Source organism: Tympanuchus pallidicinctus, unplaced genomic scaffold (genome assembly GCF_026119805.1).
Source record: "Tympanuchus pallidicinctus isolate F22 unplaced genomic scaffold, pur_lepc_1.0 scaffold3, whole genome shotgun sequence".
In the NCBI taxonomy this organism is placed as follows: domain Eukaryota; kingdom Metazoa; phylum Chordata; class Aves; order Galliformes; family Phasianidae; genus Tympanuchus; species Tympanuchus pallidicinctus.
Genome location: NW_026294747.1, coordinates 56,735,316 through 56,874,472, shown reverse-complemented (window position 1 = coordinate 56,874,472; position 139,157 = coordinate 56,735,316). Strand labels below are relative to the sequence as shown.

At 47.3% G+C, this 139,157-nt stretch overlaps 6 protein-coding genes across 11 annotated transcripts; 3 read left to right on the top strand and 3 right to left on the bottom strand.

Annotated features, from left to right (window-relative positions):
- The first annotated feature begins 409 nt into the window (after positions 1-409).
- SOS2 (SOS Ras/Rho guanine nucleotide exchange factor 2) lies at positions 410-49,388 on the top strand. Of its 2 annotated transcripts, XM_052696523.1 has the most exons (23): positions 413-718; positions 10,734-10,859; positions 13,852-13,983; positions 15,272-15,436; positions 16,073-16,276; positions 17,748-17,891; positions 21,289-21,399; positions 23,103-23,201; positions 29,605-29,732; positions 30,079-30,734; positions 33,717-33,798; positions 34,495-34,617; positions 37,302-37,405; positions 37,894-38,113; positions 39,008-39,127; positions 39,855-40,017; positions 40,939-41,056; positions 41,565-41,737; positions 43,152-43,268; positions 44,963-45,224; positions 45,670-45,711; positions 46,594-46,703; positions 47,657-49,388. In XM_052696523.1, the coding sequence occupies exons 1-23, from the start codon at positions 632-634 to the stop codon at positions 48,161-48,163; spliced, it is 3,993 nt and encodes a 1,330-aa protein (XP_052552483.1). In that variant the 5' UTR covers positions 413-631; the 3' UTR covers positions 48,164-49,388. The 2 variants fall into 2 exon arrangements, with proteins under 2 accessions (XP_052552484.1, XP_052552483.1); XM_052696524.1 differs by lacking the exon at positions 43,152-43,268 and having other exon boundaries at positions 410-718.
- Positions 49,389-52,408: 3,020 nt separating this feature from the next.
- VCPKMT (valosin containing protein lysine methyltransferase) lies at positions 52,409-55,526 on the top strand. Of its 3 annotated transcripts, XM_052696691.1 has the most exons (7): positions 52,409-52,635; positions 52,722-52,832; positions 52,907-52,979; positions 53,170-53,289; positions 54,463-54,489; positions 54,631-54,735; positions 55,201-55,526. In XM_052696691.1, exons 1-7 carry the CDS (start codon positions 52,427-52,429, stop codon positions 55,213-55,215), a joined length of 660 nt encoding a protein of 219 aa, XP_052552651.1. In that variant the 5' UTR covers positions 52,409-52,426; the 3' UTR covers positions 55,216-55,526. The 3 variants fall into 3 exon arrangements, with proteins under 3 accessions (XP_052552651.1, XP_052552649.1, XP_052552650.1); XM_052696689.1 differs by lacking the exon at positions 54,463-54,489 and having other exon boundaries at positions 52,412-52,635; XM_052696690.1 differs by lacking the exons at positions 52,907-52,979; positions 54,463-54,489 and having other exon boundaries at positions 52,412-52,635; positions 52,722-52,821.
- An 8,768-nt stretch (positions 55,527-64,294) lies between these two features.
- ARF6 (ADP ribosylation factor 6) lies at positions 64,295-67,111 on the bottom strand. Its single transcript, XM_052696695.1, has one exon. The coding sequence runs from the start codon at positions 67,020-67,022 to the stop codon at positions 66,495-66,497; it is 528 nt and encodes a 175-aa protein (XP_052552655.1). The 5' UTR covers positions 67,023-67,111; the 3' UTR covers positions 64,295-66,494.
- Positions 67,112-74,444: 7,333 nt separating this feature from the next.
- On the top strand, positions 74,445-94,831 carry NEMF (nuclear export mediator factor). Of its 2 annotated transcripts, none has more exons than XM_052696531.1 (33): positions 74,445-74,592; positions 74,954-75,022; positions 76,126-76,228; positions 77,106-77,231; positions 77,316-77,464; positions 77,915-77,982; positions 79,117-79,203; positions 79,555-79,631; positions 80,331-80,401; positions 80,492-80,567; positions 81,588-81,650; positions 81,992-82,069; positions 82,417-82,625; positions 83,364-83,549; positions 84,010-84,073; positions 84,571-84,659; positions 85,278-85,381; positions 85,751-85,813; positions 86,557-86,669; positions 87,283-87,340; positions 87,845-87,903; positions 88,375-88,495; positions 88,587-88,851; positions 89,693-89,735; positions 89,821-89,870; positions 90,322-90,469; positions 90,793-90,870; positions 90,945-91,139; positions 91,727-91,759; positions 92,973-93,079; positions 93,157-93,200; positions 93,283-93,362; positions 94,515-94,831. In XM_052696531.1, exons 1-33 carry the CDS (start codon positions 74,534-74,536, stop codon positions 94,590-94,592), a joined length of 3,213 nt encoding a protein of 1,070 aa, XP_052552491.1. In that variant the 5' UTR covers positions 74,445-74,533; the 3' UTR covers positions 94,593-94,831. The 2 variants fall into 2 exon arrangements, with proteins under 2 accessions (XP_052552491.1, XP_052552490.1); XM_052696530.1 differs by having other exon boundaries at positions 74,446-74,592; positions 88,584-88,851.
- A 449-nt stretch (positions 94,832-95,280) lies between these two features.
- KLHDC2 (kelch domain containing 2) lies at positions 95,281-107,516 on the bottom strand. Its single transcript, XM_052696644.1, has 14 exons — positions 107,403-107,516; positions 105,656-105,817; positions 104,482-104,561; positions 103,384-103,501; positions 102,269-102,384; positions 100,940-101,021; positions 100,760-100,843; positions 99,848-99,928; positions 99,712-99,770; positions 99,276-99,385; positions 98,460-98,532; positions 97,404-97,491; positions 96,499-96,551; positions 95,281-96,251 (listed from the first exon to the last, which is right to left on the bottom strand). The coding sequence occupies exons 2-14, from the start codon at positions 105,809-105,811 to the stop codon at positions 96,128-96,130; spliced, it is 1,224 nt and encodes a 407-aa protein (XP_052552604.1). The 5' UTR covers positions 105,812-105,817; positions 107,403-107,516; the 3' UTR covers positions 95,281-96,127.
- A 182-nt stretch (positions 107,517-107,698) lies between these two features.
- KLHDC1 (kelch domain containing 1) lies at positions 107,699-136,417 on the bottom strand. Of its 2 annotated transcripts, none has more exons than XM_052696645.1 (13): positions 136,147-136,407; positions 133,614-133,684; positions 131,540-131,657; positions 130,565-130,683; positions 128,644-128,722; positions 127,700-127,783; positions 125,764-125,847; positions 119,538-119,596; positions 114,479-114,591; positions 113,636-113,708; positions 109,934-110,018; positions 109,375-109,427; positions 107,699-108,591 (listed from the first exon to the last, which is right to left on the bottom strand). In XM_052696645.1, the coding sequence occupies exons 1-13, from the start codon at positions 136,246-136,248 to the stop codon at positions 108,417-108,419; spliced, it is 1,215 nt and encodes a 404-aa protein (XP_052552605.1). In that variant the 5' UTR covers positions 136,249-136,407; the 3' UTR covers positions 107,699-108,416. The 2 variants fall into 2 exon arrangements, 1 of the variants encoding a protein (XP_052552605.1); XR_008209712.1 differs by having other exon boundaries at positions 108,522-108,591; positions 113,599-113,708; positions 136,147-136,417.
- Positions 136,418-139,157: the final 2,740 nt, after the last annotated feature.

Here is a 139,157-nt window from a genome sequence, read left to right as displayed (position 1 = left end):
TTCACGGAATCACAGAACGGCCCGGGTTGGAAGGGACCTCAAGGGTCACGAAGCTCCAACCTCCCGCCTCCAACCTCCACATTTCATAGCAGCCCAGGCTGCCCAGGGCCCCATCCAACCTGGCCTTCAACACCTCCAGGGATGGACGGGGCATCCACAGCCTTCCTGTAAAGAGGAAAGGAATAAGGGAAAGCAAGGAGGGGCAGGTGAAGGGACTGCCGGGGGGGCGGCGCCGCGCTGCGACCCCCGGACCTCGGCACGATGCCCCGAGCGGCGCCGCCCCCCGTAGCGCTGAGCGCGACGCGGCCGGCAGGTGGCGCCATAGCGGTAGGGCAGAGGGCGGCTTGCCGAAGGCGGCGCATGCGCGCTGAGGGCGGCGGCGGTAGCGGGCCGCAAGGAGCGGGGCCGACGGCGCTTCAGCCGCCGCCCCGTCAGCGCCCGGCGAGCGGCACGGAGCCCGGCCCTCTACCGCGCCGGATGTGATGGCCGCCCGGGCGGGGGGGCGAGCCTAGCGCTGGCCGGCCCGGCTCTGACGGGCGGCGGCGGCGGCTTCTCCTTCCCCTCGGCGCTCCCTCCTCGGTCCGGGGAGCGACTGGGCGGGTTGTCCCGATGCGGAAAACAGGCAGCAGCCATGCAACCGCCGCCGCAGCCCTACGAGTTCTTCGGTGAGGAGAATGGCCCGAAATGGCGGGGGCTGTTCGTGCCCGCCCTGCGCAAGGTCAGTCCGGGGGTGGCGGTGCTGAGGGCACCGAACTGGGGTGCTGCTGAAAGGATCGTGCTGTGCTGGGCTCCTGGCTGCGAGTGGAGGTAAAGGAGGAAGGCTCCTTCTTACACGCAGGGGAAACGGCTTCGTGCTTTGGGTTGGGTGTCAGAGGGAAATCCTTCACCCTGAGGGCATGGCACTGCTCACAGCTATGGGGCCATCAGCAGAGGGGTGGCAGCAGGGACAGGAGGTGATTGTCCCCCTCTGCTCTGCTCTTGTGAGGCCCCAGCTGCAGTGCTGTGTGCAGGTCTGGAGCCCCCAGGAAAGACAGGGAGCTGTTGGAGAGGGTCCAGAGGAGCCACAGAGATGAGCAGGGGGCTGCAGCACCTCCACTACAAAGACAGGCTGAGGGAGCTGGGCTTGTTCAGCATGGAGAAAAGAAGGCTGCGGGGTGAGCTCAGTGCAGCCTGCAGTGCCTAAAGGGAGCCTGCAGACAGGAGGGGAGTCAGCTCTTGGCAAGGGGAGATGGCAGCAGGACAAGGGGAAATGGTTTGGAGTTGAGGGAGGGCAGATGGAGGTTGGCTGTCAGGGGGAAGTTGTGTGCTGTGAGAGTGGTGAGGTGCTGGAACAGCTGCCCAGAGAGGCTGTGATGCCCCGTCCATCCCTGGAGGTGTTGAAGGCCAGGTTGGATGGGGCCCTGGGCAGCCTGGGCTGCTGTGAAATGTGGAGGTTGGTGGCCCTGCATGGCACAGGGGGGTTGGAGCTTCGTGATCCTTGAGGTCCCTTCCAACCCGGGCCATTCTGTCATTCTGTGGGTGCCACATCCCTGGAGGTGCCTGAGGTTACAGGCAGCTTACAGCAATGGTTTGGGGCCCCTTCTGACCCGAAGCAGTGCTGTGGTCGGGCAGTGGGTGCTGTGCCGTGCTCAGTTGGGTGCCTGTGGTTAAAGCACCCCACGTCACCCTGGCACAAACCACCGTGCAGAGAGGTGGGGCTCTGTGGCAGTTTGACCCCGACGGGTCTCATTAAATCTAAATGGCGTCTTCGGTTGTGAAATAAGATGTAAAAGTCAGAGAACTAATGCTGCTCCTGACAGTGCTAACCACTTCTGTACGTTTGGGTCAAAAAACCCAACAGAGCAGGGTCGCCATCCTGTGAGCTTTCTTTCTAACCAGAGAAAATAAATCTTCAGCCCCGGTGGCTGCTTGTTAAAATGTGCAATTGCTTATAGGTGTCTTTTCTCCTCGGGACGTTCCTTGTCTGCTGTAGCCACTCTGTAGCATGAAGCAATCCCACTGTAAGATGCATGTCATTTCTGAACGTGCAGTATCAGTGAGTCAAAACAAAGTGGTCTCATCGTTCTGGCTGCTGCAGGCTGTGCTGGAGGTGCTGCCAGCTGGGAAACCCTGCCTGAAAGATGCAGTGCTCTGATACAGACACAGGGGGAAGGGTCTTTAAACCAGGACGTGTTAGAAATTCATGGCTTATTGCACTGTTTACATCTTGCACTCTGATAACAAAAGCATTGCTGTTATTGATGGGAAAGCTGGAAGCTGTACCACTGAAAACCCACTGTGCATTGAAGAAACAGGTTGGTACTTTCTGCATTTAGAAAGCATTGCAGCTGTATATTATTAATTAGTCTCTAAGTTAATTCTGAATTGAGTTGGAGCTGTGTTGGAACACTCCCCATCAGCAGTGCTGCGTCCAGGTCTGGAGCCCCCAGTACAGGAAAGGCAGGGAGCTGTTGGAGAGGGTCCAGAGGAGCCACAGAGATGAGCAGGGGGCTGCAGCACCTCCACTACAAAGACAGGCTGAGGGAGCTGGGCTTGTTCAGCATGGAGAAAATGCAGTACCTAAAGGGAGCCTGCAGACAGGAGGGGAGTCAGCTCTTGGCAAGGGGAGATGGCAGCAGGACAAGGGGAAATGGTTTGGAGTTGAGGGAGGGCAGATGGAGGTTGGCTGTCAGGGGGAAGTTGTGTGCTGTGAGAGTGGTGAGGTGCTGGAACAGCTGCCCAGAGAGGCTGTGATGCCCCGTCCATCCCTGGAGGTGTTCAAGGCCAGGTTGGATGGGGCCCTGGGCAGCCTGGGCTGCTGTGAAATGTGGAGGTTGGTGGCCCTGCATGGCACAGGGGGGTTGGAGCTTCGTGATCCTTGAGGTCCCTTCCAGCCCGGGCCATTCTGTGGTTCTGTGCTTGTCAACCAGATTAGGTACAACCTGAGGCAGCATCTTTTGTGACTGCAGCTGAGCTTTAGGAACTTTCCTGCCAAACATCTGCTCTCAGAGCACACTGAACTTCCAAGCTTCTCCACAGCAATCAGTGCTGCAAGGTCAGGGTAGCATTCCATTTCCTATTTGGAAGGCTTTCTTTGAGTTATTTTTAAATGAGCGCTTAATTGGAGCAGAGAAGCAGAGTTGAAAAACAAACGTGTTGGTGGTTGTTATGTATGCTGAGGTGTGGGAAATGTTAATTTGGAAATACAACAAGAAATGGAGCTGGCTGACAGGTCAGTGCAGTTACCTGTGCTCATAGGGTTTCTGTGCTGCTTGCATTTTAAGTGCTTTGGAGAGCTTGACTCTCATTCCTTGTGCACACAGCAAGTTTTAAGGTCATTTTTGATCAGAACACCTAAAGCCACGTAGTTCTGTGCAGTGCAGCTGGCTGCTGACAAACTGTGAATGAAAAAATGGAATACTTCAGTTCTTGCTTTAATATGTGAAGAAGTTGAGGATCTGTTTCTTGAATGTTATTCTCTGTGCATTTAGGCAGGTTTGTATCCTATTTGTTTAAGGAGGGCAGATGGAGGTTGGCTGTCAGGGGGAAGTTGTGTGCTGTGAGAGTGGTGAGGTGCTGGAACAGCTGCCCAGAGAGGCTGTGATGCCCCGTCCATCCCTGGAGGTGTTGGAGGCCAGGTTGGATGGGGCCCTGGGCAGCCTGGGCTGCTGTGAAATGTGGAGGTTGGTGGCCCTGCATGGCACAGGGGGGTTGGAGCTTCGTGATCCTTGAGGTCCCTTCCAACCCAGGCTGTTCTGTCATCCTTAGGTGACAGAAGAGTGCTAAATTGTGTCTGCTGGGGGCAATCTTCTTTGGGAGGGGAGAAAAAAAAAAGCAATGCCTTGGGGCCTCGTCAAGGTGGAATTGTTAAGGTAGTTTCATATATTTATGCTCTTTCAGCTGGTGGATTTAGGAGCATCAGGTCCCCATGGAATGCTGGCTGCTGAGCCTTTGTTAGCAGCAGGCTCGTTCTGCCTCGTCTTCCTATCAGTGGTTGGGTATCTTTGCAAGTTGGTTTTGGTCCCTTGTTTGTGGATGGGCTGATTTCTCTTGTTGCAGAAATACTCCCTATCACAAATTAGGAACCAAAGGGACTGGTTCCTTTTACTTAAATCCTATTTTTTATTGCTTTTTTTTTTTTTTTCTTTCCAGCTGTTACCCTGTTTGGCTTAACTACTGTTACTACATTTTGCAATTGGCAAACTGTAGGAGGAGAATTTTCTCAGGCACTGGCACAACATGAAGGTGGTTTTTGGAGCTGAGGTGTTTAAAAAAAGTAGAAGGAGCGGCACAGTTTTATTTGGCAGCAATTAGGAAACACTTCCTACAAATTAAAAACCACAAGCTGTTTGCTGCCGGGAGGAGGGCGTGAAGGGCTGTGCCTGGTTTGTTTGGGGTTTGTCTCAACTTGAGGCATTTTATAAGGATGAATATAATCCAGATGTTTAATTTGAAGATGCAAACAAGTGTTTGTGTTCTTATGCCTTTCTGCTTGACCCTTTGCATAAAACAACAGGATCAGCACCTGCCTGCACCTCCTATGGGAAGCCCTGCCCTGCACCTCTGTCCTTTTCCAGCATGTGCTATCCATCACTAGTCAGGCAGCTGAGGATGAAGAGGTTTGTGTTTCTGCTACATGGTGCTGTAGGATGGCAGTTCAGTAAGCCCTCCCTGTGCACAGGGCAGCTGGGTGGTGGTCTGCATCCCAGAGGCTTTTTGCAGCACAGTAACTGTGTTATGTGAGTGTCTTGTTTTGTTGACTGTGCATCGAATGGTTGCAGTGTAAAAGGTGAAATCTGCAGTCATAGAGTTACAGAATGGATGGGTTGGAAGGGACCTCAAAGCCACCCCTGCCATGGGCTGGATGCCCCCCAGCTCGGGCTGCCCAGGGCCCATCCACAGCCTCAGGCACCTCCAGGGATGGGGCATCTAGAGCTGTGGGCAGTGCCAGGGCCTCACTGCCCTCTGAGTGAAGACTTTCCCCTTAACATCTGAGCTCTCCCCCCCTCTTTTAGTTCAAAACTGTTCTTCCTTGTCCTGTCCCTTTTCACTCATGTGAAAAGTTCCTCTTCTGTTTATAAGCTCCCTTTAGATACTGCAAAGCCACAGTGAGGTCTCCCTGGAGCCTTCTCCTCTCCAGGCTGAACACCTCCAGCCCTCAGCTTGTCTCCATAGGAGAGGTGCTCCAACCTTTGAGTATCTTCATGCCCTCCTCTGGACCAGCTCCAGCAGCCTCATGTCTCTCTGTGCTGGGCCCAAGCCTGGACACAGCACTGCAGGTGGGGCCTCACAAGGGCAGAGCACAGGTCAGTCCCCTCCTTGCCCTCTGTTGGTGCAGCTCAGGGTACAGCTGGTGTTCCAGGCTGCAAGCGCACTGCTAGGTTACATCCAGCTTCTTGTCCACCCCAACCCCCCAGTGCTACTCAGCAGTGCAGCTCTCAGTGTGCTTCTCCTGGTCTGTACGCATAGCTGGAACTGCTGTGACCCAAGTGTGGCACCTTGCTTTTGGCTTTGTTGAACCTCATGAGGTTCCTGTGGCCCGCTTCTCGAGCCTGTCCAGGTCCCTCTGGCTGTGTCCCTTCCTTCTATCATGTCACCACTCAGCTGGGTGTCATCATAGAGTCCTAGAATGGTCTGGGTTGCACAGGAGCACAGTGCTCATCCAGCTCCAACCCCTGCTGTGTGCAGGTCGCCAACCAGCAGCCCAGGCTGCCCAGAGCCACATCCAGCCTGGCCTTGAATGCCTGCAGGGATGGGGCATCCACAGCCTCCTTGGGCAACCTGTGCCAGTGCCTCACCACCCTCTGGCTGAAAAATTCCCTCCTCATATCCAACCCAAACCTCCCCTGTCTCACTTTAAAACCATTCCCCTTGTCCCATCACCATCCACCCTCACAAACAGCCGTTCCTATCCTGTTTATATGCTCCCTTCAAATATTGAAAGGCCACCATGAGGTCTCCCTGGAGCCTTCTCAAAGCAAACTGCTGTGGGTGCACTCATTCTTACTGTCTGTGTTGCTGCTGCTAAGCACTGGTCTCAAGATGGACCCCTGGAAGGATGCACAGCTCAGCACCAGCTTCTGCCTGGACACGGCCCTCTGGCTGCCACCATGCAACTACTTTCTTATCCACAGAGCAGCCCACCCTTCAAATGCATCTCTCTGATACAGAGTTAAAACTGTGGTGTGAGACCATGTCTAAGACCTCACAGAAGCGCAGGTAGGTGACATCAGCTGCCCTTTGTCCACTGATGTCATCACTCCACCATAGAAAGCCACCAGATGGGTCAGGGTCAATTGCAAGTGGATTATTAAGCTCTGTTTTGCTAAAGAGCCTACTTCACACTGTTCCTCTATCAGCATTTACTACAGTTTGCTTTGAGGAAGATCAGCCATCTAGAAAGTGTGCTGGAAATGAAGTCAGGAATCGGTGCAGCTGTTTTTGGGGAGTTGATGGTGTGTTTTTAGGAGATGTCTCTTCAGGTTTTGAGATCTTCGAGCTTCTTTCAAACAGTTACACTTGGAATATGGGGATATTGATGCTGTTGTTAAAGAAGAGTGTCACAGACCTTTAAGCTCCTACATCTGGTTCCCTTCTTCCTGGGGAGTGTGACAGTAAATCATCCTGGCTGAGGGATTAAAAATGCCTTTGGAGCAGATGTTTTCTATTTTTAATGGACAGCGTTATCTTCAGAAGAGACAAGATAAAAAGGAACAAAAACCCAGCCTAAAGAGAAACATTTGTCCAATTCATTTTTAATTTCTATCTTTTCAGCACGGCAGTGAGAGGCAAACCCAGAGCTGCTTTCCCTGCCAGTAACGCATTCTCATCACAGTGCATAGAGATGCTGTCAAGTGCTGGCAAGACAATAGCAAATGTTTAACTTTAATGTACTAATTACTTCTCTTTCTCCCAAATTTATACATTGCCTCAGTTCCTCAGCTACACAGCCTCGCAGAGCTTTGTGTCCTCAGGTCTGGTATTGCTGTGTTGTTATGAGGTGAGGATAACATAAATCATTGCTAAGCTGCAGTCAGCTTTGTGGGAAGAGAGGAGTGTGCAGTTTCTGTGATGAGCAGTTTGCAATTTCAGCGTGCGATCTCTGAAACGTGGTAAATTCAGAAGTGTTGTTAACTTACTAACAGGTGTTGTGGTGGCATTTTTTAAATTAGAGATTGCTTGTTCTTAGTGAGTGGTGCGGGTGACAAAGTGGAAGGAAGGGATGCCATTCAGAAGGACCTCAGCGGACTTGAAAGGTGGGCCTGGGAGGATCTAATGAGATTCAACACAGCAAAGGGCAAGGTTTGCATTTGGGCTGGAGGAATCCCAGGCATCCATACAGACTGGAAGGAGCAGTCTTTGTATCCCTGCAGAGAAGGACCCGGGGGTCCTGATGGATGAGAAGCTTAACATGAGCCAGCAGTGTGTCCTTGCAGCTCGAAAGGAAATGGTGTCCTGGGCTCCATCAGAAGAAGGGTGGGCAGCAGGGACAGGAGGTGATTGTCCCCCTCTGCTCTGCTCTTGTGAGGCCCCAGCTGCAGTGCTGTGTGCAGGTCTGGAGCCCCCAGGAAAGGCAGGGAGCTGTTGGAGAGGGTCCAGAGGAGCCACAGAGATGAGCAGGGGGCTGCAGCACCTCCACTACAAAGACAGGCTGAGGGAGCTGGGCTTGTTCAGCATGGAGAAAAGAAGGCTGCGGGGTGAGCTCAGTGCAGCCTGCAGTGCCTAAAGGGAGCCTGCAGACAGGAGGGGAGTCAGCTCTTGGCAAGGGGAGATGGCAGCAGGACAAGGGGAAATGGTTTGGAGTTGAGGGAGGGCAGATGGAGGTTGGATGTCAGGGGAAGTTGTGTGCTGTGAGAGTGGTGAGGTGCTGGAACAGCTGCCCAGAGAGGCTGTGATGCCCCGTCCATCCCTGGAGGTGTTGAAGGCCAGGTTGGATGGGGCCCTGGGCAGCCTGGGCTGCTGTGAAATGTGGAGGTTGGTGGCCCTGCATGGCACAGGGGGGTTGGAGCTTCGTGATCCTTGAGGTCCCTTCCAACTCGGGCCGTTCTGTGATTCTTTGAGCACTGAGTTCTGCTTCCTGAAAGTGTTGTCGTATGGAATGTAATGAGGGAGGTGGGATTTTGTCGTGTGGTCTTGCAGAAATAAGTAAGTGTGTCTCTGGTGGTATCTGCTGTGCAGTGACTCGATATGCATGTCCTGGGTTTGGTTGTTTTTCGGGCTCTGTTTATTTTCTGAGCAGTATCTTGTTTTGCACGTGTTCTTACTGTGGAACAACTGGAGCCTTCTGAACGTGTTTTTACTACCAAAATATGCGTGTTACGTAAAGATCCATTGAGTCAGTACAGCCAAACCTCTGGATTGTCCCAGTGGTGCAGATTAGAAGGAAGCCTCTTGCAGTCCTGACTCTCTTTTTCTCTCAGCTTGTAGCATTTGCAGGTACAACAGTTGGGCCCTTGATTTTATACTTAACGATTTCTCCCAGTCCAGATGTCGTAGAGGCTCAGACTTTGTACCGTAGCTCCTGTGGGTCAGATTGGTGCTTACACAGTGGTTCTCAAGAACTGTTTGGTGCAACGTGTAGCTGCTTCTTTTAAGGGCCAAATTACTTAAGGGTACAAGTCAGATCAGAATGGATTCCCGTGTTAGCTGTGGTGTGTTGTTCCATGCTAGCTAACGGCGTTGTGCTCAGAGCCTGAGATCACTTTATGCACCCTCAGTCATTCCTCCTGCTTTGTTCCTACACTCAGTGTTTTACCAGACATCCTCTCTCTGTTTTTTCACATCTTCCAGTCAGAGTTTAGGTGAATTCTCTGTAGAATAGAATGTATGGAGTAAGTGTACTGTCCTTGATACACAGCACTTGGTCTGTGCAGCAAGTGCGTGACTGGCTCTGTTTTGTCAGTATCTCACTATGAAATCATTTTCTCTGTTAGGATGCTTAGGGCACAACTGCTCTTACAGCAGGGAGTGCTGCAGTGAAGATCTCTTGCGGTGCTGCAGGTGGGGTCATTTCAAGTGCAAGGCCTTGGGGAGTGCAGCCTCAACCAGAGACAGAGAGCCAGCCAGGAAAGCACACGGGACTGCAGTACTTAGGCTTGTGTTCACTGTGTGAAACAGATCTCTCTGGAGCTGGAGGAGGGCTGAATGCTCTCTGCTTGTCCTCGTGATTTTTAGGTACTCCTGCCCTCCTCATAAAGCCGAGGGAAATGCAGCACGAGCTGTTCAGACATGAACTGAAGTTCATTTTCTTGGTGGCACTGACTTGTGTTATTACAACACGTGATCTGAAACAGCAAACAGGCTTTTTGCATCTTCTCACCTCTTGTACCTCTTGCTCTTGGTGTTTGTGAGGGGCATCTCAGAGGGCTCCTTCTCTGGGAAGCATGGTTGCAGCTCGTTTCCTAGCTGGTTACTAATGCTGGAGCAGTGCTCTTCGGAGAGAAGAGAGGCAGGACCTTAACTTGGCACTTCCTGGTGTTCCATTGTTTGTGAATTCAGCTCTCCTGTTCAGGAAGAACGTGAAAAGTTCCTGTATTATTGAAAACCTGCGGGCTTAAATAAGTGTTTTCATGGAGTGATTTTGGCTTTCTGGTGGCTGTTTTTTTTTTTTTTCTTCAATAGTACCCAATCATGCAGACACTTCAGTTGCAGAGCAGGGCAGTGCAGACTCCAACCCTCACAGTTAAGTGGGAGCATCTATCCTGGGGTACAGCATAAGGGCTCACACGTTTGGCTGTGCTCTCTGCACCCTGCCTGGTGCCTTGGTTACTCCAATATAACCAGCCCTGCTCCCACATTTGCAGCAACTGAATGGTTTGTTTGTCTTGTTCTTGAAACCACGTGCAGAATGTCAATGTGGGGATGTAAGATTACTGTTTTGAGGCAATTAAAATATCATTTGTCTGGGGGAAGGTAGGGAATTCCCCTGGACTGTTATTTATGGGTCTATTGGCGATAGTTTGAGATCCAGCTTTCCTGACTGAGGCTGCCAGGGAAAACAGTGTATAGATTCACTCTGGAGGGTATTGTAGACCAAGGTGGTTGTTGGGTTGGAGTGATTTCCAGTGGGAGAACAATTTGGGGCCAGGCGAGTTGCTGCAGCTTGTGTGAGTGGGTGCTGCAGCTGCCTGTTGCAGGCTGTGTGCTCCAGCTTAGCCTTGGAAATGGAAGCAGCAATTCACCTCCACGGAATGAGAGAACTGCATTATCCTGCCGGGCATTAAAGGGAAGTGCTCCTCTGCTTATGTCACACCATGCTTGCCAGCTGGGAGGCTTGTATTCCGATACATGCTTTTCTGTAGACCTCCTGCACTGCACTGTACTTTTGGTACCTTCCATTCTCGTGCCTCAGATGGAGTTTGATGCTCTGATTAGCTTTCTGGCTTTCAGGCACCTCCAAGAATTGTTCCAGCCCTTGTCCATGTTGTGGCCGTGGCTTTTCATTGCCACGAGTTTAAGAGCACCTTAATTCAGTGCCCTGCCAGGCTGTTCAGTTCTCCTTTCCTGGTTTTCCTGTGGTACGTTGGGGCTCCTCTGTTCACAGGTCACCCAGTGCTCATTAGCAGGGTCAGGAATAATTGCATGCTGCTCATTCTGTGAGCAAATAGCCGTGGAATTACAACGATGGCTTTCTATGCATCTTCAGCAGAAATCTGCCTTGGCTTGAAATTTCCTTGCGACCATAAAGGGTAAACAGTTTTCAGTTGAAAAGAAGTGCCAAAAAAAGACTAATTTTTACAAATTCTTTGGGACAGGTTCAGCAACAGGTTCACCCCAACCTGTCAGCAAAGGAAGATTCCCTCTACTACATTGAGGAGTTGATACTTCAGCTGCTAAACAAGCTATGCATCGCCCAGCCACGCACAGTCCAAGATGTAGAGGTAAGATGAGCTACTGGAAAACGAGTGCTTGCTCTCAGAATCACTGGGAGGAACACAGGTATTCTGAGCAGTGCAGCTTGAAGTTGAAGCAAGGTGAATCTGAAGAGCAGAGCTTAGTAGGGCTGTTTTTCTAAACTATTAAACAGTATTCAAGTTTCATTAAGCAAGTTCAACTGGAAATTAACTTTCTTATACCACAGATCAGAATAGAAATGGTGGGAATTCTTGCCTTCAGCATTGTTTTTAAAAATGCAGAGTAGTTGGGAGGATTTTCTGCTGCTTGAATACGTTTGGACCTAAGAGTGAAAGGATGTTGTAATGATTTTTTTTCCCACTCTTTGACATTATGCAGGAAAAAGAAATGTTGTAATGAAAGGTTAGGCCTGGACTGTGAGCTGAGGGGATGGAGCTGTGTGTTCCTGGAACTCGCTGAGGCTCGTGTAATATTGCAGCTGTCTGCTTTTGTGTCATCAGTTAAAAATGAGAGCTTTCATGGAGCGTACAGCACAGAGGGAGAAAGTGCTCTCATGTAGCTGTGATCCATTATAGCTTTGCAGAGTATTAATTTTGCATCAGTCTTAAGGATTGGCAAGGAGTGGCAAGGATTTTCAGCCTCAAACGAAATGAAGTCCTCAAGCACTGTGCTATACGTGCTTCATGGAAATAAACATTTGCAAAATTAGTGCCTGAGGAGTTCTAGATCCTTACTAGATGCAATAATCACCCTTTATTCAACACTGACTCCATTCATTAATAATTAAGTTTGGTTTATGATTAATATAATACTGATGCATAAAGATTATAGTAGGACTAAATAAAACTTAACAGTCCCCTAATAGCTCTCAGGATTGTTACTGCTTTGAGTGTGGGTTAGATGTGAAGCTGAGAAGTTCTGTGCTTTTTCTCCAGCTGTCAGAGATCATATCCTTCAGTACACAGGACAACTTGAGAGGGCACTGATTACTTTATGCACCAACTCCATCGTTTTCTGCTCCTGACTTAAGGGATGATTGAGTACTCTGTGTGCATCTGAGTTCATTTTTGGTCAGCTACTTGTGTGCTGCACAAATTGCTGTGTGCAGGAGTGCTCACAGGCCTGTGAGGGAACTGGCAGCTTTCTGAGCTGTGGTTATAGGTGTCACAGCAGATGCTAAATCCTTTTTGTTGTGTTTCAAACGTACCTGGTGTTTTAAAGCTGCAAGTAATAAGACAGTGTTACACTTGGCACTGTAACAGCTCTTTAGTGTAGAAACACAGCTCTGTCTAAATAGTGGTAAGGTATTCCCCAGGATCTTACTGCTCAGTAGGTCAGAAAATCCAGACCCTTTCAGAGCAGGGAAAGTAGAATTGAGTGTTGTGTTATGGTTTGGTGGTGAGGTTGCTGACCAGCAGGCATCTGAGAGCTGCAGGTGAAGGCTCCTGGCTCAGCTCCTGCTGTTTTAAGCTGTTAGGAGATGATGTGAGAGTTACAATCTCTAAAGTTTATCATGCAGCTATTTACATAACAGCGTGGGGTTAAGGGAACTATTTGTGCACAATACTAAACCTAAGCATTTGCAAGATGGAGATCAGAAATCCCAAGTTATAAACATTTTATAAATAGTAAAAGCCCTTCAAATGATCTCCAACAAAACACTGGCAAAATCCTGGTGCAGGCAATACGTGCCTTGTGGAAGGACATCCAAATTCCACGTTGTACCTGTTTACATGTGCTTTCTGGTAGCTTTTCAAGGGGAGCTCATCTCAGTGAGAGCAGCCTGCGGTGTCGGGCTGCTGCCCAGGAAAGATTGCAGTGCATTCATCTGGCACAAGCAGCTGGCACGGAGGGCTGCCTGTTGGATGGCCGTGGGCAGATGCTAGAAAGCTGCCTCTAGAAAGACCTCAGGCTTCCTCTTCCATTTCAGAGTACGTGCTGCAGTACAGTAGTGAGCTGTGCAACAGCTTTTGGGGTTAAAATCAGATAATCTGCTGCAACCAGAATGCAGTTGCAGCGTCCTGGAAAACAAGTTGCTTGTCTTGTTATATGCTGGCTATTTAGTTTAGAGAAAATCTGTTTTTCCAGAGTCACTTAAGAATCAGCCATCAGAGCTTGGATTAGACTGATTCTTCCAGCAGTCCACTCCCAGCTCATAGGGGCTGCTGCTGCAGCAGGAAGCCTGGAGAGCTTGTGAAGAGCAGGACAAGGGTTTTACGTGTGTTAGCATGGGATTGCTAACGCGTGGAACTGCAGCCCAGAGCAGTCAGCTCTCTTAAGGAGGGGTCATCCTGCTGTTCAAATGCAGGTGGGGAAATGTGAATCCATATAAAGCTTATAAAACTTAAAAACATATAAAATGGCCTGAAATTGCAAAGCGCAACAGGGAAAGATGCTCCTGCGCAGGCTAGTGGAGCACAGAGTGCTATGGGAAACTTTCATCTACTGCAGCTCTACTCATAGAATCACAGAACGGCCCGGGTTGGAAGGGAGCTCAAGGATCACGAAGCTCCAACCCCCCTGTGCCATGCAGGGCCACCAACCTCCACATTTCATAGCAGCCCAGGCTGCCCAGGGCCCCATCCAACCTGGCCTTCAACACCTCCAGGGCTGGGGCACAGCTGGAAGATCTGTGCTTGCTTTTCATTTCTGCCCCGAACTTCACCTGATATAATATAAGCCGCATCCTTTTATGACATAGGAACAATAACAACTTGTTTTCTTCATTTAGGTTGTGAGCTGTTGAGTGCTTCCTGATGTTTATATTTTGGTCTCAACTGCAGTGTCTTACACTTCATGTGATCTTCATAGAGCAGGAGCTGTTGTAGGAGATAGGAAGTTCCTTGTGCTTGGGGCAGGAAGGTTGGTTGGGGTTACTGAAGGAGATAATAGTAAGAAGTATTGCAAACACTGCGGAGGAGGATAATTAACCACACTGCAGGGGAAGTAATTTGTTGTTTTGTTTTTAAAACTTCTCCTTGATTAATGTATCTCATCTGAGTGTGTCTGTTTGGACAGGAGCGTGTTCAGAAGACGTTTCCTCATCCCATAGACAAATGGGCCATTGCTGATGCACAGTCTGCCATAGAGAAACGGAAAAGAAGAAACCCACTCCTGCTGCCTGTGGACAAAATACACCCCTTATTAAAGGTACTTAATGCAACAGTTGATGACTGCTGCTTCTGCACACCACACACCCCAGCTGTTGCCCTCCAGCATAACCTCTAAAAGTATTTAATTTTTGTAGAGTTAGGTAAGTTTCTCATATTGGCAGGAAGAATAAGTAGTCATCACTGACCAGGTCAAATACATGGTAGTGGAGTGCATATAGATTCCTGAATTCATCTAATGGGTGGATCTACTTTGAAACATAATAATTTGTTTGGGTTTTATTTATGTTAAAAACTAACTCAAATACCTTACCCGCTTCAGTAGCACTGTTTTGATGGCTTTCTTTGTTTCAAAATGCTGCAGAAACCAAAATAGGAGAGAACAAGTAGATCCTGTTCCCTGTGTACTGTAGGCTAAGATGTGTATCACCGCCCTTTCAGTTAGTGTTAAATATCACTGATAGCTTTGTTTTAAAACCTGTACATCTGCAGTGATGTTACAGAAGAGCAGATACAGACATTATTGTTGCTGTGAGCAGTGTGACCATCTCTGTTTTCAGATGTCAGTTATAACAGATGTAGAGCTTCTTACTTGCAGTCAAGATTTCGTGCCACATGGTATCTATTCATATTGTGCACATGGGGATCTTTTTTTCTTTAATGATGAAACAGCACTCTGATATTTCTTTTTTTTTAGGCCAGCGTTGAAACACTTTCAGGTCTGTGCTGAATCAATAGATTGATGCTGATTCAAACATTGCACTTTTTGTATTTCTTTCTCTGTTTCTGTTTCTGGTTCGTAGCCTAAAAGATGTTTCTTTCCAGTGATGCGTGTGCCAGAGTTTCCAGCTGCATTCAGAAAACGTGATTTGGGCATAAGCAGAAACCAAAGCAATTTTCAGGCACGGTTCCTGTGCTCTGACACACAGTGTCTCAGTTTGTGACAGTTAATGAGATGGAAGAGAAGTTAGGAAAGATAACAGCGTTTTGTAAGACCTCTCAACAACACTGGTTTCCTTTTGTGAAATCTGTGTCAGACATGTGTGGATGCAGGTACAGAGCCTGTTTGGTTTTTTAATAGAAGCTACGTCCAGTATTGAAAGTTCCTCCAGTCAGGATACAGCAAATAGCACAAGGAAGCATTTGCAAACATTTGCTTTGAGGCTGTTGGTCAAATTTCCTTTTGCTATCCTTTGCCCCTGCTATCATAATGCTGTAAATTATCAACGCAGACAGGATCAATGTTGGTAGAAAACAAAATGTGTTAATGTCATTCCAAGTGAACTTTTAGAGTAAATAGCATTTTTCCTCTTCTTTTCAATTTGTAGGAGGTCCTTGGTTATAAAGTAGATTACCATGTCTCTCTGTATATTGTGGCTGTCTTAGAATACATCTCAGCTGATATTTTAAAGCTGGCTGGAAACTACGTTTTCAATATACGACACTTTGAGATCTCCCAGCAGGACATTAAAGTATCCATGTGTGCTGATAAGGTAAGGAGGGGCACTGAAACAGTCCTCTGGACAGGCAGGATTTTTTAGGGGGTATCTCTGAAGTGTCGTAGGAGGGGAGTCTCACTTAAATGCAGAAGCATTGCTCTTTATTTGTGCCAGAACTGCCCCAGTAGAGACGTCACCTTAACTTGAGCCTGTTTGGGATCAGTAACACTTCTTAACAAGTAAATATAAGGACAGAAACAATTGTCTTCTGTTTCTCAGCTGCTACTGTACTCATGATGTTGTTTTTCATGACAACTGTTTCCTTCTTTATAATTCTGAACAGATCTTCAGTTTTCCATCTTCATTAATATGAGAAACGTTTTCATTGACTTTTATCTTTCACGGGAGGGTTTTGTCCAAACCTAGGCAGTATGCCTTGGTTTCAGAGTTGGTTCTGTATGAATTGTAACTTGTTTTCTAGGTTGTACTAACTTATAAAGGGAAAAATGGCTTTGGCAACTGTTCCAGCCTTTTGCTGCCAAAGTTTAAATATTACTCCCTTGTGAAAGTGATCACAGAAAGTATTGTATTAAAAACTCAAAGGATTTCTCTGAACACACTGAAATAGCTGAGCTTGAGCCAAGAGTTAGAATCAGGCTTGCATGTAATTTTTTAACATTTCTTTGCTAGGTTTTGATGGATATGTTTGATCAGGATGACATTGGCTTGGTTTCTCTCTGTGAAGACGAACCTTCTTCTTCTGGGGAACTCAATTATTATGACCTAGTGAGAAATGAAATTGCAGAAGAAAGGCAATATCTCCGGGAGCTGAATCTGATCATAAAAGTATTTCGGGAAGCTTTCCTCTCTAACAGAAAGTTGTTCACACCTAACGTAAGTCCTTTAGTAGGTGATGGATATGTAATGCTAGTTTCACCTTTAGTAGCTGTAACATGCAGATTTTACATTGACCACATTGGAAGTAAAATTGAATATGGTTTATTGTATGTCAGTGTGTAACAGCTGTTGACTGTATGTGCAATAAGAGGAGGAAATTGCCACCAGTAGAATGCAGAGTGCTGTTCTCAGAGTGGAGTTTAATGGATGAGATTGCTGGTCGGATGCCAGAGATGGTTGGTGCCTCCTGGTCCTGTAGGTAATAGTTACACTTCTGCTTAACACAGAAATTGTCTGCCAAGTGTACAGGGAATGCAGGTGGATCCCTGAACCAACGTTTGAAGTCTACTCCAGGGCATCCTTTCTGTGGAAACTGCAAGTAAAACTGCCGTTGGCTTCAGGCTCACTAGCACGTGACTGACTGTAAAGGAAATCGCTGTTTGATAGATGGTTGAACTTGATATTTGAAATGATATTTGTGGCCAATTGTTTTTTCAGGATGCTAGTCCTAAGGGAAAAGCACAGCTCATATAACTGAAGTAATAGTAATGAGAGACGGGTGAATCCTTTCATGGGGGGGGAAAGAAGGGGGCCAGGGCAGCAAAGCCTGATGTGGGTTTCCAAGATGGTTCCAGAAGGTCGTAAGAATTGGCAGCAGCAGTCATTTCCATTGCTGCTCAATGTGGAGGTCCCTCAGTAGCTGATAGGACATTGGGGTGTTATGCAGATATGGGGACAGAATTCAAACGGAAAACCCAGGAGAAAGGAGTGATGATTTGGAGCTGAGGAGCAGTCTTGTGTTATTGGGGAATGGAAAGACTTGGATGGCTTGTTTCCCTGAAGAGCTTGCCATGGTGTAGAGCTGGCAGGAGGTCAGATTTAGCTGCATGGTTAGGATAAAAGCAAGTTTTGGGAAGTTTGTTTTGGAGGGGTCACAAGAAGAAATGCAAGTTGTTGTATAGGTGTGTGTTTGTGGAGTGTGAATTTGAAGTCTAAAAGTAGGATTGGGAGAAGGAAACAGGCAGCTCCTCTGTACCCAGGTAGTATTTTGCTGATGTAGCCAAGTAACGGCTTTAGTTTTACCTGTGGTTTTGAGGCTCTGACTTTAGAGCAACTTGAAATTGCCTTCTTCCTGTTGTGTTCCGAGAGGAGAACCAACAGAGGGGAAAACATCAGCTGCAAATTGTGGCTGAGAAGGACATTTGTGTCCAAAGCACTGAACAGGCTGTACCAGGACTGCTGCTGCTCTTCCTGGGAAGGATGATGTGCTTGCTTTTGCTGAGGTGAGAACTGTGCAAAGCTGGATGTGCCCGGACAAGTTTGCAGGCTGGGGAGGCCATGAAATTTAACTTTCTTCCGATCTCCTCTCCACTTCCCTCTTGGTTCAGACTTCTTAGAAAGGCTCTGGTATTTACAGAAGCAAGGTAAGTGATTCTAAACGCTACTAAGACACATTTTGTGTTTGCAGGACATTGATGTGGTGTTCAGCAACATTTCAGATATTCATGAGTTGACAGTGAAGCTTTTGGGATTGATTGAGGATACTGTTGAGATGACTGATGAGAGCAGTCCTCATCCTCTGGCTGGCAGCTGCTTTGAGGATCTTGCTGAGGTACAGATTTTGTTTTGTTTTGCTTTTAATGTTTTCCTTTGGGCTTTGTTAGGGTTTGTTTTTTTTTTTTAATCCCATAGTTTTGTTTTCCAAGTAAACATTTGGTCACAACTCAAACCCCTCCAATAAGTGTATGAGGAGTGGCTCTTTTAATGAGTTCAGAATAGAGGCCTTCCCTAGCTGTTCTTCAATAGGTAAACTAAATGTGTTTTCTACCTGTCATAGGCTCTGTATCAAGCAGGTAAGCACAGAACTGAAATCTTACTATGGAGTGGGAATTAATTGTTCCAGTTCTGCAGGGATGTGGATTTGAAAAGCCATTGTCTGGGATTGCTTACCAGAAAGTGGTGGTGCTTTGATTTCTGTAGGCCTTGGTGTCAGGCCCAGTGCTGCCCAGGCACTGTAGCATCTGAACACAGCTCTGTGAGATGAGTGACTTGAACTGCTCAGACAGAGATTTTGGGATGAGGTGTTCTGACCTGAAAGAGAGAAAGATGAACCACACAGTGAATGTGAAGCTCATGGTTTGTATTAAAAGTACTGTGTTTGAGTAAACTGGAACCTTCTCTATTTCATTTGAGTTATGTCTTATTAAGTATGGAGTATGTCTAATTTTTGGAACTGGAGGAATGCATGAACACACCGGTACCTTTTGGAACATGTTTACTTTATTGGGAGTGTGAAGAACTCGTGTCCTTCAGCCCATGTGCTGTTCACTTAGCAGTGTTCCACAGAGATCAATTTTGCTGGTTTCAGTTAGCTGCTCGTGTGATGTCACTTCAGAAGCCCAGTAGAATGGGTCTGTCTGAGTTCTTGAGATGTTAAAGTCTGTTTGCTGGTACAATGGTAAGCATTTGAGCAACAAAATGAAGTAGCTATTCTATTGAAAAAAGACAACATTTGGACAAACACAGCACAATCGTGGGGAACATACATATCTGCTTATTGCAAAAGCTGCTCTTAGGCAGGCTGTGCTTTATGGGGAGCATCTTTGTAAGTAAAAATCTGGCTTGTTTTTTACTAATTGAGAAGCTTTACTAGGCAGTGAAGGATGTTGTTTGTCAAACTCCTCATGCAGTTGATAAGTTTGAATTTAATAGTTCAGTTAATACAGAAGATCTGCTTAACTGTACTGTTCATTTGATGATCTCACATGTAACAATCATCTTTCTGTGGACAGGTGTCAAAGGGATTGGTTAAGAGATTAGAAAGTGCAGTGTGTTTACTTGCTCTGCCTCATTGCCAGGCTCGTTTGCTTAGTGTTTCCATTGTAAAGGTTCTTCAACTTATCTGAAAGGATAATTAAAAACAAACAGCCCTTGCAAGCTGGAATTTTCCTGCTTTGTTTTTCTGCATCAGTCCCCTGGAAGGTTTCAACATAAATATTTTGGTGTTTCTGAGACAAGGAGGTATGGGGAGAATTTTTCCCTGATGTGAAAGAAATGCAAAAGCATGGTGCCTAATGCAAGTGAAAATGGATAGTTGCTGATATGATGGTAAAATTGTGTTGTTGTTAACTTGACCTTAACTTTCACAATCCTGGGTACCACAGTTCTTTGTTATTGCCTTAAATAATCTCTTTAGTGATATTCAGCTTGTGACAGAATGTCTTGACTAAGGGCAGAGTGTCTTTGTGCCTCTTTTTAAGTGTCCTTCAGAAGGCAGCTAACAAAGCAAATTTGTTATCAGTAGATTGTGTAAGCTCATTATCCTGGTATTTGCACTTTAAGATATGTTTTAGGTATCTACAGTGTAAAAAAAAAAGTTGGAAACTTCTGCACTACAGAAAAGGGGCTGAACAGTACCAACAGCAATCCAGAACTATATGCTATATTAAGGTAATATAGATAGGCTTTCTGTCTTGGCTGGTATGGCAAAGAGAAACCACAGTGTGCAGTGTTACCTTCCCCATCTTTCATTTGGGTGCTGGCAAATAGGAGTCCCACTTTGTATGCTTCCAGGTAGTGGTGTGTAAAACAAAACAGGCTGTGAAAGTGCATTCAGGTTCAGCTCAAGAAAATCAGCCTCTTGGTGCCTCCTCATTTCACGTCAGCTGCTGCTGAACTGCCAAATCTATTTTCTTCCCCACCACGAGATAAAATCTGCTGCAAATGGACAGTGATGGTTAGATCTGTGAAGAGGGGTGATAAGAATTTGCATGTAAAAAGAGAGTGGATTCCTTGCCTCTCATTTAGTTACAGCTGCCCCATGAGTAGGGTGGGAGATTCCTGAGCCCTCTTGAGCATGCATTGCTTGAGACTTCATATGATGTTCAGACAAGCCTTTGTGGGGCTCCTTACCCTCAAATTCTACAGCATTCATTCTGAAGAGCAGTTCTGCATTGAAGTGGAAAGAGAGATGTGCTTATTTTGGGCACTGTGCCATCAGGGCAGGGTAACTCTGTGTGAGTGATTCAGCCCCATGAATCTGCAGACTCAGGAACAGCTTGACAGGCTTTGGAGCAGGTGATGGATGGGCAGTGATAAATTATTCCTGCAGAGCTTCATGTAAAGTCAGGTTTTATCCCATCCTGCTGTAGTTGATACTACAGAATCACAGCCAGATAACCCATCCAGGGTCACGATTTCGGTGCCTGAAACTCTTGGTGCTGTCCTGCACAGGCTGTGAGGCGTACGCCGTGATTCTAGCAGCAGATCTGCCACCCAGATGCTGTGGTTTCAACTTGATCCATACTTTCTTGTCTTGGAATTGGTGGCTCTGTACTTGAACTGGACGAAGATCCCTTGTTTTCTTGTAATCTTTTGGGCGTAGTGCTCAGCCTACTCTTACTTTTCCATACTTCTCACCAGAGTTTCACAGGAGCCAAGTACTTCATTTCTCCTGGTTAAACAGCTTGGCCCCTGAAGACTCTTTTTAACCTCTTTAAGTGGGGTTACTTTGTCCCATACTGAGATGCTTTCCCAGCTGTACTGCGTGGTGGGAGAAAGGTGCAATTAGAGCAGTCTTTAAGCACAGCACTCTGAAATGATGGTGGTACAACAATGCCTCCTTGTGACAGTTTCCAAAGTTCACCTGAAGCATTACTTTGCTACACTTCTTTCCCAGTCGTTTTTCCTGCTGGCAGAGAGGAGTTGGATAAACCATTCACTGTGAAACGTGAGTGGTGAGAGCCAGGACTTCGCTTGCTTCCCACTGTTTCAGCAGAACAGTTTGTGTCAGTGATAAGTAGGGTAAGATTGCACACAGTTTTGTCTCAGCATTCCTCAGTTAAGAAGTAGAAACGATTTGTGAATTAATGAATATGTTCTTATTGCAAAATGGATCTTTGGAAAAATTCTACTTGTCTATTAGCTTATTAACAGGATGAATGTTACCATTGGGTGTGGGAATATCATGCATTCTTCTTGTATGTATATAATTCTCTGCCTTTGTTTAGGAACAAGCCTTTGATCCGTATGAAACCTTGTCCCAGGATATTCTCTCTCCACAGTTTCATGAGCATTTTAATAACTTAATGGCAAAACCTGCTGTCGCTCTTCACTTCCAGGTAAGTGCAAATGAGAGATACTGAATTGGTTTGGTTCTCATGTTTGGAAGGTTTGCAGTAGGTGGTTACCTCTCATACCTGCCGTTTCTGTTTCTGTTTTGCTTTCTAACACCAAGCACAGGCACGAAGGAGTGTTACTTTCTTTTGCTTCCTTTCATACCCCAGGTCCTCGTGTTTAGCACTAGAACTGACAGTTTTTCTTGACCTGTTTATTCAGCAAGATCATCTGTGATTTTTATCAACCTCTGCCAGCATCGTGTTTCTACTAAAGACTACTGTTGAGAGGAGAGCTGGGCTTGTGTTCAGTAACACACTCAGAGAAGCTGTGTTCCAAGCTAAAACCATTACAGTTAGCCTGTAGTTTGAGACCTACATCTCTGTAAGACGGGTTTCCTCTCCTTCATGGGGAGTGTTTTCATTCCATCTCTGCATGTTTGGTGAGATGGATCATCTCGTTTTCACATAGAAAGCTGAAAACCCTATTTGAGATCAAATTGGAAGTTGAGTCATTAGATGATGAATCTGGACTCCTCTTTTTCTTCAGCATAAGAGGTGTGGGCTTTCCTGGGGATGTTCCTCTGCACTTGTCCCAACCCTGGGGTGAAAACAGATCCAGGCTCTGGGCTGTTGGACACCTAGCAGCTGTCTCTGGCAATTGCAGAGTTGTGGCCTTAAGTCTTAAACAGAGGGGAGGGGTCATGTCCAAAATGGAGATCAAGAAATTTGGATTCTGTTTGGTCATTTTCTTGGTGTGGATGGTGGCAGGGATTTCCTGTCCTTTGGAGAATATGTCCTCATCTTAAACACTGAATTACTGCTGGGAATGGGAAAAGGTTTCTGATGCATTTTCTAACTCCTAAACTTGTGATGCCTCACTGAGGAAGTGGAGTTATTACATTTTGAGGAAATCAATATTAGTGATATCTCCATATCTCTGTGGTAAATTGGCTGTAAACTGAAGCACAGAATGTGTAATTTGAAGGAGGTGTAATTAGAGAGAAGTTGATGACAAATACAGGAGTCCTGACTGCTCTCTTACACTCCAGTGTTTTCTGCAGCTAACTGTGGCCCAGATAGAACGTGTTTTATTGGAAATGGATATGAACACTGTCCTGCTTTCTGAGATATGTCCAAAATGTGTGCAGCTTAACCACAGTGCATTATTTTTAGGTCTTGTCACCTTGAGCTGTTGCTATTGAGTGCTGCAGACAGTAAAATGTAAAGGTGCTAAGGATTGCAATATGGAGGTCTTGTATATCAGAAGGTGCTTATAAAAATGAGTTGTGGATGACTTGGTCCTCTAACTATTACATCTAATTTGCTGCTTCAGGCAAAAATGCAATCCATTCAGCTGCTCTCGTGCAGCCGTAGCACTTGTAGGGGGTGGAGGTGTTCTCAGAGCTTGCTGGTAAGTATGCATCAAAATCCATCCTAAGCTGCTGATAGGAAAAAAAAGAAAGTGATTACAGAGGTTGGAGGAGCATTGACAGGTTCTATTGCTTGATTTGTTGGACAGATGTTCTTGTCTTCCTCACTGGTAAGCACAGAGTGATGTAAATCAGAAGGGACGCTGAATGCATCCAACATAACCACCTTGCTTAAAGCAGGGCTGACTTCACAATTCCACCAGGGTGCACAGGGCTTTGTCCTGCCCTGCTTTGAGTGTTTCATTGTAAGTAATCCTGTTTGTTTTTCCTTTTCAGTCTACTGCTGAAGGCTTTAAAGAAGCTGTACGATACGTCCTCCCACGGCTCATGCTTATCCCAGTCTATCATTGTTTGCACTACTTTGAGTTACTGCAGGTAAGTGAAGCCACACACTTTCCTCCTGCTGAAACCTTTTCTTAGCGTGCAGAATCTGAGCTTTGAAATAGGCAGTTAGATTTTACTTGCTGCAGCTTAACACTGAAAAATATGACAAACATCTGTATGACATCAGAGTGTGTTTGAAAAGCAAATTCATGTGAAAAAATCCTCAGAAGCACCTGTTGCCCCTGTAAGAACATTTGAGGTAACTGTGTATCTCATTATACAAACCTTGACTGAGCGTGAGTTCAAATATTGTTAACAATGCAATACATAAATCTTTTAATCCTCTCTTTACTTGAGTTCTGTGTTTTGTATCCCTTCAGTACGAACCTAAGCATAATTCAGATAAGTGTGACCAGATGCTGAGAACACTGCAGCTGAATCTCAGTTGATCTTATTGGTGCTGGAGGAGCACTTCTCTTCAGCAGAGTCAGAGTGACCTGTTCTTAATTTTCAACCACTTGCCCTGAATACTGAACAGAAGAGATGCTGCAAGCGCTGCTGTTTTTCATGTTGTACCACACTTTGTGATGAGAAGGAATGAAGATGAGCACTGCTGTGTTCTTATTTTCTATCATCTAAGAAATGGCATTAGTGAGCTACACAGGCTTTCAGGAATTCCTGTTCAGTTGCTGGAAAGCTGTTCCTGTCGGATGTACTTTGGGGGTCTTGCTATACAAATTGTTTACGTTGGCATCTGGCCTGTATGAGCATTTCTGTGCATTGAGGCATTACTTCCATTAGAAGAGCCTTGCTTGATTTCCCCACAGATGACTTCCACTTGTTTTATTCTGCTGTGCTCTAGCAAGGTGGTTTGCATCAGCAGATACTTCCCTTGGGTATAAAAGCTAAAAGCCAAAAGGTAACTGAGTGTGTATCTGTTTTGCTTACAAGCAAATGTTTCTACAGTCAGTTATGAAATCAGAGGTCAGCAGTCAGCAGGAATTTAACATCTGACATCCATGATCATCATTCTTGAATAAGAAGAAGCTGTCCTTGCTGTAGAGTGCAGTATCTCAAAAAATACATGGAGCTTTAAGTAGCTGAAGACTGTGTTTAAAAAAGGTGTCTCTTGCATTAGGGAGCTTTGTAATGCAAATAAATTTAAGTGAATTATTAACTACATGGGATATACTTAAATGGATGAAATAAAATATCCTGCAGCTTGCATTTTGTTAATAGTATCAGAAATTATGTTTTGTTTTTTTTTTTTTTTTAAGTTCTCACTGTAAAAAGCTGTCTAGCATTATAGTACAAGTACAGTGTAAGTACAAGTCTAAGCAATCTGTACTCTGCGTTGTTTTCATAGAGTCATCATAGAACCACAGCACGGCCTGGGTTGCACAGGAGCACAGCGCTCATCCAGCTCCAAGCCCTGCTGTGTGCAGGTCGCCAACCAGCAGCCCAGGCTGCCCAGAGCCACATCCAGCCTGGCCTTGAATGCCTGCAGGGATGGGGCATCCACAGCCTCCTTGGGCAACCTGTGCCAGTGCCTCACCACCCTCTGGCTGAAAAACTTCCTCCTCATATCCAACCCAAACCTCCCCTGTCTCACTTTAAAATCATTCCCCTTGTCCCATCACCATCCACCCTCACAAACACTCAAATCCCCTCCTTTCAGAGAAGTTTGCTTGAATGAAGGAAGAGTGGGAAACTTTGCAACCTAGAACATCTATAATCCAGTCTACAGTCTTTTCAAAGGAAAGAAACTGAAGCCTAGAAAAAGAACAGTTGGTACCTAATATGTTTTTTTTCTTCTTTTGTTGATCATCTGTGCTATGACTTTGCATATGCTGAATTAGATAAGCAAAATACCGGTCATTTAATTTGGCCCACAAACCTTCCACAGTATATGGATCACCACAGATTTATAGCCAACTTCAATTCCAAGTGACTGAAATTTTAAATCTGAACATGTTTCTGTTGATAGTCAAATGAGGAAAAAGTTTAAGGAAAAACAAACCCTCTGTAGCTGTCACTACCACAGGACTGTGTGTATCAAGAGCAGCAAACCTGCATTACCACAGTTGTCATACAGAAGCACAAGCTTTATGAAGTGAGGAGAGGTTTGAAAGTACAAACTGCAGGCAGTGAGCGCAGCATGGGTGTGTGAGCACTGAGAGCTCTGTAATTTACATCTTCCTTTCAAAGTAGTGCAACTTCTCTTTCCATAAAGGTCTGTTGTGTATGGTAAGTCTCTGAGCTTCTTAAAATGTTGTTCTTTCATACTGAAAATACACACTTTAGTGATCTGTGTTGTTACTGTATTGGAGGTCAGGCTAATTGTTTCTTAAAGCTGGCAATTAGGGCACATCAGTATGAAATCAGAGTGAAGCCATAAGGCCCAGCCCTGGGAGAACGTGACCGTTAGCCTGATTTTTACAAGCTGCACAGTGTCTGTCTGCTTTGTAGGGGAACAATAACACACACATCCTCCTGATGAGTGGTTGTTTTGTGCTCTGTAATTCTCAAATTTAAGGCTGTTTGTGAGGGTGGATGGTGACAGGACAAGGGGAATGGCTTTAAAATGAGACAGGGGAGGTTTGGGTTGGATATGAGGAGGAAGTTTTGGAGCCAGAGGGTGGTGAGGCACTGGCACAGGTTGCCCAAGGAGGCTGTGGATGCCCCATCCCTGCAGGCATTCAAGGCCAGGCTGGACGTGGCTCTGGGCAGCCTGGGCTGCTGGTTGGCGACCTGCACACAGCAGGGCTTGGAGCTGGATGAGCACTGTGCTCCTTTGCAACCCAGGCCGTGCTGTGATTCTGTGATGATTCTATGAAATTCTTAGTGTACAATCTTGCAGGTTTTTCTTTCCTGCTTACTACTTGTGTTTTAGACCATTGTGCAGAGAAGGTGGTTCATTTTTCATAGCCTGTCTTAGGTTCTCATTGTTGTAAGAGTTCTCCATCTCCTGGGATGCTCATAACTCCTGTTACTATTGATGGCATCAGCTCCTGTGAGCACGTTCTTAGTATTGCCTCCTAGCTTCAAAGAATGCAGTCTGGCAGATAGTATAAAAAGCAGTGTTGCCTCTTTTAGCTGTTTTTATCTTTGGCATACAGCAGGATTCTCTGTGAGAGAGAACTAAACAGTGTTGGTTTGTTTTGTTTTAATTAGGGAATTCTAACAGTGAAAATGATGGAAATTTAGGTTTAAAATGTTTAAGATGTCCTCAATCTGCAGCAGTGATTTTTTAAAAAGCAGAGTGTTTTTGGGATATATGATGTTTATAAAGCACTGGTAACTGCTGCTGTTACCATTGTGTTTGGCTGCAGGAGCCTTGGTTGAAAGAGAACTGGTAAAAATAGAAGTGGAAAAGGAACAGAGTGTTGAAATGTCATAATTTCTTGGCTTCAGTAGAGAAAAGCTAAGTATGAGACTGTTGCTCCTGAAGAAAGCTTCCAAAAAATCTGTTACACTCCCCCAAAAGCATTGAATGGAGATGTGATTTACAGAAATGCCAGTCTGCTGTTTGCTCTTTTGCAAAATAGCAAACTAAAATGGGTGAAAGCAGAGAGAAGGCATTGGAATGAGCTGCCCTGGGAGCCTGGAGGATTTTGAGGAACGTGGAGATGTGGCAGTTAGGGATGCTGTGCAGTGGGCACGGTGGAGGTGGGCAGTGGTTGGGTTTGATGATCTTGGTGGGTCTTTTCCAACCTCAATGATTCTATGAAGTGAAAACGTGAAAAGCTTGAGAGTTCCTTCAAGGTGCAGCACTTTGCTTTTTGGTACTCAAGCCTGTATGTGCAGCCATTTTATACACGTTGTAGGGTCCTCTTTCTTGAAGCAGGAGGCAGAAGTTTGCTTGGTGTGTCTGCTCTTAGCAGCTGTCGAGAGGACACCAGGAAATGGCCTTGAGCACCTTTGAGTCAGAGGGCAGGCCCTGCTGCTGCTGCTCTTTGCTGATGTTGATTGCTTGTTCAACAGAAGACAAACCTCACCATGGGCTGTTTTGCAACAGGTGATTTACAGGAAAGGCTGAAGGGAGTCACACTGAAAAATTATCTTGAAAGATGACTGGTAGTGATCAAAACCTGTTAGATCTTGCAAGCAGACAACAAATACGTTCTGACTGACCTCTGTAATTGATTGTCTGAGTGTTCTGTGCTTCAGATCACTCTGCTGAACGCTTGTGAAGACAAGAACCTTAATGGTAGCAGTGCAGGGGGACATTCATTGCTTCACTGGTCTTTCAAGCTCCAGTGATGTTTTCATAAATGCTGTCAATAGCAGAGTTCAGGGGAATATTACTGAATGCAGTGGGAAGAACTCCAGGGGTTGTGCAGTCTGTCCAGGTCCTGAGCAAGGTGCAAGTGCAAGATAGGGAAGTCTTTAAAATCCTGGAAATGAGCAGTTCACATCTGTGGTTACGTCCAAGGCTTTCCTCTATTGCCTAGAGAATATATTCTGCCTTCTCATGTGACTCTCAGGCACAAGATGGCCCCCATTCATGCCTGTGACTTGTTACACTGTCGTCAAGCAACACAAAGTCTGTGCAATTCTGCCTTTTGATCTTTTCCACTGCTACCTCATCACTGATACAGGCAGAGAAACCCTTTCCAGTGTGCTACAGCATCACCACAGCATCCTTTCTCTAATGAATGCTGCTTTTCTGTTTTCTGACAGTTTTCTGTATAATAAAGTGAGAAGGTAATACTCTCAATTTATCATCACTAGTATCTTAAATGTACATATATTCTGATTATATTCCTAACTATATCTGATGTAAGAGGGACCCTTTTCTCCCTTTTCCTAAATATTTACCTATTTTCTCTGTCTAGCAACCACGTTATGCTTTTGCATCTGCTGTTCAGACAAAAAGATGCTTGATTAAAAGCAGGCATTTGGAAAAGCAGATGTTGATGGAGTGATTACAGAGAAAGAGACACACTTGAGGTAATCTGCCTGATGGCCAGGGATCTGGGCATTAACTCTGGAACTGGAGTGGGTTACTGGACAAGTGGAGGCTTTGTTTTCAATACCAGCACCAGCAAAAAGCAAAGTATGCCATTTGATGCCTGCTAACTGGCAAAGCTTGTGGTTTGGAAAGGGTGTGCAAGAAACTGTGCTCAGGACAGGTGAGGAGGCTGAGTATTAGAGCAAGTAGCTTTTCCCACATTTAGGATTTTGCTCTCTTCAAGTCATTTTAATGTTCTTTGCATTTCTGTGCCTCATACAAAGGAAAGGAAGGGTTTCCACAGGGATAGGCATCTTATTTTTCCCTTCCCTGTACTGTTCCTCAGCTCATAAACTTCCTAGAGATTTTTGTGCAAACTTCATTTTTCTAATATGCAAGATGAATTTGGGCATGTGCAAAAGAAGAATTATAGTCATTTCAGTTACATGAGGAGAGTGGACCAGTCTGGTCAAATCCTGTTCTCTCAATTACTTTTAGAGGACGCTACATATCCTTGCTGAGGGAACGTAGTGGGGAAAGGAAAAGAAGGCTTCTGCCATGCTGAGTGATTGTAAGTAAGATTTCTCTTAAAGTATGGAGGTAAAACAGGGTTCATCCGAAATCGTGTGGCATATTGTCCTGATATTGCCCAGCAATTCTGTTTGCCTGGATTTTCTTGAAGACATTTATATTATCTTGAACACCAAAGGGGTTACAAACAAAAATCTTACTGATATCAGTCGTGCTTTAGGAGTGATGACCTTCACCAAAAAGAGGAATTCTCTGAAAAGGCCTTTCTCAAAGCATGCTGCTGTCAGAAGTAGCTAGCTCTCATATCTCCATACGTTTCATATTCAAGAAGTTTCAAACTAGTGGCAGAGGCAGATTTAGCCTTTGTGCTGATTCCTACCATTTACATTTGCTATTAGTAGCACGTCTCAAATTTCAGACTTTATTTAGGATGGCAGAGTTTGTCATGCAAAGTTGATGCAGATTAATATACTGAAGATGGCTGAATTTAGAACAGTAAGAAGAAAAAGGTGAATGTTTGTCTTTCTGTCCTTTAGATGTGCTCTGAAATGTTAAGGTTAATTGACTCGTTGAAGTATCACATGTAGTTACGTAAAACAACATTTAATCCTGGACTGCTTCCAAACTCCAAGCTATGGAACAAAACTGTTATCAGCTGTGGAACACAGCGTTAGTGAAGAGATGGAGAAACGGCATCTCTGACTGTTAGCATCAGTTCTCTGTTCTGAGTTGTCTTCCTACATTCCTGACCTCTCTCTGCTTTTGTACAGATCACTCCTCAGTATCTGATGTGTTTTTTGGGTTCGTGCATTGCTAGTTCTGGGGGTGCTGCTGGGCACAACTCTTTTGTCAACTGGAAGCCGTTGATTTCACTGAGCACTGTGAAAAACACTGTAAGAATGTTTGTCAGTCTTCCTACCCTTCTGTCCTTTAGACAAATCTGAAAGAAAAACGTTTTTTCTGTTGCAGCAACTGCAGGAATGCAGTGAAGATGAGGAGGATCGGGAGTGCTTAAAGCAAGCCATTACTGCTCTTCTGAATCTCCAGTGCAGCATGGAGCGCATCTACAGCAAACACTCCCCAAGACGTCGGCCTGGGTAATAAGGCACAAACCTGTGCTGGTTTTGCAATATTGGCAGTGAAAGAAAGAAATTATGTGGAAGGCGTTGTTGTTTTTTTCTAGTTAGTGTGTGTTTCCTTTTCAAGAGATGTCTTTGTGACCGCTTCCATTGCAAATGGAATAGCAGCCCAAAACCTTCGATGGGTAACGTCAGTATCTTATTCTTTCACTAGCCAAAGCAGTACACGTGGCTTGTTTGGAACAGTAAACTTGGTTAGGGCATTCAGGGGGAAGAAATAAGGACATTAATTTAGCTAACGTAGTTGGTTTGCAGTCTGTTGGGATGGAATGTGCCCATTGTGACTTTCTTTTATCCGTTCAAGGGAGCCAGTCTGTCGCTTCTATAACCGGCAAATCAGAAGCAAGCACTTGGCCATCAAGAAAATGAACGAAATCCAGAAGAATATTGATGGCTGGGAAGGCAAAGATATTGGGCAGTGCTGCAATGAATTCATAATGGAAGGCACCTTGACAAAAATAGGAGCTAAACACGAACGGCACATCTTTCTCTTTGATGGCTTAATGATCAGCTGTAAGACTAACCATGGCCAGTCACGGCTCCCCGGTTACAGCAACGCGGAGTACAGACTGAAGGAAAAGATAATCATGAGAAAAATACAGATCATTGATAAAGATGACACGTCTGAATACAAACATGCTTTTGAACTGGTGTCTAAAGATGAAAACAGTATGCTCTTTGCTGCCAAGTCTGCTGAAGAGAAGAGTAACTGGATGGCTGCTCTGATTTCCCTCCAGTATCGGAGTACTCTGGATAGGATGCTCGACTCAGTGTTGCTGCAGGAGGAAAATGAGCAGCCACTGAGGTTGCCCAGCCCAAGTGTGTACCGCTTTGTTGTAGAGGATTCTGAGGATAACATTGTTTTTGAGGACAACTTGCAAAGCAGGAATGGAATTCCCATCATCAAAGGAGGAACGGTTGTGAAATTAATCGAGAGGCTAACGTACCATATGTATGCAGGTACCCTGTACATTTGATACATGTGTTTTTGAAGATGGTGCACGTATGGGTGATGAAATTGGTCCAATCATCTATTGTTTGCTATTCTTCTTTTTTTTTTTTTTTTTTGCTACATTTGGTTAAATGTAATGTGAGATTTGCAGAATTAACCAATATCTGTTATTAAACCAAGCGGCCTCGCCTGCAAAGCTTTAAAAAAGCTTTAGGGCCTGCAAGACCCCTTTCCTCCCTGCAGTGGACTACTAGGAGCTGCTGATTCTGTTAAACCTTTGCTTATTCATTTCCCAAGACCCTCATGGCTAAAGCAGCAGGGCTGCTGCAGGCTGTGTGGAGGAGGAGAAACATTGGAGGTCATTTGTTATACTTCAGCCTGCTGCTTTCTGAAGCCCCTCAGTAGGAAAGAAAGCAAATCACAGTCAGTTCTTCAGACTTTTCTGTGAAACACAATATCAAAGCCACAGAAATCAGGCTTGTAGGTATTGAATGTGCTTACACTGCTGGAAATATTTGATAGATCTTCTGTACGAGTCTTTAAAAACACACTGTGTAACAACTAAAGCTGGATTGCTTTGAGCTGTGTATCTTCAAGAAGAAAGGGGAACGCTGCAATTCAGTGTTGATCCAACTAGGGGTCATGCAGGTAACCCATAGCTGTGCTGCCTATGAATTCCAAGTCCTCCACATCTAAAATGTGCTGGGTTTCTGTGGCATGTGTCTTTTTCAGAGTGTATTGGAGCATTAGTTTGATAGCATAACTCTGCAAGTTTTTATAGCACGAATTCTTGCTGCTTTGGCCTTGGGAATCCTTGGTGAAAGCATTGTCTCTTGGGTTCCCATGCGCTTTTCTCCAAGCAGTGTTTGGAGCCAAGGCTAACAAACCCTCCTTCTACAAGGACATTTCAATAACATCACAGGGAGGGACTCCTAGCAGATCGTGGCGGCGCTTTATCTTTGTGTTTAGGTCAAAATACACTTGTAGCTGTTCAGTTTATTGTATGTTTGTGTTAGTTTCAGGTTTGGTGGGAGCAGGTTTGTCCCAGCACGGAGGCTCTTCATGTGCACAACGACCTCTGTCCTAACAGTTCCCCAGTTGGTACTGGGCTGCCGTGGGACGTAACAGATGCAGAGCAGCAGATGCAGTTGTTAATCTCCTGCATGTGACCCGTGAGCTGCTATTAGAAGCACACTGCTTGTATTTTCCATTGTACTGAAAATGTTACTTTAAAAAAAAATCTAAAAGATAATGTGAGGGCACCTGCACAGCTCGGAAGGCAGAGCAGCAGTGACCTTTTGGAAAGGCTTGCTGAGCAGAGAGAGCCTGTGCTGTTGTAAGAGGAGGATTTTCTTCTAAAAGTGTCATAAGTAATACCCAAGAGTGATGTGATGTAGAAGCAGAACAGGCCGGGGCAGCACTAGGGTGCAAACTCAGCAGCATTATCACGGAATGAAGCACCATTACTTCTGGTTTGTATAGGATCCCTTAAAAGCATTGAACAGTACTTTGCGGGGAATGAAGCCTGCCTAGAAGCATCCTGCTTTGTCTTTTGTGTGTCTCTTAGAGAAATTAGTTGACTGCATGTTGATTGCTGGTGTGAGCTGCCTGCACTAAACACTGACAGGTTCAAGACTGTTTACAGACCAGCAAGAAAAAGGGAAGGCTGAACAACTGCAAACATTTCTGAGGGAGCATCTGCCCATGCGCTTCTCCAGGCCTGGTTTTCCTTTATTTCAGCCTTCAGTTGCTGCTGTGCATCTGCCACGGGTGACTGTGTGTGGAGGGAAGGATCAGGAGTGGGTAACGACCCTTCAGGATTTGTAGTGAAGTGGTTTGTTGATCAGCTTGCTTATTCACAATCTTGGGGGATCCTACAAGAGTGGAATCGAAAGAAATTAAAGGGACGTTATTGAAATCGGTGGGAGCATTTGCAATTAGTTATTTAATTAGATTTCTATTTCTTATGGCAGGTGTGTCCTTAGTCTTTTGTTACCCAATGTTTGTGTACTGTGCCACCTTCCTCAGTGTCCAGGTTGGTACTTTGGGGACGAGTTAAGATTCTGTTTATAGGGGCTGTGATCTTTTGCCCAGGCCAGTAGGTGGCCTTCAGCTGGGGAGTAAAGGAGCAACGTTTTGTTTGCAGCACCTCGGTGCCGTGGTCTGCAGAGGACTGGGTGCCTTCCTCAGCTCTCTGCTGGTTAGTTGGTTTGACAGAGCTTTGTAGCAGATGCCCGTTGACCTTGCATTCCTTATTGCAGAGGGGTGAGCTGATGGGAGTGCTGGTGCAGGTGACAGGGCAGAAACTACTTCAGATGTGATGCAGAGTGCACCTAATGCCTTTGATAAACAGGACTGTAATTGATGCATGCTTCTAAGGCATCAGCGTGCCAACTGAAACACATGCTGGGCTCAGCTAAAATGCCTGGAAAGGTAGGTTGACACTTGGCTGAGAGTTGCAGTGCCTTGTGGACAGGCACGTCTGGTGGTAACATTCCTGCCTCGCAGAGAGGAGCAGCAGGAAGGAGGTGTGGTGGCTCCTGGAGGTGCAGCGTCTGGAATTGCTGCAAGTATTTGCTTTGTAAGGTCTGTGCTTCTTGTAATGATTTCACTGCTGACTGCCCTGCAAAGGTTGCCTGTACGCTGCTGTGGCGTGGCTGGGCGAGGTGTGCAGTCCCTGCTGAGGAGATTATTTAAAGAGCAGGTAAGACAGATGTTTTGTTGGGGTGATAGAGGTGTTTTTGATGTGCAGATAGTAGGTAGTTCGACCATGTTTTCTTTGTCTTTATGAAGTCACAGTTTCCTATTCAGTGAGTGTAAGGCATTCCGTGTGCCAAGGTTGAGCACGCAGTGTTTGAGGGAGCACAGCACGTGCCATTGAATTGTTCAGCAAGGCTCAAGCAAAGAGCTGAACTTTCAGCAGTATCAGTTCTGGTGTTTTCTAAGCCACAGTGCTCAACTTGCTGTATTTCTGTATTCTGTCTTTACAGATCCCAATTTTGTACGTACCTTCCTTACCACATACCGTTCCTTTTGCAAGCCCCAGGAACTGCTGAGTTTACTGATTGAAAGGTAAGCAGCCATCGTCCTTTCTGAACATGCACAGAAGGGCTTTGGGTTCCTTTGCCATCTCCTTTTCTGCTCGGGTTCTTGGTGCTGTGTGTTGTACGTTTGGCAATAAGGAAAAACTGTGAAGGTCATCAAAAATAACTTCAAAAATGGGCATTGATCTCTTTTAATGCAAGCTTTTTCTTTTCCATTTTGTTAAATGAATACCTGAATGCCTTACCAGCTCGAGCACTCAGTGTGCCTCGGCTGCCAGCTGGTTATGTTTTGAACTGCTTCACTTAATCATAAGAGCATATTTGAGTGTGTCTCAATGCAAATAAGAACTGAAATGTTCTAGTCAGTTTGTTTGAAAGGCACAGACTTACTGTAAACAGCATGTTAATACACTGTGATAAAGCTGCTCTGCAGCTTTCTTCTAATCTTGGCTTAATCAAGCTAGCAGGTAGTTAAAAACCTTCTATCCTAGTCTAGACGTCTTGTGATGACCAGAAAACCAGCAAATTATCAGGGTGAGGGCAGGGTGTGTTAGCACAGCATAGCTGGGGAGGAGGGAATTCCAGGCGGACTGGATGCTGGATGAGTGAGTGCTTGAGTTTCGCTGCATTGAATTTCTTTAAATAAAATTGCTCTTCGTGTCCTACATAAAGGGCTTGTGTTTTATCTTAATTACCATCGGTTTTCTGGTGCTTGTATTCATAGGTTTGAAATCCCAGAGCCTGAGCCTACTGAAGCAGACAGGCTGGCAATCGAGAAAGGGGAGCAGCCCATCAGCGCAGACCTGAAGCGATTTCGCAAGGAATACGTCCAGCCAGTGCAACTCAGGTTTATTTGCTTTTAAATTTGTTCAATCCAGATTTGAGTTTGGTGATTATATTGCGTTCCTGGAGACAGTAATCTCCTTAGGAGACTGCTGTGCTGTCAAGTAGGGGCTTATCATTGTCTGTGACCAGACTAATAGCCCAAACCATGTTCTGATTAGTCATACTGGCTTCTGTTGTTGTTGTTGCAACTCTGCTTGGTTCTCTGCTGCTCACAGCTGTGATCTCTGCCACCCACAGGAACGCTGTATGGCTGCTGTGTAAAGCAACAGTGGGTGAGAGATGTACAACTGAAAGTGATTCTGACGGCGTTCTGAACAGATTCCTTGTTAATAGGCCCTGTGAAGATAGTTTCTGTCTCCGTGTTTTCAGTCCTCTGGTATTTTACTCCCTTTCCCAGCCCTATTGATGGATTTGCACAAAGGGAGACTCTTGTCTGCGCCGTGCTTTGCAACAGGCTGCAGTGAATCTTCAAGGTCTTGCTGACCAAGCTAACTTGGGCAACAATTAAGCACTTCTAGCATGAATGAGGCCAGTTATTTCCCTGATAGGAAAGAGTCAGGAGGAGACACAGATCACAACAAGTATTTGCTAGAACAGCTTTTATTCATTACACTGTTATTAGTGGCATCAAGCTGTTATTATGAATGGCAGATAACCAGAGGCCCGGTGCCCTCATCTTTTCCCTCCTTGCACAGTCATTCATAGTTAACCTGCTTGGAGCAATTTACACTTAAGTGGAGGGTTATGACATGCCAGTTCCTTCAGTATAGGTGTTTAGAAAGTCACTTAGTGCTTTTTTTCATCACATACCCGTGTACAAATATTCCAAACAAAACACCCAAGCATGTATGTATGTAATCCAGCAGTTCTTGTTGATAAGAGTCAGCACCTTCTTGGAAGTGACCCAAGTAATACAATCCCAGTGTAACCTTGATAGTTGTGTGTGCTCTTGTCCTTGTACAGATTTGGCAGGTTCTTAGTGTTCTGAGTTTATCTGTCTCTGTGGGTTCAGCAAGGCCACTAGTCTCCAGAGCTATCAGTTCCTGGAAGGTCTTCACATGCTCCCTCTCAGCACGTATTTTTCCTTGCTATTTTCTGTTTGCTGTTTCTGCAGACATCCATGTAAGGTGCCTATAGAGCCCCTCCCAAGAAACCTGCACTGAATGGCTTTTTGTAACCTAACTGGAGGAAGAGTTTAAATATAGTTATGCTGCTTTTGATGCCATTTTCATAACCTAAGTCTAACTGCTAGTTAGACTTGAGGTTAGCTGGGGATCTCCTCAGTGCTCCTTTCCTTGTTACAAATACATCTTACAGCAGGACAAGGGGAAATGGTTTGAAGCTGAGGGAGGGCAGATGGAGGTTGGATGTCAGGGGGAAGTTGTGTGCTGTGAGAGTGGTGAGGTGCTGGAACAGCTGCCCAGAGAGGCTGTGATGCCCCGTCCATCCCTGGAGGTGTTGAAGGCCAGGTTGGATGGGGCCCTGGGCAGCCTGGGCTGCTGTGAAATGGGGAGGTTGGTGGCCCTGCCTGTGGCGGGGGGTTGGAGCTTTGTGATCCTTGAGGTCCCTTCCAACCCAGGCCGTTCTGTGATCTTCCTACAGCACTGTTGACTGCTGTAGCTGAACAAGGAGCAGTGATAAGCAGTGAAATGGAACCTCTAGAAAGGCTTGAGGCAGCTCGTAACTATGTTCCTTGCTATTCATTTCCAAAATCAATCCAGTGCTTTTGCCTAACGTATGATGTTTAAGCTCTTTAAACCTGTGCCTAATTTTGACATATCCAGGATGTTAGGTTTCTGGTCTCTTTCCTCATTTGAGAGATTAGGATACCCATTGTTGTGACAGCTATGCTTTGCTGTCTAATTCCTGCTGTGGTTGGTGAGCAGTGTCCTTATTACTGCCTGCCTGATGAAAGATGTGCTTTAAGGTGGCTAATTAACACTCACACTTCTGTGGTTCATAGTTAATCTTTGAATTGAGGAGATCTTACAGTAGCTTGGAACTCTTAGTTCTCTTACAGTTCCAAAGAAGTGTCTGAATTTGAGCTGTTAGTTTGATATACACTTTGTAAATACCAGTTTTGTTAATAGCATTGACCTCTACTTCAGAGCAGTCTGAGATGTGGGAAGGCAGCGGAGGACATGAAGATGCTCATTCCTTCCCCATCTTGAGTGCTTATTCCACTTCTTGTGGGTAATGCTGCAGCCATGCTGTGCAGTGCACAGGCATGGAAATGTTAATGGCGTTGACCAGATGAAATACGTGTGAGGTCACCAGGGAGAGAAGGCACTGAGCTGGAAGTGCAGTCAGCAGAACCAGGCAGCTTGTCCTGCTTTTTCAGGATTTCTACCATGACAGCTCCAAAACTGATGGAACAAGATCCTGCAGTGCTGCTACTGGGAGCTTGTTTCAAACTGTAACTCCTTTGATGGTAGCAGCTGTCATGAATTTCCAGCAGTAGAGCAGCATGCTTGCAACAACTTAAAAGATGAAATTATGTGTAGGAATAAAATTTGTTTCTAATGAAACAGTTGATCCAAATTGGGTTTTTTAGTGTCCCTATCAGTTTTGATAGTTTATGGTTGCATGAATCTGTAACTCAGCTTTCTTACAGTCCTTTTGTTTTGCATGGAATGAGCTTCGAGTCCTTAAAACCATAATATTTTTTTCTCTCTCCTTCCTCAGAATATTAAATGTTTTTCGTCACTGGGTGGAACACCATTTTTATGACTTTGAAAGAGACCTGGAGTTACTGGAGAGATTGGAGACGTTTATTTCAAGTGTAAGAGGTGTGTGAATTGCTTGTCCTTTCTTCCACGTTTTGATACAGCCTGCTGGTCTACTCCTGTTGGATTTTAGGCATGAAAATATCTGTACACACGCTAGTAATTTTAGTGTCTTTAATTGAACTGTTAATGTGACTTTCTTTTACATGAGCAGTCTTTGGTTTGGATTCTAAATAGCTACTGAAAAGTATTTCAAGCCCTGTTGTATTGTTTAACCTCACTGTGTTTACTTCTGGACAGTAATGTTCATCCTTGCCTGACTGTCAACTTCCTTCTCTCCATCCCATATTTGTTGAGAGTTCCTTCTCTGTTGGTTAATTTCTCTAGAAGTGTCAGTAGGTGCATTTATACACAACTGGGCACCTACAAACCTAACTGATCTGCCTGCAGAAATGCAGTATTTTGAGTGCATTTATTACTGAGTTTCATTAAACTACCAGAAGTCAATTAAGATGGTACTGAAAATGTTTCTCGTGGTTTCTGTTGCGTAGGAAAATCCATGAAGAAGTGGGTGGAATCGATTGCTAAAATCATCAGGAGAAAGAAAGCACAGGCAAATGGGATCAGTCACAACATCACCTTTGAGAGTCCCCCTCCCCCCATCGAGTGGCACATCTGGCGCGTGGGGCACAGCGAGATGCTGGACCTCATGACTCTGCATCCCATCGAAATCGCCCGGCAGCTGACGCTGCTCGAGTCTGACCTGTACAGGTGGGGCTGACTGAGAGCACGTCTCTGTCAGCATGTTTCACCCCCTGAAAATGCTTAGAATCAGTCCGAAATGCATCCCCCTCACTTACAGGGTTTATGGAAGAAAAACGCACGAGTAAAAATACATTCTGTATTTCTCTACCAGACTTCTGACAGCGTAACTCAATCAGTACAGTAAATGAAGAAGCTGAAGTATCAGGAGTAGATAATGTGAACTTGCTGCCTCCTTGCCAGAAGTGAACTCTGGTACATGAATAAGAAACACTTTTTGCATTGTCAAAAGATAACACCTGATTGCATCTTCCCCTTTTCTTTCAGTTGCATGGCAAAGGCACAGCTGTTGCCATACAGCTGCAGCACTGCTACAGCAGGCTCCTCTAATCTAAGAGTCTTTTAGTCTGGTGCCACGCTCTGCTGTTTCCTTGCTTTGCTGTTACTATAATAAATAAAGCCTTGATGAGAGAACTCAGCTTTGCAGGATAGAAGTTCTTTGTGGTCTTACAGAACTCAAAGGTGAAGCTCCCTTAACGTTTCAGTGACAGCAGATTTCCTATTGAAATGGGCCACTTTTCCCCACTCTGCAAAGTCCTGTAGCTTCCTATTTAAAAAATATTGTAACTGTCTTTAGGGTGCTTCCTTCTGCTTCCAGGAGATGAAACTTACTCTGTTGTACTTTTCTTAGGTAGAAATGCTTATTCAAAAATGCCAATCTCAGTTATGATAGGAATGGATTTTCTTCTTTCCAGACGTCCTCATTGAGAAGTTCCTTAAAATAACTGTTATGGAATCACGTTTGGGAAATACCAATTTCTGATTAAGAGAAGAAATAATCTTGTAATGCTAACACAGAATGTACATTATTGCTTGTATTTGAGCACTCCTTTATCATAACAGGGCAGTGCAGCCTTCTGAACTCGTCGGTAGCGTTTGGACTAAAGAAGATAAGGAAATTAACTCCCCAAATCTATTGAAAATGATTCGCCATACTACAAACCTTACTCTGTGGTTTGAAAAGTAAGTACAGAGGTGATGATGTCAGTGTGGTGGCGTGAACTCCATCTGAAATTGAGAAACCTTCTTTTCTGATGTGAACTGTGCTGCCTCGAATCTTGAGATGGCAGCAGAGTACCACAGTAGGTTTGGGTTTTGGGTCAGGAGTACGTGCCATGTCAGCCCCAGAGACTCACTGCTCCCTGGAGCAGGTGATGTTTCTCCAGTAATGTCTGCTTAGTCAACACGTGCCCTGTCTATATTACTTACAGTACATCAGCAAGCACTGAGGGCAGTGCTGGACTCAGCACCACTTCTGTACATCACTGCTGAGAGCACTGTTGTGTCTGTTGCTTCACCTTCATCTTTCTCCCTCCTCACATCAGATCCTTCTTAGGACGTGGCCATGTCACAGCAGGAGGATGTAGCACTCTGTGTGTGCACACCTAACCCTGTGAATTTAATACACCATTGTAGATTCTGCAGGTTGAGTGAGTCACCCTGTTTACCCTGGATCTTGCTGCAGTTTTGCTCTGTTTTTATAGTATGAGCCAAAGTCTTTCTTGGCGTTTCAACCTGAGCATATACAAGATGTGATTACATAAATTAGTGCTTGAGATCCTTGAGAGGGTGCCAAAATGTGCCTGCTGGATGTACTACAGAGTTCTGACATGGAATCCTTCAGTGAAGTAGCTAGCAGAATGTCAGGCTGTATTTATTGGTGTTTCTCAAGTGACTTCTTTCGATCTAGGTGCATAGTGGAAACTGAGAACTTTGAAGAGCGAGTGGCTGTGCTGAGCAGGATTATAGAAATCCTGCAAGTGTTTCAAGATCTGAACAATTTCAATGGTGTTTTGGAGATAGTCAGTGCAATGAACTCTGTGTCGGTGTACAGGCTGGATCACACATTCGAGGTAAGTTCTGGGATCCAGGAGTGCACCAGACAGACTTCCTAAGTGAAATCCAAATCACTGTTGCTTTCTTAGAAGACAGTAAGTTACAAGACTAAGAGCTAGGAGAAGTATGAGATGGGCTGGATGTCTCAAAGGATTTGTAAGGGGAAATGGAGCTTTTCAGCAGCTGTCGTCTTGTGCTCAGCTCAAAAAGGGGAAGCACCATGGCCTTGATTGTTTATTAACTTGTCTGAAATAAAGCTGATGCTTCAGGCTGCTGTTTTATGAGTCTGAAAGAGGAGGAATCCCAAGGCTGAGAACCGTGACCTTGAGCACTTGAACTGCAGCACCTGGTGCCTGTGCAAGGATAGAAGGGCAGGGAGAAGGAAGCTGTCACTCAGCTCAGTTATCTCAAACACCTCTTGGATGAGAGTCTAAGACAACTCTGATTGTCAGAGGCAGAAAGAAACGATTGCTGGATGGTTTATATGAACAGCAGAAAGCGACTGCTGCACTGACAGTGACTCCTTATTGCACTTGACAAGAAAAAGGAATGCCCTGGATTTGGCAGCAAAGCTTCCATTGACTAAAATAGAAAAAGAAGCATTAATGCGATGTTTTGAGTTTCGTAACTATTTGAAAGGCCACACAGAGCCTGGAAATTCGATTCAAAATCAAATGTTTGGTTGTTATTGCATTAAAGGACTGGGGTTATGCTTCTAAATCGATGGACAAAATTGATGGTCTGTGTTAGCAGTAGCCTCAAAAGTCCCATGACTGGGGTTATGGACTGATGATGCCATGGTTCAGAACAAACCATTGACACAAGAGATGCTTTCAGATATGAATTTGAGTTTCTAAGTTTTGTTAAGAGAGCTACATCATGACTTTGGTTCTTTCCTGACCTCATAGCTGCTTTGTTTTTTCTCTTTGACAACTAAGGCACTACAGGAAAGGAAAAAGAGAGTTTTGGATGAGGCAGTAGAACTAAGTCAAGATCACTTCAAAAAATACCTAGCTAAACTCAAGTCAATCAATCCACCCTGCGTGCCTTTCTTTGGTAAGTAACACCAGAACAGGCTCAATGTACTGCCTGCCTTAAACTGGGTTTGATACAGATGTGTTAGCTTTTCCCCAAGTTAAAGGTTGTGTTCTGCTCTAAAAATCCTTTAATACAGCAAAATCCTAGTTTGACTTGATAGATCTGTAATACTCTTAGGCTTAGTGCCTTTGTGTAGAAGTTAATTTAGTGATACAGATTACTGGTGCTGTTGGTATGGCTGTTACTTCATTTTAATACTGCTTCTGCACTGGTGATGTGACCTGAATGTTTCATCTCCATAACACGAGATCCTGAATTCAGGAAAAGCATCCTATTTAAATAATACCTTGTTCCTATGTAAAAGGCAAACTTAATTCATTCCTGACAGCTAGTAAACTGTTGGAGTATTAAAGGGAATGATCTGCTTATGCTCAGGTTCTATTTTTTCATCTTCCATTCGTTGTAAAGAATGAAATCAGCTGTTTGAATGCAAATGAACTTTCAAAACCGTCTCTCCTTTTCTCAGGAATATACCTAACAAATATTTTGAAGACAGAAGAAGGGAATCCTGACTTCCTTAAGAGACAAGGGAAAGAATTAATAAATTTCAGTAAGAGGAGAAAAGTGGCTGAAATTACAGGAGAAATTCAGCAGTATCAAAACCAGCCTTACTGTTTACGGGTAGAGCCAGAAATTCGGGTAATCAAAACTTAAACATTTTGTTTGGGGAATAAGAGAAGGAAAGGAATGTGCACAACAGAAAATGGTCAGCTGCTCTTCTGGTACCAGACCTGATCTTGGGTCAGCAGTGACCATAGGGGGAGGGAGGGAGGGAATGGTGGCTGGTTGGAAGCAGCACGTGGCAGAAGTACCACAGCAGAAGCCCAACCAGAGCTATGGGGTCTGCTTATTTGGGTTCCATGTTCTGGGTCTTGTTCATCTCCTTCTTGTTCTGCAGCCCGGTAGTGGTGAGATTTCTGAGCAATAAAGCAGTGAATGAGATACAGTGACTAAGCAGCAGAAGAAAAATTGCTTCCCTCTAATCTATAATGCTGTGTATGTGCCTGGGGCACTGAGCCCTTCAGGGGTTCTGCAGTGAACCTGCTGACCTGTGGAGGGGCAGAGACATGAATGAGCAGCCTCATTCAGTGAGGGAAGGTAGGAAATGCAGGGGTGTACCAGAGTCAGCCAGCATTGCCTGCAGAAACGAGGAAGGATGCTGGAGAGATTACTTATGAGACAGAGACCTCATGTATCCTGGGTATTTGAAGGAATTTAAGGGAAGACGATGGAACAAGAAGGCAGGTGTTTGTCTACAGAGGTAATAACGATTTGAAAGAACAGCTTTATGTACCAGCAGTTCTTCCTGAGTGCACAGCTAATGGTAACCTTTCCAGTAAACAATCCTGTGGGTAGCTCTCTTGGTTTGTGAACAGCATCAGTCAGGAAGCAACAAAAAGCTTGGTTACTTTGCCTGAAGAATTACACGGGCAATAACACTGTTGTTTAAAAAGCTACTTGCATCCTGTGTTGAATCATTGTAGACATTTCTGGGAAGGATTTTGGAGATGCCAGCGTTCTTAAACCAAGAAGCAAAGTACACCTGAGGCATGGCAGCATTTGTGCCAGAGTTGCCCCTCACTCCCAGGGACTCGGCTGCATCGGCTGCAGGGCGCTGGGTGCTGCACTGTGCCCTCGGTGCTGTGCTCTGCCTCTGACTTTCTGCTTTTGTCCTTTGTGCCTTCCTGGCCTTTGGAATTAACTGATGACATCTGAAATACCCCTTAAAAACATGCCTGGCGTAGCGTTTGCTTTCGGTGCCGTGTGATCTGCGTTCTGCTCCTTCCCAGATGTGTGCTGTTAGGTGAAGGGAAGCACGCAGCGTATGCTGTAGCAGTGCTGGGCTGGACATGGTCAAGCAGTAACAAGATATTGGCAAACAGCTTACAAAAAACCTCATTTCACAATTCCATTGCCTGCTTATTGAAATCAGGGCCTTCATTCGCACTGGGACGCTTACCAGGAGTTGTGTAGTGAAGAGCTAGGTTTGTATTTCACTCAAATCCTCTCTGTTTATTTTAAAGAAAATATTATTGATGCTTGTTTCGTTTAGAAATTCTTTGAAAATCTCAATCCTATGGGGAAGATACCTGAAAAAGAGTTTACAGATTATCTGTTCAACAAGTCGTTAGAAATTGAACCTCGAAACTGCAAGCAACCTCCTAGATTTGTAAGTCTTGTGCTGTACATTGCATAGCTGAAATTCACCAGGCTCTGTGAGAAAAGAGAGCTTTTACAACCCATAAATACTGATATAAGCCATATCAGTTCCTTCTGGAATTCTGTGGTGGATAATGAGGTGGATCTCCAGCAAAATTTGAGTGTTCTTCTAAATCTGGGTGTTTCTTGTTACTAAAAGATGCTGCTTTTAGCTTATCTCAGAGCAAACGTTTCTTTTTCCCCCAATCTAATGATACCACTTTACACCTGAGTATCTTACCTTCCAGTCATGTGATGGAATGCACAATAACATTTCTCAGTAACCTCATAAAACGTTAATTTCAATTGTTTGTTGGTTTTATATATATTTTTTTCCTTAGTTAAAACTCAATTGCTGTTTTTCATTTGCCTTGATTTTTACACATTGCACTTTGCACACTTGAGTTGCTGGAGTCTTCTATCATTTCTGAGAGCACTATCAATCACTGTAGCAATCTCCTGCTAGGGGAGTGACTAAAGTGATATTGTAAATATGGCAAGAAACCACAGAAATTACTGTTGCAAAAATGCTGCCTACAGTAATTTCTCTTTTTCTTGTTTCTTGTGGCTTTTTTTTTTCTCCTTAAAGTAGATATCCGTGCTGCTGTCTCACTTATCTGACCATGAATTCTTTACAGTTCATGTTTTCCAAACCAGACGTTGTTATGGGAATTTCAGGGAGGCCCAGTTCTGGGTGCAGTAATCCTGCACAGGAGCACAGTGCTCATCCAGCTCCAAGCCCTGCTGTGTGCAGGTCGCCAACCAGCAGCCCAGGCTGCCCAGAGCCACATCCAGCCTGGCCTTGAATGCCTGCAGGGATGGGGCATCCACAGCCTCCTTGGGCAACCTGTGCCAGTGCCTCACCACCCTCTGGCTCCAAAACTTCCTCCTCATATCCAACCCAAACCTCCCCTGTCTCACTTTAAAACCATTCCCCTTGTCCCATCACCATCCACCCTCACACACAGCCGTTCCCCTCCTGTTTATCCGCTCCCTTCAAGCACTGAAGGCCACCATGAGGTCTCCCCACAGCCTTCTCCAAGCTGAACAAGCCCAGCTCCCTCAACCTTTCCTCATAGGAGAGCTGCTCCAGCCCTCTGACCATCAAATGGGAGTGGAGCTGTATGTACCACCATAAGGTGGGAACGTGGTTCATCTTCAGAGGATCAGCTTTGTGTTACACCTGAGTCTCATGAGCTGGGTTCACTCACACCAGCCACGTGTGTAAGAATGTCAGGCTGACTCGGCTGAGTGCCCACACAGCATGTGTCACAGCATGCAGCTGTGCTGTAAGCTGACAGCACATCCATGGGGCTGTTCTTTGAAGCTCTCTTGCAAGTTGCTGAGATGCTTGACGTGACCCTCCCAAGACTGACTCTCTTCCCTGCGTTTTGTCCTGATTGATGAGCATGTAAAACTCGAATTCTCATTCTTCCCAGATGTGAAAAGATGTAATAAGCTGGGAAAGAAAAGAATTTTTTCAGCTCCATCCATACCTTTTCAGTAAACTCCTCTTATCTAGGTAATGACAGTCGGTACCTGGAGACAGCTGTACAAAGGCTGTTTGAGGTGTATGTGATGAGTGCCTCTTAGAATCGCTCATGGGGACTTTGGCAATGTTACAACCTGAAAAGCCAGCAGTTCTAACAGCTTTCTTTTCTCCAGCCTAGGAAAACAACGTACCCACTGAAGTCTCCTGGGATAAGGCCCAATGCTGGCAGGCACGGCTCCACCTCTGGCACCTTGAGAAGTCACCCACTGCCACTTGAAAAGGAGCCGAGTAAGATAAGTTTCAGTCGAATCACTGAGGCGGAGCACGAGTCAGCAGTGTCTGCACCAACCTCTCCCAACACACCTTCCACTCCCCCAGTGTCTGCTTCGTCGGAGTTCAGCGTATTTTTAGACATTGACCTCAACAGTTCTTATGGTAAATGTGCAATAGATCCTAATAATTGTTGTTGCTGTGCTGCGGGGTTCCAAAATGTATTGGTGTATCACAGCAAAATGTGGTCGTGAGCTCTGAAGTTCTTGCATTGGTGTCGCACGTCCTGCAGCTTGGAAATGCCTGCTGCAAGCAATTAATTAACAAGTGATATTTCTGGTCCTTTAGCCTGCCAGAGCTGAGGCAGTCTGTTTTGGGAAATGTCCCTGTGTGGCACTGCATGCAGGGACTGCATCAGTGCAGCATCTGCACAGAGAGACTTGGTGCTTAAAGTCTGTACTTCAGGAATGTTTTTCATTGAAAACTTAATTAGCATTAGCAGTAGATAAAACTTAGAGAATTTGGTTATCTTTGAGGTCATTGCAAGCATGCTTTATGTGCTGTCTGCAGCTGTTGTCTGGAAAGTCTGTAATCCGTTTCTCATTAACAGGTAGCAACAGCATCTTCGCTCCCGTCAGTTTGCCTCAGTCAAGTAAGTGCTGTAACTCCATTTAAAACATTTTGTTTAACTCTGCTTTTCCTGCTTCAGGAGAGCTGGATGGTAATTAATCAGTCTCAGAAATCTGGGGTGAAGATACGGGTTGTGTCCATTAAATAGAGTTCTGAAAGGGTTTTGTACAGGCTTTCGACCGGCTGTCCAGTAAAGCGGTCTGTGAAGTCGAAGATCTGTCTGATCTGTTTATTTTCCCCAGGCCTCTAATATGACACTGCTTTTCTTTTGAGTGTCCTTGATGATTACTGCATAATGGTAAAAATGAAGCAGCCTGATAGTTTAGCATTGCCACTCAGTGAAAATAATTGCTCTGCTGCTAAGGACTGAAGAAAAGGCCTGTACTCATCTGTGTTTGAGCTTCTCCTTGCTCCCTTATTGCACAGACGTAGATACTTTTTCATGACGAGTGTTCAAACTGGGCACGGTGTCCCAATGTGTTGGTACAGAATTGTGTGCACTTCTGAGACAAAAAGCAAAGGAGTGATGAAACTCACAGGCAGGTTGGGGGATGGTTTTTGTTTTTTAACTTGGAGCATTTTGATAAACAGGCACATTCTGCAACGAGGAACACATTGCAGAGAAAGTTGACCAAGCGTTGACTTCATTCTCTTCATTTTTGTATCTTTTAGCATTAACTGTTAACTGCAGGTGCTTATCTTTGATATCAGAAATGGGAGACCACTTTGTGAGCAGTGTATCTGATTAAAGAACCAAGTGAGAGTTTCATGCTACTTGAGTTAATGGTTCATGTTGCTGCTGAGCACAAAGATCTGCTTGTTTGAGTTGCATCTGGGCTGGTTTAATATTCTTGAGTATGTTCCTGTTACACAAGCACTAAAATACCAGCTTTTCTCTCTCCAGAGACTTTCTTCAGCTCATGGGGTAGCTTTCCTAAGCTAAGTGATGAGCCTCAAAACCCTCCTCCGCTTCCTCCTCGAAAAAAGATGGATCAGGATGTTTCTAATGCCAAGGTATCGTCCTGTATTGAGTAGCTTTGACAACAAAGCACTGAACATCTCGTCAGGCAAGACTCTGTTGGTCTTTTAGAGTTTGGCACCTTTCAAAAGCAGTGCTCCAGTTATTCTTTTTGAAGTTTCAAGTTCCTGGTGTTCAAATGCAGCTAGCTGCTTCAGGAACATGCCAGTTGTAATCAGATCCAAGATATGGCTGGGCTGTTATCACATATTTAACAGCACCAATAGCAGACATCAAGAAAATTCCATCCCTTTCAGAAAATCATACTGAGAATCACAGCAGAGCTGGATGGGAAGGGACCCTGAACTGCCCTCTCACCCCCCCCCCCACACACACAGCCCCCCAGCTCGGGCTGCCCAGAGCCCATCCACAGCTTCAGGCATCTCAGGGATGGGGCACCCACAGCTCTGTTGCAGTGCCAGGGCCTCACAGCCCTCTGGGTGAAGACTTTCCCCATAACACCTAACCCAAATTTCTCCTCTTGTAGTCTAAAGCCATTCCCCCTTGTGCTATCGCTATCTGCCCATGTAAAAAGTCACTCCCCCTCCTGTTTGTACGCTCCCTTGAAGTGCTGGAAGATCAAAATGAAGTCTGCCTGGAGCATTCTCCAGAAGTAGTCTTTACCTGCAAATCTATGTTTCTTAGAATTGTTGAGTCGTAGAATGGCCTGGGTTGCACAGGAGCACAGTGCTCATCCAGCTCCAAGCCCTGCTGTGTGCAGGTCGCCAACCAGCAGCCCAGGTTGCCCAGAGCCACATCCAGCCTGGCCTTGAATGCCTGCAGGGATGGGGCATCCACAGCCTCCTTGGGCAACCTGTGCCAGTGCCTCACCACCCTCTGGCTGAAAAACTTCCTCCTCACATCCAACCCAAACCTCCCCTGTCTCACTTTAAAACCTTCCCCTCGTCCTATCAGCCGTTACAGTGTCTCTTTCTCTGTAACACTGCAGGGAAGCCTGAAATCAGACGATGATCCTCCAGCGATTCCACCTCGGCAGCCGCCGCCTCCAAAGCTGCAGCCTCGTGCTCCTGCTTACAGCCCCTTTGAGCAGCCTCTGCACAGCCCTCCTCCTCCTCCCCCTCGGGATCCTCTCCCCGACACTCCACCTCCGGTTCCTCACCGACCTCCCGAACACTTTATCAACTGCCCTCTAAACCTGCAGCCGCCGCCGTTGGGCCGCATGCACAGAGATCCCGACTGGTTCCGGGATGCCGGCCCGGGCCCCAGCTCTCCTGGCACTCCTCCCAGCACTCCCTCTCCACGGCTGCTGCGTCGCTGCTGCGCGATGGGCGCCGCTCACAACAGCCCCGGCCACCCGCCTGCGCCCCCCGTCCCACCCAGGCAGAACTCGAGCCCTCAGCTCCCGAAGCTGCCGCCAAAGACTTACAAAAGGGAGCTCTCCCACCCCCCTTTGCACAGACTGTCTTTGCTGGAAAATGCAGAAGCTCCTCAATGACCTTAGCCGTGGTAGTCATTGACACTGGAATAGTCTTTGTAAAGTCCCTTTTTTTATTTATTCAGAAAGGCAGTGTATTTTAGTACTTTCGCAGATTGTGCTCTTAAAGTGCTGCTGATCAAACAAACAAAAAATAGCTTAAATTGGGGACAAAACCCAACAAAACTACACAGTCTGGCCTGCGTCTGTTGGACAGCGTTGCCCTCAGGTGAGCAGCAGCATTGCCTTCTTTCACACCCTCAGTGCCGACAGTTATGCCAGTATACAAAGATACCTTTTGCACTGTAAACGACACTAATTGAGCTGAAACTGACATCATTTGATTGCACTGAGCCAAAAAAAAAGAAAAAGGTGCGTCTGTGGAATCTTCTGATTTGAGCACTAATGGCCTTGTTTTTGTTCTTTTTTGGAAAGAACCATGGGATGGTTGCACGAGGTGAGGATACACACAGTGTTACTGATCTCAGCCTCCGGCCACCTGCCTTCTAACTTTGGGCTCGGAGGTTTGTGAGTGACAGCTGCTGTTCCCCAATGTTGTAATGTGTGTTGATTTGCTGCTGAAGACAAAGAGAAATGGAGTGAAATCTCACAGGTGATACCAAAATATCCAGTTGGTGTTGACTGATGAACAAGGACTGCCTGTCTCCCATACTGGAAAGCACCCCTCTACGTACTTAGCATGCATCTTGTTCAGATGTGCCTTTTTGTTTCGGTAGGTGAAGATGTCTTAAGCTAAAGAGTTGTTCTGCTCTTCTGGAGAACAAAGCTATACGCCGTGTATGTACAACTGTTCATATTGTATATTTACAGTAGTGCTGATAACCTGTACAAAAGGAAGTGAAACGAGGCCTAGGACGGCCTGCTGCTCGCCATCTTATGCGGCCAGAAGGATTCCTCTGGCTTAGGAACAGTCTTGCCTTCCAAACCTAATAACTTCCTTCAGATTTCACCTAACTTAATCATGAATCCATTTTGGAAATTGGTAGCATTTAAACCAGCAAACATTTAAAGCTTTATTAAACTTTTTAAACTGACAACTGAATGGAACTTTTCTTTACCAGTCGGACTACTGGTGTGAGAGCGAGTCTGTTTTACCGGCAGTAGTGTAGCAGCATTTATACAGTGGCCAGAAGCCACATTTTATTTACTGGTCTGTGGCCTTTTACTGTGCTTTGTATCAGAGTTCTTAACAAGATTAATAAATCACCCCAGTCTTAATTTTCAAGAGTCCGAGCGGTGCGTGTTCCTTCTGAGGATGTGGTTGGGACTCAGCGAGTTGCTGGTGATGCAGAACGCCCTGATTTCCTGCACTGCTCTTTCAGATTTTATCGTCTTTTGGGAAGGTGCATCTTGCAGTTTCTCTCTCTTGGACTCTGCTCTGCCTGTGCCTTCTGTGCTGCAGGGAGGGCTTGATCTCAAGGAGGAGTCACTGGTGGTGCGTGCAGGAAATGGATGATGCTTTGGTTCCTGTTGTTATAGAATGCAGATCCAACCTCTTCTGTAGTGTGAGTTTGGGCTGAAGCACAGCTGTCCGGTGGTGCAGCTCTGCCCAGTGCAGTGCTCCCCTGCTGAGCACAGCAGTGGCAGCTGTTGGCTTTTGCAGTTCTGGAGATCTGCCCAGTGAGCTGACCAGGGAGAATGTGCTCATTTATTTGTGTTAACTCTCTGCAGCCCTCACCAGCATCTACTGTGAAGAGATGAGTAATGTCCTTCTCAAACCTCAACACTGTTTGTTGCTGGGGGTCTGGGGACTCTTTCAAACTTCAGGCTACATAAACGTCAGCTTTTTATACCTTCCATACAAGTGCTTAGACCAGGTGCACCTTCAATATCTCACAGAATCACAGAACTGTAGGGGTTGGAAGGGACCTCCAGAGATCATCGAGTCCAACCCCCTGCCAAAGCAGGTTCCCTATAGCAGGTCGCACAGGTCGGCATCCAGGCAGGTCTTGAACATCTCCAGAGAAGAAGGAAGAAGAAGAAGAAGGAGATCTCATATTAAAATGCAGCATAGCTTTATCTTTTGGCCCTGACTCAGCAAAGTCCTTCCCATATTGTCTTAAGCTGAGCCTCTGCTGATTAGCAATGGCTTCTGTGCATATCAAAGTACTTCCCTCCATTGGAAGGGACCCCCAAAGCCCATCCTGACCTTGCTGGGGCTCACCAAAAGCTAAAGCACGTTATGGAGGATGTTGTGCAGGATACGCCGTCCAGAACCTTTGTGAAGGTCTGGTTTTGGGTGGAATTCAAGGACGTTTGAACCTGTGGAAGCAGCAGAATACATTCACTGGCTTTGGGCAGCAGTTCTAAATCCCACACTTAGAGCTAACAGAAACAGGCGACTTCCAGTGGGGCCCTGAGTGGTTTCACTGGGAAGCTCAGTGATGCAGCTGAAAGAGGGCTTGAGTGCAGGTCGCTGTTGTCCACGAGAGGCAGATGGGGGGGAGGTGGGCATTCCCACCACAGCTTCTTTCTGCTGTCCTGGGGAGCAGTGCAGCTGGCACAGGTTCCTGGTGGGCCCTAGGGGACAAAGGAGCCTGCGAGTCTTGTTTGCCAGCAGCAGGTCCCAGTAAGTGCGGTGTTCGCAGCTTGGGCTTAGCAGGCCGTGCACACGCGTGAATTGGCTCCAGCAGGGTGGGAGGAGAGCACCAAGCTCATCCATCACCTGATGAGCAGGAGTCACAAGGTGGGAGCGCGGCCTGAGGTATCGGCCTGTGCTGGAACGTGGCAGCAAAGCAGCGTTCTCAGCTGCATTTCCCATGCATGAAATCCTGCTCGTACCTTCACAGCGCCAGTGCTGGAGCTCACTGGAAGCATATAAATCACAGCGCGGTGCAAAAAAAGCCTTGCTTATGGCTCGCTTACCGCACAATTAAACCTTCTTCCAAGCATAACAGGAGCTGGAAAATGCCAAAAGGAAGGAACGTTCCGAGGCAGGGCAGCAGCAATGCCAGCAGCCCAGGAGCACGGCGGGTACAGAAACACACGTTCCCAAAGCGACTGCTGTGCTGTGGAAGTAGCCAAGGGCAGGCAGATTCCCACCAGTGCGGTTCACCGGAATGCCAAGATAGAGAAGCAAACTGGCATTTCAGCTGCTTTATAATTAGAGGGGTGGATAAAAAGAGCAAAAAAACGCTAGAGGAAGAATGTGAAATTGCTGGGTTTGGAGTTGGTTTGTGTGGGAAAAGGCAGCTCCGTCAGAACAGAGCAGATAAACAGATGGGATGTGAGAGCTCTGAAGGGTAAATGAAATGTCTTGCTGGGTGCTTCAGGGACCAAGTTCCAGCAGTTCCTCCTGTTCTGGAGCCTGAATGGTTTCTTCTGGCACTGTGACTTGGCTGCAGCACATCAAAAAGAATGATGGGGGGGGAGGGAACAATTTTATTAATTCCTTTTTTCAAGTATTTTAAAAAGATATGGAGGTCTGAATGCAGAGTTTGGAGTCCTTAGCAAAGGCAGTGAATGCTTCTTGGGGAAGGGATGGGAGCATTGGTAAGAAACCAAGGGCATCATGGCACTGAGGCACACGGTGTGGTTGGGGAGCGTGGGGAACCATAGAATCACCACAGCATGGCCTGAGTTGCACAGGAGCACAGCGCTCATCCAGCTCCAAGCCCTGCTGTGTGCAGGTCGCCAACCAGCAGCCCAGGCTGCCCAGAGCCACATCCAGCCTGGCCTTGAATGCCTGCAGGGATGGGGCATCCACAGCCTCCTTGGGCAACCTGTGCCAGTGCCTCACCACCCTCTGGCTCAAAAACTTCCTCCTCATATCCAACCCAAACCTCCCCTGTCTCACTTTAAAACCATTCCCCTTGTCCCATCACCACCCACCCTCACAAACAGCCGTTCCCCTCCTGTTTATCCGCTCCCTTCAAATATTGGAAGGCCAACATGAGGTCTCCCTGGAGCTTCCCCAAGCTGAACAAGCCCAGCTCCCTCAACCTTTTCTCACAGCAGAGCTGCTCCAGCCCTCACAGAACGGCCCGGGTTGGAAGGGACCTCAAGGATCACGAAGCTCCAACCCCCCTGTGCCATGCAGGGCCACCAACCTCCACACTTCACAGCAGCCCAGGCTGCCCAGGGCCCCATCCAACCTGGCCTTGAACACCTCCAGGGATGGACGGGGCATCACAGCCTCTCTGGGCAGCCGTTCCAGCACCTCACCGCTCTCACAGCACACAACTTCCAACCCGAACCTGCCCTCCCTCCCACCCTGTCATCCCGCACTGTAGGAGGGGCCGCGCCGGCTCAGTCGCTACGGCCATGGCGAGCTTCGTGCGGGAGCTGGAGCGGCGGGCCGGGCCGGCGCTGCGCTTGGAGCAGCGGTCGGGCGGCGTGGGCTGCGTGGTGTGGGACGCGGCTCTGGTGCTCGCCAAGTTCCTGGAGAGCGGCGCGTGGCCGCTGTCGCGCAGGGCCGTGCTGGAGCTGGGCGCGGGCACCGGCGCCGTCGGCATCATGGCGGCCACGCTGGGGTGAGCGCGGGGCCGCGCCGTCCTCGGGCCGCGGGCTGCGGGCGGGGCCGCGGGGGTCGCGGGCTGACGGCCGCCGCGCGTCCTAGGGCCGACGTGACGCTCACCGACCTGCAGGAGCTGCAGGAGCTGCTGGCCGTCAACATCGAGAACAACCGGCACCTGGTGACCGGGTCGGTGCGAGCCGAGGTACTGAAATGGTTTGTATGCACCGCGGCTCCCGCCCCCCGCCCCGCTTCCGTTCGCCCCGCGCTCACCGCGCGCCGCCTCGCAGGGGTGAGGACGTGTCCGAGTTCCGACCGCCCCCCGATTACATCCTCATGGCCGACTGCATCTACTACGAGGAGGTAAAGCAGCGCCGCGCCGTCGGGGCCCGCGAGCGGGGAGAAGCGTGAGGAAACGGCCGCGCCGCGCTGTGCGCCCCGCTCGTCCCCGTTGTGCCGCGTAACGGCACTGAGGAGCTGCCCGGGGCTGCAGGCGGTGGGCGCCGTGCCGATGAAACGGGCTGTAAGCGGGGAATTCTTATCCTTTGGGCAGTCCTTAGAGCCGCTGCTGAAGACGCTGCGAGAGCTGACCGGCCCCGATACGTGTGTGCTGTGCTGCTATGAGCAGAGGACCGTGGGGAGGAACCCCGAGATAGAGAGAAGGTACTTCGAGGTGAGTGTCTGTGTTGTGTGCTTCAGGTGCAGCTCTTGGAAAGGGGAGAGAACGGCAGGACAAGGGGAAATGGTGTGAAGTTGAAGGAGGGAAGGTTGAGGTTGGATGTCAGGGGAAGTTGTGTGCTGTGAGAGTGGTGAGGTGCTGGAACAGCTGCCCAGAGAGGCTGTGATGCCCCGTCCATCCCTGGAGGTGTTGAAGGCCAGGTTGGATGGGGCCCTGGGCAGCCTGGGCTGCTGTGAAATGTGGAGGTTGGTGGCCCTGCATGGCACAGGGGGGTTGGAGCTTCGTGATCCTTGAGGTCCCTTCTAAACCATTCTGTGATTGCGTGTGCAATGAGTTGGGGTGTGGGAATGGGTTGGCTGAGCTGAACTTGGCAGCAGTTTCATCAGCACAGCCTTCCTGGGTGCTCACTGAGCCTCCCTTCCCTCCAGAGGCAGAAGGTATGGAATGTTAGCACTCACCGTAACTGTGCTGATGCTTTTGGGCTGGACACAAAGCTGCAAAATGGCCCCTCTGCATCACCAGTGTGTGTCAGAGCAGAGTGATTCCATAGGAGCAGGCTAGCAGGTGGCTGTGCTCTTCTTTCTGCAGCGGCTGGTTCCTAACAGAGGTTAAGGGGAGAGTTAAACATTAACCTGGCAAGAAGCTGTTTTCTTTTCACATGGCGGGCTGCTTCAGGAAGCAAGCCCTGCAGAATGGCACAGCTGCATTCCCAGGCACTGCTGTGCTGCACTGAGGCACTGCTGGTAGTGGTGGGATTCCCGTGGACCAGGTGTGTGTTGTGAGCAGGTCGGACTCACGGCACGGTGCTGGCTGTCCCTATGGGGCTGCCCCGGCGCCGGGTTTGGCTCTGCACCTGTGAAGGCAGCTGGGAGGCCGCCCTCAGACAGCAGTCAATGCAGGCAGTGTGGGTGTTTCTGGATGATTTCTGCTTTCCCATAATTTATTTCCTTCCTCGGCTCGTCGGGGTTCAGCCAAGTCAATCCTGCAGGCGCTGTGTGTTTGTTTTCCTTTCCCTCCAGTTGCAAGGGCTGGCAGAGCGAGGCAGGTGCTGCGGTTTGAAGTGGTGCTTTGGAGACAGAAGGAAGCAAACCCTTCTATCTAAAGCCTTCGATTTAGGTTATTTTTTGATTCGCCCTTGAACTGGTGACTCTAATTTTACACTGTTAGGTGTCTGCAGCTGTAAATTGGCACTGGGTGAGTTACAATGAGGCTGAATGAGCTGCACCAGGAAACAAGCAACTTGCTGCTTTGGGCCCCTTTGTCACCGGGCTTGTCTTCATGCACGCTCCATTCCAAAGGCCAGTGCCACCCAATGACCCCATGCTGTCCTCACAGCTGCTTCAGGTGGACTTTGAGCTGGAACGAGTGCCCCTGGATCAGCACGACGAGGAGTATCGCAGTGAGGACATCCACATCGTGACCATCCACAGGAAACGAACGGTGGGTGGCTGGGGCTCATGGCTCATCGATCAGCACACATTGCCAGCAGTGAGCAGAGCTGCTGCTTACTTGGCACGGTTAGGGTTGTAAAGTGACTGTGAAATGCCATCAGGGAACCCGTGAAGCTGCAGACCAAAGCTGTGCTTGCACAGAGGAGCTCTTTAGTTCCAAAGCACAGCGCTGTGCCAGGTGCCAGCCTTTGTCCCTGTGGGCTGCTGGGCTGAAGGTTTGGGGCCCCTGAGTGTTACAAACACCACACAGTGCTGCTCTGAGCTCCCGGTGCTCCGCTCTGCCACCCTCTTCCCCACCCCACTGCACAGAGCAGAGCTGGGCAGCCTATCCCAGTAACCACACAGATATGCATAACGAAGGTATTTGATGCTGGCACGTGGGCCTGGTGTTGAAACAAAGGCAGTCTGTTCAAACGTTTGTATCTTTCCGTTTTTCCTTTAAATCTCTTCACAGAATTCCCCATCGTGAGCTCTGTGGCAGCACCGCCTGTTCTTTGGCAGCTGGATGGGACCCTGCTGAGGAGTGAACCCCACAAAGGAAAGGCCTGCAGCGTTGGTGGTGATGTAGAGAAGTGGTCTCGTTGGGCCGTGTGCCCCCCCTGCACCTCTCCATTAGGAAGGCTGTGCTGTCTGCAGGCTCAGGCAGAGTGGAACGGACCCACGGCTCAGTGCAGCGCTGCTGTGTGCTCTCTGTGCCATAGGCAGCACTGCCCGAGGGGAGAACCCCATCTGGGGGACAGATGAGCCCTGGGAGCCACTCAATAAAACTTTGCTACGTGAGGTGGGCAGTGGCTGCTTGTTTCCTTTGTAGCCGTGGTTTCCTGCATTGCAGGCGCAGCGGTGGCGGTGGGCACTGTGCACACACAGCACACAGATGGTGTCTGTGCCGTGCAAAATTGTTCTTTCTTTTAACTCCATCTGCGCTTTGCTATTCTAAGGACGTGCAGCGTTGCATGCTGACACCTTTCAGCTATTCTGGTGAGCAGGTTCCTCTCACAGTTGGTGTTTCTTGCCGAGCTGCCTCTCGTTGCTGCGCAGCGATTGCTTTGAAATGGAGTTTCAAAGGAGATGTTGCTCCTGCTCTGTTTGTGGCCGTGCACACCCACAGAGGCAGGGCTGCTGCTGCTGGGAGGCACCTCGCTGCTGCTGCACCCCTCCATGCTCCGTTTGCATCCTCCGAGATGTTCCTTGCAAGCTTTGCTCCTTACAGAGCACAGCCCCTGCTTGCAGAGGTGGTTCCTGAATGCACAGCAGAGTGAGGGCATAATTTGTCGTGACCACGTGCGTTATTTGTTAACTTGGAAGGAAAAGAGCTCCGTAATTAAAAGCTGGCCTGCAGGGGGATATTTACCAGCATGTTTATGCCAGCCTGGCTTCCCTGGTGGAAACCCTTACCCTGGAATCGTTGTCCCTGGGTGGATGTGAGGACACCAGCAGCGCTGTGCTGTCTCTGGGCGGTGCAGGGAGGAGTGGCGTTTCCCAGGGCTTGGGTGCATTTTATCTCTGTGATTTTGGCACTTCCTTTTCTCTCTCAGAAGAAAAAAAGGAAGTTGAGTGTTTCTCTTCCTTGTGTGCAGCCGGCAGCTGCTGCTCCCCACCCTCAGCTCAGTGCGTGCAGCTCTCCCGCTGGGGCTGCTGTGGGGCGAAGGGCACCTTGTGGTGGCCCCAGGAGGACCCCGCACCCCCTGCACCCAATGCCAGGGGCTGTGAAACCCAACCGCCTGCACCTTGACTGCTGCTGCTCCTGTTTTCACGCAGAGGAAGTGGCTGTGAAGCAGGGCGGTGTGGGGAAGGAGGCCCTGAGCACAGCACTTGTCACTCCCCAGAGCCGCAAGATGAAACGGCTGCTTTTGGTTTGGGGGGGGGGGAAGGGAGTTTGGAAAGGAGCTGTGATCCTCCTGGCTGCTCGGGGCTGAGCTCATTGCAGCACAGTCACAGAATGACAGCACAGGTTGGGTTGGAAGGAGCCTCCCCAGCCCCACTTCTGCCGTGGGCTGGGTGCCCTCTAACTCAGGTTACCCAGGGCCCATCCATGGCCTCAGGCACCTCCAGGGATGGGACACCCACAGCTCCGGGCAGCAGTGCTGCATCCCCATGGCTCTGGAGGACCTCCATGGTGACCCCACGACTCGCTGGCAGCTGTGCCACTGGAGAATGCTACCAGCCCGGGCTGCTGGTGCCCCTTGCTGCATTTCCTGTGCTGCAGAGAGGAGCGGCTGAGCTGCATGGTGACAGCCCGGCTTCCTGCCACCCTGGCTGAGAGTTGGAAACCTCAAGAGCAGCCCATTGAGAGGGACTCCGTCTGTAATTAGTGCATGTTAATTATCTCTGCCCTCCAGAGCTCCCCCTCTGGAGGGATGCGCCCTGTGGGATGCAGGGGCTTCTTGGGGTGTCCCAGAATGGTGCTGTTACAGGGCTCCTTGTAAGGGGTGCCCATTACTTTTGGGGGAGGGGAGGCCATAGAATCACAGCATGGCCTGGGTTGCACAGGAGCACAGCGCTCATCCAGTTCCAACCCCCTGCTGTGTGCAGGGTCACCAACCAGCAGCCCAGGCTGCCCAGAGCCACATCCAGCCATCATCCCTTTTTTTGAGCTACACGGGAAGCGCTGAGTAGAAATGCAACAAAACCCACAGCCACCACTTCCTGATGGGCTCCGTGTTCCCCTCCTTGGTTTTGGGTTTCCTCGTCCAGCTGAAGTTTGGCGCTGAGTTTCCCTTTGGGTTGAGCACAAAGAGTTAAGCAGCTCCATGCTCCCGTGGATTTGGGCCAGATATTTAAGGATCGGCGGCTCGGCGCGGAGCAGGGAGGTGTGATGTTCCCAAACACCTCGGAGGCTCTCCTGTCCTCGTATTTTTAGCTTTTTGGCGGTACCATTGCAATAATTTGGGACTGGGGGAGCAGGGGACAAGAATTTGCCATGCAAAATCCCACGGCAAAGCTGAAAGGTGTGGGATGCAGCATGGGGAAGGGGACGCCCAATGGCTGTGAGGTGATGGGGATGAGCTGCACCGCGTTGGTACAGAGCAATTTAACAGACATGTCCTTAATAATATCCCTGGAGAGGGGTTTAAATAGAGACAAGATGCCCAGCGGGGAGGGTTATCCAGGCTAGCGGGACACACCAGCACTGGGGACACCTTCCACAGCTCTGTCATCGACGGCACCAGGCTTCTCTTTGCAACATCCCCTCAGTGCAGCACGGGAGCGGGCTGATAAAAATAAATCAGCAGTGGTTGAGCATTGTACTGAGCTGAGCAAAACGGCAGAGCTCAGCAAGGCCGTGTCAGCAAACACCGCTCCCCACTGAACTGGCGATGTGGGGGATGGAGACAAACCTTGGAGAGCTTCCAGTCGTGGGGGTGGGCATCAGTGGGGTCCCTGGGTGTGGGGGAAATGGCACCTAGAAATGGCAGCCACCAGTGGCACCACCAGTGGGATCCACCGACGGCACTATCAGTGGCACTGGCAATGCTGTCACCAATGGCACCCTCACTGTCCACCCCATGCTGCCTGCTGCTGCACCCCTCTGTGCCCTTTGGCACCCTTGGCAAAGTCCAAAGCTAAACATTAGCTCCATTCCCGGATAGCCTCTGTCCCCCGAGCTCAGCCTCTCCCTCTGCTTGTCTTCCCACCCGATTCAAGGCACTACCAGCACTTCAACACCCCATCACCATTCACTCTCCCCATCGTGCTTGCATCGCAGCAGCTGAGAGGGAAATCCTGGGGGCTGCCCAGAGGCAGGAGGAGCAGCAGGGAGTGCACAGAAGGCCAAGCCAGCCTGGGGGTGCCAGGAACCGCTGGGGGTGGCTGGGCAGGTTGGGGCAGTGCAGGGCTGGTGACGCCCGGCGCACCCACACTGAGCAGGAGGGGCGGGTGCAGCATGTGGGATTTGGGCACGGCGGGAGGAGGCCGGGGAGCCCGCAGGGTCAGAGAGAAGCACTGGGTGTCCCTTGGGTTGCTCTGCTTTTAATGCCAAGAAATGGATGGCTGTGTGACGCCAGGATGCCAATTTGGCCACGCCGCTCTGAAATGCTGTTTTGCTGCAGGTTTGCAGCGTGGGGAAGGCGATGCCCCAGAGCAGATGCAGGCAGCGGCACACCGGGAGCACTGGGAGTGCTGGGAGTTGGGACATCTCCTGCATGGGGTGTCTGTGTGATGCACCCTACAGCCACCTGGGCCTGGCTGAGCCGCTCACCTGCTCCTGGTGCATGGGAACGGTGCTCCAGCCAAAGCAGGCAGCACTCAGTGTATGAGTGAATGGGCTTTCTGGATGCTAATCAGGAGGAGGAAGTGAAGATCATCCTTAATTGCAGATCAGCTTGCTCAGCTGTTTTGCCAACTCATGCAGGACGTCCCAGCTCCCACCCTTGCTGTGGGAACTCATGGCACCTCGCTCTCCTGGCCACAGTGCACCCGGATTCTGCAATGGGAGCTTCCTCCTGTTTGGCCCACCAGGGGGAAACGTCCCATCCCAACAAATGCACCAAAAAAGGTCACTTTTTTTTTCCCAATCCAACAGCCCCGGGGCTCAGTGTCTGGCTGCTGTAGGTGGTGAAGGTCGGGTCGGGCCAGGTTTGGAGTCAGATTTGAGCCATTTATTCTGTTTTTTGCTGAAAGTGGGTGAGTGGGGAAGGGGTCACCCACCCCATAGGACGTGGTGATGGCCCTGTGTCGCTGAGGCTCAGTTCATCAGCCCTGACACCCACCCCTGGGGCTCGATGGCAGGCAATGCAGCTGCCTCAGCATGGCCAACCCAGCTCAATGACACGGCCAAGGGGGCTGCAGGGAGCCACCAGCTCTGCACCATCAGCACTGCAGGAAGGAGACAAACTGGGGGCCGTGCACGGCCTTTGCACTGCACTGCACGGGGCTGCGCTCCGATGTTTTCTCTTCCTGCTCCCAGACGTCCCAGGAGGCCTAGCCAGGCAGGCCGGTCGCACAGGGAAAAGGAACCCGTGGGACTATGAAAATCATATTGAAAAGAGCTGAGCCTTAATTAGGTCACATCCTTCAAAAGCAGCTCGGGATCACGCGATGAGAAGTGCCGGCGGAGCAGCCCTGAGCGGGCTGGGGGCAATGGAGCTGCGATGTCTGCGTGTGGGGCTCCTCTTCTTGCACAAACACCCATCTGTACACACACAGATACCTCCTTGACCCGCCGCTGATTGCTGCATGGGGCAGTTTGGCTGGGGCTGGGGTTGGGGTGCAGGGTGCCCCACATGTTGCTCACAGTGGGAAAGGATCCTTCAGCCAGGGATCCTTAAGCATCTGCAGCTGAAAAAGGAGGAAAAAATCCCAATTTTACAGCACTGAGCTCTGAGCTTCTGTCTGGAAAATGTGACGGCGCTTAATGAGAAAAGCACGGCCGCGTGATTTCCCTTTGGAGCTGCACAGCTGTGAAACAAATAGAGGGAAAAGTCGAGGTCCCCTCTGCTTCGCTATGATGTGGGCACGTTTTGGGGTGTCTGCAGCATGAGCAGTGGGGTGTGGGGGCACCAGAGCTGCCCTGTAGGGCAATAGGTCAATATTGGCATTGCTGTTAATGTGTAACGAGGTGTCACGGGGCCGGGACACGGCTGTGGGTGCCTGCTCTCATTGGGCAGAGCTGAGATTGGAGCAGGTGAGCTCTGTGCTGCGGGCAGCGCTGTGCAGTGGGGAGGCTGTGCCTGGGGGAAGGCTTGGAGGCCTCAGAGCGGCTTTTGGGCGATGCTGGCTGCAGCCACGCATAGAAACATCCAGGTTAGAAAGACCTCCAAGATCTCCAACCCACCTCACTGTTCCCACTGCCCACGTCCCTCAGCTCCACATCCCCACGGCTCTGTAGCACCTCCAGGGATGGTGACCCCACCACTCCACGGGCAGCTGTGCAGTGCAGCATCACTCTTTTGGAGAATAAATGTTTCTGATACCCAACCTAACCCTATTAGCCAACCTAATTTCCCCCTCAGCATCTCAGGGGCAGCACGTGGCCCAGGTGCTCGGGTTCCTGTGCAGGATACCGCAGCCCCTGCAGCCTCTGCACAGCAGGCAAAGGGAAGCAGCAGAGCAGCACTCGGGCACAGCTCTGAGCCCTCCCCAGCCACACTGTGCATGCACAGACATTCCTTGGCCGTGCGATCAGACCGGAAAAGATTGACTTCAGCCCAGGGATCGGCGGAGCAGCTTTGACTTCACTGGCTGGAGTCCTGCAGCCTCCAGCAAAGCTGAGGCCGATGCTTTTTGGTGTGGGGTTTTTTTGTTTTGTAGGTGCTAAAAGAGGAAGCGCAGAGGGACGTGCGGTTGAGAAGGTCCAGAAGGAGAAGAGGGGAAGCTTTTATTGCTGCAGGGGAAGGAGGAACCCCGCAGTGCTGTGTGTCCCTGCCCACCCTGCTCTGTGCTTTTGCCCTTCCTGCATTCCCCCCCCCCCGAGCCCAGCAGACTGAGGGTTCTGCAGGGCTGGGCCATCGCCGGCTCCATCACAGCTAGGAATTGTGAGCATGAACACAGCTATTGATGTGATGGATAGGATGCAATGGGGACACTGAAGGAGGATGCAATTTGGCCACTTGATCAGCAGGGCTCACTTCTGCAGAGCCAGCTCACGGCAATGTTGTCGGGCTGAAGGAAAAGCTCTCTGGCGAGCACACGGGCTGGGTTTGGTTCCAGTTAGGGCAGCGGATTGGAAGCCACAAGTACGTGATAGGCAAAGCTTCCAGGAGAGCTGGGTCAGCTCCAAACTAATCCAGCCCCTGTGGGGAAAGGGCGTTCTGGCAGATGTTAAGCTAATGGGATAACTGCGAGCGCAGCCCGGCCCGCTGCGTGGCGGCGGCTGAATGTTGGCAGCCGACGACTGAGCACCCGCTTGACAACAGCCCCTGTTCTTTCAACAGGAATAAGCAGAAAGCTCCTGGGGGAGAGAACAGCAACGTGTCAGCAGCACAGGGACCGAGCCAGCCTGTGCCCTGGGATAGCAAAGGATGGCAATGCCACGCTGAGCGTGCCTTCACCCCTGCTTGATGCTGTCCTCTTCACCCCACGGCCTTTGTGCTGCTGCTGCCTCCGTGCCTGAACCGAGGGACTCACCCTGCGTTGGACACAGGAGCAGCTCTGGGGCTCAGCCCGCTGTGCACAGCTCCACTCCCTTCTCTTCCGTGACGGTGAGAGGCACGAGGCTGAGCCTGGACTTGCTGGTGGCAGCCCTGGGGACGGGGATCCACCCATCTGAGCACTCCTAAGGAAAAATACACAACGTTTCGAGTATTACTGGCTTCCTTCTCTACCGAAACAGATACCCATTAAATACTGCCTAAGTTGTTTTATTGCTGGTTTTGTTTTGTTTTGTTTTAACTAAAAGCTGTTGCACACCGAGCGAAGGGAAGGGGAAGGCTCCCAGCTGTGGAGGAGCACAGCGCTGAGACCATGCAGCCTCAGCCAGGCTCTGCAGATGACTCACACCTCTGATTCTTTTTTTTCTCTTTTCCAAGGGCGGAGATACCTGTTCTCAAGCACGAGAAGCTGCTTCCTGGACGGCGTGCAGCAAAGCAGCCGCCCTGCACCCCAGCTCTGGGCGCTCGCAGGGAGGAAACCTCAGTGCTGAGCACCACGGGGCTCTGACTCAGCCGTTTCCCCTTCCAAACCGAAGGCAGGGCTGAAATTACACAGCTCCAAGTCCTGAACACGAGGTTGACCGCAGCATTTGAGTCCCCCACCTCGGCCCAAAGCTGCTCGGAGACGTCAGCTCTGCTGTCACGCTTTGGAGGTCAGAAGAGGAACGGGTTTGCTCCGTGGAAGTGCCACCGCCTCCATGACAGCTCTGCGACTTCACGCTTCCCCATCTGCCAGCAGAAAGTTTTCTCCTGAAAGCACCAAAGCATTTTGGGCTGAGGGAGCAAAGCTGAAAAGGAACAGCGTGGTGCCCAGGCTGGGCTGCCTCCGTGCTGTGGGAGAGCTGTGCTCTGCTCCCAGAGCTCACAGCACGGTGCCCAGCGCCGCTCCTCCAGCACTGAGCGTCCCGGTGGTTTCTAAAACCCAAGAGCCGCTCCTTGGGGAGAACCATTACCCGTGAGACTGCATTAGCAGGGTTAATTTCCAATTAGGGATGGCAGGCGCATTTGTTCCTATCCCTGCCCGTGAGGACGGCAGCCCTGTGACTGGGGAAGGCCCTGCTGGGTGACTCACACACGGCACAACCCAGGGCTCTGATTTCAAGCATCGGCGCTGGCGTTCTGAGCCCTGACTAACTCCTGCCATGAAAGAGACGTGAGTTTACTCCTCCAGAGCTTTGTCTACCCACCTGAAGGAGCTTAATTAAGCTGCAGCGAGTTCATTTACGCAGCCGCACCCTTCGCTGACATGCGGGCAGACAGGGCCAGCTGGGGAGCAGGAAGGCCCAGCAGCTCAACCGCGCTCCCACACAGCCCAGCTACATTTCCCAGCCATTCCCCAAGCCCCGAATGACGCTGTGTCAATGGCAGCTGCCTCCAGCCCCAATGGGCAGCCAACGGGCCGGGTGCTTCCAGGGCATAGCTGCCTTCATGCTGGCCCCACGTGCTCCCCACACAACCATCCATTGCTCAGCCATCATGGAAGCATTGAATTGCACAGGAGCACAGTGCTCATCCAGTTCCAACCCCCTGCTGTGTGCAGGTCGCCAACCAGCAGCCCAGGCTGCCCAGAGCCACATCCAGCCTGGCCTTGAATGCCTGCAGGGATGGGGCATCCACAGCCTCCTTGGGCAACCTGTGCCAGTGCCTCACCATGGTCCTTCCCATTTATAACAGCCCCTCATCTAAGTCTCATGGGAACTGCAGACAGGCTTTCACCGCTGTGAGATACAACAGAGAGCTCTTTATGTCAGCAGAACACGCTGCTGCAGTGCCATGTTGCCCCTTTCTGTTTCTCTCATAATTAAATAGAAGGAACATACCAGGAGAGCTCTGCTGTGTAATTGCTTTATTTTCTGCTTATTAGTTCTTTACCAACACTACAGCCATATTGAGAACACAAAATTCCTGTTTTCTCATCAGGGAGATCACAGTCCACAAACTCATTCACTGATCAGACACGGTTTAACGCCATTCAAAACTCACTCCATAGATTCACATGGACACAAACGGCTGCGCTCGGTTCGTGGTATCACGGGGCTCTGGAGCACCTCACCCCACCGTGAGCTGCAGCTCCATCCTATCAAGGAGATTCTGAAAGTGAAACCGCCGCAGGCGTTCGGTAGCAATGGCCATTTATTTGTGAAGTCTCCGCCACATTCGGGTCACTTTTATCTCCCTCCACCCTCCCCCAAAAAAATAAGACATTAAAAACAAAAAAAACAAAACCAAACAAACAAGCAACCGAAAGACAAAAGAAGAAAACAAATCGGTTTCCTTTTCCCTGCAAAAGCAGAATGTCTGAAGCTACAGAGTACAAACTGGTGGATGTGAGGCAACGCAAAGCCTGGCGAGGAGCTCTGCCCCGGCACAGCAAACCGACAGAGACGGGAAATGAAGTGATGGACGTTTCCATTTTGACTGAGAATAGATTTAAGAAAGTTCAAGAACCATTGAGAGAGCTTCAAGTTTTCCAGTTTAGGCATTTACTTTGTGCTTGGCTGTTTTATTTATGCTCCAGAAGAAAACAGAAACCGTGTTCTTGCATTTTAGCCTTTATACCGCCACACTATTTGTTAAATTACATCAAGAGGAACACAAAAAGTTTGTAACAAGCTGGAAAATAGAGCAGTGACATTCCGACAGCAACAAGGCTCGGGTGGGAAGGACCCCCCTCCTCCAGAACTGAGATTGCAGTACTGGACACCAGGCTCATCTCACACCCCTCGGCTCGGCAGGGCTTACAGTCAGTGCTCTATCTTCCAGCACCAAGAACCCATTCGGTCCCACTTGCACCCCACATCGTTTGGAACCAGATCCAAAGTAACTTTTGCATGGTCCAAAACATTCCATTTCAGAAGTGAATTCAGTATTATTTTTGTGTGTGTGTGTGTTAATCTTCCCATTCATCTTTGGTAAGAGCTCCATTTACAATGTACTTTGCACCACTGTAGTGTAATGCCCCAATTTCACATCAAACTCATATCCTTGAGGAAAAAAAAAAAAGAAAACAACATTTTCTTCTGGTTTTGTAGCATACATTCCTAGAATTCCCCAATCGAGTCGAACTCCTTGAGGAAATCAGAAGTTAATCCTTAAGGCTGAATCAGAACCAGCTGCTTTAGCATTTTTTGCGGCCAGCATTAATACTTGATTGAGACTTCACACTAACACTGGCTCTGGGTGGGGTGTTTTTGCCAGCCACACCTGCACGCTGTGGCACGGCAAATGAGCTGCTTGCCCTTTAAGAACTAATCATGGAAGTTTACATTCATAGTCGTATTCTCACTCTCTCCACCCCGCTCTCATTGGCAGTTACTCAATGGGCTTCAGCCATCCAACACGGCTCCCTTCCTACAGCACTGCAGCAGCAACTCGGGGCCGACGCTGCGCGGCTGTGCGGGAGCTCAGCTTCCCCAGGGCGCAGCTCAGCCCTCAGCTCTGCCCCTCTGCGCACCCACAGCCACGGGGCTCTGTTTGTTCTCCCAGCGGCACGCGCTCAGAAACGAGAAACCCTGTCGAGATTCAGACGCCTGAAGGTGAAGCCAAAAGTGAGAAATCCTTTCAAGATTGTGAGGCCTGAAGATGAAGCAATGTGCCTTCATCCCCAGGCAGGCAAGTCGGTGCTAGACTTCTGCCCCAACCCGCCAATTTGGAGCAGAACTTGTTGCAACGCTTGCAGGTTATTGCTGCATTTTTCTGGAAGGAACCTATCTTGCATTGAATTGGAGACTGACCAAAGGAGTAAAAACTGCAGCTAAACATCATTCAATTTGTAATGCAAGACAGAAACGGAACAGTTCATACCCTGGAACTGTTATTACATCATTCACGTTTTATTCGCTATATGGTTGCTATGTAGGATGGGGAACTTATTTGCATCCCTTCTCATGCATGATGTATGGTTCAGAACTTCACAGCTGACATTTCAAAGCAGTTCTTACATTACCTAGTTAACATGACGCCCGATATGCACTTTGAACATGTTACAATGGTATTCCTATCTGCCACCGCGGGCAGGAATTCGTCTCGTTACGAGGCTGAGATATGGAGCCAGACCGAGAGTCACTACTTAGTTACAGATTAACAGAACTTTAAAAAAAGTCCTTAATATAAAAAGACAGACTGCAGTTTGATTTTAAGCAAGAGTTTTCAGTTTACTAGATGAAGTCGACCTATCGACATATTCCGCATGAAGGCAAAAAAGTAGCAATCTACAGCAAGTGAGAGAGGAACAAAAATATCATCAAAAAAGTAGAACCAGAAAGCATACACTGAAAATGGTACCCCTCCCCCAGCCGTCCCCCAAAATAATCAAACCATCTTAAGGGCTATCGAGAGAAAAAAAAGAAGTTACTTAGCAAGTCTACAACGTGTCTTTCCCCTGTTTGCTGGAGGTCTGCCATAGCATCTAGTGCTTGTGTTCGTGTCACATTCGGAGGTTAGAGCATCCTAACGCCAAGCGAGGAGAGTTAAAACAGGAATCCAGTCAGGTGTGGAGAAGGAAAGGGTGGTCATTGGAGAAAGGTGATCATAATCCTATGGATGCTTTTGTTTTACTTTTCTGTAGAGAATCATTCTTCCGGAAAGCCGTGTGGGTTATTATTTTTTTTTTTTCTCTTTTCCTCTTTAATTCTTTGTAGACTAAATAGTTACTCTCTCATTAGGATTTATAATTGGACGTTAACCATGTCAGCCCTTCGTAGAGTCCGTCCCCTGTCGTAGCACAGGAGGGCTGCACGTACCAATTCCTATCCCTGATCCGGGTCAGGCCCAGTTTCTCCTGGATTTCGTGGGGTTTCATGGCATCGGGCAGGTCCTGCTTGTTGGCGAAGATGAGGATGATGGCGTCCCGCATCTCCCTGTCGTTGATGATGCGGTGCAGCTCCTGGCGGGCCTCGTCGATGCGGTCGCGATCGGCGCAGTCCACCACGAAGATCAAGCCCTGCGTGCCCGTGTAGTAGTGCCTCCAGAGGGGCCGGATCTTGTCCTGCCCCCCCACATCCCACACGTTGAACTTGACGTTTTTGTAAGTGACCGTCTCCACGTTGAAGCCCACGGTGGGGATGGTGGTGACGGACTGGCCCAGCTTCAGTTTGTACAGGATGGTGGTTTTGCCGGCCGCGTCCAGCCCCAGCATCAGGATCCGCATCTCCTTGTTGCCGAAGATCTTGGATAGCACCTTGCCCATCTCGGCGGCATCCAAGGGCCCGGCGCCTGCTGCGGGGCGGAGGGCGCGGAGGGCGAGCGGCGAGAGCCCCGGGGCGGCCCGAGCGAGCGGGGCCGGGGCCGCGGCTCAGCGGCGACCGCGCATGGGGCGGCGGCGGAAACGGCGGGGCGGGGGCCGGAGGAAGGCCGTGGGGAAGGCCCGGCCGCCGCGGGGTGAGGGGCCGCGCCGCGCCCCGCTCGCCCGCCGGGCCCGACGAGGCGGCTCCGCCCGGCTCCCGCCTCGGCTGCCGCCCCGGCGCCTCAGCTCATGGGCGGCGGGAGGAGCGGCGGCCGGGCGCGCTGCCCGCGGAGAACGAGCGGAGCGGGAGGCGGCGTTTACCTCGGGGCCGCCCGCGCGCTCGGAGCCGGCTCCGCTCCGCGCCGCTCCCTCAGCCAGCACCGCCGGAAAGGCGCCGCGCGAGCCCGCCTCACTTCCCCTCCGCCGCCACCGCGCGTGCGCGCCGCGCCCCGCCCCGCCGCCCGCGCGTGCGCCGCCGACGGGGCGGGGGCGCTCGCCCGCTTCCCGCCGCGCGGCCTCGGGGGGGGGCGCCGCGCCTGCGCGGAGGCGGCGGAAGGAGCCCCGCCCCTCCCGCGTGGGCGGAAGCGTGCGCGGACCGCGCGGCGCGGAGCGGAAGGGCGGAGGCGGCGCCCCAGTTTGCCCGGGAGGAGCGGCGCGCGTGCGCGCTGCCGGCCGCTCCTCCTTCCCCGCGGCGCGGGCGGGGGCGCCGCTTCCTGCGCTGCTGCGGCTGCGCGGAGGGAGGGGCGGGGCCGGGCCCGGGCGCGGGGGGCCGGGCTGCTATGGGGAGAGGCGCCACGCGATCGCGCGTCAGCGGGAGGGGGCGGGGGGTGCGGGGAGCGCCTTAAAGGGCCAGGCGGGGGGCGGCCTGCCCTTCCGGAGGGGGTCTGCCGCCGGGTGTGAGCATCGGGTGGCTTTAGAGGGTGCTAAAAAAGCGCTTGTTGTTGTTTTTGAGGATGAAGTGAAGTTTAGGATCGGACACCGTACGATTAGATAGTTGGGATGTTGGGAATTGCAGTGGTTAAGAGCTGCAATCAGTCACTCATCAGCCCTGTGCGGTGCAGCCCGTGTAGCTCGAAGCTATGGGTTGGTAGGAAGGGGTGGGAGAGCACTGCCTGCTTCCGGAACGGCTGTTTTGTGTCTGCGGGCAGGAGGGGTCACACGTGGCTGCCCTTAAAAATGGCTGCAGAAGAGCCCTGCTGTGCATCCGTGGGGACGGCGTGTCGCCCAGTGCTCCCCAGGTGGGAGAGCTCACCGCCGCTCGGTGACACCGCTGTGAAAGCTGGGCCTTGTGATGGCATCTGAGGTGGCCGTGGTGTGGAAAGGCCTTTGGCGACGTAGCACTGCGTCGGTCAGGGGGAGACGGGTGTAGTTGGGTGCTCACCCTGCAGACAGCCTACAAACCCACACCTGTAGGAGTGCCCAATAAAGCTCTGTTTATTGTGTTGCTGGTTGATTCTCAAGGTCAAACACCAAACAAAAGCCTTTACAATACCTGAAGGTGTTCCAAGTTACCTGAAAAGCTGCCCTCCTCCAAGGGGTTGGGTTTCAGGGACCTGCTTAAGAATTCAAAGCTTGCTTGTGTCCTTGGGAGAGCCTGACGCGTTCCTGTGCAAGGTAAATGTTTCAGTGCACAGTGTGTCCTGCTGAGCTGCCAGCGTGGATTTCCAGCCTTGAGAGCATGAAGTAATTAGAGTTATAAAGTGATTAGAGGCTCAAGCTTGGGGAAAAGGATATCTGCAGATGCCTGCAGGGCCTTCTGGTGGCTGGGCCTGGGCCGGGCCGCAGGGCTGTCTGCTCCTTATTGCTTCCCTCACCAGCTGCACAGCTACTGACATCTGCTGCTGTGTCTTTCATGGTGGTGTAAGCCTGTGTCTGCTTGTTCTGTCCTCCACCCGTGATCCCAGTGCTGTCACGAGAATACGGCGGAAGAAAATGATACATTTTGGCTTTGTGTTATAACCAATAAGCAGACTTCAAGGAAATGGGTCAATGCCCCCTTTCTTTTTATCACTTGAATATAATTTACCCTCCCAATCAATGTGGGTTATCAGGCCAGCTCCATTTTCATATGCTGTTGCTTATCTTGCTTAGTTTTTTGACACCATGAGAGGGGAACAGGAGGAAGCTTTTCACCCAGAGGGTGATGAGGCAGTGGAACTGGAGGAGTTCCAGTGCCTCACCACTGGCACAGGCTGCCCAAGGAGGCTGTGGATGCCCCATCCCTGCAGGCATTCAACGCCAGGCTGGATGTGGCTCTGGGCAGCCTGGGCTGCTGGTTGGCGACCTGCACACAGCAGGGGGTTGGAGCTGGATCAGCCTTGTGCTCCTGTGCAACCCAGGCCATTCTAGGATTCTATGATCCTTCAGAGAACCCCGTGGCCTTCCAAGGAAGGCCAGTGCATTAATACTTTGCCCTTAGTGTCTGTATAGCAAAACTCTGCTGTGAAAACGAGTAATATCCTTGTTATCACAGCTTTATCTCGGTTTTCTTATCGCCAAGAGATAGGACACAGCAGGCCATGTGCCATCTTGGAGGGGGGACAGGTCAAAGTAGTGCTTTCCATGGACAGCTGTAGTTGGAGAGTGACAGAGGTGGCCCCAGGACATCTCAGCAGTATTTCCTGCCATTCTGCAACATCTGCATTTGTGCAGCCACAGCAGGGCTTGGCCAGGAAGCCGAAGCTTCAGCCTGTGATGCAAATGTTATCAGTAGTGCAGCACTGAACACGTCCTCAGCTTCTTCCTGTGAGGTTTTATGGAACAGTGCAAGGGTGGGACTCAGGGTGGGAGCTGAGTGCTGTGGTTGCAGCAGATTTGTTAGCCCGTGTGTGCTGTGTGTGTAGTGAGGACCCTGGAGAATTGCTGGGAGTTCTGCTTTTCTAATCAGAAAGCCCCGTCCTGGTCTCCTTGGATGTCTTCCACCTTTCTGTACATGCAGGGAACCTCCAGGCCTGGGCTGGGCAGCGGCTTCTGTCCTCTGGAGACCTGTGAGCTGGTTTTGGACCAGGCCATTGCTGACACCAGGATGATCTCAGCCATGTCAGTATCTTGCTAAGCATGGAAGCAGTATGGTGATTCCAAGGAGCTCTGGGTACTTTGGCTTTGCAGAAGCTGTGTGTTTTAGCCCTCCTTCTGAAGGCCTCTGGTTCCCAACATGTGGCTCCGTGGAGCAGCTGAGTTTTCCCATCTGTGAGCAGCCACATTCTTCATAACAGGTAATGTTTGAAGGCAGGGGACACATCAGGGGGATGCTGCAGGACTTCGAATCCGTCTCAGCCATGTTTCAGCCCTCCTCAGCCTGCCAAGCTTGTTCCTACCACATTTTGTCAAGCAAAACAGATAGCTTCACCCCCCTGGTATCTCAATCCACTGGTGATAGTTTTTAAGTGCGATGAAAAGCCTGCATTTGCAGTGAAAAGTGTGCATTTTTGGCCAAACAGAGCAGTGCTACTGGCAGGAGGAGGTGCTGGGGGGATGCCAGGCTCTGCCAGGAGCAGCAACCTGAGTTGTATCTCTGTGCAAATTGCTGGCCTTTCCTGTCCTTTTGTGGACATAAAGCCTCCATCTCCTCACACCCATGACCCTGTAGTCATTAATTAATACCATTAGCCAAAACTCCAGCTGTCACTGACAGCTCTTCCTTAAGCAGATAACTGGAGCATGGAGCGAGACAGCTTGGACAGCCCTCTGAGGTGCAAATACATGGTGCAGATCTCAGGTGTTCTGTGAGGTTGTTTCTACACAGCTCTCTATTGCAGTTGTGAACAGATAAAGGAAAGAAGCTCCTGCTTTTTTTGCATTACATTTTTGTTAATATCATGTCCTCTGGGAATCAGAACATCTCATTGCAGCCCCCAGTCTTCATGCAACAAGTAGGTTGCCGCTTAGTACCTCTCTTTCCAGTACCTCAATACAAACATCAGGAGCTCTCCCTGGACACCATAAGGAAGGACAACACACTATTTTTGTCCTACAAAGCTTAGTTTGGCCATTCCAAAACGAAGTATTGCACTGAATCTTTACTTGAAAAGCTACGCTTTGCAGACTGTGCTCTTCCTCTCCCATGTGCTGCTAAAGCACGAATGCATCCTGCTGCTATGGTGAGGCTAATCTCTGAGTGTTGGAGAGCAGAGACAGTGTGAGCTGCAGCCAGCCGGGCACGGTGGCTTGTGCCTGTAATCCAAGCGTCCGGGAGGCTGAGGCTGGCGGACAGCTTGAGCCCGGGGGTTCTGGGCTGCAGAGAGCTGTGCCGAGCGGGCGTCCAGGCTAAGGCCGGCACCGATATGGTGTCCCCCGGGGAACCGGGAGGTACCAGGTCGCCTAAGGAGGGGTGAACCGGCCCAGGTCGGAAACGGAGCAGGTCAAAGCTCCCGTGCTGGTCAGTAGCGGGATCGCGCCTGTGAACAGTCCCTGCAGCACAGCCTGGGCAAGAGAGCGGGACCCAACCTCTTTTGGCTGCTTTCCCCGCGACCCTGCGCTTGGCAGCTGCAGCACCGTCCGTCCCAGGGAGTGAGCACAAAAGAGTCGATACTGAGAGAAAACAAAAGCGTCTCCTGCAGACGTGGCCACAGCCTTGCTCATTTGTGCGTGCTTAAGTTGTGTGTGTTGTGGTTTCTCGCAGCAGTGAGGGGTCATAGTGCAGGATCTGCCAAACCTTTGAGATCCCAGTAAATTTAACTACGAACATGGGAAATCCCAGGCAGCAGATTTTCCCAGACGTGCACTTTAGCAAACATCCCTCCAGCAGTCAGGTTCAGCCTGCTCCAGATGGAGCCAAAGTTCCCAGGATCATCTCATTAGCCTCCTCCACTTCTTGTTTGCTGTCACAACTACTTTGTGTCCTCAGCTCTGAGCTCCTCTCTCTTCACCTCTGGTGAATCAAGATGCCTTTCTTTGTAAGAGAAAGCAAAGAGTGAGACATCTCTTATGCTCTCTTCAGTAAATGAAGAGCTGAGCTGTCTCAGAGATGGAGCTTCCGGAGACATCGTGCCTCTTTGGGGTTAAAATGAAAGCAGAGCATCATAGCGTGTCTCTCCAGGCTAAAAGTGAGAACTCTGGGTTTTGTCAGCTGCTTAAATCTACTTGTGCTCAGAAATGCCTTTCCTGTGTATCCGTCCATCCATTTTTAAACACGGGCAGCAGAAGGACTGTCTCTCAGATCCCCACTGCCACTGTGTGGCCAGGCAGAGCCCATACAAGGCAGATGTCGAGGAATCTGCCAAAGGCTGAAAAACAGCCGGGCACGGTGGCTTGTGCCTGTAATCCAAGCGTCGGGGAGGCTGAGGCTGGCGGACAGCTTGAGCCCGGGGGTTCTGGGCTGCAGAGAGCTGTGCCGAGCGGGCGTCCAGGCTAAGATCAGCATCGATATGGTGTCCTCCGGGGAGCCAGGGGGCACCAGGTCGCCTAAGGAGGGGTGAACCGGCCCAGGTCGGAAACGGAGCAGGTCAAAACTCCTGTGCTGATCAGTAGCGGGATCGCGCCTGTGAACAGTCCCTGCAGCACAGCCTGGGCAAGAGAGCGGGACCCAGCTTCCTTTTGCTGTGTGATTGGGAACTGTGCATGTGTGGTGTGAGCTGCAGGGGGCACGATGCACAGGGGCCTTTCTTGAGGGGAAGAGGGAGGAAAAGGGGAAAAATTATGTTTCTCTAATAGGGGAGAGAGAAGCACTCATTAAAAGAAATTTCCCAGCCAAGGAGATGCCCCTGATCCTTCTCTAGAACCCAGATAGGCACTGGCAGCCAAACCCCAACTGGTTGTATGAGAAGCAACCAGGGCTCAAGCTGAGGAGCTGCAGGTGCCCAGGAGGAGGCTGGCCTCCCTGGAGCAGCTCAGGGACCATCCACCTCCTCAGCAGAGGCCCAAGCTGAGATGCTCTTGAAATAAGGAAGGGGCTGGAGCAGCTCTCCTATCATAGAATCAAGTAATCATAGAATCAAGGCAGGAACCTGTGAGAAGCACCCAGCCCAACCCTGGCTGCTCAGCCTCTCCTCCTTCTCTGAGGGAAGCTGAGGGGGCTGGGCTTGTTCAGCCTGGAGAAGAGAAGGCACTGGGGATCTGAACTATGCATGTTTGAAGGGAAGGTGATCAAGAGATGGGGCCAGACTCGTCTCTTAGCTGGAACAGCTTCAGTCTCAAAATACATTCCATGGCTTGCTCTCTGTGGTTTGATAATTTTTGAGGAGCCTGAATGGAGACTTCATTGCTGTCTACTGTTCAAAGGAGGTGGTGCTGAGGTGGGAGTCAGCCTCGTTTCCCAGATAATCACAGAATCACAGACTGGCCCGGGTTGGAAGGGACCTCAAGGATTATGAAGCTCCAACCCCCCGCCACAGGCAGGGCCACCAACCTCCCCATTTCACAGCAGCCCAGGCTGCCCAGGGCCCCATCCAACCTGGCCTTCAACACCTCCAGGGATGGACGGGGCATCACAGCCTCTCTGGGCAGCTGTTCCAGCACCTCACCACTCTCACAGCACACAACTTCCCCTGACATCCAACCTCCATCTGCCCTCCCTCAACTCCAAACCATTTCCCCTTGTCCTGCTGCCATCTCCCCTTTCCAAGAGCTGACTCCCCTCCTGTCTGCAGGCTCCCTTTAGGCACTGCAGGCTGCACTGAGCTCACCCCGCAGCCTTCTTTTCTCCATGCTGAACAAGCCCAGCTGCCTCAGCCTGTCTTTGTAGTGGAGGTGCTGCAGCCCCCTGCTCATCTTTGTGGCTCCTCTGGACCCTCCCAGCTCCGCAGGTAACAGTGACAGGATGAGAGGTCGTGGCCTCAGGCTGCCGCGTGGAAAATTCAGACTGGATATTAGGAACAACATTTATTGTTCCTAAGAGCGGTGCTGCACCGCTATAGCGCGCAGCTCCATAGCAAAGCCCTGCGGAGAGAAGCGGAGGCTCCGCCCGCTCCGGACGCACAGCCGGCATCGGGTGGCGGCGTTGCGGTGGAGCCGCTGCCGGGCGCGGTGGCGCACGCCTGTAATCCCAGCTACTCGGGAGGCTGAGCCCGCCGGATCGCTTGAGCCCAGGAGTTCTGGGCTGCAGTGCGCTATGCCGAGCGGGCGTCCGCGCTAAGGCCGGCATCAATATGGTGAGCCCCGGGGAGCCGAGGCACACCAGGTTGCCTAAGGAGGGGTGAACCGGCCCAGGTCGGAAACGGAGCAGGTCAAAACTCCCGTGCCGGTCAGTAGCGGGATCGCGCCTGTGAATAGCCACTGCAGCGTAGCCTGGGCAACACAGAGAGACGCGGGTTCCTTTTGCCCGCACCACGAAACCCTTTTGCCCACACGCCCTCCGGAGTCCCCCCTTGCGCACGGCACGGTGCGTGCGCGCGGAGCGGAGCGCGCGTTTCGTCCCCGCGACGGGAATTGGCACCGAGTGGCACCCGTAGAGGGCGTTAGCGCATGCGCGAGGGCGGCCGTGAGGGGTGGACGGTGACGCCGGCAGCGGCACCGGCATCAACAGCGGCACCGGCAGCATGAAGTCGCGATTCAGCACCATCGACATCCGCGCGCTGGTGGCCGAGCTGCGCCTGAGGTACCGCCTGCTGCCCGCGGTGTGCAACCGGGGCCGTGTGAGGCGGCTCCGCTCTGCCCCCGTGCTAGCGGCCTCCTCCGTGCCCCTTCACACCGGCGTTGCTCTGCCTCCTGCCCGCCGTCACGGCTGCCGCTCCTGTCCCCCCTGCTGCCCGCTCAGCTCTCCTGTTTGATCGTGGGGAGAGCCCCGCCGTCCCTCAGGCCGTGCCGTGGCGCTGGGGGCCGCAGTCAGTAACCTCTGTGGTGATTTATCACCGCTCACACTTGTGTATATCTCAGTTATCCTGCTTTTTTCTTTTTTTTTTTTTTCCTGACCCTTGTATGTATTGTGTTCTCCAAAGTACGTGTTTTGTTTTTGGCAGCTTACTGGGAATGAGAGTGAACAATGTTTATGATGTGGACAATAAGACGTACCTTATTCGCCTCCAAAAGTAAGGATATCTTTATGTTTCATTACATTGTTGCTGCGTTTGTTGCATGTATGAACTGTGTTTGGCTTTTCTGAGAAGGTTTCATTGGAATTCTGTTGTTCCCTGATAAAATGCAGCGGTTGTTATTCTGGAAATTCTTGCGAGATAGCCTGTGGTACAGGTGTGAGAAGAGGAAAAGTTAATAGAATCACATCATAGAATCACAGCATGGCCTGGGTTGCAAAGGAGCACAGTGCTCATCCAGCTCCAAGCCCTGCTGTGTGCAGGTCGCCAACCAGCAGCCCAGGCTGCCCAGAGCCACATCCATCCTGGCCTTGAATGCCTGCAGGGATGGGGCATCCACAGCCTCCTTGGGCAACCTGTGCCAGTGCCTCACCACCCTCTGGCTGAAAAACTTCCTCCTCGTATCCAACCCAAACCTCCCCTGTCTCAGTTTTTTAAAATGCAGCAGAAAATGTCCAGAAAAGTAGAGGAGCTGCCATAAGAGCATGTGGATATGGATGTTTCTTTTTTGTAGAATTACTGAGGTTTGTAAGGACCTCTAACATCTTCAAGTCCAGCTGCCAGCCCACCCCACCATACCCACTAAACCACGTCCCTTAGTGCCATATCTTCACTGTTTGGAACACCTCCAGAGGCAGTGACTCCCCTACCTCCCTGGGCAGCTGTGCCACTGCAGCACCACTGTTTCTGAGAAGAAAACTCCTGATTTTGCCATGTTTTTGTGTGTGAGGAAGGGAGAGAGAAGTGGCAGGAATGGAGAGTGGCAGTTCTATGAGTGACACCAGTGCCCAGGCAGTGAGTAGGGTGCATCATGTCCTCCACTTCAGCCTGTGGCACCTGCCTGCCTCCAGTTGAGTGGGAGAGTTAACTCCAAAAGCATTCATTTTGCTTGGTCTGTTATCTATAGATTTAAAGCATGGGCATCCTTTTGCTGTCAGCCTGGTTGGAGCACTGTTTGCTGGTGTTCCTTGGTTTTGTCCACTGTTTCCTGTAGATGATGCGCTGCTGGTTATGGTAGTTGCATCTCATTCCATTGTAGGCTGCTGTGTAGTCAGAGGTGGCTGCTCACATGCCAAATTGAGTCTTTGTTTTGTTAACAGACCAGACTGCAAGGCCACACTGCTGCTCGAATCTGGCATACGGATTCACACCACGGAGTTTGAGTGGCCAAAAAACATGATGCCATCCGGCTTTGCAATGAAGGTAAATGAACTGGTGCTTTCATTTTGAAAAGAATGCTGATTAAAGAAAACAGCATTAACGTTCTGATTGGGGACAAGAAAACTCTGAAGGGTTTAGCTATTAGATCCTGGTCAGGCAGGTGACTGAGGACATGGGAAGAGCAAATTCGGAGTTCAGATCATTTTGCTGATGCTCAGTGCCAGAAACATTGAAGGTGTAGATTTGTGAATGCTGGTATTAATGTGCTAAACATTTTGTGAGCCACCCAGACTGTTCTGAATTTTACTCCAGTGAGACCCTTGTCGTTCCAGCTGGATTGTCCAAATGTATTAATGCTGTGTTAATAAGGTCTTTCTGTTTGGTCTGTTCAGACTTGGAGGGTTCAGGTCTTGCTGCAAGCTGCTGGTTGCATTCTTGTAGGCAGATCTGTGGGGATGCAGCTCACACAGATCTGCACAGCCTGCTGCCCCTGGATGTGGCCTCACTGAGAGGGCTCTGCAAAGACTGCGGTGGCTTTGCATGTCCTGTGTGGATGCAGGATTAATCTTGGTTCTCTTTGTAATACACACCCTCTGAACTTTAATTAGCCACTCTTGCTGAAGTGACAGATGACCTTGCTTTGAGCGAGCCAGCACAACAAATAGCTGTTGAAATAGAAAAAATCTTTTGATGGTGACAATCGTGTTGCCTGTAAATATCAAAGCATTATTATGTTTATATTACTGAGCCCAGCAACATAATTTTTATAATATTCCTTTTGTAGTATTTGTATTAAGAAGCAGCCAGTGTTGTTGGAGGGGTTGACAGCTAAAACAAAAAAGCAAATGCGTGTTGATGTAAAATGTCACAAGCAGATGTGTCTGCATCTTGTCACAGCTGTTCTCTCTGCTGTTGGCAGTGCCGTAAGCACCTGAAGACCAGAAGACTGGTCAGCGTGAGACAGCTGGGAATAGACAGAATTGTGGACTTCCAGTTTGGAAGCAATGAAGCTGCCTATCACCTGATCATCGAGCTGTACGACAGGGTGAGTGCAGAGCTGCCAGTGGTGCTCTGGAAGTGAACACTTGAGCACAGCCTTTGCTAAGGGCCCGCTGTGGTGTGCTTGCAGGGTAACATAGTCCTGACAGACCACGAATATCTCATTTTAAACATTCTGAGGTTTCGCACGGATGAAGCAGATGATGTCAGATTTGCAGTTCGGGAACGATACCCAGTTGACAGTGCAAAAGCAGCCACCCCGCTGCCCTCCTTGGAAAGGTAATTGCTTTTTAATGATGTATGTGTGGGAATAAACCCAAATTACTTATGGCTCTGTGTCCAGATGGAGGCTGCTGATGGGTGGTGGCCCCCAGGGGTCCTTCTTTGGGCTGAGGCTCTTTGCCATCTTGTTCAGTGACCTGGAAAATGGGATCCAGCGCACCCTCAACGAGTTTGTCGATGGCACCAAGCTGAGTGGTGCAGCTAATACAACAGAAGGAAGGAATGCTGTCCAAAGGGACCTGGCAGGCTTGAAAAATAGGCCTACTTGAACTTAATGACACTCTGAACTCTAATGTTCTTTAAAAGTGCTGTATCTGGGGCTAGTCTTCATGTACTGCAGGCTACTTTGCCCTTTTCATACTGAAAATGTGTTGTTGCTTCTAGGCAATACAATGTGACCTGAAAATCTGTTGTTCTTTCAAACGGCAACTCTTTTATCTTCTGTAGGTTAACTGAGATAATATCAAATGCACCCAAAGGGGAACAGCTGAAGAGGGTTCTTAACCCACATCTTCGTAAGTAGTGCTGTTTCATAAGGAAGAGAAACGAGGGCAATAGGTGATTCTGCACAGTCTTTTTAAGTTTTTTGGTTTTTTTTGGCAGTCTGCTTTTATGTATGTTAGAGAAATAATAACACAAACCAAGCTTTTGAAAATGGAATAGATTTTAAAAGAAAACGTATTTAAAGTTGACTGCACAGTGAGCCTTGCAGTGCTGCTTCAGTTTGGAGGATCTGGGGACGGTTCTGTTGGCTCTCCCCAGCAGGAGATGGAAGTGTGCAGTCAGGGCAGGGATGTTGTTGAGGAGCAGCTGGGTGATGCCTGTCCTGGGTTGAGCACTGGTATAAAACCAGGAGGCTCGGCCTGTCTGTGTGGGTGCTCTCTGTAAAGAGAGGTGAAGCACCCCACGCCCCAGTTCTTCTGACTGCAGAAGCAGATTTAACTTTTTTGGTGTGGTCAGAACAACAGATTTGGTTTATTCTCCCTGTTTGGCACTGTTGATAAATGCAGGGTGCTTGGCAGGCACCTTGAACAGCTTAAATCACACGATTTGCAGACCTAAGTGTTACTTTTCCCATTTCTCGTTTCCCTTTTTCACCACCGTTGTTCCTTTCTTTCTCCAGCCCGCTTTCCTTCTAAAGAAACAACCTGCTCCTAATTACTTTCCTCCCATAGCAGAAGCACTGATACTTTAGCAGAGCAGTGTCTCAGTCCCAGTAGCCAAGCTTTACAGGCTTCCCACCCTGATCATTGAGCACCTTTGCATTTAATGTCTTAGCTTGCACTCTTCTTCCACCTGTTTACCCAGTCTCTTTTGGAACCATTTAGCATCACTCAGTCCTAGACTTCACACTTCCAAGTGATCCCAAGCATCCCTAATTTGCTAAAATCTCATCAGAGCCCTGTCAGTTCTGCACAATCAGCCAGCATTTCTGAGGGCAGCTGCAGGAGTCCTGCTCAGCTGTTCACCATAGATTCTGCCTTCTGAATTTGGGAGCACAGTGCCTCACTTTCTGCAGTCTGGGGATTGACTGCATATCCTGGTCAAGGCTTATGGAAATGCTTTCTGTGCTGATCTTAATGTGAATGCAGATTTCATTGAGAATGTTTTCAGGAGGTGGTTATCTTTGTATTTCATTTTTTAAATAGCTTATGGAGCCACTCTCATTGAGCATTGCCTTATAGAAGCTGGATTTTCTGGTTATGTCAAAATAGATCAACATATGGAAAGTAAAGGTACGTAGGAAATAATGCCTTAGGGGTTGTACACATTTCTATGTCTACACATTGCTATGTAAGATTTTTTTCAAAGGGATGAGCATTCCTTAAGCCTACAGTTCTGATCACATTATGTGCTGTAATGTTCTACATTGGGACCAACCTGGTCCACTTTAAACTCTAGGATTGTGAATACACTGGAAATAGAACATAGGACTCCTATGGCAGGGCCGTGTCATAGCTGGAACTTAATTGGAGGAGCAGTTGTCTGGGTCCTTTGTTGATCTGCTGTTGTGCTGTATTTGGATAAAAACATCTTTCTTTTGTAGATGTTTTAAAATATTCCTCTCTTCCCCTTTCTCTCTTCAGAAAATATTGAAAAAGTACTCAGTGCTTTAGAAAAAGCAGAAGAATATATGACACTCACTGAGGATTTCAATGGAAAGGTAAGGTCTGAGCTGGGCACTGTGGCTATCAGTTATGCAAGGATTGCAGAACTGAACTGGTAGGAAGTATTGCTCAGCACATGTCTGTTCCTGGCAGTATCAGCTCCAGGTTCTATTCTGGAACCTTGGGCTCCAGCTAGGGGGAACAAAAAGTACTTCCTTGCACTTTGCTACCTTCCTGCACATCAGTTAAATAATTCACAAGCAGATTATGTAGAATGCACTTGTGCTGTCACAGCATGTGGTGCTCTTCTGCGTGTCAACCCTGATTTGTGTGGGGAGCTGTAGGGCAGTTCTGAGGTCTGTAAGGTGACCTCACCATTGTTAGTGGGGTAAGTTGGAATGGAGAGCAGCAAGCAGTCAGGACTTTGTGCTCCAAAGGAGCCCAGAGGGTGGTGAGGCACTGGCACAGGTTGCCCAAGGAGGCTGTGGATGCCCCATCCCTGCAGGCATTCAAGGCCAGGCTGGATGTGGCTCTGGGCAGCCTGGGCTGCTGGTTGGCGACCTGCACACAGCAGGGCTTGGAGCTGGATGAGCACTGAGCTCCTGTGCAACCCAGGCCATTCTAAGTCTCCCTGACAGAGTGCATTACTGTCTTGGGCTGCATGGTAAGTTAGCACCTGAATCTTACTGCCTTCCCAAGATAAGGAGATTCTTTCAAAGGCCAGTGCTGATAGACGTATTTCTGCACTCCTTCAGGGTTATATTATCCAGAAGAAGGAGAAAAAGCCAAGCCTGGAACCAGATAAACCAGCAGAAGATATCTACACGTAAATATCTGAAGTATTTATTTCCTTTTCTACTAATCTGCATGACTGACATTAGTTTTCAGGTGATAATATCAAATGTGTATTTTACAGATATGAGGAATTTCATCCTTTCTTGTTTTCTCAACATTCAAAATGTCCCTACTTGGAATTTGACTCATTCAATAAGGTACAGTGCTTTTGCTGATGCTGTACTTAAGTGCTTTAATTGACTGATGCTAAGAAGAACCGTTAAAAAAAAAATAGTGCAGGTGTTGCTAATGAAAACAGAGGCCTTGGAAGAGCTGATGAATTGAGTGGATGAATGTTTGCACAGAAAAGGCTAAGTAAAATAGGGCTTTAGGCTACTGTTGGGCAGGGCTGCCTTTGCTGACTCAGTTGATAGGCCCCATAGGTGAAACAATGGAGTGTTCTGAACCTGCAGGGCTGTTGGCTGTCACCAGTCCTGGTCAAACATGTTGTTAGTGTTAGAAGTTCAGATCCTGAGTTACTGCTGGAGACAAACAATCATTTCCACCATCACAGTGACTACTTTGGAAGCCTGAGATGCCCAATTTGCCATGTCCTTGTGTGCAGTCCCTCCTGGTCCTTGACTCGTTAACGTTCTGTGGAATCATTAACAGGTCCCTGACCTTGATTGTTAGAGTTCTCCATTCTCTTTCCTGCCCTGCTGCCTGAGTTTCTGTCATCTTCTTCACAGCACTGATGGTCTGAAAGCATCCTGCCTTTTGTTTTAACCACAGTTATCTGGAAACTGGAGCAGCCCACCAGGAGCAGTCCTTAGCCATAGCTTCTAGGCTTCCTATAGTTTTGTTGTTGTTTTTTAAATGACTTACTGAAGGAGCAGGAATTCAGGGCACATAGGTCAATAATTGCAGTCACAATCTGCAGAGCACACTGTGAAACAGCAGGTTCAATTTCATGATATTGTAATAAAAAATGCAGGCCCCGCTTTGGCCAGCTAGTTACTGTCATGCACAGCCCACAGCTTGTAGCAAGACATACCTTGATGGCCTTGCTGAACTCATCTGCAAAGGTAAAATGGAGAAAGTTACTGAACCTTGTTTGAGCTTATCTCCTCTTTTAGATCTCTGCAGTCACCTCTGTGGTGCCCAACCTTCCCTGCCTGCTTGTTGCTGGTATAGCATAATGCAACTTGGAGATCCTTCAAACTGATTTTCTCTTGCAGGCAGCAGATGAGTTCTACTCCAAGCTTGAAGGACAGAAAATTGACCTGAAAGCATTGCAGCAGGTATGCTGTCATGGAGATGGAGCACCTGAGGTGGCTCTCTGAGCTTCGAGTGCTTTGGGACATTCTGATTCTGTAGTTGGAGGTGGGGGAGGTGTTGCTTACTTATTTGTGCTGTGGAGATGCTGAGTTGGTGGAGAATGGATTTCAGACTAGGTGATGTAGTAGTTAGTTGTGCAGTGCAAGTAATCATGTTAGCAACAGTATTTTGTTATCTTAGCTTCTCTTATGCTGTTGTATTTTTCTTTTCTGGGGTGCTGTATTGAGTATCTTACAGTGATTAGATGATGTCATTTACATATATATATTTCTTTTTTTTTTTCCATGTTAATCTTGTATGAAAGGAAAAACAAGCATTGAAGAAACTTGAAAATGTCCGTAGAGATCATGAGCAAAGACTGGAAGCTCTTCAGCAAGCTCAAGTAAGACTGGAATTTTGCACCTAGGAAGACACAGAATTGTACCTGCTGGTCATGATTGCTGTGGTCAGCATTAGGCCCCAAGTGAGCCCTGCTGTTGTCCTGTAACCCACCAGGGAGGGTAGGCCTGCACAGTGGGCCTCTGCTCTCATACAAATGCTTTGTACTTCCCTTGCCAAAATTTATTTGTGCAGCTCTGCTTGCAAGGGCCAGGTTGACCATTGCCCAGTGTGATTGCTTCTGTGCCATTCATGAGTTTTGTCTCAGCATTAATTACTTCTGCTAACTTAAAAACATCGCCCAGTGTGTGTTTAGCTTCAATGGGTGTCAATCTCTGTTTTTGCCTTCAGGAAGTCGATAAGATAAAAGGAGAACTGATAGAGATGAACTTGGAGATGGTCAACCGAGCCATCCAGGTGGTGCGAAGCGCCTTGGCCAACCAGATAGACTGGACAGAGATTGGAGCAATTGTTAAGGAGGCTCAGGCACAGGGAGACCCCGTTGCAAATGCAATCAAAGAATTAAAGCTGCAGACAAATCACATCACAATGCTGTTGAGGTGAGTGCATTCAGGTCATCCATACCAAGAGGCTGCACGGCGTGAGCTGCTCGGGAGGTAAGTGTCTTTTTAGCTGGTAAATTGTTACTGAAGCTGTTGTGTTTTATTTGCAAGCTGTGTGAAGAGAACATGGCTTTGTGAGCAAAGATGTATGCCTTCTATTTTGCTTTCAAAAGTAATAATAATTTAGTTACTGTAATTATTGTTGATCTGGTCAGTCTGTTGTTCTGGTGCATCTGTCTGATTGTATTCTAAGTCATTGGAAGGTGTCATAAAGCAGTAGAGGTCCAAACCCCCCTTGTGTTAGCCAGCAGTTAGCTGTGCACGTTTTGCTAATTACTTTGGTCTAAAATTCCTGTGAGACCCCGCTCCTTTCAGTGCTAAAAGCAGTCCTATGACAGGCTGATGGTTCAGCAATGCAGCTGCTGTGAGCTGCAAGCTTTGGTCAGCACTTCTGTTAGAAGTTCTGGTAATGAAATGCTACTGGGAATGTTGTTACACAGGTTTGAATGCTGTATCGTGGTGCTTTTAAAAAAATAAGAGAGAGAAAAAGAAGTGAGACTCTTGTGCTATGCAGACATAGCACAGCTGTGCTGAGGTGGATTGAAGGTAGCAATGAGGAGCAGACACAAATCCCAGCTAATGTTTGCTCAGCATACCTGCTTGAAGTAAGGATGCAATTGCAGTGAGATTAACAAAGAAACAGTTTTCTTAATCACGTGATATCATGCTTTTTAGGAACCCATATGTGTTATCTGAAGAGGAAGAGGAGGGGGAGGATGCTGACTTAGAGAAAGAAGAAACAGAAGAGCCCAAGGGCAAAAAGAAAAAAAATAAAAACAAGCAGTTGAAGAAACCTCAGAAGAACAAACCGTCATTAGTTGATGTTGATCTCAGTTTGTCTGCATACGCCAATGCCAAAAAGTAAGGTTCAGTGTGCTTTGTTAGTCCAGGTTCCTGTGTCTTGCAGTTGTTAGGGATGATGCACAGGAAGGGCTCTGTCTGCACCTTTCTGAAAAGAAACATCAGGCATTGCAGTGGGTACATGGCCACGAGGTGCAGGCTGTGCGTTTTCCTGCTCAAAAACCAGTGCCTCACAGTTGCACAGCAGATATTCTCCAGCTGTGGCATTCATGTGACTTTGAGTACAGTTCTGGGCAGGGGCAGAACGTGGCTGCTTCTTGTCACACAGCAGTGCAGGCACTCTGTCAGTCTGAGAAGGAAGTCACTTTGTTTGGCTGCTTTCCTCGTATAAGGAGATCCAAAGATCTGGGCTGAAGAGTACTGTCTCCAAATAGCATGTTTACAACAAATGTAAGGAATGATGAGAAATGAACTCTAAAAACACAGGGATTTCAAGCAGTAACAAACTTGTCTTTTGCAGGTACTATGATCACAAGAGACACGCAGCTAAGAAAACACAGAAGACAGTAGAAGCTGCAGAAAAGGTATTTGTCTTTGTTTTTAGAAGGTATTTGAAAGCTGAATCCCTGTCACTGATACATGGACAAGCCTGCCTTAGTTGAGGTAGTTCTGATGAGACCTGAAAGCTGAGGACAACAAACCAGGATTGTATTGTTGTGAAGCTCTCAAAGTGACTGAATAAAGGAGAGCAGGTGCCTGCTGTGCTGTTTGGTCAGCACTGTGAGTGCCTGGAGGTGCTGGCAGAGCTGTAATTACAAAGGCAGCAGTGGGAAGTCAGTGGGAATCCTTATGCTCAACCAACTGATAAGCAGGACCACTGTGCAGGTCAGACAGCTGTGATGTTTTGAGCCTTAGTCTTGTTCTGTGCACGAAGGGAATGTGGACTTGCTATTAGCAGATTGCAGAGCCTGCACTCTCAAAAAAGTTCAGAGAAATTGCCTGTTGTTTTTCCTGCTGTCCATTTAGCAGTGCTGTGATTCCTGTGCTGGCAGATTGGGATCATGCTTTTTTGTCTAACTAGGCATTTAAATCAGCTGAGAAGAAGACGAAGCAGACACTGAAGGAAGTTCAGACAGTTACCACCATTCAGAAAGCAAGAAAGGTCTATTGGCAAGTACAGTTTTGTTATTATGTGATGCATTGGGGACGTGCACAAATCTGAAACGTTTGTGTCAGTCTGACTTCAGGAGCTTAGCAGTGGAGCTGAGTATGAATTCTGAGCATTGCAATTTGCACTCAGCCTCCTTGCAGTTGCTCGTTTGAGCTTCTGACCTGATCCTGGTAGTGCCTTTGCCTGGGAAGGTTCTTCTCCATGGATATGGATTGTAGTTGAGCTGAGTTTTTGCTCTCAGCACAGCTAGGAGGTGGGCTTAGAGAACTCCTCTGTTACTTTCTGGCAGCTCAGTGTCTGTGAGGTAGATAGTGGCAGTAGCTTTTAACAAATGAGCAGAGGTTTGTGTAGTTTGATAACTAAAGCATTACAAACAAATAGGAGGCTGCTGGGCTTTTTGGTAGCAGTACTTTTTAATCTCAAAATACTGTTGGCAGTGATGCTGTATTTGTATCATGCCTTGTCTGCGTGCCCCAGGCACATGGAAGGATATGAAGCTATTTTGTACATCACAGACACTGAGATGAACATTCCCTGACTTTAGCACACAAAGCATCTCTGTACCATCCTGTGAGTTCCAGGTGTTTTTCACGCAGTGCTTTGGTGTGATCTGGCAGGTTTGAGAAGTTCCTGTGGTTCATTAGCTCTGAGAATTACCTCGTTATTGCTGGAAGAGATCAGCAGCAGAATGAGCTGATTGTGAAGCGGTATCTTAAACCAGGTGAGTAAGCAAGGGGAATATTATCAGTTTCTTTGTTTCTGGATGACGCAGGGAGCTCTGACTGCTCTGTTGTTAGGCTGAGACTTTGGCAAAAGGGCTTTTGGTGATGGTGAGTCCTGAGGGCTGCGTGTGTGTTGTCTGCTGAGTGCTGTGGGAGGCTGCACCCTGCAGTAAGAGTGGGTTGGGTGGACTCCTGTCAGGAACAAATGAGCTGATCCTGCCTGGGGCACCTGGGGTGGGCTGAAAGACTCTTCCCATCCTGTTGTTTGCAGACAAGAGAGCTGCTTCCCATTGGTACCAGGAGTCTTTGCCTTAGCTCTGGTGGTCTGTGTGGTTACCACATACATGACTGACTTATTTCTTTTCCAGGGGACATATATGTGCACGCTGACCTCCACGGAGCCACAAGCTGTGTGATCAAGAATCCAACAGGTGCTTTGTGTGGAGCTGATTGAGGTGCTTGTAGAAGCCTCAAGACATTGCATTGCATGTCCAAGTCCAGCCCAGCGAGCTCCTTCCCCCCTCACTGCAGCACCCAATTCCAGCAGGGGTTTCAGTTGGGACACGAGAGGCTTCAGTTCCTCCAAGATCAGATTGTCATCACCTGGAAGTGCTTCCCAGCCATGGCTGGCTGTTTGTGCTTGTTCACTTGAGCTCCTGCTGGGAAGGAACAGCAGAGCTGTGCTCACTGAGAGAAGCAGTAATTGATGGCAGAAGTTTTGGTGCAAGTGTTTTGCTGCTGGTTGCAGGGATTGGAGACCTGCCGAGACTTCTGTAGCTGGCACGAGCAGTTTGGGTGCTGGCAGAGGGTGCTGATCTCAGCATGAAAGTGTTGGTTTAGTTGGACGTGTCCTGTGGGAGATCAGTTGTGCAAACCTTTGCCCTGTTTGTGGCCAGTGGCAGAAATTAGCTGTGTGAGCAGTGCACTTATTGCTGCCTTGCACAGCTGTGTTGAGGAGGGGGAGCAGTAGCACGTGTGGCTTCAGCCTCCGCTGAGGAGCTGTGAAGAGCAGCCACGGATGCTGCTTGTGCCTCACAGCTTAGGCAGCCCATGCTGTCACTGCCCAGTGCCCTGGGAAGTCCATATACTGGGTTAGGCTGCGTGTGGATGTTGAGGGATGACATCTGTTGTGGGTGTATTGCATTCACTGATGTGTTGGGTGTGCCTGTCGTAGGTGAACCCATTCCTCCGCGCACCCTGACGGAGGCAGGCACCATGGCCTTGTGCTACAGCGCTGCCTGGGATGCCCGTGTTGTCACCAGTGCTTGGTGGGTCTCCCACAACCAGGTGAGGACACTTGTGTGTGACCTTGGCAGTTAGAACATCTGGAGAATGTGGCTCTATCTGGGAACTGCTGGATGGGGCTGGAGCTGTTCTCCTTGCAGGTTCTCCCTGAGTGCTGCACTCAGGGTAGGGTTGGGCAGGGTAACCTCTGATATGACATGGGCATGGTAGAGTCCCTGTCATCTTACTTCTGAAGGGGCATCACTTCCATTAAAAAGAAATTTTAGAACTAGCCTTTTTTTTTTTCTTTTTTTAATTTTTTTTTCCTTTTTTTCACTTGGGCTTCTAGCTTATGTATTAACCATTGTCTGAGTGCTTTTGCAAGTTACTCAACTGTAAGCCTAGAGAGATTGCAGTAAAGTCTTCTGTGTTCCTATTGCCTGACTAGCTCAGGTCCTCACCAGCACTTCTAAAAGTAGTGCCAGCAGTGTGCAGCTGAATTGGAGCAACTTTCAGGGAAATGTCCTACAAAGAACAGAGAAACCCTGGGGTATGGAGTTCTTACAGACAGCTATTCCCAGAAGTTAAAAACGTGGCTTGCTGGAACGTTGCTGTTGTGGTGCTGTTATGACACAACGCTGATCTTCTGTGACATGCTGACATCACGTTTTTCCAGGTTTCTAAAACTGCACCTACAGGAGAATATCTCACTACTGGAAGCTTCATGATCCGAGGTGAGGCACAAAGCAGCAGTGCAGTTATGTTATGAACTGTTTTCACAGAATCACAAAGAGGTTGGGGCTGGAAAGGACCCTGAAGCTCCTGCAGCCTCTGCTGTGGGCAGAGCCTCTCCCAGCAGGTCAGGCTGCCCAGGGCCCCATCCAGCCCATACTTGGGCACTGCTGGGGTGGGGGCATCCATTCTGCCTGCAGGTGCTGTGCTGCAATGGCAGGGCTGTGCCCTGAGCTGCCCCACTGCTGTGACAGCCTGCACTTCTCACTGTCTGTTCTGAGCAGTCCAGACCAAATCTAAGGCAGCATCTGCTAGCTGGGGCCCTGGACAGAAGATTGTTAGCTGAGCTGTTTTGGTTTCTCCTGTTCTGCCCTCATCCAAAAGCTACAATGAGCCCAGGGGTAACTTTTGGCAGCCTAAAGCTTGTAGCAAAAATGAATTTAAAAAAACACTCCATCTAACACAGCTGTTGAACCTCTTCATGAGACTCTGTCTTTGTTTTTCAGGGAAGAAGAATTTTCTTCCACCTTCATATCTGATGATGGGCTTTAGCTTCTTGTTCAAGGTACTGCTTTTTCTGTGCAGCTCTTTCTGCCTTTTGTAATTTGGTTAAGCTGTTGGAAACTTATTTTCTAGTTGTCAATATATTCCCAATTACCTTTTTTCTCGTTTGAGCATATCCCATAAAATGCTTCATGCTGAAGATTACTTCTCTCTCATTTCCATTTCTCCCTGGCTTTTGTTGTCTTCGTGTAAACCAAACACACTGTTAACATGACTGTCTGCTGGATTTTTGCACTAGCTCTGTTGGAGGCCTGTGTGTGTCTGCTGTTTGTGCAGCAGTGTGTGCCTCTTTGCTAGCTGCACTTGCTGGGTTGTCAGAATAAGTTTAAATTGTGCTGATTTAGTTTGACTGCCCTTGGAATGACAAGAAGTGTTCAAAGGGAACGAGTAAGGCTGAGTGGGGTGCTCTCCAAAAAGGGTAAAGAGCCGTGGTGGAGCTGGTGCTGGCCACATATGGGGGCTTTGTTGTTAGGTGGATGAAAGCTGCGTTTGGAGACACCGAGAAGAAAGGAAGATCAAAGTACAGGATGAGGATCTGGAAACGGTTTCCAGCGGTGCCAGTGAGCTGGTGTCAGAAGAAGTGGAGCTATTAGGTACAGTGTAACACTGCTGACAGAGGCAGCTGTTGGGCTCACTGCCATCTCTGATGTGAGCTGTGCTTTCCTCACCTGTGTGCCCCAGAAGGAGGAGATAGCAGCAGCGAAGAGGACAAGGCAGAGTGCCACGAAGCACTGGGAGATGTGGAAGCCACATCTGAAAATAATGGCGACGAGAATGTTGCTGACCTTGACCAGGACAGAGTAAGCACACCTCCTGTGCCAGAGGGTGTCTCTGAAGAGGATGATGGAGGATCTGAAGTGGAACATCCAGAGCCAAAGAGTGAAGTGAAAGAGGAAGAGGTGAATTACCCGGATACAACAATCGACCTGTCGCATCTTCAGTCTCAAAGGTAAGCAAAGCAGCTGCGTTGATCAGCACTGTGGGCCCTCCTGAGGTTCTCCATACTGCTCAAATGCTGCCAGGACCAGGGCTGTGATAAGATGCTGTCGCTTTGTGATGCTCAGCTATGCAGGCTGTCAGGTGCAGGGCAGTAACCCTGTGCTGTGGTAGTGCTGCCATGCTGTGTACCGTTCCCTGCCCCTTCCCTGCAGAGCTTTCCCTTTGTCCCACCTCCTGAAGTACACAAATAGCTGCCCATTCCCCAGTGAAGGCTGTCTGGCTCTTTGGTCCCCATTTGTCAGTGCCTGTTTTGGCCCAAACATCCCTCAATCACCCACACACTGATTTTGCTCCTCGGAAGATGGCTGCCCCACTTTTCTCTGCAGAGCCATTCAGACCCAAAAACCTGAGTGATTGGTGCTGAGCTGCTGCTCTGCGTGTAGCTGTGAGATGAGCTCATCTCCATGATGTCTCTGGAAATGGAACTCCTCAGAGGCTGTAAAGCAGAGTGACTGAGTGGGTGGAAGCAGGCAGCCATTGTAGGGAACACCATGGCCAGTCAGGGTTGTTGTGCATGGGCACTCAGCATCAGGGTGTCCACGTAGTGTGTTTTCATTTAGTGTATGTTATGTACAAGCTACCCTTGTTGTATTGTTTTGTGTATTTGGGACAACCTGGCAGAGTTCTTGCTTTCTAAACCAAATCCCAATATTGCTGCTCTTTTCACCCAAGCTAAATTTTTGAAGTAGAAAGCCAGGTGCAATGTAACCAGGCTGGCTTACATCTGGGCTGTGGGTGTGTGTGCAGTTGCTCTTCATCCAGTCACGGGCTCCATTTTGATCTCCCTGCAGATCCTTGCAGAAAACCATCCCCAAAGAGGAAGAACCCAACTTGGTAAGGTCCCAGTTCAGGTGTGGGGCAAAAATCAGTGTCACCTGCTGCTGGACATGGTGTGCTCTAACTGTGTTTCACTTCTTAGAGTGACAGCAAGTCCCAGGGGCGAAGACACCTGTCTGCCAAGGAGAGGAGGTGAGAGCATCTCCGTGTTTGGGGTGAGATGAATTCCTTCCTCCTCCTCATTCCTTCTCCAGGAATGAGTGGCTGGGATTGGAAAATGGAATCTGGGGATAAGTGCATTCTTTGTCATCAGGAAACCTAGAAATCTTCCTCCGTCTGGGTTTGAACTGGTTGACAGGAGCCCTGTGAACACAGCTGTGTCAGAGATGGCACCGGCCAGCCAGCAGCTGAGGGGCTGGGAGGCTGTGGGAGGTGATCACTCACAGGTGGGGGCTCCACCTCCAGCAGTTAATAGAGTTCTTTGCATTCCCATAGGTTTGAGGTTTTACTGAGGAGGGTTAATTTCCAGTGGATGTGCCTCAGGCTCCCTGTGGCTGGGAAGCAGAGTGGTAGTGCTGGCAGGAGAGCAGCAGCCTCCCTCGTGGCAGCAAGAGGTGTTGTGACAAGTGATTGTTTTCCTTAGAGAAATGAAGAAAAAGAAGCAGCAGAATGACTCTGAGAACTTGGATCCGCCTGAAGAGAGGCAGAAAGACACGGAGACACAGCGTCCCCCCCCTCCCAACACCACTAAGGGTGTGCCAGCCCCTCAGCCCATCAAACGGGGACAGAAGGTGAGCAGGTTTACCCACGAGCTGAGCCATTGCCACGTGAAACGTGGGAGAAACCTGGGGTTTCCCTGGGATGTCCGTGGTGCCCCGTAGTTTCAGACTCTTGGTGGAGCTCTTGATGGTTTGGGGAGGATGGAGCTGCTCTGAGAGCAGTGAGCATGTGGTGCTGCTCTCACTGAACGCACAGTCCCTTGGTTACTGCTGTACTGCTTGCAGAGAGGCTTGGAAAACCTAAAAGGGGTGTGGGCACAGCATTTAGTTCTGTATGGGTTGCAAAGCCTTGCAAAAGTCTGTTCCTAAAGCTGTTGGTGCGCTTTCTTCTGTAGAGTAAAATGAAGAAGATGAAGGAGAAGTACAAGGACCAGGATGAGGAGGATCGGGAGCTCATCATGAAGCTGCTGGGGGTGAGTGAAAGCAGCTCTGCCTCCCTGCCGTGCTGCGGTTGCTGGCTCTGACTGCCCCTTATGTGCAACCCCAGTCTGCAGGGTCAAACAAAGAGGAGAAAGGGAAAAAAGGGAAAAAGGGGAAGACGAAAGAAGAACCGGTGAAGAAGCAACAGCAGAAATCCAAGGCTGTGCATCACGGTGCTGGAGGGGGCAAGGAGATGCTGCCAGGAGGAGTCCTGCTGCATGAGTCAGAGGACCCGGCCCTGGAGGAGCAGCAGGATGAGAAGGTGAGCAGTGTGCTGCCTCTTCTCTCCTGTCCACACATCTCTTCCTTCTCACTCGCTGCTGTGGTCTCCTGGTGCTGTGTAGTGCGGTTCTGCCCGGGTGGCTGAGCTGGTTTTTGGGGTGCTGTGGAGATGAGCACGCCTAACGCCCTGTCTGCAGGAGTCCTTTGGTTTCCAGGAGCAGCAAGAAGACCCTGCAGCAATCCGTGTGCATGCTGTGTTCTCAGCACAGCCAGGAGGAAGGTTTGAGTACATCACCAGACTGCCAAGGATCTGGTTTAGTCAATACCTCCCACTGGGTGCAGCTGAAGTGCAGCTGAGAGCTCCCCAGCTCTGACGTTGTGAATCAGTATCTCTGAATCACAGCCCGTCTCTCTCCTCCAGTTTGTGTGTGCCAAGCTAATGAGGAGTTCTGAAGGGAACAGCCTTCCCCTCACCTACATAAAAATGCTCTTTTTACCTTTAAAGCAATTTATCTCTGCAATGAGAGTTTGGCTTTTTGTGTCGTGACTGATTTTTCTCCATGGGCTCAGGGATCAGCAAGCAGGTATGCGCTCATTTCAGCTCTGTCTCCTTTTCTGTGTTCACAGGATGAGCAAGACCAGGATCAGCCTGGAGTGGAGGTAAAAATGTTCTCATCTTTGAAACTCCTAAATGTGCTGAGAAGGGTTTACTCCCCCTCAGGGCTGTTGGGCCGTGCTGTAGCAGCAGCTCTGTGTCAGCAGCACCAGGGGCACAAACCTGGCCCTCAGCAGGTTGGGACTGGCGTGGAAGTTCATGTGCTGAGCCCTCCAGAAGGGTTTGGTTCTGCTCTTAGGGCTCCCTCTGTGCTCAAGGCTGTTTGAACCCAGCTTTCTTCTTACACTGTTTATCACATAGCACATTCCCTTATGGAAACTGTCTGGATTGAAGGTTGGCCCCTGTCTTTGGAGGTCTTTGCACTGCTCAGTAGTAGGTGGCTCTGGGCTGGAGGGTGACACAGGCTGATGCAGTGCAGTTTGATTGAGAAGCTTATTTACATTTAGAAAAAAAAAAAAAGCTTCAAGGTGTTGTGTATACAATTACAGGCTGTGGGTGTTGCCCAAGGCTGGTCATTAGCTGGGTCCTTAAAACCTTTAATTAAAGGATAACGGTAGGAGGGAACTTATGGTGACCCTGGGAAGATGTGGCTGCATTTGGGAGTCTCACTGGAGTCACTGAAAACTGAGGTCTGTCCTGCTGTGAGTGGTGTGACTTCAGGAATGGTAGAATCATGGAATTATAGAATGGCCCAGGTTGGAAGGGAGCTCAAGGATCACGAAGCTCCAACCCCTCTGTGCCATGCAGGGCCACCAACCTCCGCATTTCACAGCAGCCCAGGCTGCCCAGGGCCCCATCCAACCTGGCCTTCAACACCTCCAGGGATGGACGGGGCATCACAGCCTCTCTGGGCAGCTGTTCCAGCACCTCACCACTCTCACAGCACACAACTTCCCCTGACATCCAACCTCCATCTGCCCTCCCTCAACTCCAAACCATTTCCCCTTGCCCTGCTGTTCTCTCCCCTTTCAAAAAGTTGGCTCCCATCCTGTTTATGGGCTCCATTGAAGTACTGAAAGGCTGCAATGAAGTCACCCTGCAGCCTTCTCTTCTCCAGGCTGGTCTGTCATGAGTGATAGGTTAGGAATTAAATACCAGTGAGGAGAGTGATGAGCCTGAATTGAGCACAGCTTGGTTTGTCACGTGGCACCTGCGGGTGGTGGGAAGGGAACACCACTCATCTTCCCCATGACATGGGGTGGTTGTTTTGAGTTGGGTGCTGCTCCTGCTGTCACAGTGTGCCTCCTTCCCCTTCAGGATGGCACAGCCCTGCTGGACTCACTGACAGGCCAGCCACATGCTGAGGACATCCTGCTCTTTGCCGTGCCCATCTGCGCTCCCTACACGGCCATGACAAACTACAAGTGAGTTGCAGCTTTGCTGTGGGGGAGCTTTGGGGGCATTCGGCCCTGGGACTGATGGAAACTTTTCTTTCTGAAAGGTACAAAGTCAAGCTCACTCCAGGCACCCAAAAGAAAGGAAAAGGTACTCTATTAAAGCAGATGAATCCTCAGCGCTGGAAGCCAGAGCACATTTCAATCTTGAAATCTTTCCTGTGTTTTTACAGCTGCAAAGATTGCCTTGCATAACTTCATGCAGTCCAAAGAAGCCTCTGCGAGAGAAAAAGACCTGTTCCGCAGCGTTAAGGTGAGTGGGGTCTGGGCAGAGTTTCTCTCACACAGAGCAGCAGAGAAATGGCCCACTGTTGCCATGGTGGGGGTAAATACTTCACAGAACGAATGTGTTAGAATCATAGAATTCTAACAGGTTGGGAAAGACCTTAAAGATCATCGAGTCCAACCTCATCCTAACCGTCCTGCCCCAACTCTAACAGCCCTCTGCTAAATCACAGCCCTGAGCACCACATCCAAATGGTTTTTAAGCACATCCAGGGGTGGTAACTCAACCACCTCCCTGGGAGCCCATTGCAGTGCTTCACAACCCTTTCTGTACAGAAGTTTGTCCTGATACCCAACCTAAACCTCCCCTGGTGTAACCTGAGGCCATTTCCCCTCGTCCTGTCACCAGTGAGAAGAGACCAGCCCTGCTCTTTCTGTAAGCACCTTTCAGGTATTGGAAGAGAGCAGCAAGGTCTCCCCTCAGCCTCCTTTTCCCCAGCCCAAACAGCCCCAGTTCCTTCAGTCTCTCCTCATAGGCCATATTCTCCCAGCCCTTCACAGCCTTGTTGCCCTTCTTTTGGACCTGCTCCAGCACCTCCGTGTCCTTTCTGTACTGAGGTGCCCCAAACTGAACACAGAACTCGAGGTGAGGCCTCACCAGTGCTGAGTACAGGGCAGGATGATCCCTAGCACTGCTCATCACACCATTCCTGATACAGGCCAGGATGCCATTGGCCTTCTTGGAAAGGTCAGCTGTGCTCCTCAGTACTGCTGGGGGAGATTTGCTGCTTAGAGTGGAAGGAGTTCATAGAACGTGAGCTTCACCAGCAGCGCTGGGTTGTAGGTTTCTGTTCTGTGTCTCTTGATCAGAATAATATCTGACAAAAGCATCATCTGCATAAAACCCTCTGGTTTTGGGAGGCTGTTTCCATTCCCACTGGCTGTGGTGTGGGGAAATCATTGACACAGTGACCCCCACACAGTGCACAGAAAACCAGCCAGAAGTACTGCATTGAATGAGCAGTGGTGAGGGAGGAGCAGCCTGATGTCAGCCCTGCATTCTCTGAGGGGAACTGGGCACATTGGTTCCTGCTGGCTGACTCAGAAGCATTGCCTGGGGAGGAAGATGCTTATAAATCCATTTCTGTACGTTCAGTTTATCATCTCTGATGTTTTGCAGGATACTGACTTGTCAAGAAATATTCCTGGTAAAGTGAAAGTGTCTGCACCGAATCTGCTCAACAGGAAGAAGAAGTGAAGGGGTATTTGAGTTTCGCCACCAAACTGCAGCTGAGCAGTCGAGATGGGTGCCTGCAGGTGGGCAGACAGCCCTGCCCTCACTGCTGCCATTCGGCTGCATTCAGCCTCCCTGGCAGCAAGCAGATGTGGACCAGTTCCTCCATCACAATTTAGATGGACTCTGACACCTCCATTGCTATAAATGGCATCCAAACATGGAAGTAAATTGCTGGCCTCTGGTCAGTGATGTGCTGTCAAGCTGTGTGCTCTCTAATGCTTTCCCCACCTTTCTCTGGGCTGAGGCATGCCCTGATTTCCTCCTGCACAACCTGAGATGTTCTGCTTCCACCTAACCTGCCTCTTTGCCCTGCAGGGGATCGGAGCTCCTGGTAGAGATGTCTCAGTGAATAATATGCTTGACTTGAGAAAAGACAGTTATTTTCTCCAAAACGCAGCATGGAGGCAGGCCAGGAGATAAAAATTCCAGCTCCAGCACTTCCCCAGCTCCCAGCAGTGCAACCTGTGCTGTGTAACTCTCACTGCTGCGCAAAAGAGCAGCACACACAGAAGAGCAGAATGAGTCCACGTGCAGCTGCTCATCAGCACAGCCTGGAGGTCTCAAACTCTCTCCACAGCCCTGTGAGCTCTCCCAGAAGCCCCAGCTAAAGCTTGGAAAAGAAATGAGTGCAAACATCACACTGCAGGAATCGTTATGTCCTACAAGTCAGTTGTTTATTGACTTTTTTCACTAAACAAGATGTACCCCATTCCCAACAGCAGCACAGCCTGCCCTGTGCCCCAGGTGCCAGCAGGCTGAGCTCTGCTGCAGGTGAGCTCTGCAGTTCCTGACAGCTGACAGCAGGCTCAGGCACACTCAGTTACACTGCTCAGGGCAGAATATCTGCTACCTAAGGTTCACAATTGAAATTCCACAACATAAAAGAGTTTCATAAACCAGACCAGACCAAGCAGAGAGCCGTGGTGCTTTGACAGCTGAAGGTTTACAACAGTTTAGCAATTTGGGTCATGTACAATTTCCAAATCCCGTTTCTCTGACCTTTGTAGCAAAGTATGAGAAGCAGTTCTCTAACAGCACAGACTAAAACAGGACTCACCCATCACAGCACTCTTCAGCACAGACTAAAGCAGCGCTTCTCCTTCCCGTGTCTGCAGGGCCTCTCTGTCTGCTGCACAGCCACCGACGTCCACAGCAGCAACTGGGACTTCAGACAGCGTTATTTCCACGTATCCACACCTCATTTTGCTCAGGGTTGGCCCTCACAAGTAACTTCACGGTGGACAAACCCACAGCTAGGTTTGGCTGAAGCACAGCATCCACCTCCACTTGCATTAAATACATTTATTGCAAACATCTTTACACAAAAATAGGTTTTCTCTAGGCCATTCACATGCAACTTCAAGGCGGGAAGCAACTACCTACAGTACAGCTACTTCATCTATACAGGCTTCATGTCTGCCACACGTGGTACAATTAATTATTACATCTTAGAACTGACCATCCATGCACCGCTCAGAGCTGTCAGCACAGGGGGCTCAGGAGCCAGAGGTGTTGTTGCTTCCGAACCGCTGATTGACGCTGTGCAGCAAGTGCTTGGGGAGGCAATTCCAGGAGCTGGCCAACATCTCCTTAAAGCAAATGACTGCTTCGAGGCACAGCCTGGGGGACAGGAACACACAGCTGCTGTTAGCATGAATGGAGTCCTGCAAGGTGAGCTAATAATCATTTACAGCTTTCTGCTGCCACACCACTACTGAATCTCACTCTGTGCCCATACTCAGCTGCTGTCGTTTCAGCTCTCTTTAAAGGAAGAAATGTTTTCAAGCATTTTAGATTAGCAGTAAGCCTGCACCAGCTGCTTTAGAAGGGGACACCACAGCTCAGTGTTGAAGTCTTGCTTTCTTACCTTACAAGAGATCGTGGTTGTAGAGAAAACACAAGTATTTCATTACTGTGAGCCTGCACGTGGGAGGGAGAAAGAGAGAATCAGTTTGTGTGGATCCTATCATGACAGCAGAACCAAACCAGCCAAGGCTCAGAGGGATCTGGGTGAGGAAGGCAGACACAGCACAGGTCTGGGGCTGGAGTTCACATAAGCCAGACCCAGAACTGCTCACCAAAGCCTGTGGTGCCTGCAGTTAGCACTAAGGGAACCACAGGTGGATCAGTGCCCCCAAAGGGAACAGCAGCAACCTGTGGGTGCTGCTGGAGCTTCCAGGTCTCCAGGGATCTGCACGTGAGATCCTCTGGGCCCAGGGACTGCAGCAGGCTCAGCAGTCGCTGTTTTTTATTGCTGTTTTTAAGGATGATGTGTTGCACCACTCTTGTTTGCCACTTGCTGGTTCCACCTGACACCCCCTGGTTCTTACATTAAAATGCACAGCTGTGCCTGTTCCCAGTCACTTTCCAGCCACGTGGGGACTTCACAGACCATAATACTCCCTGTCCTGGCTAAAGAAACCCACTCTGTGCCACATGGCCTCAGCAGGGCACCGCAGTGAAGACACTGCTTTGGGAGGGGCCCACTGAGCTCAGCTGGTGAGAAGCACCGAGCAAAGCTAAAGCAGGAGCCAGCAGATGAGAGCTCCAAGTGAAACACCACCATGAGGGAAACAAACCACGTCTGTTTGAACACTCAATAGTGACCTGCTCTAGAAAAGCAGCACTTTTCCCCTTAGAGCTTTGTTTGTGTGTCTGCCAGTCCTGCAGACACAGGATGAGAAGCACTTCATGCTGCAGCGCTAAGGAACTGCAGCAGAAGGGCAGGGCAGGGCTGTGCAAGAAGGAAAGCAAAGCTTGGGATAAACTTACAGCTTTAGAATGGGCCAGCAAGTTGTTGGCACAGCCCCCAAAGACGATCACCTCTCCCTCTTCGCTTGCACAAGCAGTGTGCCACAGCCTGCAAACAGAAGGCAGCATTCAACAACAACACTCCACCCAAAAAGCCACGTCTGGGGTTTGAACTTGAAGCTGACACACGCAGGTCTGCCTTCCCAACGCTGCCCTGCAGCACTGACCAACGCAATGGGAGTTTGTGGTTTGAGGAATAGAACTCCTGGCTGGTCAGTGCTGGACTGGGCAGGCTGCTCTGGTTGGAGCAGGGCTGCGGGGCTCAACTGCCTGCAGATACAGGCACACATCAAACTCCTGCAGGATGGCTGCAATGAAAACACAGCCTGTGAGAGCACTGCGTGCCCCTCGAGTCAACAGGCTGAAGGAACAGGATCTGTACCTCTCTTGTGGCTTTGAAAAACAGCCCCCTCCTCACTGCCAGCAGCAGGGCCCAAGGGCACAGCAGGGAACCACTGCTGCCATAAGCCCAACCCAAACCTCTTCCCCAGACACGATGGGTCACAGCTCACATGACACCGGTGTTGATGATGCCCTATGCGTGCATCACCATTGCTTCAGTGCTTTTTAAATTGCTGGTCATCACCTCCAATTTACTCAGGAGGTCTTTATGGAATACAAAAACACCCCGGGGGGCACAGGGCCAGCTCTGAATGAAAACACTGAGAACAGTGTGTGTCTGTGGCACAGCAGGGACACACGGGCTCCAGCCAGCTCCTGTGCTGGCACACACAGCTCAGGGCCCCTTCAGCCTGCACATCCAGCCCCAAATCCCTGTTTCCTGCAGCTTCACAAACAAAGCACTGAGCTACATGCTGGCTGCTTCCACCGCAGGCACAGCACTGTCATATACAGATGCTGCACGTCGGTGTTTGTGGGGTAGGAAATGCTAACACAGGGTATTGTGCAGTTAGAAAGACAAGCAGTGTGAGCAGTGTGTGTCCTCCCTCAGTGCCATCACACAGAGCCCCCCATTCTTTTTTCTTTGCTAAGTTTCCAAGACAGGGTGCACCATACCTGGGTTTTTCAGAGTAGTTGTGCTCAAACTGCACCCACTCGTTCTTGCTGATACAATAAATCCAGGCATCACCTGAAAACAAGCAAAACCCCAAATGTAAACAGGATGCTTTTAGTTCTGTCATGGTTGTTGCAGTAAACCAGTACTATGGTATAATACAGTGCAGGCTGTATAATCTTTGTTCTTAAATAAATCAAGTTTTTCAGGACAAATCCTCTGCAGCTTGGGGGAATGGCTGTTTACAAGGATGACAGGACAAGGGGGAATGGTCTTAAACTGAGACAGGGGAGGTTTGGGTTGGATATGAGGAGGAAGTTTTCCATCCAGAGGGTGGTGAGGCACTGGCACAGGTTGCCCAAGGAGGCTGTGGATCCCCATCCCTGCAGGCATTCAAGGCCAGGCTGGATGTGGCTCTGGGCAGCCTGGGCTGCTGGTTGGCGACCTGCACACAGCAGGGCTTGGAGCTGGATGAGCACTGTGCTCCTGTGCAACCCAGGCCATGCTGTGATTCTATGAAGCTCTGGGCTGCCTGTCTGAAAACAGCACTTTAATAGGAGGAAAGACAGAGAACTGCAGAGCTCTTACTAACTGCAATTTGCATGTGATGTTTCTAGAGCAGCCCGAGCTGTGCAAATAGCAATGTCTGCACACACTCAGTGACTCCTACTCTGTCAATTCAGCTGCTGGCCACAAGGAACCAGATCACAGGACATCACAGGATGTGGAAGGAATGTACAAAGACTTCAGGGTGACTAGGCAGTAGCTCAGGCTCTTACTGAAGAACACAAAGACAAAATCCTTTTGGAGTGACTTACTTAATGGCTGCTTGTCAGTGGTGAATCCTCCAAAGAGAAAGAGATGATCAGAGGAAATGGGTGTTAGAGAATGCCAGGAGCGGCCCACCGGGCAGACGCCTTGTGCCATTCTGTGTTTCAACAAGAGCACCATTAATCACTGATGTGCTGAAGTTAAACAGTGCTGCTCATTATTTTTCAGGTCTCTGACCCACATGACTTGGTGCTGCACGCAGGTCATGATCCAACAGCAAGTTTTTACTGTGTCTAAAGCAAAAAGAGCTTTGCTCATATGAGGTCTTGAAAAAACGCTGCTGGCAAAAACCAGGGAGCTCGTCCTACTTGTGTCTGCTCACCTACTGCAGTTTACTAAGCTTCACTGGATTGATTAGAAGTGAATAAAGATGACACCTTTACACTGCTTTCCACTCTAAGGAACTGGAGTTTTAGTACCTACATTTCATTCCACTCCCACGTATCCAAATTCAGGTAGTACAGGTCGTTCATTCGGGACTCCTACAACAAAGCAGAGCGTGGCTGGAGCGCTGCATTTGGGTTTTGGTAGCACAGCTCTCAGCAGGGCTGTGACTTACTCTGTATCTGCCTCCAAACACAAAGCCTCTGTTCCCCACTGTAGCACACGCATGAGCTGCTCGTGGTGATGGAGTTTTACCCTGGGAAAAGAAAACACGAAATAAGAAGGGAAGTTTATCAGATGTGTTCACAAAAGAAAACCTCATTCCAATGGAAACCCCCAGCGGTCAGCAAGGCATCCCAGCCCCACAGAGCAGCCAGCCAAGGAAATGAGGGGCTGAGCTATGGTCACACTTAAGGTCACCAAGGAGCAGGGAGCAAAAAGGTAATGATATAATGAATGCCAGGCAGGGTTTTTGTCGAGCTACTGTGAAGTATCTAAGATCCATAGGTATTCAGACAAAGCAGATCCTCAGTAATTTGAGCAAGGAGTTACTTATCTCACATTTCATTTCTTCAAACCCTGTGGCAGCCTCACTCTATTTGTCCCTAAATACTGCTGGGACACTTTAAATGAGGCCACTTTGCAGTTGCAGAGCTTTTTGTTTTGACAAGGATCCAGCAGTCAAGTGACACACAAGGAGCTGCCATGGACACACACAGGAAACCATGAACTTTGTTTCCCTGAGCTCCCCTTAAGAACAACACCACTGAAGCATGAAAGAAAGCAACTCAGTGGGAAAAATGATGAAGAGATAAAGAGCACAGAACAGGAGAGCTTCTTACTTTTGGAGAGGAGGGAGAAGCCACGTAAACAATGTAAACCAGCATTTGTTATCGGCCTCAAGTTGCACCAGGTGGAGGCACAGGGGTTAGGAAGAATTTCTTTCATCAGCAACCTATTCTAACTTAAATGTAAGCAGTGAAGGCAGGCCTGGCAGAGTCATGTCTGATTTCACAGGCTGCTAGAAGAGATACAGCACGACTTTCTGAAGAGCTGTAACTTCAACTGCTGTAAGAACAGTGATTACCGTAGTTATAGGCTGGCTCCAGGTAAATGTTTCAGTGTCCAGAACATGCACGTGGTCATTCCACCCTCTAGGAAGCCCTGAATTCTTTAAAAATATTTACAGAGAAGCAAGTTTTAGTAGGCAGTAATGAAATATTGGGTGTCAACAGAAATAACTTCAAGGTGAGAAAAGTTTGCTTACCCAAAAAGAGGTTTCATCAAATTCAAAAGTTCCTCGTTGTTTCCCTTCAGGAAAATAACCATAGCCTCCAAAAAAGATAAGCCTGAAACAAAACATGAACAAAACATGCAACAAATGTGATCACATTTCTCACTATCAACTAAAGCTCTGTAAATGTTGGGCTCAGACTGAAGGCAGGGAAGCACCTCTGACTTCATTATTTCCAAAACATCAACAGTGCAAGTTTGCCAGGTTTGGGGCCCTGTTTCTTGCCTAACCGACCTCAGCACCCACACAAAATCCCTCTCTGGAGGTGTTTCCCAGGCCCCAGGCTGCTGAGCTTTGCTGCTGTTCTAAAAGCAAAGCTGCCAGGCCAGCTGCCTGATCCCCGTGCTCCAGCCTTCACTCTCAGGGCTCCCACACAGAACTATGGGCTCCTGCCTCTGCCCTTTCCAAGCGTGCTGCTCAATTTCCCCAGTCCCAAAAGATTCACAAACAGCCCTTTGAGAAGCCATGGAACATAGAGAGCGTGTGGGTGAAAAGAGAGAAGCCAGCAGAGAGGAGAGGGCTGAAAGGCAGAGCTCAAGTGCCTGTTCTGCACAGAGCCCCGTGTTCTTGCCAGAAAGTCTTAACGAAGAAGCAGAAAACAACTGGTAAAGCTGACAGAACTGCCACAGCTCCAGTCCTGCAAATCCACAGTGAGCTGTCTCTCCATGCCTGCAATCTGGAAAGGAACACCACAGGCACTCTGCAAGCTTTGCTTTCTCTGCAGCAAATCCCACAACAAATGCAACCAGCACAAACCAGGCAGAATTAAGAACATGCACTGCTGAAAAAGCAATATATGGTTTTTTTATTAAAATGGCTTCCTGCTCTCCTGCTCGTGAAGCATCAAAGACACACAGGCTGTTCCCCAAGATAAGAACAACAGATTGCATTTTGTGTGTAATGGGAATCCCAGAACAGGCTTCTCTGTCCTTGCCAAGAAGGGCACAGATAGAAGCAACCACTCTTTAGAACAGCAGACCAAGAAGGCACTGTGGAAGATTTGCCTGTAAGGAGCCCACTGTTTGCACCGTGACTCACGTGGATACTTTGTGGCTTACACACACCCAGACTGGGAATTAGGTCCTTCATTTAGCAACAGCTAAAGGACAGAGCAGATTTAAAAGGCTGGGGGACAAATCCAGCATCTTCCCAAAGCACATTTGTGCTGCAGGCAAGAAGTCCTGCTGCTGCAGCTCTTGTGCAAACAGAAAGACACAACAACAGCAAGGCTGGGAGTGATGAAAAGCACACACACACACACACACACACAAGGAATGCTGTGCTTTGTTGCTGGAGCCTTACTTGTTTTTGTAAACCCACACGCCGAGTTTGTCCTTTGATGAAGGGGGGACCCCCTGACACTCTACTCTGACCCACTGCAGCACTTTGTCCGTGGATCTGGAATTTAACATGTAGAACTGTAGAAAATAAAAAGATTTCTTTTACCCAACCAGTTAGCTGAAAGCTCAAGTCTGACTGATGCTACACCAACAACCTGTAATTGGCACGCATTGGTACAGCAGCACTACGTGAGCTCTCTCCCTCACTGCACAGAGCACTGACAACATGAGGAATGAACTGTGGACCCAAAGATCCTTTTGCAGACTCAGGCCCCAAACATTCTGTTACAAAAGGAACAGGACCGTGCACAAGTGGGACCGTTCAGAAGCAAATGAAGGTGTGCACAACATCACAACTGCCTTGTAACTTAACAGAACAGTTCCAAAAAAGTGTTTTTAAAGCTTTTGCACAACACCTCCTGAGATTAATTCAGCAACCTCTGGAAATTTCCACCTTTCAAAGAAGCAAACCTGGAAGCACCGGTGCGATATAATTTACAGGGTGAACTGCAGAGCAAGTGCCTCCCAAACAAGTAAAAGGTCACAGCGCTCCTCTGTGCTGGAAAGCCACCAGGGAGCAATGGTGCAGAGCTGGAGGCCAGCCTCAAGTTTGGAAAACAGATTATCTGACCTGCAGCAGAGAACTAATGCTGAATGGATAAAAGTGTGCCAGCTGATCACCTGAGTGGAAAATAAAGAAATTCACGTGGTGAGCACAGCATTTTGTCAGCCAGAACCTCTCAGGCAAGCATGAAAACACATGGCTTCAGTTGGTTTGCACCTGAGGAAGCTGCTGACAGGGCACAAAGGCTGCTATCTGCTTGCCAGTAGGTGAAGCCACGGAGCACACAGGGCCTGGATCCACGTTCAGGATCCCATTACTAACGTTAAAGCTCTGAAACGATTTCCGATCCGTCCAGCAATTCAGAAGAAAAAGCTTCTGTCATTTGCTAAGTCGATACATTTCCTGCTATGGATTGATTTTAAGTAACTGAGAAGCCCAGCTCTGTACAGAACGGGACCAAAAGCTAACGATGAGGGACTCGTTTGTGAGAAAGGGTTTTCTAAATCACTGACCTTGTTTGTGTTGCCACGTGCATGGTGTCCTCCAAACAGATACACCACCCTGTCTACACACACAGCACAGCTGCCAGACATGGAGGGTGGAACATCTCCCTCTGTCTTGCTCTTCTTCCTACGAACACAGATTCAGACATTATAGTTACCCAAAATAAACAGGAACGATTTTGTCTGGAGCAAAAACCTGCACCACCACCATCACATCTGTAACTCCGACAGATCGCTGTGCAGCACTCAGCTCTGAGTTTTTCAGACCCACACAAGCTGAACACTTCACAACACCAGGCCCTATGGGGAGCTGGAGTGGGGAAAAGACAGCTGAATTATCACGTGGTTTCTGGGGGAGGAATCCTGTCTGCCCAGTGCAGGAGTTCAGGGTGCTTTTCCCATTCCATATCCCAGAAGAACCCCAGGCAAAAGGGCTGCACCTGTCCGAACTGCAGGTTTCATTTTGCTGCTGTTTTTCTTTAATGTCTGTAAACACCATAAACACACTGAAGGCTTCCCAACCCACTCTGCCAAGCAAGAAGTGCTGAAGTTGCATTTCCTGCTAAGCACGGAGGAGACTGGGCTTCACAGCATGTGAAGGCAGCTACAGCATCAGAGCAGCGTGTTCCCTTCTCCTCCTGTGCTTTCAGGCATGCAGTTCCACACCACATTATGGCCCCTAGCAGACCCAGCAGCTTCTTTGGCAGCTTAAATACTTAACAAAAAGGACAAGAAATAAAACACAGGAGGTACCCACAACGCTTCCTCCGCCACCACGTGGCACCCATTCAGTGCTCAGGTGTTGCATCCTACCCCAGACATCCCAGGACACCCCATGCTGATGCTGACATTTGCCTTGCTGACTCCCTGAGCTCTCTCTCCCACTTCACCCCACTCACTCCTGGGAAGATTTGTTTATCACATGAAAAAACCCACAAAATAACAACTTTGGAAGTATTGTACACAGTATGCAACAGCAGGATAGGTGGGAACAAAAAAGTCAGGGAGCTCCCCTTCTGCCCACAGACCCTCAGTGTGGTCACTGTACCAATTTAAGACTTTTTTTTTCCATAAAGCAAAAGATATCAAGTTAATTATTTACTGTACCATCTTCCAGTTTCCATGTTGTAGATCCATATTTCATCTCTAGGCAGATAGAAGTCATAAAATCCCCTAACTTGGGCATTCTGCAGAATATCAGAAAAGAAAAAGGACGCTTGAATTACAGGCAGCTCTGAATGTTTACAAGCCCTCACAGACCCAACCTGCAAAAACAACAGGAGCAGTGCCTGCTGCCCTCTTATACCTCCTGCCTGCACACAGCAGTTTGAATCTTATTACTGTTTCTGCTGAGGATCAAACTCCCCAAGGGGCCACAGGCTGGGACACACAGAAGCTGAACCCTACGTTCACTTGCCAGGCAGAGCAGCCAGGGTGCACAAAGGAGCCAAAGTGCTCTTTGTAATTCCCATTCCCATCCATGGCCTTGGGCACCTCCAGGGATGGCAATAAATCAAAGCTTTAAAATTCACCCACTGAATCTGCTGTCCAGTGAAAAATGATTAATTTTCATTCCTGTCAAAACTGTAGAATGGTTTGGCTCCACTTGCCATGCACACACCTTAACATGTTAAATAACCAACTCGTGATTGGATACATGCAACATACAGTTGTGCTGATAACGGTGTAAAAAAAGCAATACTTTGCAGGGAATGCATTCCATAGCAGATTGTATGTTCTACCTTTATAACTGGAGCTTTAGGTTTTTAGAGGAGGGATCAGAATCACAGCATGGCCTGGGTTGCACAGGAGCACAGTGCTCATCCACTTCCAACCCCCTGCTGTGTGCAGGTCGCCAACCAGCAGCCCAGGCTGCCCAGAGCCACATCCAGCCTGGCCTTGAATGCCTGCAGGGATGGGGCATCCACAGCCTCCTTGGGCAACCTGTGCCAGTGCCTCACCACCCTCTGGATGGAAAACTTCCTCCTCATATCCAACCCAAACCCTTTGGGAAGGCAGTAAGATTCAGGTGCTAACCTACCATGCAGCCCAAGACAGTAATGCACTCTGTCAGGGAGACTTAGAATGGCCTGGGTTGCACAGGAGCACAGTGCTCATCCACTTCTAACCCCCTGCTGTGTGCAGGTCGCCAACCAGCAGCCCAGGCTGCCCAGAGCCACATCCAGCCTGGCCTTGAATGCCTCCAGAGCCATGTGCAAACAAACAGTACGTAATTACAAGCACTAAGGGTGACAGGCAGGTAGCACAGGGCACAGTGTACCTTGTATCCTCCCCAGACGTACATGCAGCGCCCATCAGTCACTGCCACGTGCCCGCTGCGCTCCGCAGGGCTGTCGTTCTCCAGCTGCTCAAAGCTGTCCTCAGCTGGAGCCGGGAGCTCTTCATCTGCCTGCAGCTCTTCATTATCATCAGCCATTTTGATCTGGTGCGACACACGATAACGGAACGGTTTTGAAAACCATCAGAGTAAACAAACAAAGGAAAAAAATGATAAACAACGTGCAGCTGTCTTTCAGAATGATGTTCTTCAGGAAGAAGCTTTCACATCTGTCACGGAGTTGACCAGATCAATCTATGTCCGTGACAGGGGCGGCAGGCCTCTGCCCTCCCCCCCCACCCCAGTACCACAAAAATGGGAAGGAAGGAAGGGAGGAAAAGAGCAGCGGCAACAATCTATGGAGGAAAACTTATTTTACTATAATATTGGAATACAAAATAACACAATATATACAATTTAATTGAAATTGAGATTAATAAATCAGACAAGATAAGAGAGAGAGAGAGTTCCCAGGACCGATTCAAACCTGAACAGCTTGGAACGGCCAGGAAAGCACCCTCCAGCACCCACTGCAAGGCAGCAAGAGAGCGCCCCCCCACCCGGAAGGGCCAGATCCCGTGACTGCTGTAATGTACAGGGATAGGTAGCTGGGATTGGGGCAGTGACACTTTAATGCCCCGTACACTACATGATGTTTTGATGTGGAATACTGAAATCCAAAAACAAAAACAAAAACAAAAAAAACCATAGAACCATGACAACATCACTCAGGAAAGTTTTAGAAGGGCAAAAGAGCTGTGAGGGCTCAGGCGCGCATGTCTTACACGGAATGGCTGAGAGAACTGGGACTGCTGAGTCTGGAGAAGAGGAGCTCAGAGGTGCCCTCATCGCTCTCTACAACTCCCGGACAGAAGGTGGTGGTGAGATGGGGGTCAGCATCTGCTCCCTGGCAACAGTGACAGCATGAGAGGTGATGGCCTCAAGTCGTGTCAGGGAGGGTCAGTTGGATGTTAGGAAAAACAGCGTCTCAGAAAGAGCAGTAAGGTGCTGGACAGGCTGCCCAGGGAGGTGGTGGGGCCACCGTTTTGGGCCTCCAAAGCTAAGCCTCCTCCCCCCAAACCATCCGTGCTGCTCAGTGCAGGACCTCACCTACATCACAGAACAAAGCAGAGTCCCTCTCTGCATTACACCGCGGACAGAAGGCCCAAACCTACCGACGGGGCCCAGGAGGAGCCCCACGGCAGTACCAGCTGGGAGGTGCCATCCTCGGGCCTCGGGCCGTCAGCTGCCGAAGCCTTCGGCCGGAGAGAGGACTGAGGCGGCCGGGGGCAAAGCAGGGCTCGGTGCGGGCAGGAAAAGGCCTTCTGGGGGGCACGGAACGCGAGCGGGCTGACAGCGACTTCAGCCTGAACCGCCTCAGGGACCGGCACTGCAACACCCCCAGCACGCAATTCTGCCGCGTTAGTTACGCTTCAGAGACCCCTGCCCACCCCTCTGCCTCAGGCCCACCAGACCCGCACCGAGCACCAGCACTATTTGCTCATCGCAGAAGACACGCCACACAACGCTTGCGGCCTTCGGCCACGCTCCCCCCGCACCGAGCGGCCCTGAGCCCCGCAACGGCACAGCAGCCCTTGCCTCAGGGGACCCCGCCACCTCCCGTTAGGGCTGGGCTGAGGCACAGTGCTCACACAGCTCCGCTCCCGGCCCGGCCGCATCCCCCGCTCACCTCAGCGGGCCCCGCACAGCACCAACAACCGCCGGGGCCGCACTTCCGGTCGCACTGCGCAGCACCAACAGCAGGGCCGCACTTCCGATTGCACTGCGCAGCACCAACAACCGAGGGCCGCACTTCCGGTCGTACTGCGCAGGCGCAGCTCCGCCCGGCGGGGGAGGGCCGTAGACGGGGCGGCGCGCAGGCGCTGCGCCATGCGCAAGAGGTTGGGGGGTGTAGGGGTAAGTTGTCGGTTTCAGATCGTGGGTTTCGGACTGTAACACGTCACAAAGCATCCAAACGGGTCGCTCTCCAACTCTCTATAAAACTTTAATGACTGCGCTCCTGTTAACTAGGTATCTGAAACAGAAAAATAGCGAGTACTACATCTGCTCTTCTTTAACCAATAAATAAACGTTTTTTCAACAATTAAATAGAAACTTTACACGTTCCAATACAACGTACAGCCTATTTCCCAAAGCACTCGGTGCTGACAGGCGCTGTAACGCTCCCTCCCCTCTCGGTGCGGCTCCCTTCAGGCCGTGCTTCCACCCCCCGGTGCAGTGTTCAGCTCTGCCTTTCAGCCAGGTGCCAGATACCAGCGTGGTTGATCTAACGGTGGGATTCGGTGGTGCTATGCCAGGTGCGACTCTCCCCAGGGCAGTGCTCCACTCGCTTTTCAGAAGGCTGGTGCCATAAGGCTGCGGTAAGCTCTGTCGCTTAAGCCACATTTTGGTCAACTGAATGCATTTGGTGGCACATCACCTTCCAGAGGAACAAGTTGTATGGGCTGTCTCGTTAAGACCACAACAGTAGAAGTTAACAATACATACAAATTAAATTTTCCCAATTTCCTACGGCGCAGAAAACAAAATGTTTTCCATGAAAAGGATTTCCTCGTTCTCAAACTTCACTTAGAAACTCAGCTGAACATACTGTTGTTCTGTAGCATTAGGAAAGTTCACTAACAAAAGACTTGGCCGTACGCTGTGAAGAAACCCAAGTGTTCAGCAGCTGTGTGCCCACTGCTCACGTGCTGTTCGGCTGGCACTGCCGCTCCGTCTCTGCTTTCTTCTCTTGCCGGTGGTTCACTGCAGCCCAGAAGGTTATTTTCTTCAGCACCTGCTGCAGAAGTTTGGATGGCAAACAAGGGATTTGATTGTTCAGTAGGGCTGCGTTTTTACCAATGCAGTCAAGGCACAACCTGAAGAAGAGGTAGGGAAAAAAAAAAGGAACAAAAAAAGGAATGTTTTTTTTTTTAATTAAAAAAAAGGTCCTTAGAGTTCCCAGCACAACAGGGCCACTAAGATGATCAGAGGGCTGGAGCACCTCTCCTATGAGGAAAGGTTGAGGGAACTGGGCTTATTTAGCTTGGAGAAGGCTGCAGGGAGACCTCATGGTGGCCTTCAGTGCTTGAAGGGAGCGGATAAACAGGAGGGGAACGGCTGTGTGTGAGGGTGGGTGGTGATGGGACAAGGGGAATGGTTTTAAAGTGAGACAGGGGAGGTTGAGGTTGGATATGAGGAGGAAGTTTTTCAGCCAGAGGGTGGTGAGGCACTGGCACAGGTTGCCCCAGGAGGCTGTGGATGCCCCATCCCTGCAGGCATTCAAGGCCAGGCTGGATGTGGCTCTGGGCAGCCTGGGCTGCTGGTTGGCGACCTGCACACAGCAGGGCTTGGAGCTGGATGAGCACTGTGCTCCTGTGCAACCCAGGCCATGCTGTGGTTCTCTGATTTAGGTAAGTTATCTGTAACCCAAAGTGGCGCTGAGTGAAGGCTTCGTGCAATGTTCAGTACACGTGTTGTGCACACACATGCAGGAGACAGAGGATTAGACACCTACTGGTGTTTAAACTGCTATGGATTATCATACACTGCATGTTTCAAAGGTTTGCCGAGTCATTTTGCAGTTTACCTGCCTACACAGGATTACATTAAAACCTTTGTGTACAAACAGCACCAGAGCGATGTAAACAGCCTCAGCTCACCTGAGAAGTGAGTAAGGTTGTGTCTGAAATATCAACAAGTCACTGCAGTGACCCTGATTGAGAGAAAGAAAACAAGTGTGTAAATGTCAAACAGCTTTTCTCAGAAATACTGCTATTTTGTACATCAATATAACACCTATTGCTACATCCAAAGTTTTAAATTGCAGACAATTATTTAGAAAGAATGTGAATAGTAGACTTTATGAGCCTAACAAAAGCAAGAAAAACCCTTTCTAAACTAGCTTTCAGGAACACCTAAGGTCACATCATCCTCTCATATCCTTGTATCAGGAAAAACTTCTTTGCTGAAGGGGTTGTTAAGCACTAGAAGAGAGTGGTTGAGTCTCCATGTGTTTGAAGACTGGATGTGGTGCTCAGGGCCATGATTTAGCAGAGGGTTGTTAGGGTTGGATGGTTAGGTTGTGGTTGGACTCAATGATCTTTAAGGTCTTTTCCAACCTGAGCAATTCTATGATTCTATATCAGCAACTGTATTAACTTCATTTTATTTCACTTATATTAACTACAGTGCTGGGATTTTGTTGTTCAGTTTACTGACCGTGTCCATGAAGTGCAAGTCATCTTTGCTTCCACCAAACACCATCACCTCTCCTTCTTTTCCGAGGCAGGCTGTATGCCACAGTCTAGAAATAACATTGTGAATAGGTTTAGTGACCAAATAACAACGAGCAGATGTGTGTTATCAGTACAACAATTCCAAAAGTTAAATATTTTTATGCAATACATCCACATATTAACTACCTCACACACTTTCCTACATTGCTCATATTCAAGTTTCTTTTCACAACTCTTCCATTAGGGGGGTCTGCGTTCCTTTAAATTAAAATGGAAAGGTCACCTTTGCTCAGTCCTGGGATTGCACTTCTTGTGCACAGAGAGCCTTGAAGTCTCATTCTTCTCACACCACTTCCCAAGAAGAATTGCAAAGTTTGAAATAATTAATTTTACAACTTGCACTGTGAGGTGGAGAAGCAATAACAGTGGTTCTTCATTGTTTGTGTCTTAAGGAAGACTTTGTTTGCTAGTGAGCCCTCAGCTCCATGGCAGTGAAGCCCAGTACGAGTCCTTCTTTTCTGTCTGAGCATTTATTTGCACAGAGTAATACCCTGGGAAGCACCTCTGAGGTTTCTGCTTTGTCAAATATTACTGATCAACTGATTCCAAACATACATGGCAAAGAGAGGCAGATGTACATGTAGAGTAGTGTAACATAACCCCCACCTTTTAGAAAACCAAGACAAAGACATTATTTAAAAGGCTTTCAAAACTAACCCAGTCCCTTAGAATATTATGTAATTATTCAATTACTGAACAATACAAAAGGAGAGAGCAATGTGACCATCCTTTCCATGAGAATTTTGGTGAATGATTACATTTCATGCAGACCAGTATATTTTTGTCACTACTTGACTTAGCTGTATTGTAGTTCCTTTGTCTTATGCATCAGTGGTGCAACAGAAAGTTGCAGTGGAGAAATTTTAGAAAGCAAGCTTTTATCAAAACAGCCTTTATCCTGTTTCTTTAATCCATGAGATAATTGTATTTGTTTCAAAGTCACGGGGATTTTAGTACTGACTCTTATCCCTGAGCACTAGGATGAGAGCTTGGTAGCACAGATTATCTCATATCACTTTTGTGCTTACCCCAGATCTCACGGGGGTCATTTTCTGTGCATCAATTACTTATGCCATGTCCACAAGTAATTTGTGCTGTACGCATAAAAGCAGGTAGTATAAAAAAACAGCAGCAAAAACAAAACAAAAAAGTTGGCTTAAATAATCTCGCCTTGAGGACGACTCTGTTACTTCAGTAGCTACACCTTGCCACATTTACCTTTTATTGCTAGCAGACAAAAACGTGTCAGTTTTCTACTGGTGTATCAGCACTGAAGTAACTGTTGCAGGATGATTGCGGCCGCAGAGCTCTGGCCCCTGACGTGAACTTCACCAAACAACACATGCAGCTGCAGCTCTTGTGCAAAAGGAAGCATTCGCACTTTCTTACTCCATTCACTTCAATTATTCACCGCTCTCCTCAGGCTGAACTGCGTCCCACCTTTTCTCTTCCTCATACCTGTGCATAGATCTGTCTCTGCCTTATCTGCCTTAGGGAAACTCTGGCCTGGACTTCATCACCGAAGAACACTTGAAGCCTTTCCTGCCTTCACCTTGTTGCCATCCTATCTTGCAACCTGATGCATTTCTCTACAGACTGACAGAGTTTATGTCCTCTCACAGCTGCTCTAACTTAGCACCTAAACATTCTAATAAAGCATGTTATTTAAATTACACAGGAGCTGAATTCATGTAACCTTTTACATAGCTCTTCTATCTACAGTAACAGAATTACATGGCAATGCAAACACTAGGAATTTCTAAATTAAACATACAATTTGTTAATTAATTTGGCATGCAAAACGTTTTCTAAAGCACAATTTATGGACAGAAAAAAATATATTCTTTTCTACCAATAAAGAAAAAGGAGACAATTTACTGGAAAAAGGAGGTTAAATGAAACTAAAGGAACTGTTCTTTAAAGAATTTAATGAGAAACAATTTTGCAGAAGCACCAGGAAAATATACTGACACATGTAGTAGTGCAGTAGAGAGAAATATCTAACCTAAGTACACATTTAAGTATAATGCCAGAACATTTTAAGTCCTATTGTTAAAGGCATGTGAGCAACCCATTCAGACTAATTCAATATATAGACAGGTTTTTAGTGTGGCTTCTTTTATCTGTTTCCAAGACTTCTTGAAAAACATTACTGCAATATCTTCCTTTAAAAAGGTGGTGCTGGACTGTCATTTACTTCCTTATCAGTGAAGGGCAACTGTCCTCAGCCTACCAAAACTGTACACCAAAATCTGAAGGCAGCAGAGAATAGCAAGACACATTTGAACTGGAGGGAACTTTCGACACTCATGAGATGGGAACCCCATGGCTCCATTCTCTCAGGGCTGCATGCACAGCAAAGCAAGCAGTACCAGTCTCAGCTGCCCTTTTTCGGTGCTTCCACAGCAGCAAGGCAGGTGGATTGCTCAGCAGCCTCTCTGTCAGCACAGCCAAGTGACAGGGAAGCTTTGCAGCCCAGTAAGGGATCTGCCATTGAGCTGCCTGTAAGCCTCCTGGGGCTCAAGAGTGCCAGCACCATGTTTGCAACCAGTGTTATTACAGCTTAACTGCAGAGAAAAGGCTGAGCTGCAGGTTCCCAGCCTGCTGCTGGTAGGACGAGCACATCCTGCTCCTTCCCAGTTCCTTTCTATGATGCACCAAAAACTAAAACTGAATTACACAAGGGGAGGCAGTGCACTTCAGCAGGTAACTTCTAGAAGCCCATCCGTGTAAAGAATCAAACAGGAAGACTAATTAGCCTTGACAGCTAATGATGTACTTAGTTATTTAAAGCAATCAGCAGTTTTCACATACCAGTTCACTGACTGTAAAAAGACAGAAAATATTCTATGAAGCTAAGGAATGAATTTATTTAGGCTTGAAACAGTTTTAAATATAAGAAAACAGAAAACTTGGTGGGCTATATTTTAAAGTAACCTAGGATAGGATAAAGTAGTCAGAAGTGATCTTTTTCTGTAGTCATGAACTTGAGAGGAAAGGGGAACAGAATCTGGGACAGTACAGCCACATACATCCTAGACATAGGGGTTTTTTTGATTATCAGTTCTTAAAACTAAAAATCCAGCTTTACAAGCCTTGATTGTGCTGCTTAAATCCAGCTGTTGTTTAGCACTAAGTCAGCTTTGCACACCTGTGATTGTGATTAGTTGCTTCTGCTCAGAGAAAAAAAAACCAAACCAAACCAAACCAAATAAACAAGAGCTGTTTGTAATTCTTTTGGAGCCCAAAAGGTCCGTCAGCATTTTAATTGTTGTCTTCCCCATGTTTCTCAACATGTATCATCATTAAATAGGGTGTGTAATTCTCCTTGGTTATAAAATTCCTCAAAGTTAAACAATGTAAATTTTCTTGTATAAAAAGGTGAATTTGCATTAACATATTTGAATGCAAATAAGCATTATAATTCAACTGTAACAACCACGAAGTAAAGCCTCATCTGCTGTGAAGGAGCATAAAGAAGTAGTGCAAGCTTTCAATCACACTGCATCCATTTTTGTAAAATATTTGTAAAATATTCTTATGTAACATAGTTTAAAAACACTGTTGAGTAATTCAGAATTCCTTAACTTGAAATGTGTAAATTTCAGCAACTGTTATTGTGTACCTAGGCCTGCTCTTAGGCAGATGAGTAAGTTGTTTCCATCCATTTGTTGTAATGCTGTGAATCCAGCCATCACCTGTAAATAAGAACACATGTCAGTAGTTTATTACCTTCCCTTCACTTATACACAAAGCTCTGTGTTCCAGCAGGATGGTGCATTAAGGTAACACAAACATCATTACTACATTATCTAGCACCATTTCAATCTCTGTCGTTTAACCTAGCCGTTCACTTACCAAAAGCATGCTGCATTGAAATCTGAAATTAAACTGTTTGTTTCTTTTCTTTTTGATACACTGAAAAAGCAGGCTGACGTTCCTATGAAAGCAGGTCAACATCCTTTTGGAAAGCATCCCCTCCCAATGGAACATATCTGTGACACTCAAAGCTATTTTCATATCCTGTCATGAGAAGATTGCCTTTTCTACAAAAGCTGCTCTTTCTAGAAAGGGAACACAGAATATGGAGACCACCTTACTTCCTATTTCATGTTTTGTAGCTGTGATTCATCCAAAAATGTACAAATAACACATTGATGTAATGCATCTTCTTACTGCAATTCATGTTCAGATCAACAGTTACCCCCTGCTCACACCTGAGTGTGTGAAACATTTGGTTTTTTTAGATCACAGGCAGCTCAGTGAAAGATTTATCATCATATCTTATCACTGTGCTGCACAACATGCACCTACATTTCTTTAAGAAGCAACACGGCAAGATAAATACTTAAAGTGTCAGAAGAACTCTGAAAAAACTCAACTCTAGTTTGAGAAAGACAACAAATATCACAGTGTATTTAGTTAGCACTGAGGTATACAATCAAATTATAACCTTTAAATTACTTACTCAAAGGAACATTATCAGAACTCAGTCCACCAAAAAGAAAGAGTCGGTCATCTCCTATCGGAGTCAGGGTGTGCCATGATCGATCCTTTGGTTTCTCCCCACTGATACTAATTCTTGATGAAACAAAGAAACAAACAGCAATTTTTTAAAGAATGTTGAACATGAACCTGATGGGAAATTTAATTGTTAATTCAGTCTGTCTTAAAGGCAAGCTTGGATATTTTCCCAGTGAAAAAATCTGCAATTCAGCAATCTGAGTTTACCTTCAAGAAGAGCAGTGTTCAAATCTAAAGCAGGTGCTTTGACTGTCCTCTCAACAGTGACATAAATATCGGAGGAGAGGAGAAAAGCAGAGATTGCTATTTTGTTTGTTTTCTTAATACTACTGAAGCCACTAATTAACAAACAACTGAAAGCACTCAGGACAGCAAGGGAAGAACAGTATATTCAAATGACCTGCACAGCACACGTAGGAATTTAAAACTGGAATGGAATTAAACTATAGAATTACTACCTTTCATTTCCTAAGAAGATAATTTTAAACGCTGCAAGGATGGTGGCTTCATGTCTTAGCCCAAGGCTACAGTATCTCTCCCAGCACTGTGCCTTTTCACATAATGGTGGGCTGCTCAAACTTTGAGGAAAAAAAATGACTAACAAGTAAAATTTGCAAGTATGAAACAGAAGCAGTTTATTATTCTAAAATTGGGGTCACACGACAAAAATAACGTTCTTCCAGATCTTATTGAGGTATTTCATTTCAGCTGCACAGTTATGTATGCTTGAGATGAGAATCTGGATAAAGAAGCTGAACATCTGGGATTTCCTGTAGTGGGTGGCCTGAATTCACACCGCCTTAGTGTGGGCACTGTGGTGTATAGTTGCATCAGGTGGATTCCAAAAGTCAGCAGAGAAAGATACAGACCTCCAGAGGGCATCAGACCACCTTGTATCTCAGTCTAGCAAAAGGGAACTTCTCTTGTAAATGTACCTAAATGTAGACACACACAGTCTAGGCTACCACATACTATGTCCTGATTTTGGAAAGATAACAAAAAGAACAGCTACAGACACCAGTCAGCTCTGTGGCAGGGTCAGACTCTTGCTGGACTGTCCATAGACCAAAAGAGGGGACTTTGCAACAACCCACCCAGATTTTGTTTCCAAGAACCAGTTACCTTTCTTTTTTTCCTACTTTGCTAAAGAGGGGTTAATGTGGTTCAGCCAGATGTGTGCTCTATCGATACTGCGATACAGCAAAAAGAGACAATAATCTGTTTTTCCTTTACAATCAATGAAGAGAAACAGTTTCTTGAAGAGCAGAACTTGTGACATTTTTCAGATGTCTACCTTGGCAGCAGTTGTCTCATGCCAAAGAAGCGCCTGTTTCTCTAACTGAGCACAGAGGAAGCCCAGGGTGAGTAATGCAGGCACCTGCAGTTAGAGGAATCTCACTACTGCTGACTGTTGAGCAGCTCTCCATCTGGAAGCAAAGACTGAAGAACCACAGCTAATTAAACAGTGATTGCAAAACCGTTCCTACTAAATTTGGCACTGCAGTTGGAGCCAAGTTGACAACGCTTATTTAACTGCCTGCTTCACATAACTCTCATATGAGATACTTCTCAGATCTGCAAAAGAGGCAGCCTCTGCTGAGATACAAAAGCTTTGATGTTTAGGAAAGTATGTACCAGATACTGATTGATACTGAGTGATAGTGTTTGAATCTTCCATGCTACTGATGCAAAAAAAATATTGTGGTAACAGAAATATCATACTATTGGACATTTTGAGTAGCAGGTTGGTGGAGCTCAGAGATTAAGTAAGTTCTGAGTAGCAGTAAGGTCGTTCCCTGCTCCACCTCTACCTGACAGTTTCAACACTGGACGTATTAATGTGGCATCCTGGTAAGAGACAGTATAAACTACATTACTCTTCAAGAAGAAATGTTTTACCTCTGAAAATCACTATTTCCAACTTAAAGACATTCATTTAAAGGCCTTTATTTCAACAACAGTCTGTAAAAAGACCCTCCCAGTTACTCATATTTAGCATTTTTTTCCTTCTGCATAGCAGTTAAGACTTGGGGAGGAAGGTTTGAGGACAGAGCCAAGAGGTGGGGGCAACATGGGGGCATTTCTTTAATCTTTTCTGTATACAGTTAACTCCAGGAAAGATCAGTCCTTAGCTCTGAGCCTTACTTGTGCTGGCAGGTAACAGTGGCAAGTCAAAGCTGTACCTGAGTAATGCAAGAGTATTTTCAAAGCAGCTTAACAATGAATACTGTGGTAAAAGATGACGACTATCACTGCAATCCCATGCTGGAATATATTCCTGGATTAGTAAATTCACATGATTCAATTCCTTAAGAAACCTGTACAGAGTTAAATAAGAAAGAAAACCCAGTACGACAGGTTGGTAAAGCAGGCTGGTGAAAGAAGTGTATGATGAGTCACGACAGTGTGTCAGTTCATGACAGGCCACAAGGCCTTCAATAAAATCACCAGTATGTTTGGAATTTTTCAGAGAAAATAATGAACAAGAGAATGTGGATGTTGGACTGTTCAAACCAGCACCTCAACAGGAGATGTGGACTTCACAGTAGAAATCCAAACATCTGCAGCGTTCGGATAGCCCAACTTTTTAACCTGTATTAAAAGTTTGACCCTCGTTTGGCGATAATTCATGTGGGCAGTCAAAAAGCAACCTCTCTGCTGCTGCAGTGCCTGAGGTAACTCTTATCAAGATCAGAAAGGTTGCAGCTTGCTCCGTTTTTCATTTGTCATTAGAGCAGAGGAATATGAAGTGATAGCATAAGAAAGGAAAGGGTAGTTGCAAGAAACACCTGGAACAGAAAATGTTCACACTGATGGCAAGAAAGTCTGAAGGAATTTTCTCACTCATCTTCTGAGACAGTTTTTAGCTGGAAACAGATTGCCTGATAAGAACTATTCACAACTGCTGGTGCTCAAAGGATATGGGGTAATTTGGCTTATTTCGCACTCTTAATATGTAACTTCATTGGTTAAAATACAGAAGACAAAAAATGCCCCTCTGTTTATCTAGTCTATCTCATTGTACACTGTGCAGAATGGTGGAACTTCTGGGACAACGTTCTTTAGCCTGGAGATGTTCCCTGCAATGCCCAATTTCTAGTATAGCTACTGACGGTGACTCTTAATGGATGTATTTACCCAGAAATCATTTCCCAAGTAAGCTGAGCAAAGACAGCCTGTGGAACAGAGTTAAAATGTGAATACTGTTTTGATAGTTCCTGAAAGACACGCTGAATTTTTGCTCCTCTTATAATTAGGAGATTAAATCTATTTTAGAGCTACTTTGCATGCTGACAGGTAGACTGGTGATATGAGATCATACCATAATAGATAATATATTTGTAGCTATAATTATTTGAAGAGAACACTGTCTTGCATTAGGCAAGTGCCCTTTTTTCCTGATTTGCAGATGACTGTGGCTGATCTGAATCCTTCCATTAGTGATGGTCTGAATTACTTTTCAGGCTCCTGTAAGATCAGACACCAAAGGGAGAGCAGAGGCTGCCTGTAAGAACAGCTTTTGATTAGCTACCCTGCTAGGTCTGAATAAATACGCACGGTGCAAACACCCTGCAGCAGTGTCCCAAATTATCAGGCTATACTAAGTCACAGGTCAGTCCTCTGAGCTACTTTTGGATCACAATATAGACATAATTGGATACTGGAACAAGTTTAAAGGAATGGTTACATTCAGTATGCCCATCCTCAGTCTCAGATTATGTATGTGTACTTGTATGTAAAATCATCTGATGTACTGAGGCCAGGAACAAAAAAATTTTGAAAACCTGGAAATTAGCTTTCACATGCCAATAACATGGATAGGAACTTTAATATGGCCGGCTTGGTCTTAGAACTGCAACTATGACACCTTTCCTTCAAGGCTTGATGTTCCTCTTACTGACCTGTCACTCAAATGTCACAGCTTTCCTTTATTAAAGCAATGATAAAGTCAAACAGTAACTGCTTCTGCAACAATCAAAAAACAAGGAAGCAATTACATCCAGTAACTGGCATAATCAATCCACCTGGAGGGAAAGTTCATTCTCTAAGAATAATAGTGGTGTCATCTAAGCAAAATATTCTTTGTTTTTAAACAACAAAGAAAATGGTCAATTAAACCTTCAGTTAATCTTAAGTGCTGATACAAGAAGTCTCCAAAGAGGTGCTTTTTTGAAAGGTCACTGTGAGACTTCCTTGTCCTGCTGCCCACCAGCAGTAAGAATTGAGGGAGGACACCCTGCTTTAGCTCTTGTTTCAGAGGGCACAGGAACGTGCTTGACTGGATCAGCAAGTCACAGATGTCCATCACAGGTGCATGAAGCACATAAAGCTCTGGAGCAGCATCAGAACGTGCATAGAATTGTAAAGCTGCACTTTATGGCCATTTCTGGGATTATCATTAGGTTTCCTTGCAGGTAGTAAGAGAAGAGTGGTTATCACCTGTTGGTCTCCTGGTTTGTCTATAAGCTAACAATACATCCACTGACTCTATGCATGTAGTATTGAAAGTATAGGGTAGCATTTAAAAATGCATGCTAATACTTCACATAGTTTAAAACTGAAATATTTAGGTCAGCTATTTTACTTAATTTAAAAAAAAGTTTTAGATGCTTGAAATTGAAAAAATAAAAAAAAATCACCTTTCCTCAACCTGGACTGCAGAGAGCAAAATATATAGGAAAATGTATAGGAAAACACACTATTCAGAAGGACATCACAACTCAAATTCCATATGTATAAATGAACCCTTCATGGACATTAGGATGTTAAATCACTGCGTGCTGTGCTTGAAATAGCATTAACAGTGATTCGGTGCAGAACAGAACAAGTGTAGTAACCCCTATCAAATTAAATTAAATTGAGATCACAATGTAACAGCTGTTGTAATTGTCCCCAAACTCCCATTCTCCTCTTGGAAAAGCTACAAAATCAACACTGGAACTATTTAACTGTGTGCTTCAATTTGCTACATTCAACTTTAAACATCGGAGAGAAAAACTTACCTTCCAGACCAGGTCCAAGTGTCTAAATTCAGGCAGTGCAAATCATTCATCCTCGTTTGCTAAAATAAATTAAAAATAAAAAAAAAAAGAAGAAAGAAAGAAAATGTCCCAGTTAAGTTGTATTAAGTAACAATGAGCAAAGTATTTCAGTGATACCATCCTAGGACAGGAAATTTACTGAAGATATTTTCAAGAAACCTGTACCCATGTGCCTTAAAACAACTCTGCGCTGTGCGGCAGATGGAAAGCATTTCTTCTAAAAAACAAGCAAGCAAACAATAACAACCAAAAAAACCCACCAGGCAACTCTCTGAAAGTAAACTGTCAGGAGTACACCTGGTAATAAAGCAGCGGCACTACGGAGTCACTTCTATTCTTAACCAATCTTTAATGAAGAGCTATGTGATACTCGACTCCTGGAGATGTGTTTAATTTTCATCCACAGAACTTGCAGTAGGCAATAGCAGAAGGTACACCACTCTATACATAGCTTCTCAATTTTTATTTGCATTCTGGTTGTAACTACACATCTTCCTGGCTGCCTGCTCACTTATTTCTTGTGATGTACTCAGTGCATGACATCCCACAGGAAGTTAAAAACATCTGTGTTTGTTTTTCTTTTCTGGATGGCAAGCCCTTTCACAAAGTTACTGCTGTCAACAATAAGGTTCCATGATCCCTTAGCATTTGCCATGGCAATAATAAAATGCATCAGTAAGAAGAATGGGAAATCAATGCGCTTGCATATATGCCTGTGTTTTAGAATGAAGTAACTGCCTTGAAAACATAAAAGGAGGGGGACTGGGAAGAGAATGTGAGAAAATTTCTTTGCTTGAGATTGTAGCAGTATTTTCAGTGCCTTGCAGTACACCTGACTGACATTTGTGATTCCCCTTGGTAGTACTAAACAGTATCTGAGAAGTAGGGAAATATAGCTTGCCTTACCTTACAATTTCTTTCTCCTAAGGCAGTCCATAGATCTATTAGAATAAGCCTTTCTCCAGCTTGTAGATCCTTTGAGGCAGAAACTAGACTTGTCATTTAAGTCAGAATAGGAGTAGTTTTATCGCTGAGAACTCAGCCAGTTAGTGAGTTTGAGAGACTTCCAGAGCAGTCCATCAAAGCTATGGAAGGTCTCTCAGCATTTGTCAGGGAACAGCAAGGTTTTCAAGATAGCTGTGGCCTCCTCTGATCTCTTATGTGCTAGCCTGTTTCTGTCCAGGGGAAGATGATGTTAACTAGTGTTTTGTCTTCAGATAAGCCAACAGACTTAAGAAAAACAGAATACAAGTGCTTTTGTGCGTTGCCTGAGAAACTTTACCCCCACAAGAAGGTGAATATAACAATAGAATCTGGTCCAACTAACAGCTAGTGAGATGATCTGTCTTCCATGATAAGTCTATTCAGCTTCCTGCTCCTTCAGGTGGCTCTGAAGGAAACGAGGAACACATCACACACGTAGAAAGCAAAATGCAATTACTGAGATTCTTCTGCTGTACTTGTACACAGTTAGACACTTGAGGATAGGGTGGGGAAAAAAACAACATTGTGGCCTCCAGAATTGCAAATATTTAATCGTCTTGGAATAACAGTTCAGTACAGAGGACATGGATTAAAGGAGGGGAAGAAAGAAAGGTGCTGTTATATTGCAAATTAAGCTTTCATGAAGATGCTGTTCAAGACCTCTTAGCTGACTTTCCTCTCTTTAAAAAGGCAGAAGATGGAGCAGTTTTCAGTTCCTCGGTCCCTAGGAAATCAATGTATAATAACTTTACATGCTAATGTTTCAACAGATTGACAAATGAATAATTACATCAACTTCATTCTGAATTCAAAACACAGCATTAGTTGGACATTTCTGTCTGAGATTCAGCCCTTTAACATAGCTTTAATAAATTAAAATGTCTATCTACTCAACCCTCATTAGGGAAACTATAAAGCTCACAGTCAGGTATCACACAGGCAAATATGCCAAGTTTTCCTGCAGTTGCTCCTGTATTTATAACTCCCAGCTACTATATTTAATCACTCAGCTCATAATCCTACATTGGTTCTTAACAGGCTCAAAAGCATTAAGCATCATAAGAGGGTCTGCATTTCCCTCTGAGCCACAAGGACTCAGACATCTTACGTATCTATGGCATAATCATTTAGATGCAGCCCAGTAAACATTAACCAAGATCTGCTTTGTCTCAGGACTAGCTTTCTAGTGTGATGAAAGGCACTAAGGGTGACATATTTATTGATCACTGCTGTTACAGTAAACTCAGTATAGCTCTCCAGGCTCAGATTTACAATCAAACAGCTATTACAACTCAAATCTTTGTAAAAGAAAGACTGCTGTTCAATGTATCTTCTTATCTTCAGTGATAAAAAGGTTAAAAAGAAATATAAGCATGCATACATTAGGCATCAGATGCGTGAAGAGCTGCTGAAAAGACTGCATTACTACTTCATCAATCTTTATACGAAAACTTTCTGCTTAAACATGAGACTTCATCATCTTTTGGACTAACTTTCCTTCCTTCCCACTTTCTCCCATTCTTGATTTTCAGGGTCTTACCTGGAGGAACAGAGTCCACATAATACTTCTGAGCCTGTTTTCAAATGATTCCTGGTACAATTGATTTTGATCATCATCTTCTTTTACCAGCTCTAGCTCCAACTTTGGAAAAAGGTGCCCTTTCCTCCCAGAAGGATGAATAGGAGAAGCCTCATGACACTTCCTGGCCCTTTCTGGTTCCTTGTAGAGCCTTTTCCCTGGGAAGATTTGTATTATGGTGAACTAGAAGGAGAAGGAGGAGCAGAGCAACCCCATATTTGCTCCTTAATTTATGGACAAAAGCAAGACTTCACCCTCTGGGGGGAGGTTACTCTTCTCAGGAACCGCAGTTCTTTACTGATGCCTTTAGCTTTCCTTCCCTGCTTCATGTCTTACATCAACTCCTCATGCCTCACTGAATGTTTCCTAAACTCTGTAAGCTTCCTTCATTTATTTCTGGAATAGAAAGTGAATTGATAATAAGGTATCTCTAAGGTGGAAATTACACTTACTACTCTCATACAAAATTAAATACAGCTTTCCAAAATTTCACTCATCTCTCATGTCCTTCTCAAGTGGCTTCAGTGAAATTTAGCAAGTGGTTATTAAGAAAGCAGGTGCTACTTGAGGGAGAGAAAAACCCTTTCAGGCTGGAGCTTTCTTGTATTTCTGAATCCTGCAGTGAAACAGACAGAATTAACAGAAGCCAGAGGGCACGTCCTCTTAGGGCATATCTAGTTACACAACAGCTCAGTGGAGAAATCAAGGTGAGCTCCAGTTTACTAATAACTTTACTTGTGGGTAGCAGAGGCTGTGTGGAAGTCTTAGCTGGAGTCACAGAGCAGTTCAATTGCAACAGGCACAGTGCAGCAACCCTGGCTTAGCTTGGACACAGCACACAATGCAATCCTGTTCTGCAAAGTACCTCTGCACTACAGAGAGACTGAGAGAAAGCCAGAGGGAGCAGAGCTTTGAAGGTCACAGAAGTACACAGAAATTAATGGTAGATCAGAAGGTCCTGAGCTGCAGATTTTGTTCTTCACATTTAGTTTCTCTCCCTCTCAAGTCTGTAGACTTGCTAAATGAGAGGCAGGATTCAGTTCAGCTGTGGTTAGCAAGAATTCATTTATAGACCTCACAGCCTACTGCAGCTAACTGTGACACACGGTATCTGCTTAAGACCAGACACTTTTTCGGTCTCTCCCACTACCCATTTATTTCCTTAGATGTTTGTAAATCATGTTTGTCCAAACCCACAGCTCTGGAAGCTACTGTTTGCAGTTTTGCCAGACAGAGGTGAGGCTTCAGCAACAATCCAAAGATTGTGAGCCTGTACCAAAGGCAACATAATGCAGACTGCTAAGAATCAACACGATCAGCCTTGGTTACTTTCCTCTCTGATTGCCCTGAAAAGGTACTTGGGTAAAAACTTTTCCCTCAGCGGTGGGAAGAAATTCAAAGTGAATAACTGACTGCATATTTGATTTTTGTGGCCATTTTCCACCTGCCTTGATCTGTGTGTCTGGTCTCCATCTGAGCAAGCAGGAGTAAGCCATTTTGTAACAGAACTGTAGGCTTTCCCTGAGCAGAACGAAAAAAATCACAGCACGACTTTTATAGCTTGAAAAATAAGGAGAACTTGAATGGGGAAAAATTACAGAAAAGAATTACAGAATTACAGAAAAATTACTACCTTGAGAATTCCAGGTTTAGGTTATCAAAGCTTTCTAAGATGAAGCTGGTGTATGTTCACTATAGGACATTTCCAACCAACAGTTACTTAACTCCTTTTCTTGCACACAGTAAAACTATGGAGACAGAGTGCTTTCAAAAGCTCCTTTACTGTTACTTTTCATAGCAATAGAAAGCAAAAAGGCTCATCTTCTAGCTGAATACAATTAAAGGCTATGAATCAGTAACAGGTAAAAAACAGGCTAAAACTGTAGCAATTTTTTATAAATATGGATGAGTGAGTACACAGTAACTTAAATTAGGTGGGTTTTTTTTTTTTACTTGCCTCACAGAATGTTTCTCACATTTCTTATGAATTCCAGCTCATATGGAGACGTATAAAAATATTATCTTACCTATGCTTTTGCAGCAGCTCTAAGAAGAGTTGGTACATTTTCCCTCCCATAACAAAACTAATCTGGCAAAGAACTTTCCAGATGCTTGGTGAAACCTGTATTAGTTAAGACTACTCACTACCATCTCTGTTTTCAGACATAAGAAAGGGATATATATTATTAATATTGGATTGCTGCCTCAGGCTTAAATACTTACATTTATCTTATGCTTCAACAGAGAAGAAGTGTAAGGAGAAAATTTCCTCTAACCAATGCTAGAAAAATTAAATGTTTTATTGAGATTTTAGTATCTCCCTACTTTCCAGTGGTAGCTTCAAGTTCCTTAGGTACAGATGACCAACCATAGGATTATACCTGTGACTTTTGTTTTCCCCCAAGTGAAAAAGTGCTAGGAAAGTAAGGAATTTAAGAGTTAAGACAATACTGTGAGAACCCAGCTTTGCTTTAAACATGCACAGTACATCATCTACATCTCTTTGCCCTTGATGATTTCTAAGTGGCAGTAGGTTTAAGACAGTGTACTAAATGGTACAGTCTTAGATCAGCTATCAAGAAAGTACATACAAACCTTACTCTTGTGGTCAAGAGCCTCTATTGGACACATAGAAAAGAGCTGCTGACAGCAACATCTCCAATGCTCTTCACATATTCTTTAACAAGGACACAAAACATGCTGAAGGTAAAGACAGACTGCAAAACTGGAGTTCAGAGAGCAGAGGAGAGGCTTAATGGGACTGAGATGACTGCTGGCTGCAGCAGCCTGTGCTATCAGATAACGTGCTGCAGCTTGCTGGGCCAGCTTGAACGTACAGAGCCACGAGCTTTGTGTCCAGACATTGTAATCACATCCTGCTTTTCTAAATGACCATATTTCAGACACTAGTATGAAAAAAATAGTTTAAATTATCAAGCCAGCTGAAATCTGGTATTTCCTACCTTTCAGAAGCATGTGTTGCAATTGTAAATATAAAATATATCAAACACACTATAATAAACTTCAATTTCTCAGCAGGTAAAAATGAGGAAGAAATGACTGTTCTGACATAGTTTCCCTTTCTCTAGGAAAGAAAAATAGCACAAGCTAAATTCCTGGTTGTGTTCACTACTTGCTATCATTTCATTAAGCAATGCATAAATCTGCAATGCTGTACCAAGCACAGAATGCTAGCATCCCTCCATTTATTAAAATCTGATCTGCTGTCAGGTTTGTTCTCTCTCTGCTTCTCAAGAAGCATCTCCTACAGATGCAGGTCAGCCATTTTTGTTGATTTCTAAGCATTTACATTTATCATACAGTCAATCTGTTTTTCCCTTTTTGGTACGATTCATATTTCAGCATCAATACTGTAGAGAGAAAGACAGAATCTCCCTTTTGTAAGGCACAGGGGAATGAAAGAGCATTCTGGGTTCACCACTCATAAACATACTGGTTAGGCCAGTAATGCTTTGGACTTGTTTCTACTGCAAAAATAATTTGCTTTAAAACAAACAAACAAACAAACAAGAAAAAAAACAACCTTCAAAACAAGGAAACACAAACTCTACCAAAAAAAAAAAATAACGTTACCACCAATAAATGTTTTAATTATACACTAACCAGCACTCGTCCTCCAAAGATGTATCCTTTATTTCCCAGTACAGCACACGTGTGGGCTGCTCGAGGCTGAGGTGGATCTCCACCCTGGAAGAATCAATAGAAGTCATTTCACAACGTGGTCAAAGTGTCAGCCAAGGACTCGTGGGCAGTCGGTCACAAAGGCCAATAGGCATCGATAAATAATTTATAAGCACATCCAAGACTCCACAGGCATCAGAAAATACACACAGCTGCTAAGGACAGCTTCCAGTGAGTTCCTTCAGTTGCTAATGCTTAATGTATTCCCTCCTGGTCTAATTTATCAATGATTTATTCAAGTGAAATTCAATTCATCTATCTTTACTTCCTAAGCATGAAATTAAAATAACACATCAGTAACTGCTGATATATTCCAGGAAACTTTACTTTTTCCCAGGTGCAAACTATCAGGAACTGGTACCAGACATCTCTGGGATCAGATTCTTAGTGTTTGTGTAACACCTAACAGCCACATGCTACAAAATCTTCCCTGGGTAAGTTGGAAAGAGATAGCTTTTACTTTTAAACAATAATTTCATTTTTTTTGCATTTAATTTTGTAGGAATTTCAGAACATCTGGTAAATAAAACAAAACCTATGGCAACAGACCTTGTTGCCATATACCTCTAATGAGCCCTTCTGTAAACTCAGCAGGATTTTCTGAATCTCTATATTATTCTATTTAATGTCAGTATTTTACTGGGAAACTGAGTATATCCACTCCTTTGGAAGACTACTGAAATACTGTATTTGCTGGAGGCTATCTGGTCTGTTTATTCTAACATGACTGCATGACTATGAGGGATTTGTTCAAACATTTTTCAATACTAGGCCTCAAGAGAATACAGCAACTGCATTTACCCAGCACTCAAATAATGCACACGTAACCCCCTCATATTAACCAACATTTGTACTTTCACAAATAAAGACTGCAGGCCTCATCTAACAATACAGATAGGTTTTCTGTCTCTCTCTTGGCCTTTTTTAAGGCTACGAGAGCTGAATGTTAAACCAAGAGAGCCTCAATTTCAAGACCACTGTTGCTATCACTCACTGACTGACCTATCAGCTTTATGAAAAAGGAGAGGGGAAAGAAGGGAGGAAGAAATCCCCTGGCCAGCCTTAAATTCTCATAGGGCCAACTCTCAGTTATCTGTGAAAGTTCATCCACGTTGCAATCAACCAAACAGCTTCACATCAAAACAGATCAACAGTGTTCATCAACACCAGCAGGCACCACTAAAACCATTCATAATTTACACCACACACTGCCCAAAGACCTTTGCTGTGTCCCAGAAGGCCTTTGCTAGGACATGCAGCACGGCTTAATGCTTATGCCCCAGCTAAGGAATGTTTCCAGCCCTGAAAGAACTACAGGACAGCCCAAGAGGCAGCAGAATGCATTCTGCAGGACCCACGTGTGCTGTGTGAGGGCCACTGAAATGCCTCCATGCTCTGACTGATTCTCAGCACCTCTCTGCTATACACAATAAATGGTTCTGGGGAGTATTCCAGTGCCTTATCCTTCCAGTATTGGAGAGCTGACAGTAATTTTGTATTTCCAACATTTGAAGTCTGAATACAAAGCTCTGCATTCTAGGTATGAAATACTGTAGCATCTAATCTATACATATTACAAATAGCTCTCTGAACCTTTCTATATTTTTAGTCTCAAAACATGACAGAAAAAACCCAACACCCATCTAATCACATCCTGGAGGGAAAAAGTCACGGTGTCAAACCTTGAGTCCTGCACATTTCAGTTCTGTCAAGCATCCTCCTGTTCAGTGTTACAAACCAGTGTGACACTATGCATATTCCAATTGTTTGTCCTGACATCAATTTCTAGAGCTTGGGAACTATTCAAAATGCAGGAAAAGCACAATTATCTCAGACAGCAAGACTTAAAAACACTCACTCTGATTGCGGGTTGAGACCAAGTTTGTGTGTTTGTATCAAAAACATGAACATCATTATGCCATCCCCAGAAAATCTGTCCTTCCTAAAAGAGAAGTTCAGAAATAGAAAATGTTATTTCATCTTAAAATCTATGTGCTCATTAAAGGGTACAGACTGAGAAGTGATCTATCAAAAAGAAAATAAACTAAACTATTTTATTTAAGGAAAAAAAACCAACGTGGGCTGTTTTAAAGTGTTTTAGAGGAACTTGGGTGTGGTTAAAGCAGACCAGCAGCAGTCAGGAGCATTAGGGATGATGGCTATTCTGAAAACAAGCTTTGAGCTCCAAAATCAGTGGCTGCAGTAGGCAAGTTCTACAATATATCTTACTGCACAAAGTAGTACATTTCCTGTAAGGCAATATTTAGCATGTGAGCTAAGGCTCTGCACTCCTTTGAATGCACATCTATTAATTCATGTGAATGGACACTTTCACCAGACTCCTTCCTTCTGCCATCTGTAGGAGCTCATTGCAGTCATTAAAGCACCTGGCATTGACTTGGTAAAGAAATTAAGAAAAACCACCAGTGGTGTTTGTCCATTACATCTGTGAAGCTATAATATTCCCTGCTATTACTTCAAGGAAAAAAAGAAAATCTAACATACTCTGGGAGTTCTATGCTTAAAATACAGTTACAGATTTTAAATACTGTCTTTGTTTTTACTTTCACAGCATTTTGTTTCACTGTACTCAAAGCCTAGCAGTGGGTGCTACAAATAAATGCTCAACCCCATTCCAAAGTGCAAGAGAGTTTTTCAATAGAAGACTCAAATTTACATTTGTGCTGATTCTACACATAAAAGACAATCAAGCAGACCTTCACACCTAGTGAGCAAAGCAAAAAGGCCATGTTTTGACAATCAGGAAGGACAAAACATTCTAAGTTGCAGGAAATCCCTTACCCAAAATGCATCATGGACATCAAAGCAATCACTCAGCTCATTGTGCTTCCTACAGCCATAGCCCCCAAAATATATTAGCCTGAAACACCAACAGAAAAAAGAAGTTAGCTTTTAACATAGCATTCAAATGAATAAGCTGTAATGATCAGTTTCAAGTTTTGCTTTACCTACTGTATTATGAATAATACAAATACAAATATTTCACGTTGCACCTAATTACACAGAGGACCTTTCCAGCACGAAGGTAGAACTGTTACAGTCCTCTGTGCCTGACAAAAATCCACCTCTATGAGGACAGAAATACAAGATACCTCCAAGTGCCCACTCTGCATTCCTCCACCCACAAGTTTATCACAGTCATGTTTGCAGACACAAGGCAAAATGACACATTACACACAAGGCAGAACATCTCCACGCTTTTTCCACTTCCCATGCTTCTGCAATATTTGTTAGCTTTCCATAAACCCCCTTTTTCAACTAATGTTCCCAAAGCTCAGCTCACAAAGTCCCTCCATAACTCAAGAGATTCTTCCAACTAAAAGTTACTGAACGTGCTGCACTGCAGGCATCCTCACACACCTCCTGGCCTCATATTCCACCCATCAAAGAGCCATGCACAGGAAATGGCTCCTAAAGGTTTGTTTAACTTCAGCATTTGAGGGTATTTGGTATCTTGGGAGAGGGCAATTAAGGAAATGATGCCATGGTGAAGTCATTCCAGACTGACATTCCTAAGCAAACAGTGAAATCATCGTGCAGTACACTAAGATCTGCAAATTCACACCTTGTGAAATTCTAAGGTGCATAGCTGGGCCCCACGTGCTCTTGTTAAACAAAAGGTTATGCTGGTTACACTCTGCCACCTGAAACAGGTGATCTCAGTGTACTGATTAAGTTTATCTATTCAGACTACCGTTTAATTTTGAATGATCTTGCATTAATAGCAAATGCAGTTTGCTTCAAATACACGGAGACACTGGAGCAGGTTGCCCAGTGAGGCTGTGGATGTCCCTCCCTGGAAGCACTCCAGGCCAGGCTGGATGGGGCTGGGAGCAACCTGCTCTAGAGGGAGGTGTCCCTGCCTGCAGCAGGGGTTGGGACTAGATGATCTTAGAAGTCTTTTCCAATCCAAACCATTCTGTGATTCTAAGATACAATTTTTGTTTATCTTGTAGTTAAATTAGAATTACAAAACCAAGATACAGGCCAGATACATCATACAGCTTAATCTGAACATCTCTAGTGTAGAATCCATCAGAAGCATTCACATTTTGAAATGTTTAGCAAACACCACATTCTTACTCATTCACAATAATTTTGTAACAAATAGCTGACATCACTCAGTTGTGACTACAGATGCCACAATCCAGCAACCTTCCATAATAACTGTAAAATCTGATGTAAAATATGTTTTAGCTAAGCATTTTTTTCCCCAAATATGCTCAGTAATTATATAACACATACATGGGCTGGCTTGGATCTTACAATGCAATGATACTGACATGTCCTTGCAATTCTTAGTACTTGTATGCTACTAAAAATACTTCAAAATATACTAAATATACCCTATTGCAGGAAATAAATTAATAGTTACATAACACAACAGAAATTCAATGTCATTTCTACACTGATTTCTTTTAACTTCTGGAAGTAATACAAGTGCAATATTTTTTACCCAAAGACTCAAAGCAACCCAGAAACTTTCCCCGAGCTTCCTAACCCTCTCCTAAAGCAGGTTTATACTTACCATTCATTCAGCTCACACGTGAGAGAACTCTGGTATAAAGTTAGGAGAGTCACACAAAATCCCACAGCAACTCAAGCTAAGATTTAGTGTCACACATCACCAGCCTGTGTTCTCTTCATGTTATAGCACTCCCTCTCTGCAGTCAATACATAATAAATATTGTTAATGTGTTACCTGTCCTTGTACACCCAGCAGGAGAGCTTGTCACGTGGTGTAGGAGGTTGACCTTTAAAATTGGTGATTTTTTTCCACCTATAGGTTCCATTTTTTGTTCGCAAATTAACATAATACAGCTTAAAAGAAAAACAAAATCACAACATTTTCAGTATCAATGGTGCTGAACGATCTGGCGCAAAGCGGCACCAAAACCAACATCCCTACCCCCAGAATATGCTGTTCCTTTAAAAATAAAAACACAGTCTGAACTTTATAATAGATAGCAACGCATGGCAAGAGCCCCATTCACCACAAAAACACAGTTAAAACATTAGTGGCCAGCTTCCTTGCCTTCTCTGTCGGACCAGTATAGTAATACCCTGCTCCTCCTGCCAACAGAAGCCTTGTAAGCAACCTGCAGCAGCTCTCCGTTCAGTTCTAATAACCACAGGTATTTCTACCTGACCTAAATGGAATACCCACACCAAAATCAGCAGTGTTTGAGAAGGGACTGCTAACCTGAAAGGTGACGGCAGCCTTCCTATCAGTTATTTTCTAGTCTGCACTGAACTCTGCCTGCCTCTGCACTAAATGATAGCAAAGCCGCTTCGCTCTTTGGTTACTGTGAAAACCAGCAGTTATATTTTATCTACTGCTCATTATGTGAGGAAGGTAATCACCAAAGTGATGTACAAGATCAATTTCAACTGCCACTATCAATTTTTTTTTTTAAAGTCCTCAGGAAAGCTCTGGCAACTCTTAGAAATAAAATGTTTCAAACTGAGTCTCGTTCTGAAGCTACGATTCAACAAAAATTCAAAGAAAAACATAAATGGAGTTGAACATTAAAACAGAAAGGGGGTTTTTTTGGTCAGTTTAAAAGTACACTTTTTCTACAAACAAGAGTTTCTCCTTACATTTCTCCTTATTTCAGTCAGGTCAGTATTCCTGTTTGTTCAAATACGACACGTTATGAAGAAAAGAACACAATACCCGATTACTGTATCCTTTATCATCAAATCCACCAAAAATGTACAGCTTCCCATTAATGCTCGCTCCACAGCTTCCTGACATGGAGGTAGGCAGCTCTCCTTCCATCAGGTGCATCGTCCTGCAATTTGGCAAGTATATTAAGTCTCACAATGCTGCTTCCAAACATGCCAAAATGAACAAACTCAAAGTACAGGTATTAATGATTTTTGTGCTTAAAGCTAAAAACACAGTTGCAGTTTGCTGGCTATAACTAGTAGAAACCACAGCTGATACAGGAAGTCAGGCTCTGGTGGTATAAGAGTGCTTTCACTTGAATATTGTGCATGCATTTATGAAGCTTCTCAAATTAAAAGGCTATTATTATGGCTAAAAAATAGTTATTAAAACACTGGAAATAGTATTAGTGATAATTGCAAAAACTCCTGAAATTAGAACATGGTATTGTTCTTTATAACTGAAGTGGAGAACTGAGGCAGAAGTAGAAATACAGGTCTGCAGTTCTCACTAATTGTGGTACTGGATCACACCTCAATCAGTCACTTCTCAAACCACAGTTCGCACAACACAAAAGCTTTAACAGTGTCAGTTTCATCAGGGAGCATTCAGCAGTCCCCAGCCTTCTCCTTGCCAGTGTCACCTACAAACCAGTAATTTCTGTTATGTCTCTTTCCTCAGGCACGGCCTCCCATCTGGTTCCAGTATTTCTTTTCTCTGCTAGGCCTACTGACCAGACAATCCCATTCACTCCCATCTTTGCCACATCTGCACTTCAACCAGATGCCTTCAGTTTCTACTACTGGTGACCATAGAGAAGGATTCATGCAGCTTCGAGTTCTGATGCTCGACCTTATCCCAGCCTACAAGAACTGAAAGCAGCTTCCTTTAAAAGGAAAAGCTTTACATGTCCTTAATCACCAGATGTGAATGATGAACGTGTGACCTTACTGAACACTGTGCTGGACAGCAGCAGTACGGGGCACTGTGCCCAAGTATCTTTGCTCTGCCATCAAAGCCACCTTCCCCTTCTCTGCTCTTGCTCTCTTGTTCCTGTGTCACGCTGTGCACTCAGCTGTATGCACACAACTGCTGGTGCTGGAAGTGAACGAACTCAAAAACTGATCCATCTGAAAACTAAGTCTGAAAAAAAGAGAAGTTAAATATAACTCGGATCGCTTTCCTGATCCAATTTCCTACGTGCCCATATAAACAGCTGTACCAACACACATGATACAGCAACACGGGGACGGGGGAAGGAATGAGAGGATATGGGGTTGCTTTGGCCAGCCCTTTCACCAAGAGACACAGACAACAACAGCCAGAATGCTGCTTTCAAAGTCAGTCATTTGACCAAAGCGTGGAATTTCACACATACTATAAGATGCTCTCCTGAGACAGACCTGATCCCCTTCTTCCTCAATTTCAAATTGATGTTTTTCATATGGGTAAGCAAGAAATACATAAACAGTTGGGATACTAGAAAAGCAGCTGGCAGAGCACACATATGAACCCAAATTAATCCTACTTGACAGAGTGAACACAATTACAGTAGATTCCATAGGAAAACTTTAAACAGAAGCATTATTATCTCTCTATATACGATATATAAGCAGAGTAAATAAAAAAATGCAATGATTAAAGTGCTAAAGACATGCAAGATTTGGTTAGTTAAGAATTACTTTTACAAATACACTCATAACACAGTTATAAGTAATAGCACAAATACATGTAATTGTAAATAGATCAACAACCCAGATATTTAAATAGTCCTTGAACATTAATGTACGGAGGACAAGGCACAAGTAAAATACATCTATTCTAACAGCAGAGACTTAAGTGGCCATTTCAAACATTCTTTCAAGAAAAAAAGCAAAGCAAACCCCACAATCACATTTAAGCAATTAATGTGTAATTTGGAAGTACACGTGTCTGTTTTCCAGTCTTCGCATTACACACCTGCAATGTGAACTTCCAGTAACCAATAACTCACATAACTGAAGTCTTTGCATGGCAGCTAGCTATAACCTACACAAATACCAATTTAGTATATTAATTAAATATAAATAATTCAACTTACCATAACCCACTATCCATTTCATAGATCCAGAGCTCATCATTAGGCAAATACACTTCATTTTCTTCAATCGACTAAAACGGAACAAAAAAAATCAGATGTTTAATCACTCATATATTATGCACCATATATTTTAAAATGAACACCAGATCACGTTACTTAGCAACATGGAATGCTCTTAAGGATATGACCTACCAGAACAGTCATGCTTTTTTGCTCTGATTGTTACCTTTTCGAGCACGCAGCTCAATAATGCTAATTTACATTTTATACTAGAAGTTCAAAGAAGATGTTTTTCCTTTTGCACTGGGTCTTTCCTCAAGTCACTGAGGCAATTCCAGGCAGAACATAGCAAAACAAAGAGAAAAGCATAAATGAAAAGCACATGAGCTGTTATGGGCAGCAGCAGCATGAAGGACCTTAACCAATTGTCAAATACAGAAAAGCTTAATGGATGTCATAACATGAAGGAGAAACCTGACTGCTCTGTGAAACAGGAGCCGTATATGAAAGAAAAATAATTTGGGAAATACTGATGAGAAAGGATAACAGCCAGGAAAAGCAAATCTGAAAGAACGTGATGGCAGAACTCCAGCTGAGTAACTATTGTGTCATTATTGCCTTAACCTTTGCGAGGAATTAAGGGAATAAGCAGCCAGAGAAATAAAAAGCATAGATAAAAATGAAATGAACGAGAGTAAATGAGCTCATACACAAAATGGAAACGTAGTTATTAATTACTGATACTCATTACTTGCCCTTATTATTACCTCATCAGTTTTAGAGGTGTTGAACAGGCAAACAAGCACTACCTTTGGTACACTTTATCCTGCCAGGTGCCTTTCTCTGCCATAGCACACAGTTCGCAGCTTTAAAGGAAGCGCAGAAGTCTGCTATATTTAATCTAGGTACAACTGAGGCCAAGTATTTGCTGGAGAACCAGCTCTGAATAATAAGCCACTGGGCAATAGGCCACCAACAGCACGTAAAAGGTAAAAACAAAGTCATGTGTTTTTGTGAAGGGTTACACTGGTCAGGTCAATCCAACCTGCGTTTCAGAAGACTATGGCACAGAGATTTCCAGGGAGTTAGATGCTGCACAGCTGTAGAGTATTACTGGATTTAAGGCCAAAGAAGCATATTAGACCTTCCTGAATGTGACAGATCATCTGATGTGTTCATATTTGAGAGGCAGTTAACTTCCTCAAAGTTAAACCATGACATCTTCCTCCTACACCACCTACTGACGGCCCTAACAGGAAAGAACCCTGCAGGAACAGCTCACAGGACACTTCACAGCTTCCCAACAGCCCTTCAGTTTCTCTCTCTGTATTTTCAATACTGGCAGCACAACTCCTTTCGGGTCAACCGATCAAGCACTGGAGCACAGAAATCCTTCAGATTCCACAAGCCGCTCAGCTCTATCCCATTGCTTAAATTGAGCACTTCAGTTCAAAGAAGAATATTCTGATTTCCAGAAACCAGAGGGACCTGATTGCCCCAGAAGCGTGCTGCTGCCTGCTCACAACATACGATCTCTTCTAAACTTCACATCCAGGAATAACTTTGTTTGAACACAGAGCAGTTTTGCTTATCTAAAAGCTAACCTGGGAAAAACAAGGAAAAAACAAATAGTGAGAAGCAGCATGTTTTAACCTAGACGAAGACCAGGACTGCTACTTTCAACATGCACATCTTAGGACCAGTGGGTAGCACCATGGATAAAATGAACTGTATACAACACTGTGTTCTTATTTTAAAGGCTAAATTAACTCAGAACTAAGAACCACAAGGATTTGTTTATACCAGAACTGACAGTGATGCCTTGAAGGCAAAGAGCACCTGTGTTTTCAGCCTGATACCAGCTTAGCTGTGAACCAACAGAACTGCTTTCTAAGGAAGAAAGCACGCTGCGCTTAACTACTAATGAGCAAAAAACGCAGGGACTCAACAAGAGCACAAATTACACGGTGGAGAAAGAAAAACAAACAACAAAACATCCGCAAATTAACGCTGACACGCCCGAAAGAAAGGAGGAAAGGTATTTAGCCCAGAGCGGTCGATCACAGGTTGAAGAAGGGTCGGGCTCCAGGCAGCCTTCCTGAGCGGGGTTCAGTGAGGACCCAGCAGGGCGGTTAGGAGCACGGCGGGCTCCTCCCTCACAGCATCCACGACGGCCGCGCCCAACACCCACCCCGCGCGCCGCCGCCGTTTGAACCTCCCGCCCCCACGGCGCGCGCCGTCCCAACGGCCAATCAGCGCCCGCGCTGAGGTAAACAGCGCCGCGCCGCCGGCCCGCGAGGGGCTGCACCGGCCGAGGGGGCGACGCGGAGCGGCGAGGCAGCCTCCTCTCAGTCTTCTGTCAGTCCCCCGTCAGCCCTGCTCCGTACCGCTCCCTCACCCCGGGGCGCCTCAGCCCCGTGAGGAGCGCGCGCCCCCCCGCCGCGCGGCTACGCGTCCCCCGCTCGCTTTCCCTCTCCTCCCTCCCCTTCTCCCCTCGCCCTCGGCGCCCTCCGCCCGCCTTCTCCCGCCTTACCACGTATCCCCCCCACACGTAGAGAAAGTTGCCGTCCACCACGGCGCAGTGACCGCTCCGCTCCTCGGCCACGCAGAACTGCTCCATGGAGTCTGCCGCCATCTTAGGGAGGAGGAGGAGGAGGAAGCAGCTCGCGTGCCTCAGCGCTCGCACCCCGCCAACGTCTCCTCTAGGAGAGGCTGCGGCTCGGCGCCGCTCGCTCCCCTTGGGCGGACGGGAAGCGAGGAGGGTCCAAAGGGTGGGGCGGCGGCTGGCTGCCCTCTGCCCTGTGCTCCGGCGCTGCAGGCGGGGCAGGCTGGCGGCGGGGCTGTGCTTAGCTGGCTGTTAGCGGCTCTCCCGGAACGGGACCTGTCAGAGAGGGTGCACAGCCGTGTGTGTCTAGTGAGGGGCATGGAGAGATGGATTTGAGGCCAGAAACCTGACGGTAAAAGCACGGGAAGGTGCCGAGAGTAGGATACCTGAACATAAAGCCAGTGCAGGAGTCGGAAGGGAGGCTTGTGTTGAGGCAGAGCTCAACGTGGGACGTGGCCTAGGACAACCATAGTGAAACTTGGCTTGTTCAGCCTGGAGAAAAGAAGGCTGCAGGGTGACCTCATTGCAGCCTGCAGTACCTAAAGGGAGCCTGCAGACAGGAGGGGAGTCAGCTCTTGGAAAGGGGAGATGACAGCAAGGCAAGGGGAAATGGTTTGAAGTTGAGGGAGGGCAGATGGAGGTTGGATGTCGGACAAGTTTTTCACTGTGAGAGTGGTGAGGTGCTGGAACAGCTGCCCAGAGAGGCTGTGATGCCCCGTCCATCCCTGGAGGTGTTGAAGGCCAGGTTGGATGGGGCCCTGGGCAGCCTGGGCTGCTGTGAAATGTGGAGGTTGGTGGCCCTGCATGGCACAGGGGGGTTGGAGCTTCGTGATCCTTGAGGTCCCTTCCAACCTGGGCCATGCTGTGATTCTCAGAAACTTGCTTGTCTGGCTCCTGCCAAACAGCAGCTGTGAAATACTTTCTGATAGAAAAACAATTGTGTAGCATTTCAAACCACTGACCTTAGTGAGGACTATTCTGTGAATTGCTACAGTCTGATCTTCAGCTCTAAAGCAGATGAAGTGAGAAGATTCCAACCGCAGGTGGCAGAGCGCTGTAGAGGGATCCCAGGGCTGCTGTGCAGGATCTGCATGTTGGGGCCATAACGTGAAGGAGAAACCTGACTGCTGAACTTAACTGCATGGAGCTGGTGCTGCAAGCTCACTGTGAACTCATCAGGGAATCATTTGAGTTGGACAGGACATATAGAGGCCATCTATTCCAATTCCCCTGCAATGAACATGGACATCTACAGCTCCATCAGGTGCTCAGAGCCCCAACCAGACTGACATTGAACATGTCATCTCCCATCATGATTCCAACTACAGTTTTTCTCTGAGTGGTCACTACCTTTCAACCCCCCCCAACACACACTCCTCCTTATTGACTTGCCCTTGAGCAGCAGGCTGAGATATGCATTCATTCCCATTTTAGCTCCTGCACTGTTCAGTCAACAACCCAGTGAGTTTCAGCCAAAGAGTGGATCCATTTGGAATGAATGGAATTTGAAATAATCCAGGTACAGCTCTTCATGAGTAGCAGTGTAGAATTTCTGAGAAACATATATTTGAACATCTGTAAAAGGACACAAAGTGAGACACATTTCCTGTGATCAAAAAGGGAGGACATTAACTGTCAATGATTGTTAAAATTAATAAAAGTAAGAATGATGCACTGGGATGATGATTAAAGCACAGGAAGGAAACATTTGATGGAGAAATACATCTGTAAGTCAAGTAGAGCTATGATGTGATCTCAGAAAGATACTTCGGGCAGTATGAAGCAGCTCATGTTTTTTGACCAGTGGAATACTGGTCAAAAACGAGATAATCTGTCATGTTTGGTATAACAACAGTTCCACCCATCTATCTTTGGCTCTAGGCAGATGTGCTGTGTGATCATGGAAGCACAGAATGGCTTGGGTTGGGAAGGGACCCCAAGGATCGTCAAGTCTCAGCCCTGTGCCATGCAGGGCCACCAACCTCCACATTTCACAGCAGCCCAGGCTGCCCAGGGCCCCATCCAACCTGGCCTTCAACACCTCCAGGGATGGACGGGGCATCACAGCCTCTCTGGGCAGCTATTCCAGCACCTCACCACTCTCACAGCACACAACTTCCCCCTGACGCTCAATCTAAACCTTCCCTCCTTGAGCTTAATTGATCACGAACCATCAGACTGTCTCAGTCAGCTCCCTCCTCTCAAGCCATGAGTGCTGATGCTATAGTACTCATGTCAAGAGTCATTGCAAACTGGAGGCGAAGAGCTGGGCCTGGCTTCCAGGGCATGAGAAAGATGGTTCTGGGAACAGAAGTCTGTAGCTCACACTGGAATACTTTTATATCTCTGGTGGGAGGCTCCAGGCAACCTAACAGAACCCCAAGCACTGCAGGGTGCCGCAGGAATTTTCTCTGTGTTCCTGGTTTGGTCATGTGTTTTAAAAGAAATTAATATTTCTTATGTTAGAAGAGGGCTACCTTCCTTCTCTGGGTGAGACATTGGCAAAATCAGATTTTTTTTTATTTTATTTTATTTTTTTTAAGAAGGAAAGACAGTAATCTTAGCAAATAGAAGAACTTACATAAGGGTTCATAATTCACACCTAGCTGAGATGAAAAATGGATCGTGTTTCCTGCCAAAATAGCTGAGACCTGTCAGATGGTAGCTTTATATCTAAAGAGAGTAGATAGATTCAGCTTCGCCCATGAGCTTCCTCCAGATGAGGGGAATTGATTTTAAATGATGCAGTTGAGAATGGACTACAGAAAATAAGCTGACATTTTCAATCTGGCTTTATATCCCCAAAGTGTTTTGATTGAGGATCTTTCTTTCAGTTACTTTTTGAGCCTTCTGTGAAACAAAGCTGTACTTTAGCAGATGAGGCTGGGAGGATTTTGATGAAGCATCAGTCATTTTTTGGCTGGAGAGGAGGCAGCTGC

Excerpts from the sequence above, each read along its gene's own strand:
- SOS2 (XM_052696523.1), top strand. The coding sequence starts at position 632 with ATGCAACCGCCGCCGCAGCCCTACGAGTTCTTCGGTGAGGAGAATGGC. Across the intron at positions 33,799-34,494 it reads CTGAGTTTACTGATTGAAAG|GTTTGAAATCCCAGAGCCTG; the intron begins GTAAGCAGCCAT and ends TTGTATTCATAG. Across the intron at positions 37,406-37,893 it reads GTTTATTTCAAGTGTAAGAG|GAAAATCCATGAAGAAGTGG; the intron begins GTGTGTGAATTG and ends TCTGTTGCGTAG.
- VCPKMT (XM_052696691.1), top strand. The coding sequence starts at position 52,427 with ATGGCGAGCTTCGTGCGGGAGCTGGAGCGGCGGGCCGGGCCGGCGCTG. Across the intron at positions 52,636-52,721 it reads ATCATGGCGGCCACGCTGGG|GGCCGACGTGACGCTCACCG; the intron begins GTGAGCGCGGGG and ends CGCGCGTCCTAG. Across the intron at positions 52,980-53,169 it reads ACTGCATCTACTACGAGGAG|TCCTTAGAGCCGCTGCTGAA; the intron begins GTAAAGCAGCGC and ends TCCTTTGGGCAG.
- ARF6 (XM_052696695.1), bottom strand. The coding sequence starts at position 67,022 with ATGGGCAAGGTGCTATCCAAGATCTTCGGCAACAAGGAGATGCGGATC.
- NEMF (XM_052696530.1), top strand. The coding sequence starts at position 74,534 with ATGAAGTCGCGATTCAGCACCATCGACATCCGCGCGCTGGTGGCCGAG. Across the intron at positions 88,496-88,583 it reads AGAAGAAGTGGAGCTATTAG|AAGGAGGAGATAGCAGCAGC; the intron begins GTACAGTGTAAC and ends TGTGTGCCCCAG. Across the intron at positions 93,201-93,282 it reads CACCCAAAAGAAAGGAAAAG|CTGCAAAGATTGCCTTGCAT; the intron begins GTACTCTATTAA and ends GTGTTTTTACAG.
- KLHDC2 (XM_052696644.1), bottom strand. The coding sequence starts at position 105,811 with ATGGCTGATGATAATGAAGAGCTGCAGGCAGATGAAGAGCTCCCGGCT. Across the intron at positions 99,929-100,759 it reads GGAGCCAGCCTATAACTACG|GGTAAAACTCCATCACCACG; the intron begins GTAATCACTGTT and ends TTCTTTTCCCAG. Across the intron at positions 97,492-98,459 it reads AACTACTCTGAAAAACCCAG|GCTGTGGCACACTGCTTGTG; the intron begins GTATGGTGCACC and ends TTCTGTTTGCAG.
- KLHDC1 (XM_052696645.1), bottom strand. The coding sequence starts at position 136,248 with ATGGCGGCAGACTCCATGGAGCAGTTCTGCGTGGCCGAGGAGCGGAGC. Across the intron at positions 127,784-128,643 it reads ATGTCCATGATGCATTTTGG|GAAGGACAGATTTTCTGGGG; the intron begins GTAAGGGATTTC and ends CTTCTCTTTTAG. Across the intron at positions 113,709-114,478 it reads TTCTGATAATGTTCCTTTGA|GTGATGGCTGGATTCACAGC; the intron begins GTAAGTAATTTA and ends TCTTATTTACAG.